The sequence below is a fragment of the Neolamprologus brichardi genome, chromosome 6 (genome assembly GCF_056152115.1).
Source record: "Neolamprologus brichardi isolate AB-2024 chromosome 6, ASM5615211v1, whole genome shotgun sequence".
NCBI classification, from domain to species: Eukaryota; Metazoa; Chordata; class Actinopteri; order Cichliformes; family Cichlidae; genus Neolamprologus; species Neolamprologus brichardi.
Window position 1 is genome coordinate 29,643,026 of NC_142109.1, and position 141,322 is coordinate 29,784,347.

Consider the following 141,322-nt stretch of genomic DNA (forward strand, 5'->3'; position numbering starts at 1 on the left):
TGGAGTTGCCTACCCCTGTCCTATACTGTTTTACTGAAATAATAATACTACTACTACAATTTACTCTGGGGATTTTACTTGTTTGTTCATGAATATATCTGTGTGTACATGTAGATTTGTGTTTATGTCTGGCCAAAACCTCACACTCTATTTAATTGGGGACCTTTTAGATTTCAGTGTTTTGAAAAGCATTACAAAATGCCACAACATTTATTATTTTCTAGACGTGCATTAAGTGTTTTGCCAAGATCTTGTACTGATGATGCAGGAGTCAGACCACTGTCTAAAGTCTTCTCCAGCATGTCCCAAAGACACTATATTCAGGCAGGGTTGATTTAATATTAAAGACCTGACTAACCGAAGCAAACACATCATAATACTGCCCCCACAGGCTTGTACAGCAGATGCTATTCATAAGGGGGAAAACCTCATTCAGCTCAGTTCTTATCCTAATGGGCCAGTCACACTGGAACAGGATAAATGTGGAGTCATCTGACCGTTTGACCTTTCTGTTGCTCCAGAGTCCAGTCCCTGGCAAAGTGAAAGTCTTTCCTTGCCAAACAGCCTCACTGGTAAGTGGTTTTCTTAAAGCTAAACAGCTGTTTACCCCCAATTTCAATCCATTTAGTTTGCTATGAGCTCTACAGTTTATTTTATGGTCTGATTGGTTTTCTGATTGATGCAGGCTTAAAATCGGACACTTCTGAAACAGACGATCATCTCTTCCACGACAACAGGAGGCAGCTTCTGAAATTGTGGTTTAAAAATACTTTTAAAAAATGTTTAAAAAGTTAGTCACTGCATCAGTCAGGGTTAACTAACCAGTTCCCACTTGAAGAATGTTAATCACTGCAGTAATTATTTAATGGAAGCCTCCCACCAATTTAAAAACAAATGATGACGTCTTGTTGGCCACCTACGTATATGTAGGTGTGTATGCATATGTATTCATATATAAGAATGTGTATATATTTTTATTTTCCTTTTCTTATTCTAACTTATTTTTATTTTTTGTTTTCTTGACAATAAAGGCATCCAATTCGAGATAAACAGGGATTGTTTTGAACTGTGAATCATATAGACTCCAGTAGATACAGAGCTGTAAATAGACATAAACGCTCATTTTAAACAGGCCCAAGTGCTTTCCACTTGCTTCATCTTCTTTGAGGAAATATTATTTTTTTGTTTTTGGAAAATGTTAAGGGAAGATTGATCCTGCAAATGCAAAGCTAATTCTAGGTCAGTGTGAAAAAACTAGAAACAATGCAGTCACACCATAAAAGAATCCAGTCAGGACAGTTTATCCCCAAGAGCTTAATGTCGTGTTAAAGGCGCGGTGACATACCACAAAGACAGGTCGTAGTTCTAAAAATATGTGTGCGATTTTTAAAAAAAGGTACAAAACAGCGATAGGCATTTACGTATTAAAACCAAAGAAATTCTTTCATATACATTTGGAGACAAACTGACAAATAAGCAAAACACAAGCTGAGCGGATGGAGCATCTTCAGTCAGGCTTCTGTCATTGATCATTAAGCCCAAAAGGAAGAATGAGCTTTTTGTTTGCCTAATGAGTTTCACTCTCATTCACTCTCACAAAGCCACCCTCTATTTCGAAAGAGGCTAAACAAAAATGTGGAGAAACAGAGGAAGGGGAGACCTCAATTACTTCTAATTAGACACAATAAATGGTGATGTGATGGCAGGCAAGTAAAACCCAGCCTACAAACAGTTAACGATGACTGCTTTGAAAAACACGCATGATCAAAAGGCTTTTTCTTTGGTCTGAAATGTGATATATTTTCTGGAGAGTCTATTTCACTGTAGTTCTTCCTTAGTTTTAGTAAAAGGCTATTGTTAGTGATGACGTCATGACTGTAAAAACAACGGGACAATAGCTGAACTCACCCCACCCACGAACACACACACACGAACACGCACACATACAGGACACAGGATTTTTAAGTAATCAGTTTAAAACTATTATATTTGACTTCTTTCTTAGATATCAGTAAGTTCTTGTTTTCCAGTTTTTCCCAGTCATCCATGATAGTTAGAAAGAATATTAGGTTTGGTTGTTGGCAACATTAACCTGAGATATAGGAACCTGTAATAGGCACCTTCTATTAATGTTTCACAATGATTCAAAGAAAAATGAACCTTTAATGAAAAATAATTCATTCCAGTTTTAAACTGATGGATCAGTCTTTGCATAAATAACTTCCTTTCTTCTCTAGAAATTGAATATATTTTGCTGGTTACACAAACCAAAGAATATGAAGAAACCTAAGTCTCCTGAGAGTGAACGGTGCTTTTCTAAAACATATTTTGCTAAATGGTGTGAACTATCTCAACAGTTAATCATTAATGAAAAGTCTTGCAGATCATTGTTCTTATCAGCTGTGGGTTATTACATAAACTGGCAGGGCTGGCAGGGCTTTGCCACTACACAGGACTCTTTAGCAATAATGGACTGTAAGTGCTTTTACAGCTCAGTGCAACTTTGTGATTGCAGAATCTAACAAATGTTATAGGTAATTAATTTATTTATGTTGTGTACTGGTTTCATTTACTATTGCTTACAATCCAAATCTCAGTGAAATAAAAGTTGAATAAAGGCTTATAAATCTCAAAATGTAATAATATTATAGATTATATTTCATGTAATATTCTAGTGAGTCATATTATATAGAAATCACACCTTGTGTTTGCATTTTTGAACTGGGGTTACTGATGTTTTGGGTTAGCTTCACTATTGACTTTCAGGAGGTTCACCTGAACTATTTAGATGAAAATGTAAAACACAGTTGTTGCACCAAGAATAGCACCCCACTATTGCATAAAGCTGAGCGTGACACACCAGCCTTTTCTCAACATTGCTACAAAACTCCAAACTCACTTCACACTGTCCATCGGTGTCCAAAAACTGGAAACTCCTTAGCCACACTCCAGGCTCCGTGTTCATGTGAACGCCCATGCACTGACTCTGCCTCAGCCAAAGCAGCCTCTTCATCCTGCCAACCCTGCTGCGGAGGCTGCGGGGTTCCCCGGCATCACTGCCTCCACACACAGGCAGGATGGTCCTCATCTTTTCGCTCTGTGCCGGTCACGCTACAGGCCCACGCACACCTCGTCAGACCTCTCCCACACCTGATGCCTCATCTGTGTCGGGGAGGAGAGCGTGAAAACAACCACCACACATTTACAGTCATTTAAAGTTTATTCCAGAGCGGCTAACACTGTAATACTGCTTAATACCTCTGATATTTTTAAAATCTATTAAACAGACCAGTGCTAAAAAACTGGAATAACGGTAGCTGAATAAAATCATATTCAACAGAAAACAGCACTGCACTATGACATAAAACATTTTAATTTGATTAATTCATTAAATCAGTCTGATTTAATATCAGACTGATGAAGAAATTTCTTGGAGATGCTGTGGCCGACGCATTTTCTGCATCTTGCAGGTGTTTCAATATGTTAATTTTGTACCTTGTTAGAGAAATATTGAATGGTCAAAATGAAAGTAATATGTCACTCAGTGTTCATGTTTTTGTTTATTGTCTTATGTGCCCATTAAAAGCCTTTTTAATAGAAGATAGGCAGCTTTTAAAAAATCAGCATGACTCCAAAAATGTAAGCAGTGTCATTTTAACAAAGCAAACACTGGTGCATTTCATGTATACACTCAGTATTGGGTCAGTTTTATTTTATTAAACTTAAATTAATTCAAGATAAATGCAGAAAGGGCCAATATTTTTTAAATCTATTAAACAGACCAGTGCTAAAAACTGGAATAACGGTAGCTGAATAAAATCATATTCAACAGAAAACAGCACTGCACTATGACATAAAACATTTTAATTTGATCAATTCACTTCTTAATGAAATACATCTATCTGTTCTTCTATAGCATAAAAAAACAGAAAGAACTATAAGAAAGCATTAAGATATGGGGCATTTATCTTGAATTAATTTAAGTTTAATAAAATAAAACTGACCCAATACTGAGTGTATACATGAAATGCGCCAGTGTTTGCTTTGTTAAAATGACACTGCTTACATTTTTGGAGTCATACTGATTTTTTAAAAGCCTATCTTCTATTAAAAAGGCTTTTAATGGGCACATAAGACAATAAACAAAAACATGAACACTGAGTGACATATTATTTTCATTTTGACCATTCAATATTTCTCTTACAAGGTACAAAATTAACATATTGAAACACCTGCAAGATGCAGAAAATGCGTCGGCCACAGCATCTCCAAGAAAACTCTTCATCAGTCTGATATTAAATACGATCACATCTACACAAAGCAAAGAAAACGACAGTCACTTACTGCTTCTCAGTAATCCTTGTTCAGAGCTGCACTTGTCCAACCAGAATACTCATTTAGAGCAGTGTGAAACTTGGAAGGAAGAGACTCTGGTATTTATCACCGAGGGCTGATTGTTCTTTGTGTTTGTGGGTGGATGATGCCCTGCGCATGTACGTACATGTGTGTATGTGTGAGTATGTGTGTGTGTGTGTTGGAATGGCCTCCTCCTTGTTTGGCTGTACTCTCTGTGATATGTAATTATGTCCCATTTTATTCGTTTCTCACAAGTCACAAATTCACTGCCTTCTTTTTTCCCCCTCAGCCATGGATAGAAATAAGCACCTCTGCTGCAGAAATTTAAAAATACAACAAAAAAAACGTGTCCTTTTTTTGTTAAACAGTGCAAATTGCCATGAATTCATTTTGACTGATGAGAGTTTGGTGGTAAAATGCCAAGCCCTTAAATACTTCTTCTTACCTAGGAACGTACTATTTTGCATTTGAAAGGCAAGGCAAGCATGCAGTCACACCTAAAGCCTCCACTAACAGCTGAGGCATGTTCAACAGAAAGCATTTTTGGCAGAAGATGCTGAAGAATCGAGCCTACACTTGTGGCAGTGATTCAAATTCTGCAGCAGAAGGAGCATGCCTGCCTCCTCTCACGAACTGGTTGGTAAAGGCAAAAAGGCAGCGATAAAGCAGACATACATGTGTAGATTTCAGGAAGCTGAGGAGACAAGCCCCCGTCAGAAATTTAGAGACAAACACATGCATTTGTCCATTCTTAATACAATGAAGGAAGCAGAGGAATTATTGAGAAGAAATGGGCAGTGCAGGAATGGGCATCTCTTTTACTAGAAAATATGAATTCTGTGTTTATAATACAGCGCTTTTTGGTAATAAACATCCTTAAACATACACAATGTTGTAATGTCAGTCAGCAGCTGTATAGCCTTTCTGCTGCAACCATGCACAGATGACCAGAAGACCTGATAGCTATGAAAGAGCCAGAAAGAAAAACAAGGAAGTCTAATATTAGGACATCTTTTCTCTAGAAAGTCTAAAAAACAAGTGAGCCACTTTGTCAAAGTACTGCTGCTACTTCCCTGGCTAAACCTTAAAAACAACAAAGCAGAGATATGCAAGATTCCTAATAAATAAATACATAAAGTGCAATTAACATTGACATGTTAATTGCACTTTATGTATTTATTTATTACATAAAGTGCAATGGCAGGATTATTATCCCTGCCATTCTAGGGACATGTCCCTAGAACAACACTCTCGCCAGTTAATTAGGAACTGCCTTTTTCAGCTAAGAAACATCTCCAAACTGCGAACTTTGCTGTCTAAGTCTGAGTTAGAAATGGTTATTCATGCTTTTATTTCTTCTCGCTTAGATTATTGTAACAGCCTTTTTCTTTGTTTGAGCAAAAGGAATCTTGACCGTCTCCAGTTAGTCCAGAATGCTGCTGCAAGGCTTTTAACTAAGACACGGAAAAGAGAGCACATTACACCAGTGTTACGTTCATTACACTGGCTTCCAGTACATTTTAGAATTAATTTTAAAATCTTGGTACTGACTTTTAAAGCTTTGAATTGTGATGCCCCTGCTTACATTTCTGATCTTTTAGAACCCCACGCTCCCTCTCGCAGCCTGAGATCTTCTAATCAAAGGCTGTTGGTAGTCCCACGAACTCGTTTTAAGACCAGAGGAGATAGATCTTTTAGAGCGGTGGCCCCCAGGTTGTGGAATGCTCTCCCTACATCATTACGTTGCCTTGATTGTATTTATTCTTTTAAAAAGCAGCTTAAGACTCATTTATTTAGATTGGCTTTTAATTAGATTTGTGCTGTGTTTTATTATTAATATATTTTATGTATTTCTGTTTTATATTACTGTGAAGCACTTTGTGGTTTTTATCCTGTGAAAAGTGCTATATAAATAAATTGATTTGATTTGATTTGATGAATAGATGCCATCTTTAAGAGGTTACCTTCTCAAATTTTCTAAAAGTAGCCTGGTGCAGTATTGTCTCCTTATGCTCTGACTCCCTCAAATGGAAGCAAGCAAACATAAATGAGGACTGGAGAGCAAATTGTGCATCTGCCTTGATGTATCAAAGTCAATATACAGAAAGAAACCTGGAGCATAATTAAGCAAAATCAACTGCAGTCTATGTTGAACTGTTACCTGGTGCCTGATTATATGGGTTTTCATTGGCATTAATAAGAAAATTCCTACCACATATTGATGCATAAAATAGATACATTTGTGCAGATTCACTTGAATGTGGCAAAGGAAGTGTCTGATGCTTAAAATATCACTACAGTAGAATTATTTTGTGTAATATTTTTTGACAGTGGAAGAAAGCACAGTTCCTAAAGAAACATGTGTCTGACTAAACAAATAGAAACAGACTTAATCAGGGTGGCATGAGTGTCCAGCATTCTCTAGTGGGCCCTGTGATCACTGTGGCCAACAGAATAGCAGAATTGACGGGTTCAGACCTGAGTTCCTGTGCTTTTCACAGAGACCAGGGTTACCACACCAAGAGCACGTGTAGTAGATGTGAAAGGGTCTGGAGAAGCTGTGGAGAATGTTATGCTGCCTGAACCATCGTTCAGCGTGACCACTTTGGTGGTGCGTCAATGATGGTTTGGGGAGGCATAACCATAGATGGACACACAGACCTCGACAGGCAACAGGTTGAACTTCAGACTATCCAGAAACTCAGTGATGCCCTAGAGGAGAGGTCCAAAAAACCATCCATCATCTCATTAGGAGCATGCCCTGACATTGTCACAAAGGCTTACAGGCACATAAGAGCCTGAGTTGTTGCAATGAAATTTCGGGAAAAAGGGACTAGCCTACTGCAAATGACGTGGCATCATTTCGTTTGAACATTACCCAGTCCTTATCAGTACAGATATCCATTGTGATTTTTTCCCCCCACTGAGATCTGGTGTATTTCTCTGTGTTACTGCTTATCCTGGTGAACTAAACCAACGCCCTTCTCCGTGTTCCTTTAATGTTTTTGAGCAGTGAATGTAGAATAAAGCACTGTGGGAATGTATGGTTAAAATGTGATTTTTGTGGTCGGTAAGACCAGAGAAGTGCTATAGAAATTCCAGTACATAACAATAACTTTAGGTATAGGCTAATGTAATGTTTCAGATGAACTCAAAGTGCATAAGTCTGTGAAAAAACTCTCTAAATAAATGTTCTCAGGAGCTTTTATTAGTCCATAACAACAAACAGAGGCTTAGTACTAATTGCATAATTGTGCTGGGATTCAGATAGTTAAGCTACGCTCTAAGTCAGATTTATTTTGTTTCCAGTATCACAAAATCCCCTTTATATTATCTTCCAAACATCATATAAGCTCTAACAGCTTCTATTCCCGCATAAAATATACTGAAATGTAGATAAACTTAGTTTTAGAGAGCAATGGATAAAAAAGACATGAACAAGCAGTCAAAAAACTTCAGCGAAACTTAGAAAATGAACACAACCTGAGCCATGCTCGACACAATGTTTTATCGCTGTTGTCCTTATTCTAACCTTTTTTGGAGCACACACACACATACACACAAAAACCTAATAACTGTGCAGCAGGGATTTGCTCAGAGAGCTTTTGTTCACAGCACAGAGTTGTCTTTCTGGTTGCTTTTGGTACGTCATTCAATCACTGCTGCTGTCCTGTGCGAGACACTGAGACATTCACTGTGGTTATTATCTGACATGTTGGTATGGAGATGTATTATTCAGTCTACTCAACCATATGCTCCCACAAACATAAAGTGGTTAAGAAGAGAAGCAGCAAACACTGTCTGAGATGCCAGTCATTGCAGAAATAGTTCAGCTGTGCGCACTTTAGGGAGGGTTCCTATTCACATCTGTAACTTATAGCAGGACAAAGCAAGTTTGATGTAATTCAAGCATGAATAAAGGCTGGATTCGTCACAAGTATTGGCTTTCAGTAGGCTACTATACGCTGGGTTTGTTAGATAAAACCGACAACATTCATTGTTTCTAACAACAGGAAAATAACAACATTAACAACTAAGGAGTTGCTAGTTACTGGGTTCTATTCCACACACTATACAGGGAGTTATGGTAAAAAGAATAAAAACTAAAAACAGTATTTTTTCATTGGCTTCCAGGAAGGCTCAGGGTGAAATGTGAGCTCAAAAAACAGAGGTGGGGTAGAGTGTGTTGGTGCAACAGTAACACCTGACTATTGCCAAAACAAACCCAGTTACACAATAAGTATAGACACGAAGCATCAATTTATGAAAATCATTTAATACTGTTATAATGTTAAAATACATGTTTTCATTTACAGTATACTAAATATCTTTATAGCACCGGCTATGACACAAAATAACAATTACAGAGGTGAAACAATTGTCGCGGAAAGTCTTGGACACAATCATCCCATTTTATATTTCATGTTTTTGGGAGACATTGAGGATTGTGTTGTCGCTTTACAACTTGCCCTTCTTCTTCAACATCTTCATCTTGGTCTTTTTCTTGGAGTGGGAGTCAATGATTAGCTGAGACTGAAGCTTCAGCGCTTCACGCGTGATGACCTTAGCTTTGCCCTCGTCAGTCTCATTCTCTGCAACAGAAACGGTGAAGTAAGTAGGGATGTAGACAGTGTGCAGTCATTACTGTTGGTGTGTAAAAGGATACCAACTTACTGTCATGGAGGGGGTCATGTGCTTGATCCACAGGTTGTTTGGCTCTGGTGATGTATGCTGACAGTTCTTCTTCACTTCTTATGTACAACTAATAAAGAAACATCAAGTCAGAAATTAAGATCTCAAATCTCAAATTCCATTAAAAATCTGTGAGTCATAAGCCCTGCCCACATTTAAAGCAATTCACTTACTGGCTTGTGCCTTCTTCAGGGTGTAGAGATACAAAGATAGCAACATGACGATTATAGTTTCATTCTCTACAGGTGTGCAACACTAAACACATGCATCCTTTTCTGTTTTTTATGTCACCAGGGGGAACAATGAGTACAACATTTCTGTAACCTTGCAAGTCACCTCCCAAAATTATTCAATTGATAAATAAAGGGACACTGCTCTGTAAGATCGCAGCTATCATAGTTCTCAGTCATCCAGGTCATTGTAGTCAAAGGAGCTTGCAAAAAAAAGCGTCTGGACTTCTTTAAGTTGCTTGAAGACGTTTCACCTCTCATCCTGAAGAAGCTTCTCGGATGAGACGTGAAACGTCTTCAAGCAACTTAAAGAAGTCCAGACGCTTTTCTTTGCAAGCTCCTTTGAAGACTGCTAAGGTTGTACCCTGATAAATAAAACATCCACATTCCTAACAGGTGGTCATGTAAAAAAAACTCTTTGAAAAAAAGTACATGTTTATAAAAACAAAGTTCAAAAATCTTTTTTTTATGCCTAAAGATGATCAAAAATACTTAAGAAAAAAATCCTGATTGAGGTTGTCATAATTCATACATGAAAGGGTTAAGTGTAGTGAGCATATCAGCATTCTCAGGTTTGGCCTGTGCTTTGATGCAGTGTTTCCTGCTGCAGAAAACAGATGTTATGTTGATGAAGATGATCTTAATTAATGTTAATAATAATTCAGCTCAGCCTAACAGCACCAGATCTTACATCCTGCAGAAAAAACAAAACAAAAATAGCCTTTTTTATATTTAAAAATATTAATACAATTTAACTAATATAATTTGATATTTCATACTTGTTTAAATCTGCAAAATAATATGGAAATAGTAATAACCTTGAAATAAGGTGTCGTAAACCGCCTCTTTTATCACTGTGACAGAAAATGGGATGGCTATCATTAGCTTTTAGCAAGATGCCTAATCTAGACAGATCATCTGCTTACATACATTTGTACTGTAGTCTGCTTGCATTAATGATGATTGCAGTAACAAGTGTTGCTGTTTCAATTTTTCAAAAGTTTTTTGTAATGAAATGATTTGATTTACTCAATGAATCATTGCAGCCCTCTTAAATACAGTGAATAACTTAGTTAAAAGCTTATTGAAATTTAACCACCTTATCACATAATACCAGCTACTTGTTTTATATTATCCAATATGATTCTTAACATAGCCCATGTGTTGGCAGTCTACAACATTGACTCTCTCAGGACCAAATTAAGTTTTTTGTTGTTAATGCACAACCAAGTCCTGCAGTGGTACTTCTGAGTAAAAAAACTCATAAAATATGTATGTGGGGTAATCAGGTTGTTAGGTCTTAACTGTTGTAAATCTGCAACGTCTGCCTGGAGAGGGTTAACTTGCAAAAGCTAAGATGAACAGACTGATCTTTGCCACACTTCAAATTCTCCTTTAGTAGAGGTACAAAGGAAAGCCAAGTAAAGTTCAACTGCACCAGCCAGGCAAATAAGGCTGGACTGATTTCCAAATTATCAGCTCAGAGTTGCGTCAGTTACAAAGATCGTACCATTTAAAAATGGACCTGTGACCCATATTATCAATGTCATGGTTGAATGTCAGGCAGACTGTTGCATGTTTCCTGTCATATGCTCTGTATCTCATATTCTCAAAGTGAGAAGGTGCTGTTGAGTGTTCAGAGCAAACACTTCAGGTGCCTCTAATGGTTACCTTTCCATACTGATAAGTAAAGCAAAGAAAGCACAGCAGCTTTTACACAGCAGCTTTTACACAGCTTTATATAAGCTGTGTAAAAGCTCAAGCTCAGACAGTGTTTAAATTTCAAACTGTGACAGTCTAATTATAGCGTACAAGTTGTCTGACAATGTTCCCAAACGTTTTCCTGTTAATAGCTCTGATCGGGTGACTCTCAACTCCTCAAAGGCACCTGTTCATAAGTGTTATACTATATACGTATACTGTTCTAACATTCTCTGTTAATAGAGACACCACGTGCAATGCAATCAATGTTGTGCCCATGCCTTTCCCACTCTGACTACTACATCTTTGCTAGAACTACCTCTGCAAATGTCAACCATGTTTTCTATATCACATCCAGACTCAGGAGGACCTGTCTTTAAAATAGCCGTGTTGCTACAGAGGGCCTTTGTCTCACCTTGTTTTTTTCCAGCTCCTTCATTATACCAGCCACATCCTTCCCCTGAAGTTCTTTGTACAGTGACAATAATTTCTTCTCACACTGGGCCATCAGCTCCAGAACAAAGTGATCAGAATCTGGATCCACTTCAGGAACTGTGTCCTCACTCTTGAAGAAGATGAGTGAACAAACATAAAAAGGAATTACACTTAAAAAGCTTTGTGTTCGAGGGCAGGAAAAATATTTTAATATTAGGAATAAGTGATAAACTGGCTATTTCAATATTATGACTGGTTGAAATCGTTAGTACCAGTGAGATGTGTTGAAGTTTGTTGGCCAGGTGCTCAACTCCAGCTTGGGCAGTGTGAAGAGTCTTCAAGAGCCAATCCAGTCGCTCTTTGGCTGCATCACACTTCTGCTGCTGAGTCTGCAGGTGCTGCTCAGACTCCTGCAGGGCCTGCTGGTCACTAATGACAGAGAAAGAGCAGAGGCTTTAGAACAATTTTTATACATATACATATAATTTTAAATACATTGCTTACCAAGTGTATTTTTATTTGCCTCAGTTGCCCTAAATTAACAGCATTTGTAATAATCAAAGTCATATTTATGCTTGAGTTTTTGTAGTTATCCATGAATATTCAATTTCATGGACAACAATTCGAAAAATTAGTAAAGCACATTATTATTTGTGATTAAGATGTCAAATTACTGTTATTTACTTGCATTTCTGGACATAAAAATTATTTTTATGTCCAGTGTGCCGGCTCAAACCTTTGTATAAGTTACACAGAATGAGTTATAAATTATATTTATCTTACTAAATATAATTTTTAGTTCTTGTAGTTCTGTAGTTCTTGACAGATTTCTAAAATATTTGTGTTTTCTTGTTTTTATCACAAGAGTAATAATAGATTTCAACCATTGTCAAGCAGATGTCTATACTTCACCTGGGGTGTTTAGCCTGTCTAAAATATTTCATCTCCTCAAACTGTTGGCTCAGAAGCTCCTTCTCTTCCTTCAGCTGCAGCAGGACTTTCTCATTCTCTTCCTTCCTTTTCAGCAGATGCTGGTGTGTCTCCTCCTGAGAGTTAAAGCACTCCAGTATCTCCTACACAAACACAGAATGGATGAAAAAAAGAATAACAGCAACTACACTGTGTGTACTAGAATCAGTGGGAACATTTATACCTGTATGTCTGTGACACCTGTGGTCTCGCTGATGTGCCTGAAGGCCTCCTCAAAAGTAGAAATTTTTTTCAAATCTTCTTCTTCCATCCCGGTGATGATGTGCTGGGCCTCACCGCTTAGTTTTCCTGGCAGAGTTATCTGATCATGCAGGTATTAATCATTCCAAATGTAAATGACTCTTCTTCCCTTATTATTATTTTACCAAAGAATAGGGAGGCCTTCACTGTGGATTAGGTTTAGGCTGCTCTGCTTTAGCTTTCTTTCCTTGTGAAAATCTCAAGTTATTCGCATCCATACATTTAATACCCCACTGATATAATTACGGCTATACATTTCTCGATAAGTAAAATTTAATACATTTTTATCATTCTCTGTATTCATTTTGTCTAAAGTCTGAGCCAGTTAACGACACATTCTCAAGCTGTAATTACAATATGTGTCACCTTATGTCTCTCACCCTTATATCGACTTTTTCAGGCTGGGCCTTGCATTCCTTAACCTTTTTCCTGTAACTTGCTATTATACGCGCCCTCTCCTTACTGTCCTTGTAAAGCAGCTCTTCCCGCTTCTGCAACTCATCCTGCAAAGAACAAGAAGAATGGCTGAAAAACTTGTTTCAGTTCACTGTGAAACAAACAGATTGTTAGTATGACAGAATCGTATTATTACCTATAATATAGACCAGAAGGAAGTGTCTGAGATACGTGTGGACAGACATGTTATCCTCAATCATTTCATTTTATCTTTACAAGATAAGATAAGGTAAGGCAAGGCTAGTGTATTAGTGTTTCCAAGTTATACCTCCTAATTTATAATTCCAGCAAATCGTCTGACTTATGAGAGCAATAGGGAGCGGATTCTAATTCTTACACTGTATCTTGAAACATTTATGCTTTTAACTCATCACACAGGATATATCTTATAGGCCACCTTAGTAGCTTCTTTGGAGAGCTGTTGGTCATTATTCATGATCTGCAGCTTATTCATCTCCTCTCTTTGCTTCAGGATTTCTGCTTCCAGACAGTCCAACTGGCCCTTGTAAGTGAGACTCTCCTCCTGAGGTGGTGAAGGTGGAAAAGTGAGTGAACATGAAATAAACAGAATCAGAAATAAGGTTGTCCATGTGAGAGAAATAAAGTATTTGGATTACCTGACTGTGATCAAGAAATTAAAACCAAATCAAGACAAAATGTGCACTAACACAAAATTTAATTTAAATAATATTTTAATCATATAATCCTTACGATTTTCAACAGTCAGGTCCCATTGATGCTGTTATTTATTGCTAACATTGTATTTAAATTAAGAACTTATCGATTGACATCCTGTAATTACCTTTCTATTTTGTAGTTTTTGATGGGGTTTTTTCAGCAGGTTTAAAAATTCCTGAACTGGATTTAAAATCTCCACCTGTGTATGTAACAGTGTGTTTGTTTGCACTATAAACAGACAGATCACTTGCTCTATTTCTGTCAAAGGGGCTTTTGATGGTGTGGCAGCAGTTATATATACCGTACTTGCTCTTACAGTAGCAATTAAACCACATATAAAAAAATGGAAAAAAAACTTTAAATGTAAATACATTTGACTGGTTTCCTTGGAAAACAGGAATCGAGAACTAGTATGTCAATTGAAGAATAAACAGGGACAAAAAGTACAGTATCAAACAGAGTCCCATATAACAGTCAACCAACTGCAGAGTACAGCAAAGATGTACTATTTACTGCAAAACTGCCAAACAGCAATGAATAATAGACTCTGTACAAAACACTGCTCATGTTCGAGTGCTTCCACTTGCATGCAGGCATCTGCTAATGCATAATGGAGAGTTAACAGCTAGCGTGAATAGCAAAATAATCACTACAAATTTACTGATATTTCAAAAAATATCTGAGACAAACCATTATAGGACAATTAACAAATTCTCTAACAAAAATCACATCAAATGAAGATATGTTTAAGCGTAACAAAACATTTTCTCGCATGCTGGACTTACATGTAAGTGATTTTTGAATTTCAGATAGTTAACTATGATGTTCTGAGCTTCCATGCATTTAAACTGGGTTTTCTCCAGATCATTCTCCAGAGCCCGCAGTTTCTAAACATAAACACAAATCATTGGTCATCGTTATCTATGATCTGTCATTTTGCACAAGTCTGCAAAAGAGCACAACAAACAACAAAAAGTAATCCCAAGAAAATTTGATTTTTTTGGGGGGGGGGTCAGAGAGGTAATTACCATGGCATCGTCCTTTTTTTTCCGAGTGCGAGCATCAGAGGATACTTTACTGCTGCTGCTCTCTGATTTCAGCTTCTGGTACTCCATCTTCAATTGATTGAGGCGACGCTGGTAGACCTCATTTGTGTGTTTTACAGCATTGATACACTTCCTCTTGAACAGCACTCCTTCATTTAGCATTTTATTTACTTCCTGAAAAACATGCAGGCGTTTGTGAGGAATGCAGTACAGTCAATAAAACATACAATAAAACTATATTTACTGACACTGTATACAGTAATGAAAAAGAAAGTTTTCACGGCGTTGTGAAAAACTATGTACACCGCTTTCTAGTGGAATTAAGTGGATGAGTAATTACACACTTGATTAATTGATCATCAACAAGTGTGATCACCTGTATATAAACAGGTTTTGCCAGTTTGCTGGTCCAGCAATCATCCTAGGAGTAGATGCAAATTAATTCTGAGGTCAGAAAATAGCAAAAAGACATTAACCTAATTCTGCTAAAGGATTCAAGGATTCTTTATTGTCATTCGCATCACATGTTTACATAAGGTGGAACGAAATTACGTGCACACGGTCCCGGAGCGAAAGAAACAGAATAAGAAGAAACAATAAGAAGTAATAGGTAGTACAAATAAATGGAGTGCAACAACCTGAGTAATATAAATGCAAGTATTAAAGTAATACACATAAAATAAATAGAGTGCAACAACCGGAGTACCAGTATGGAGTATAGATATAGCAGCAAATGGGCATTATGTAAAGGTGTACTTAGTTTATAGAAATGTGAAAACTTTCTTCTATTTAATATAAAATAGGAATTCCCATCTTATTACACTTTATTTTTTCATGATGTGTACACTGACTTCCTCTCACCTTCACTGTGCTGTTGCAGAAGGCCTTCCCCTCCATATCTCTGTTTTTAAAGGCCACTTTGATTATATGTTCATCAGGCTAAGAGGAAAGACAAGACAATGACTGAGACATATTTGATCTGGATGACTCCATGTGGGGAGTGCAAAGCATTTTTTTTAATCTCTTGTCTCTGTGTCTTTTATTTTGATGAGTTTTAGTTTATTAAAACACTGCACTTTAGGACACTTTTTTCTAATGTTTGACTTTTACCCAGTAGAAATGATTTTTTAAAAGTGCAGATTAACCTGTATTTTGCTGCCAAAGCCGTGCCCAGGTGCAAGTCACTACTAGCTATACAGACTGACATAAGTTACCTGAAAGAAAAGCAAATGAAGCAAAAATAAACACTTATAATTAGTTGTGGTATGTGTGAGATTCCTAATTTTCCTAATGTCAGGTGTTGCTCAAAAGAGATGTACCAATCTATGGATCTAGGGTTAAAACTTTCCTTCTTGATAAAGTTTATAGTTAAGACCCTGAACCCTTCCTCAGTTACCCTGCAATAGGCTTAGAGTGTTTCTTCTTCACTTACCTCCCCTCACAATCAAGTGGCAGTGGCAGAACCACAATCCCTCCTTTAGCCTGGCTCTGCTGGAGGTTTCTTCCTGTTAAAAGGAGGTTTTTTCTTGCTATTGTCACCAAGCACTTGCTCGTAGGGAGTCGTTTGCTTGTTAGAGTTTTGTCTGTATTATTTTAGGGTCGTTAGTTTGCAAAATAAAGTGCCTTGAGGCAACTGTTTTCGTGATGTGGTGCAATATAAATAAAACTAAATTGAAATAAAATGTGCCCAACCTTGATCTGTAACCTTTATTATTTCAGTAAGTTGGATTTATCCAAATTTGAGACCACTTCCCCACAATTAAAAACATGTTCCATGTTTAGTTTGTTGTGATCTGATCGCCTTACTTACAGCCTTAGTTTCTGCCAGCTGTTTACGCAGGTTCTCGTTCTCCTGCCTCAGCTGACGGATGAACTCTTTTTGCTTCCTGGTGGTGGCCTCAGTCCTCTCATAACGTGCTGTTTTTTCGCACTCTAGTGGACAAATATAATAATGCATGCAAATAGGCGATCCATTTTATTCGACTTAATTATATGAATTATAAGGCATTAAGAATTCATGTATATTCATTCAAGCTAAATATGGCAGTTAGCTGGCTGATTCCAGCTAACCCATGCCTACTAGCATGAAATTAAATCAAGGCACCCACTGCATTTCAAACAAACATACCAAGAAATTTGATTTTACGCTGAAGCTCCACTTTCTGATAGGATATGCTGCCACTGACCGCCATTTTTGTGAGTTAGCACAGAGTGCGCAAAGGAGAAATTATCCCGTATTTCGTTTTAGCTTGAGCTAACCGCAAAATTCCGGTATGTTTTACGTGCACATGTTGCCTAGCAACATGTACATTTATAACAGGACTGAAAGTTAAGGATCTTTCGACCATTCCTTTTTGTTAAAGCTGTATTTTCTGTCTCGAAAGCCCACAAGTTTAGTAGAATTATTACACTTTCACAATTATTCTAATTATAATATTGTACGTTGTATGGGGCTGCTGTACCTCAGAATGAATGCTGAGATTTAACGGCTTGACGGCCGTCGTAGAGACGGTTCTCAACTTGTTCTCTGTAGAACCCTGTTATAGTGTAGTAGTTTTTACCAAGATAAAGATATTTACAAAAATAAAATTATTTTGTATATGCTATTTCATTTTATGTAAATATTACTGTTATTTGCCAACACTATCAAGCAGCACCACACAGTAATGGACAGCTGGACTGAGTAAATCAGTCATAATGATAATCCAATGATAAAGAAAAGCTTAAAGAAACCAACAAAACACTAAAAACAAAAAAGGAGGATGTCAAAACCAACATTTATTAGTTGAATACAAAAGAAAAGACAATGTAAACATTTTACAAAGTCAAAATTCACACAGTATGAACATTCATTTCATTTTCAGTGGCATGTATGACACAAAAAAGAATAAAGACAAAGCTATTAAAATATTGAGTCTATATCCAGGTTAAACCACTTGGGTCATTTGTAATCTCTTAAGGCTTTGGTTATCATACTAAGACTTTAATCACTTGCAGTTAAGCAATTTTGCTTTGGTGAGTTAATTTTTTAAACAGTGCAATATGCTTAGTTAAACTAATAAAGCACAGCTTTACTCAATCTGCCTTAATCTGGACCCACTGAAACTTCCATATAGACATAAAATCCAAATATACAATGAAACAGAAAGCAATAGCTCTTAAGGCAACAGGGCTTATCATCTGTAACTCCAGCTCACATATTCCTTCTGTAATAAATCTCAACCTGTGCATGCAGGTAAAGAGAGATAATTAAGAGTTTGTGACAAAATACAAAACAAAGAGTAATATCATAAAAACAATAGAAATGAATCCGATTTGACAGTTCGATACAAATACACTGTTTATGTACAAATGAAATGGCACTGTAATTCCTCCTTTTGTTCTTTTAACTTGAGACACACACACACACACACACACAGAGAGAATAATACACCCATGAATACAAACTGAGGCTTAGTCCATTGATTTGTAACCTTCATTAGACTTCTTGAGGAGTGTGAGCAGGTCCTGTGACATGAAATACGGCCTCTCCTGTGATCCATCATTGCGCTCCAGGTCCTCCACTGCAACATGGACAAGAGAGAGTTGAAGAACAATTTTCTCACACACACCAACACAGATCTGTAATCTATCTTTCTTTTATTTATGCATCGTCTATCTGCTGCCAGTTCTATCTTACAGCCCCCTAAGGTGTACTTAAGTAAATTGCTTTGAGTATTATCTAATTAGGTGGGGTGGGGTGGGGGGGATCCTTTAAATACTCCTAAAAAACCCTGAATGACATGACTAAAAGGAAAAAAAGGGGAAAAGGCACATTTAGGTTACAATGTATCGTTTATTTTAATGACTTTTCTCATTCCTTACTTCATGTACCTCATCATGTATCTCTTAGTTCAAACTGTTCACAAGTAACTTCCACACAAAATTCAATAGCATGTGATTATGGGTCACAATGTATACACGATGCCACTTCTTTTAAGGACTCACAAGCTATAAATGGGAAACAATTGTGAAGAAAATGCTCTTAATAACAAAGAGAGATATTCTGATTTAAGTATCTAAAGCCCAACTGTAGATTTATTCAAGTGATAATTACTTTAAGAAGGAAGAAGAAGAGAAATTTATACAAACTGATTTGTAAAATTTGTTGTAAAATTTGTTGTTGTGTGTTTATAGGTGCTTTAAATCATTGCCAGGGATTTATTTCATATGAAAACTCACCTGCTTCAAAACACCAACCAAACTTGAAATTCTGAACTACTACGATTAAAATACAATCACCTTTAATGAAGATTGACACACAGTGATGACGGAATGTCATCAGAAAATTTAGTGGAAAAACGACTTAGATCTTTCACAAAGTGACAAGAAAAAGGTACAAAAGCATCCAGAGACTTAAGATGTTAGTTAGCATTCAGAAGGTCATGTCAGTACCATGCAGTGCTTAAAGAGAGAGAGAGAGAGATTTAAGAGGAGGGACAGAGCAAGGCAGGAGGCATCAGTAAACAAACTGGGGGGTTCGTAGAGTCCGAGAGGTCATGATGGCTTCATCATGGCGACACAATCACAGCACTTACGTCAGTCCAAAATACCAAGGCAAGTAGGTGGAAAGACAATATATGGAACCCCTCTCTGCAAGGATCTCCACTTGACTGAAGCCAAAAAATACATAACAGATGTACACTACTGTATATGTACAAGTTCCATAGGGGAAAAAATCCAATATTCATACAGTATATCAAATATGTCTGTTAACATTTTGGCGTCAGCTGGTATTATTGTAAACAGTGAAAGAGATTTGATTGAGATGTGTTTGTTCTGACTGTAAACACGGTACTTAAGTGTATCTGTAGTGCATTTGTTAACAGCATTAAGACAACAAATATTAGTGACAGTAATCAGGCACAGGTTCAGCACTCACGATGTTCAACAGATCTTCACAATATAAAAACCAACACTGTTCTAAAACCAACACAAGAGAGCGTTTTGTTTTTTTTCAAGCTACAGAGATGCACTGGGCTTTTGACCTGCTTCAAACCTTCAACCCTCTCCAGGTGGGCATCCCTCCTATACTCACATAGCAAAGCAATCTGAAACTTTAGCTTGTTGTATGGCGTACATTTAACAGGTCCATATCACAAAGGTATAGTTGCACATCTTTCATTCTTTATGCTCTATGAGATTTTTTGAGCCTCAGGTGCTTTGCAACATCTACTCCTGTGGTCCAGATGAAGGTTTTTCTTCCTTAGTCTCCTCTTTTTTCTCATTCTTTTCACCAGTCTCCTCTTTCTCTGCCTCCACAGGTGCAGCGGACACCTCCTCCACCTTTTCCTCCGTTTTCAACTCCTGCTTTTCTGACATCTCTTTCACTTCTGGTTCTTCTTTCCCTTCAGTCTCATCTTCCAGACTGATCTTTTGTTCCTCCGTCTTCTCCTCTTTTGACTCGTCAGCATCTATCTTTGACTGCAAAGCCTGCTCCTCCTCATTTTCCCCCTTCAGCTTTGTCTGTTCTTTCAGCTGTATTTCTCCATCCTGCTGCTGAAGAGGTGTTTCCTCCTCCACTTTAACTTCGTCCACTTGTTTCGCAGCATCCGCCTGCTCAACACCATTGCGATCTTCCTCCACCGGCTTTGATTTGGAGAGGATATCATGCAGCTCAGGGGACATGAAGTAAGGCCTTTCAGAAGAGCCGTCATTTCTTTCCAAGTCCTCACCTTATAAGTGCATGGGTATGTTGTGTTTTTGAATGGGTTAATGGAAAATTAAGGGAAAATGAAAAGGTGAAAGAAAGGAATGTGTAGGGTTTAAGGTAAAGTGAAATTAATAGGAAAAATGAGACAAAGAGAAGAAAGGTCAGAAGACGAAACCAGCAGCTCACATTTAGACAGCTGTTTGTAAAAAAGGAAGAGAGAAAATGTGTATATTTGGCAAAAATTACTCACAGAAGCAGAGGAAAAGTGTGTCCACACACATAGCATACACACTGAAGAAGCCATGGGCGATGAGGTAGGATCCCACTACCACTGTCTAACAGGAGAAAGTCACACATGTCATTAAATGGCCACAGACAAACTGAAGACTAACACCAAACCTTAAAGACCTACCATAGAACCAAGTCCGCTAGAGCTTATATTATATTTTTACATGCTGTAGTGCCATTTTTGGGAGCATTTCAAGTTGCTATACATCAATACAACCATTATAGCCCAGATTTTAAAAATATGTATGCATTAAGTGCATAGTACTTACATAAATTGCAAAAAAGTGCAATAAACTACAAAAAAATTGAAAATCGTTTTTGTTTTTTTAACATATATTTCTAGTTAGTGAAATTTAAGAGGCTTATCCCTCAAAACTGTAAATACAAAAAAGTTGCACAAAATAGTTTCCCACCACAGGAAATTTATTTTGAGTGTCTTCATAGTTTTATTTTTGAAATACACCAATTTTTATAAACTGCAGGAAAAACGAAAATAAATATTATAGTGCAAATTTGCAAAAAAGCAGCATATGCATCAAAATAAACTATTTCCAGCAGTGCAATATGAGTCCTAAGCATCCCAGAAACGACACAGAAAGTCATAAAGTCAAACATAACCTTTACAAACACCAGTATAGGCTCATGAGGCTATATGGTAAAAAAAACTACAGTTCCGTGAAAATGACGTCACTTCCGGTTTCTGGCAGGTCATGGCGGACATGCAAAAGTTCGCTCTGACGTCTATTCCAACGTAGGAAGTGTTATGAACAGCTGATTGGATCGGCAAAGCGTGTTTCTGGAATATTATGTTTTTGTTGCTGCAAGCGCTTTTTATGCAGTTTTTGCAAAGCTATATGTGGAAGGAAACTGTGACCTAGGACAAGCTGATGGCATAAGATGTACAGCAGTACAACTCCTCCGGTTTCATATGCAAAAAAAATTATTGCGCTAGCTTACGTGGTTGCAGAGCTACCGGGATTTAAAAATAGTTACGCAAAACAGAGCGTGCCTGCTCCCACCGGTTTTAAAGGGTTAATATAATTGTGCCTACCAGTATTGGGACCCAATAGTAGTTGAGAGATGGAGCAGCCTGCTCTACACCTTTGATTCTTCCGGAGAAGAAGAAGAAAGAGAAAATCCCTATGCAGAAAAAAGATGAATTAGTAGATCTACACTAGAAAGGCAGACTTTTCTCTCTGCAGGTGGATCTAAAAATAAAATAAAAAAACCCTCTCTTACCAACAATGCCAACAATAAGGAGCTTCCCAAGGAACAGCAGGAAGTCGGTCACTTTATCTAAAACAGCCACCCTGTGCAGAATATGAGAGAGTGTTGAATTAAAACACGCTAAGAATAGCAAATAGTGAATAAAATATGAATATGAATGAAATCTCACCGAATAATGTTTCTCATGAGAAGGAAAAAGGCATCTCGAGCTGCGGTGCAGAAGTTTTTTCCGTAGATTGCAATCTAGAGGAAAAAAATGTAAAAAGACGATTGTGAAGCGCTTTAACGGTTGAGACGGTCTGTCAGGCCGCTGTGTCCAGTTACAGGAACTCACCATGATGTACGCATTTCTGTTCAGGAACTTGATACATTTCTCCAGACACCAGAAGCAGCACTTCATGCAGCTTAGCAGAAACTTAGCAAATTTGTTTTGAGCACCTTAGAAGCAGGAACAGTTTATGATAACATAAGAATCAAGTACTTTACATGCAAAACTTGCAGTTTGCATGTATATTTAACAGTCTGTATCAACAATGTAAATGCATATAAACACAGACTTTAATTATAAGACAATAAACAGAGACCAAAAGGCAAATGCAACATGTTATAGCTTACCTTTTAACTTGTGATCCAGATACTCCAGAAGGACCCTGATAACTTGGACTAAAGACAGGATGAGAGAGCCAAAAGCCAGAGAGCCTGTGTGGTACCTAATCAGCACAAGGAAACAGAGGCTAGTTGTGAGCATCAGTCATTCTATCTTAAGGTAACAAAAGTTTAAACATTTTGGAGAAAACTTCCTGTCAGCGTTGTAGATATCTTACCATGTAAGCCTTTCAAGCTGCGCTAAAACAATTCTACAAATAAAAAAACTGTTATTATTAAAAATGTATTTTCTAACCTTAGGGCCCTTCCAAGAGAGGAGAAGATGGGGTAGGCAGGGATATCCTCAGGCTTCTTGAAGGCCCAGTAATATGATGCAAATGCACCCGACAGAGTGACTTGGCCCAAGGCCGTCACAAAGTTTGCACACCAAAAGAAAAGGAAGACGTTGTAGAACTGAAAGAGGATGAGGTATTTGTGGTAGAGAGTCTCACCACCATAAAAAGCAAACAGGCACTCTGCATCTGGACACACAAGTGATGCATTGGAGGAGTTGAATGTCTTTGAACAAGAGAAAGAGAGAGAAGGGGCATATTGTAAGACATCTTTCATTCTGTGATCTAAGCTGCTGTGCAGGTAAACAGGTGCTTCTTTACAACCAAAAACTTTGCCACCTTGCCACCTACAATATCTTTAGCAGGCTAATTTAACAGAACAGTGACATTTAGAAGCATACCTTGGGGTCACAGGTCTCTCGTGAGAATGGGCAGTCAGAGGTGTTGAAAACTTTGTACACCTGCTCATTCGAGGTGGATAAGAAGCTGTTCACACATGTCAAGGAGAAGAATGCAAAGTACATCCTTGCTTAAAAGTCATGCTATACCTGCTACCGTGATGAAAGGAGACAATTAGGTTTGGATTATCTTTGATTATCATAGACAACTGAAAGGATACACTGCAGTAATGGCCCAGTAAGCGATCACCACAGCCAGAAGGGCAAACGTCAGCAGTGGGTAGAACAGCGATGACATAACGTGGCCAACAGCTCTACAAAGAAAATGGTATGCATTTTTTTTAAACAAACATCATGTCAAAATTCACACAAAATTTGTTAAATGTGTCCAACACATTTTTTAATACATTTGTTCTAAGAGTGTAATACTGTATAGCAGGAAGGGTAAAGCTGATTTACAATGATGTTTTATTGCTAAGGAAACAAATGCAATGAATCTTTTAGCACCAGCAATGATTACAGCATTAACATATTATTGCCTAAGACTTGCTGGGACATAAATAGTTCATGCACATCTTATGAATGCATGTGCAATAGTCCACTGAGCTACATTTGGTCTTCGGGTGTGTCATACAGGAAATATCTGATTCTTAAGAAGTGATGTACTCTGCTACTTTAACCCACTGGTGGTTAATTTTGTCTCTGTTTTATCTCAGCTGTTTAACACTAGACAGGCGTACTCTAACATAACAACTGGCAATTAAATTCATAAAACTCCATCTGATTTCTAGTCATGCCAGGCTAGAGATGAGATGTGCAACATTAAAGCTGCATACCGTAAGATCAAAACAGCGAGGGATAATTCTCATCTGATCTACTGCTAACTTTTTAAATATGTGAGCACATCTGGTTACTTTTCAATTTTAACCAGGAGAACAGACCAGGGAGATCCTGGTGTAAATCACATTTCACACTGACCTGCTGGCCTCTTTGATGAGGGCAATGGCAATCATTATTCTCTTCCTGAGGAAGATGAGTAGCAGGATGATAATGAACTCCACAATAGCCAGGATAATCACTGCGAACAGAACACAGCAGATTAATGGGTTTTGTCAACTCTTCATCCACAGACATGCTAAAGAATGAAAGTGGGTCTGTGCTTACTAAAAGCCAGCCAGGTCTGTCTGATCTGCAGGTAGACAGAGAAGTCCGTCTGCAGGCCCAGGTCACGGATGGTGACATCAGCACCAGGCTCACCCTTCAAGCTGGCAAACTCCATGTAACAGTGGAAAATGCCTAAAAATGGACAAGTTAATTGGCTGACCTTTTTTTCAGTCAGAACAATCTTTAACTTTGTCAGAAGCTAAGGACTTACCATAACCAATGACTAGGATAACCAAAATAATCATGATCCAGACCATGATGCCAGCCAAGAATCGCAGCAGGACGATGAAAATCAAGCTGACGGCCATGGCTATCACCAGACCGCTGGAGGGGTTGGACACATATTATGGTTAATGACTTGGTGATGAAGGTGTTCTGTCTATATATTCTGGTTTTATATCCTAATTTATAAGTTATGTAGTTCTGTGATTAAACATTTAGTCTATTACTGTGATAGCAGAGAGTAGGGAGCCTTACAGTAATATCCAATGCCAAGAATGAGTGTAGTCCTCAAAGATTCTCATGGCGACCTGACGAGCTTCCACAGCTATATTTGACTTCCTGTAACAAAATGAAATGAGTCTAAAAACATGACCATATATATCCTTAAACATTTAACTGTCATATTAGAAATATTATGTTTATTAGAGAACGGATGCTTAAAAAGAACCCCATGTTGTATAGAGCCCTAAAAGTCACACTTTACTTAAAAAGTCAGAAATGGTCATGTAAACAAACTGATCTTCTTCTTCTTCTGCTTTTTCTTTCAGCTGCTCCCTTTACAGGCCACTACAGTGGATCTGCCCCCCTATCTCTTCTGTCACACTAACCCTCTTCATATCATCCATTACCTCCATTAACCTTGTCTGAGGCCTCTTTCTCTTTTCCTTCAGCCTAGCAGCTCTATATTTGATATCCTTTGCCCAATGAACCCACTTTGTCTCCTCTGCACATGTCCACATGAACCGATCAATTACTGAAATATATCTCCTCATAAGCTCTCTGCTATTTGAACACATTTTCAGAAACATTTTGTCTTTTCAGTTTACCACCATTCTGCAGCTGTCTGTAAAAACAATGAAGAGGACTGCTTTGCCAGCTACACACAGCTAAACACTAACTTCATTTAGTAGTGTTACCCTGACATGACTTCAGAGTGACTAACCATAGGTTAAAAAGGTTTAAGAGACACAAGGCTTCCTCCAAAGGTTGACTGACCTTCATCACAGGCTACAGGGATGTTTTGGGGTTTTGTTCAGTTATTTCTTGTTATATTTCACAGGACTTTGCTTAATTTTGTTAAAGGGAATTCCTTGTGTTGCTTTTGTGCACGGACTCAGTAGTTTTGGACCTTTCTCCTAACTACTGTCTGTACTGTTTGCTATGCTGATGAATCACTACCCTATGATCTCATGCTAGGTCATTTATGATCTGGATTTTGGATTTTATACCACTTCCAGTTTTCCAGTGATGTTAGTGCTACAGTTTTAACCTTTGAATATTTAACATTTAACATTAGCTGTCCAATTTTGTTAGCTTTGGACATCTATACTGAGGAACTAATAGACTAAGATTAAGAAAACAAGCATAGCTGTCACCAGACAAAATGATTAAGTTATAAATTTATATGAAATTTATATGAAAACATATCTGACATAAACAAATTACATTAAGTTGCTCTACACGTCTCACAATAGACTATGCCACATACAATTTAGTATTGGAGCATGAAGCTATCCAGCTCTAGGAAGCTGTCTGCTGCAAGAAAACAACAGGAAGTATTACTCATCATCTTCATGAATAACATACAGGGAGCAACGAAAACCTCTCTGCAGTGAGAGCAGGAAGGAAAACAGTAACACAAGGACCTTCTGAGGTAAACGCAAATAGAGCAGAACTGAAGCACACAGAGGCTTCAGCCAGAGTCACTGCAGTGAGATGTAAAGGGGGACTGATAAGCTGATATGCCTCATGTCCAGCATGATAAGTGCCAAGGTCATTGAAAACAAGCAATCATTCACTAAATAGCAGTTGGACAGGGCTGAAAGAGTCTTACGCTTACAGCTTAAGGCCAACGGATATTGAATTAATAAATTAATCATCAAACTAGCTACCAAGTATTTTCTGATAGCTAATCAAACATTAAATTTAATGAACAAAGAAGAACAAATATGAGGAAAAAGTTTCATTTGGTCAAACTCATTTCACACACTTTGTTGTTTATGTTTTATGGGTTTAGGACAACATAAAATAGCAACATGCTGCACATACATGTTGCTGTACAATGAAAAACACTCACTTCGATGCCTCCAGCACATCACTGGCATTGACAGTGCCACTATTTCCGTCATCGAAAGTCGTCTCGTTGCCCACCACCACAACACCACCTTTTAATGTTGCCAAAGCAGGAAGGCACCGGCGCGTGACTGTGGAGGGAGGGGTTTTATTAGTTTCACTTTCCTGCAGAAACAAAAGTCCTTTAAAACAGTTTAACACAGAGAATCTCACTTACAGGCTTTACTGGGCATCAGCATAGCTGGGCACAAGCCATCTTTAAGGATCTCTGGCGGACTCTAAATAATAGAAAACATTTAGCAGAACCCCTTGAAACGTGTACAATATGAATAATCAAATTTTTCAATGCTTACCAGTCCAGTGAAGTCCACGCCTTCCTTGCAGTATTTTCTGTAGTATTCCTGGTCATCTTTATTTCCTACCTTGGCTTTTATCAATGTAAGATGCCTATTAGGACAGCTTTCCACGCATAACTGGACACATGTAACAACAAAGACATTAACATTTAACCGTGTAACTTCAACACTTTAGAGTAGACTGAGAACAACTTGAAATAAAGCGAGTAATGCTTCTGACCTGTGTGGTGGGACACTGAAACTCCAGCAGCACAAGAGGGCTGGCACATTTCAGGATGTTGAAGTAGAACAGAAGTGGTTTCTTCCTGTTGTGTCACAGTGAAATGACAATGTTATTAGGTCTTCATAGACGATAAGGATGCATTCATTGTAATCTAACTCTATGGTTTCTCAAGTCTTGATTTGAAGTCCTATTTTATCCAATGTCTTTTAGGGAACTTTATTTCTTCTGCAACTGTGATCACCATCTTTTGTGGTTTGGTTTTGTTTCCTGGTCACCTGTTCGATTTCGCTATCGATTAGTGTATCTACAAAAGAATGCCTAATTTTTTCCTCTGTACCAGAGGAAAAACCTCATCACAATCTTGCTAAAAATAATGGGTTTTTTTCTGGCCTTTTTCAACTTTTATTTGATAGACACAGTGAAAAGAGGACAGGAAAGCAGGGGCAGATAGAGAGGGGAAAACATGCGGGTTGGACTCGAACCCGGGCTGCCCGCCCGCTCAACACTTGTCAGAAGATTCAATAAACTCTCCAGTTAGAATTAGAATAGAAAATTTGAAATTTCTTGCAATTATTTCATGATTCAGGCTGAGTAACATGCAATTAAAGTACCAGTATTTCCTCCAAACAAATCCTTGGTTGTGCTGTTAGTAAAACAGGCCATTTTACTTGTAAAATAACTGCATTTGCTGCCTGCTACAGTGGCCTGTGTTGATCAAAGTGGCCACACAAGTAACTCTGAACATTTCTTAAACTGTTGTGACCACCTGCATTCATCATAAATAAATGTAAGCACTAAATAAAGAGTATGAGATTAAAGCAATTATTTTTATTGTTGTTATTATAGTATTATCTTACTTAAGCTCATCCAATTATAGAAGGTTTCCAAGAACACAAATGCTCTTTTACACTGTAACTTACTCCAGAGGTGTCCCAGCTTGTCCGCAGAACTGACCTCTGCTGTCTGTGGGATAAATCACTTTCCTGGGGTCTCCCTGAGACCAGGCTGCAAAGAGAACATCAGGAAGTAAAGAAATAAAATACCATCTTAAATTCCTCATGAGCATGCTCCTTTTATTTAATGCTTAAATAAAATAAACATCTTCTAATACATTTAGAAATTCAGATATATGAAAATTTCTGAATTAAAGTCTGAGTCTGAGTCTTAAAAAGCTCCTGGTCTTAAATTAGACAACGGCCTCATGAAGGAGTTAAAAAGAAAGACTGAGAAAGTAGACCCACACAGTATTGTGACTTTAATGTGTAAACACCTTCCAGCCTTGACAGCATACACAGAGTGTGGGACAGCCTGGAGTGATCCTCAGTGTAAGTCATAACATAAAAATAAAACATGTTGCGTAACGCTTATCTATTTCATCTAACTTTGGCTTCAGCTATCTTTCCTTCCACTGGGTGGTGTCTGAGGCATTTCCTGGTTTACCTAAGCTGCAGTCTATTTATAAAGTCACTAATAAATTGCTAGATAAGTCCTGTGAGGTTGGGAATATGTGTTATGAAACATAATTTAACAGTAAATGTACATTGTATGTTTTGCTTGAAAACTGATGGCCACTTATGTTGCTTTTCAAAGGTATTGGTTGTAGTGGGGGCTTGTGGTTGGGTGGAGGGAATGTAGCCGATGTGCAAGACTTCAAGTCGCAGATAATGCAAATAATTACTTTGTAAACAGATGTTGTAGTAGGTGCAGTAATCAGTGTGCATGATGCACGATAAACGGGCAGGTGTTTTGACCTAAATAACTTTGCCAATAGTTGAATTTTCACAAGTGTTTCCAAAATGCAAGTAGCTGAGAGCTGTTATTGGCAGTGCTACCTCTGTGGTGCCTAATGATGAGAAAACCTTTGGAAAAATCACTCTCACTTGTTTATTCTGGCTTCGAGCTCATACGTAACTTTCTGTCCCATCAAACCTCACAATGGAGGAGAGCTGCACAGAGATGTTGAACAGGATGTTTTACTTCCTTCTTTGAGGCAGTAGAATTACAACCAGTCAGAAACTATTTTATTTATAGCTTGGCTTATGTAGACTGGCTACTGTAAAAACAGGCATTTTCACACGACTTGGACTACATGTTAATAAAGTTTGTCTCATTCCACCCAAGGTAGTGCCTCACTTCCCACTTCTGACAAATAATATTAGACACCACCCATGCACAAATTTTGTATGGTAAAAAAACACAACAACCTAAATATAAATAATGCTCAGAACACACTATAGTGATGAGAGATCAGTCTTACCAATGATACCCACAGCAAAGTACCCAAGCAAGGCTAAGATGAAGAGTATACAGCAGAGGATATCTGTGCAGCCCCTGAGGAAAGAAAAGAGGAAGGGAAAGCAGGTGCAACATGTTGCCATTAAAGTCTGCTATATACAGCTGACAGCAAAAGATCATCAGTAATCAAAGCAGACGTCTCACCTGTTGTGGATCGGCCCTTTGAAGTTTGGATCAAACTTTCTGGACTCCCCTGTGGACGAAAACAGAACAACAGGTTTAGTAATGCCTGTTATTAGAAATTAGACTTTAAACAATGGCTTTCAGTCTCTTGATACTTGACAAAGGCTGCGGTGAATTGATCCCGAAATTAAACCTGGGGAAATGAAACCCGAGGTTTCCTTAATTTGTTCTCATTTCAGAGATATTCTTCGATTAATGGTCGTCTTTCAAAATGTAAACCACATCCGCTGAAAGAAGTGGAGCACAGTGGGGCAGTGGTTAACTCTGTTCCCTCACAGCAAAAAAAAAAAAAAAAGATTCTGCTTTCAAAACTGGCCGCCTGGGGCTTTTCTGTGTGGAGTTCATGTTCTCCCTGTGTTTGAACTGATTTTCTCGGGGTACCTTGGCTTTCTCCCACAGTCCAAATCACATGTTTGTGGTTCGGTTAACTGGTGATTCTAAAGTTGGTGTAGGTGTAAATGTGAGTGTGAATGGCTGTTTGTCTTTCTGCGTTATCCCTGCACTGGACTGGTGACCCGATGGATGAATGGACAACAGTCAGGTCAGCTCTGACGCTGAACGGTCATCTATCTCAGCGGGCCCCAACCCCCAGGCCTCGGACCGGTCCGTGAGTCGTTTGGTACCGGGCTGCGAGAGTTGAGGCTCAGGTGTGAAATTCAGGTTTTCAGGGTTTTTATCGGTTTTCAGTGTTATTTTGTTATCGTTTGGATCGTTAACTCGGTTTTCCTGGGTCTTTTCACGTGTGTTATAAATAAATCTTCTTTTTTTCGGTACCGGTACTAGTTTTATTTTGTTGTATTTATCCACGACACATTAAAGGCCGGTCCGTGAAAATATTGTCGGGCATAAACCGGTCCGTGGCGCAAAAAAGGTTGGGGACCGCTGATCTATCTGAGACAGACACATGTCGAAAGATCTGGGAGATACAGCTGAATATAAATTCACAGTATAAGAGTGTACTTGTACAACAGTACATTTATGGGATACACTGTCTATATTAATCATACAATTAACAACTTTTAGGGGCATGGTTATTTTTTTAATTTAAATTTTCTTGGAATGTTTTTTTAGAAATCATTTTGATAAGGGGCAGAACAACTACACCAAACGTGTATTAAAAGTTAACAACACAGGTATACAATTACATTGTTGGGCTTTGCTTTTGGATTGTGAATAAAGTATATAAGATACATTTTTGTATTACAGAAAAATAATATATAATTTACAGCTATTTTGAGAGTCCATAATGATTTTTCATAAATATTTTATGGTCTTCACCAAGACTCCCGTCTTTCCATTTGCCTCCCATTCCCTGTGTTTCTTGTCCCCTGTGTACGTCTCTGTGTTTGTGAGTTTGCCTCGCCCATGTGGGTGAGGCACCTCAACAACTTGCACATCTGCATCCCATCCTTCATCGGCCTCTTCAGCTACCCAGGAGTTTCACTCAGATTTCTATGTCATAATGTTTGGCTGCAGAAAATCTTTGGCCCTCTTAGATGTGTTTAGTTCTGTCAATGTGATTTTTAAAGGGGACCTAATATAATTTCCCCTTTTTTTCTGTAAAATAGTACATACTGCATTACTACTACTTTATTAATAGGTAAGGGAGCTTGTTTCTTCAAAAGGAAAAACAAAGGGTATGCCTCAAGTATAAGATAAAAAATTATAAATAAACGTTATTTGAAGCAATGAATCATGCAAAGCTACTCTAATAAAGTGCATAACATATACAGCTGGGAACAAGCATAATATGTCAAGATTTATCCTCCTTTCTTGGCTTATTAGTTTAACAGCTCACATGCCTCCTTCTTCTGCAAAACACCATCCTAACCTTCAACAGCCAGCCTGAGTCACAAGTCATTATTTTTCACATTTAACAATTGACCCCTTTTAACCTTCATTGTTGTGTCTTGTCTTCATATTTCATTTTTGCTGAAAGCATAGAATTAAAAACTCCTGGTGAAGCAAAAATGTTGCACAGTGTTGTTTCTCAGTAATTTGTATCTGCTGCATTTAATGTTTAAAATAATACCAGATTGATTATATGGGTCTTGGACTGCTGACTGGAAAATAAGCAACCTGATTGCTGTGACAGCTTTGGCATCAAATATGCAAAAAAATCAGGAAAGGGCCTTTTTTAAAACAAAATATAGCACTATCTATGACTGACATAGCATATGTCATAAAAAAGTTTCCTCTTTTATGTAAGACGTCTGTCTAAGCTGCTCAACACTTTTTTGGGCTTATGGTAAAAACACTTTATGACAGGCCCGCCCTTTTAACGGAGTCATGTTGCACATCCTCCCTCTTTGTCTCTCACCACATTTCCTGTCTGTATCTGTGGCGTCTACTGTGGAAATGCAAAAGAAGAAGAAAAAAAAGAACCAAGAACAAAAACAAAAGAGAGAAAAAGAGAAAGACGTAAGCTGCTTTACATACGCAGCTTTTGGTACATTTTTACACAAAAATAAATAAGTGAAATAAATAAATGACATTTGGATAATAAGAAAAAATTTGACATTCAAAATATAGCTGTCACTGCCTCTGGTGTTTAAACCAAAGTGAAACTAGCTATGAAATAATAATCACTACATTTACTACACATTTACAGGTAGGCTGCAGGCCAAAGTGTTGCAGCAAATGCTTTTATCTGGAATGTATATGTGTGTACAAGGGAGTATTTCATTAGAGTGACTTCATGTAGTGACTTCTACAGAACAAAAGGATTCTTCTGCCTGACCGTCATGCCTAGCAACCCACAAAATGGCTCCCCGGTGACAGTGGGAGCTCCCTTTGGACATCGCCAGCCGCCATGGAAACACCTCACACTCAACAGGGGAGAGAAGCATAAACCAAACCCACGTTGGTTACAGTGAAACGAAGCCAAAAGCGCAAGCCAACGTTTTTGAGAAACAGAGTGAGAAAAGACTTCTCACTAATAAACACAAGCTACATCCTGTTAAAATATGAACTGATGTCAGACTCTGTTATGTGTCACACATACTGATCTATTACTGTCAGCGTCAACCAGGCCTACTACTTTCTCCTAAAATCTATAGTTGAGCAGTTTTTAACACTTTTTTAAAAACAGATACTTTTATTAAAGGATCTATAGCACAAACAATGGGCCAAGCACTAGAGCCAACCCCAGCTGTTTCTTCTAACTGCATTACACTTACCGAGGAAACAATACACTCTCCCTTGCACACACGCACACATATAGAACTTAAACACACGTGCTCTCCTCACACAATGGAGGAACGACCAAAGAGCGTCACGTTGTCTGAGACAAACTATGCTCATTAGCAGTGAAGCAGCACATTAGCCATCACAATTAGAGGACTGTGAGCCATTACTCAACTATCTCACAAGTTTATCAAAAAGACGTTCAGTCACAGTTATGTAAGAAATGCAGGCTGGCGAATTACCTTTTCCATCATATTTTGTCATTCCGGTGCTGTTTTGCTCTCAGTTTGTGTCACGGATGGTTTTACAGATACGTCTCAGTGTTCTGTGTTCTGTTGTTGTTTCTTTAAAGGTCCTTCCTGTATAACAGTGCTTGCGTGTCCTCTAGCTTCTTACTCTTCACTTCCTTATTTTAGATTTCAAAGCTCTGCCTTCACCTCCAATTCCCTCTTTTACTCTGTGGGTTTCCTCCTTGCAAAAGCAGCAAAGAAGTATCGATGGAAAAATTGAGACAGGATATCGAAATAAACAGAGACTTGAGGCACCTGATAACAGAGATGGGCAGTAACGCGTTACTTGTAATTACTGATTACTTTTTTAAAGTAACGAGTTAAGTAAGGGATTACTATCGCAAAAACGGTAATTAGATTACCGTTACTTTCCTGTAGGAACGCTGCGTTACTGCGTTACTAAAACCATGATTTTTTGAGAGAATGTCTCATGACAATGACATAAGCCAGTGCGACGTTTGCGACAACAGCTGTGTGCAGATCAACAATGGATAATATATCGAGTACGGAGAGAGTATGAGTGTGCAGCGTTTAAAGCGTGGAAGTACTGACCTTACTTTGAGTTTGATTCCATAAAAAGTGACAAAAACATTAGTGTCCGTTGTGCGTGGGAAGAAAACTTCTTTTTACAGCGGAAAAAAAACCCCTAAACAAGCACCGAGTGCGCAACGACATAATGGGAAATTCACAGAGAAATTCTTCCACTGACCGCTGCTGCACACCTGCACCAGGGTAAACCTCCGCCTACCCCACTCCTGCTTTACAGGTGAAAATAGAGCAACAGGACCGCTAGTCTTTGACTTTATTTATTTTCTGCTGTGTTTTACTTGCATCTATTTGAAAGACTGAGTGTAAACACAAAAATATTTTATTTTATGTGCTGGAATGTGCAGAAAATAGGTTTAAATGTTAAACTAATTTCTTTAAGTCAGAGAATGACAGAGAATGAAAAAGTTAAAAAAAGAGACTTTTCCATTTGATTACATTTTGTATGATGGATTATGCAGAAAAGTAGAATTGGGCTGAAAGATCTATCGCTTTATCACCTATTCAGGTTGTAAATCGTGTTTTTAAAAAGTAACTAACTAAGTAATTAATTACTTTTGAAAATAAGTAATCAGTAAAGTAATGGGATTACTTTTTTGGGGAAGTAATTAGTTACTGATTACTTTTTTCAAGTAACTTGACCAACACTGCCTGATAACTGCCAAAGCTGCCAAAAACATGACTAAAAACTAAAATGTGCCAGTTTTATACATCTTGCTGCAGAGAGTGTTTGCTTCAGTTGCGGGTGCTTGTTCTCACATCAAAACAGTCTTTAACCCCAACACATAATAGTTATTTCAGACTTCAGCTCAGTTCACTGAATCAACAAGATAAGCTGTGTTTTACAGAGTGTGCCTGCATGTGCTGCAGCTGCACCGCCACCTATAAAAAAAAAAAATTCTCACCCCTGAGCTACTGTGTCGTTTGTTCCTAAAATTTTAGCCGACTTGCCCTCTTTCTGTTTCCTCGGCGTCCTGTTTTGATTTATCAGCTTGCTACCTCATTCTGAGTGCACCCACCTCTCAGTGGTTTCAAACAGAACAATGAACAAAGCCATCATAACCACAGTCATCCAATGGCAAATGTTGATGCATTGCGCATGTCTGACATATACACAGCAATGAGCTGATAAGCACATCAGAGATAACGCCATCCCACTCTGGTGGCACATGACCACCTCTGCTGGCATGTGACAGATTACAGTGGAAAAACATTCTCAGTGCAACATTATAAAAACAGTTTCAGAACCACGTAATGAAACAATGTTTCATCTCAGACCTCAAATACACACTCAGTGTTAGATTGTAACAGTGTGGGAATGTTTTATGAACTGAAACGTGACAACATTCTTTAAACACTCTCAGAATGGTGCAGTCAGAACATAAAGTCTTAAACTATTAATTTCACAGGAGGTTTATCTGAAATTTAAAAAAAACCCTAAAACATTCTCAGTACATTTGATTACATTTTTTTTCTTCATAAATAGCTATATAATGGTAAAATACACTAATAAAATAAAATAATGGTAAAACTTACACCACTAGTTGAGTTCCTGGGGTTACAGGTTAATGAATCAACCTTTGTGAAATTCTCAAAGCTAACCAGTGCACTTTGCTAACCACCGGTGGTGCAACGTATGAACACTTGTGGTTGTTCCAAAGCAAAGAGGTTCTCAGTTCAAAGCTGATGGCCGGATGGAGTTTTAATGCATTGAATTTACACATTCTGAGACTCTGGCACAGCTTCCCATGTGATCATGTATTGGGTCATTTTAAACATATTTGCTGTTTTGTTTTGTGTTTAACTTACTTTTAGTCTAGTCTTAACTTGAGACTTGAAATATCTCAGTCTTTTAAAAATGAGAGGAAACTTGACAAAAACAGGATGAAAAGAAACAGACATCTACAACAGATGCACACTATCTGAAGGTTATGTCTTTAAGAATTAGCCAAAAAATCCAGCTAAGACCTGACACAAGACCTGAGAGATGTATCTGACCCTGAGCTACAGTATTTTAAGTAATTACAAAAATGCAGGTATAAGAGAGTTCAGAGTGCGCTGAAGAATAAAGGCCATCATGTCAAATATTAACTTTCAAACCCATGAGAATAGTGCAAGTTCTGTTTTTGCCTCACATACTGTATCCCTATGAATGTTTGCAGATGTTTTGATAATTTGCTACATCCATTTCTCATTTTTCAAGCAAAATATAAACCAATGAAGGGTGACTTTAGCCTTGGGCACAATATTGTATCTTGGCCTCTTCTGCAAATAGACATGACCACAAAAATCAGCCTTGTTCTTATGAATCAAGCATTTTAACCTGTATTAGCAGTGACGTACATCGATTTTTTTTAAGAACAGTAGTAGTAAATTCGCTTTTTCTCTTCAAACGAAATGAGTAGGGGCCACTGGAGACATAATTTTGAATGATCTACACATACATAGCACCTTTTGAACCTTTATTAGGATCTACAACACACTTTACAGTGTGTTTCTCATTCATAAATCTACCAATGATAGCAGAGCCGCTAAGCCATAGCACCTGAATGGACCGGAGCTCAAACTACCAAACTGTTATAAAGCTATTGGTGTAAGAATATTCATTCTGGGCAAGAATACTGTAAAAGAAGAGTTGCAATAAATAAATCAATAACAGAGTGTTAAGATATTTCTTCTCCAGCATTTATTATTGTTGCTTTTTAGTTTTACCCCACACAGTCTGCCATCACTACTAAGTTTCCTCTGTCTCTCTTCTGAAGATAAACATTAAGAGATTCTCCGTTCAGCCTTTCATTTGTAGGGCCATCTGTGAATGTGAGACACAGCTCCATTAGAGCTGGAGGAACATGCGGCTCTTTGCCTGTTTTGTCTATAAAACAATCTCTGATTGTGCTGAAAAGCATGCGAGCAGATTTGTTCTTCTTGTTGTTGTGTTCAGGCTGCCAAATATCGTGTAAGTCGTCTTGTTCGTTTATGTAATTGGCATAATTAATACCATATACGTTCACTGACTCAGTCTGCCACCTTAAACACATTTTTTAAAAGGTTAAAAATACATACATATATTTTTTTCACTTTGGTAACCGGATGTCCTCAGTTACTTCATTACACAGAACCTAGGCTGTGAATATGTATAAGGCCCTTCAGATCTCAGGTTCAGGTCAGTAACGGGTTAAAAGCATCTGCCAATGATCCAGCCTTTAGTTGTATAGTACTGTGTGTGACTCTGAGTGTATTTGTTTGTGTGCGTGTATGTGTGTGTGTTTAAGGGAGAGATGATGTCATGACTGATGATGCGCTAATGGGCCCAAAGGGGTTATCAGATGAACCTTTCCCTGCCTACCTTAATGGGATAGCGGCTACTTTGGTTGTGCATGATTGTATGTATGCTCACACACAAGGAGACATTCTGAATATATCTCGTCACAAGAGCGCTTATCCCTGAATTTTTTATCTTTATATTCCAGGCACGCAGATTCATTGAACATCATTACAATACAGGACAGAAGCCACTCTGTGTAAAACTGTTCCTGTACTGTGCCAAGCAGCTGTAACTGCTTCAAATGCTCCTCCTGAAGCCACTAATGAGGTCAGTGGAACAAGGAAACAAAATAAAGTCTTTTTAAAGGAGCTACGTAAATCTGTCATCCACTGGCTTTGATCACTGTCTCTTGTTACTCCTCAGAGTCGCTACTTTTCACATCAAGAAAAAGCAGATTTTCCAAAACCAACTAAATCAACGATCATCAAAAATAACGAATATCGTCAGCGGCATCTCTGTCTGTGTACAGAGCTGTATGCGTGTGTGTGTGTTTGTGTTTATTTCCCAGCTTGATATTGACTGAAAATCTCTTTCCTAAATCTGTTGAGTGGGTAGTACAGACAAGGCTGAACACAGGCGAGGCAGAGCGGGTTGTGGCCTGCCTGCGAGCACGCACACCTTCGTAGACATGGAGGAAATGTGGCAATAGTAAGAAGCCAGTGACTGCTTACAGTTTAAACTGAAACTGCAAATAAAAACTCATGTTTAAGGAGCTGAAATGTGTATTGTACATTGGTGTCGTATAAACCTTTATCTTGAGTTTAAAGGGCTTATGGTCTTTGACCTTTGAGTCATGGGAGAGGGCAGTTGAGGAAAACAGATCACTGTATAGCAACAGGAAAACCACAAGGAAATGGCCCACTGTGGGAGTTGACTGGAGAAGATGTGGATTTAACATTTCAATTTGCATTGTGAAATAAGGATTAGCTCAATAGTAAGGCAGTATTAGGGCTGTTTTCCCAATGCATGAGGATTGTGGTTTGGTTTTTAGCCTTCTAAGAACAACCTTTCATGTAATAATGTAGACATGGAGTATTAAAGAAAGAATAACAGTGGTTACGAAAACTTCATGACTCAACAGTCCATATGAATAACAACCCTGCCCAGACCACGCCAGGCTGCTGTGGGCTGCTAACTTGGTGGTGGTGGAAAAAATGCATGTGTGGCACATAATAATCTGCAATGAGTCATACATTTGACTGACATAGAAGATGATTTTTCCACACTAAGTGTACGAAAATGTAATAAATAGGCAAAAGCTGTGAACATCTGTGAAATGTATGTGTTTGCAAAAGGCTGTGTGCATCTGTGGATGAAGCAGCCATATGTCAATCTACAAAATACCAAATGGTTATGGAGCCCAGGAGACAGCATATGTGCTCTCCTTCTCCACTCTGCTCTGTTTCTGTGTGTTCCTGCAGTACAGAATCGCCTCCATATAAACCCTAATAGGGAAAACCCGGCAACCTAGTTCTGTTTATTACCCCTAATTAACCGAAAGAGCAATAATTAACTACGTTGAGTTTTTGTTCGATTTTTTTTTTTTTTTTTTAGCTATATTTAGTTTGTTATACAGGCTGTAATTTAATGACAAATAAACGACTCGTTTATATATTTTTCACCCGCTGTGTAATGCAAACTGAATAATTAAATGCAACTTAAAGGGCGTTTTCTCAGAGTTTAAAGATAAATCGGGGAAAAAAATAGTCCGGTTGCTGAATATGTGGATAGCTCCAGATCTGCATGACACTCATGAGGTCCACACCCATCCATCCATTGCAGTCATTGTTTCCATTTCTTCCCCCGTTTAAAAAAAATTAAGAAAGATCGAAGAGAAAGCCGTAAAACAAACTGTTCTTACCGTATTTGGGGTCCGGGTTTTTCTCCTCCATCTCCATTCTCACGCACTGCTGCTTGCTGCTGATCAGACCTAACCCAGGACAGTTTCCATGGAAATGTCGAGGCAAAAAAACATCAATAACAGTGACCGACTGCAACAGCCACACAGCAGACTGAAGACGGAGACCACCCCAAGCCAAATTGGAGCAAAGCGCATTCCAGTCTAACGGAAAGGAGAGCCAGCCAATGAGAGACACCGGGACCTGCTGACCGACAGCTGCTGCAGCCACTCAGGATTACCCTGACGAGGACAAAGGCTGTGCAATGGAATGTGTAAAATTTAAAGACCACTGTGCTTTCAAAGAACATAACGCATTTAGAAAGATTCTTGTTTCGCAATTATAGCTTAATACGGTAATTATTTTAAGTTATTTATTTTGTCTAAACATCATTACGTGGTTTGCTGAGAATCGAAGAAAACTACTTCACAAAGGAGACGCATACAAAGAGCACGGTGATGAAAAATACATTTTTGTCAAATTTACCTCAAATTAATGTAACTTTCTGCCCCATAAAAAATGAAATTTTATTGGCAATCTTCTCTTCAAAAGAAAAAGTATCAACTGGGAGGCTGCCACCAACAGAAAATCCCAATTTGTCAATAGTCTCCTCAGTCTCTGTGTTTACAAGTAAACGTGGCTTAAATGTGCGAATCTGTGAGGCTCTATGAAGAGAAAATTCTCTTTAACCTATATATTTTATATCATTGCTGATTCTTCTTCCACCAGCACAGTCGTGTAGTCTGAGAAATGATGTTTTACTAAGAAATAAGTAAGATAATTATTACCATTTACTGACTCATAACATGGGAGACTCAAACTCATAGAAAAGTGGAGTAGGAAACCCATGCATACCTGGAGACACATTTTCATCAGAAGGGTAAAGGGAGAAGGGCATCACTGGAAAAACTGCTGGCCTGCTGTTTCTTTGCTCCACGCGGGAGGTATTGACATTACAGATATGCTGTGTTACACAAAACCAATTTTCACATTCTTGGAAAGATTAATTAATGATTGAAAGACGAACAGTTTGGACAGACTGTAATGCATCTTCACATTGCATAATAGGCTCCAGCCTTTGGTTACAAAAGTGTCATGTAAAGGTTTGCCAGGCAAACAATAAATAATTAAAGCGTTTGACACGTTATCAGGTTACTCAAGAAAAGCGTGAGGATGTTTTTTTTTTATTGCTTTTTAGTACAATATGCCAAACAAATAAACTGTAACATGCAACATTTTACAAAGCTCACTGGTATTTCTTTCTTTTTAAAATTTGTAAATATATAGGTTGAGATTTCATTTAATTTTTTTCTGTGAGCAGGAAAAACATCAAAAACATTTACATATGCACATTTACATTTTACAGATTCATTTCTTTGCCTTCCTTCTTTATATTACCCAAACTTAAAAGTTGCAATGTAAACTACATATGTGCTTCTTGTCACTTGTAAAGCTTCAGTGCAGGGTCAACATTCTGCACATGGCTCATTTTACCGGCCAATGAGCTCGAAGGCTGGGCCAACACCTTCCACACCCCTAACTCATCCATCCATCCACACACGCCATTTTGAGTGCGTAAATATGTGCCAAATTCAGTCCGCAGACCTGCTGAAACTTCGCACACTTGTGTAAAAAATAGCGTAGGAGCAGCCTCGAACACCTCCAATATTCAAACTTCCCGCACTTATCTTATAAAAATCTGTTACAAGCGCAAAAGGCTCTTCAAAGTCCGTTGCGTGACGTTCACGAGTTGCACTACTTTTACTGTCATGCGCTGGCTCAATGTTTTGCCTCATCTATCATGGCGGAAAAGTCTTCCCGTCTTACACTTTACGTAAACCTGTGACGTTTCTATTACTTAAGCAACTTTTCACAGCTCATATCGCCATCGAAAAGTCATCTTATAATCTGATCACCCACCTGAGAGGGGAAAAAAGGTAGGCTACTGTAAAGTATTTTGTTTGGATAAGTTGATCTTGATGTATGTGGCATGCTTTAAGGAGAAATGTGTGTAGCATTTTACACAGATTATAAGGAAATGTCTGATTAAACATTTTTTAACATATTTGTTTAACCCAAATAAAAACTACACACCGAAGTTTGCCCCTTATATAATAAGATGATATAACAATACCCAAACACAAAAGTAACTTTGCTACAACTTGCACTCAGGTATTATTGCGTAATAACGTCTCAAACACTGTGAGGTGTACACTCTAATATGCATTTATTTTTATTTTGTGCCCTTTAGTAAAATGGCTCTCAGAAGTGCCTTCACACATCTGCTCTCCAACAGCCGTATGTCCGTGGCTGTTGCTGCATCCAGAGCTCAGGGCACAGCGGTTGCAGCACAAAAAGGTACGACTGATATTTTAGATACACAGGAAGGTAGTGTAAAGTTTGGAATCACAGTCTATAGGGTGTCTTGAGGTAGGAAATGCAATTTTTAGTTGTGATAAAAAAAAGAAAGCACACATAAGAGCTGGAAAAACATGACTATGTTTTCTATATTTGTCTCAGATGATCAACAACACTTTAAATTTACATCCTTTAGGTGCTGAAGAAGCCAAAAAGCCGGCAAAGCCAGGTAAAGGTTTGAAGTGAATCTTAATGAGCTGAATCCAATCTGCTCAGAGTTCTTCATATGTTCTATTATAGTGATGTGATCATAGTGAATGTGTGTGTGTTAATGTTCTGGCGCTCAGCCAAGGTGGCATTCAACTGGCGGGATGCTCTGAACCTAGAGGGTCAGCTGACGGAGGAAGAGATCATGATCCGGGACTCGTTTCGGGACTACTGCCAGGAAAAACTCATGCCGCGCGTCCTTATGGCCAACAGACATGAACGTGAGTTAAGCAGGATTAATATGTGTGGTTCAGACTGTGCACACTGTGAGTGATTCAGAAAAAATCTGTTTCTGTCTTTAATCCGCCTTTACATTAAGGTGTGTAAAATTAATCTCATCTAAATATTTGTCATTTTCTGATATTCTAACATGCGCCATGCTACAGATTTTCACCGTGAGATTGTCTCAGAGATGGGAGATTTGGGAGTCCTAGGCCCGACTATTAAAGGTAAAACAAACAAAAAAACTAATGCTCCCCCCTCCCTCCTTTTTTCCTTCTTTTTGTTATATTTCACTGATTACACTTAGTAGGTTTTTTAAGTTGTTTTTTCCCTTTACACTGCAGGGTACGGTTGTGCAGGTACGAGTTATGTGGCATATGGTTTGATTGCCAGAGAGGTTGAGAGGGTGGACAGTGGATATCGGTCTGTAATGAGCGTTCAGTCTTCACTGGTCATGCACCCGATTAATGCGTACGGCACAGCAGCCCAGAAGGAGAAGTACCTGCCCCGGCTTGGTAAGTGCGACATCCTCTCCTCTTGTACTTGACATTTAAAATTTGCAAAGGGCTAAAATCCATCTTATTTCTGGTGTTTCTTATTTGTTCTGCAGCTCGGGGAGAAATCCTAGGTTGCTTTGGTTTGACAGAACCAAATCATGGCAGTGATCCCAGCAGTATGGAGACTAAGGCCAAGTACAACCCATCGAGTGGTACCTTCACCATCAGCGGAGCTAAGACCTGGTAGATAGACACATATAGAACAAGATGTATTGGTTTGAAACTTGCACGGAGTAAAAATAAGACAATGGAGCAGAGACCTGTATAAGTTTATATAACTTGGAACTGTGTGGATCCCCATACTGAGGACATAATAGGTCTGCCATTTGATGATTAATCATATATAAGTAAACATGTGTAATCATTTAGACATGCTGACAAAGCCTGCTGCTCTCTGTGAAACTAAATTACTTAAAAATCTAAATAATCAAATACACTGATTTCCCCACATCTTTTCCTAGGATCACAAACTCTCCTGTGGCAGACATCGCAGTAGTCTGGGCGAAGTGTGAGGATGGGAGAGTGCGGGGTTTCATCTTGGAGCGTGGCATGAAGGGCTTTTCTACCCCCAAGATTGAGGGCAAATTTTCTCTTAGGGCGTCTGCCACTGGCATGATCCTGATGGATGAAGTAGAAGTTCCTGAGGAGAACCTGCTGCCCAATGTCTCTGGCCTCGGTGTAAGTTAATGTTTTACCTAATGAAGTTTGGCAAACTTAATTTTTACAGCTTGTATGAATATTAGTAGCTTAAATTTTTTGTTGTTTGTCTTTGTATACAGGGTCCTTTTGGTTGTCTGAACAATGCCCGGTATGGTATTGCCTGGGGAGCTCTGGGAGCAGCTGAATTCTGCTTTCACGCTGCTCGACAGTACACTCTGGACAGGTACACGACTGTGTTTGCAGACATTGGCAAAAATATGGCAAAACATACAAATCCAGGGAAGAGATCCATTTTACCATTTTCCCCGCACATGGCTCACACCTTTGTATCCTCCAAACAGAATCCAATTTGGTGTGCCACTGGCCAGAAACCAGCTGATGCAGAAGAAAATGGCTGACATGCTAACAGAGATCACCACTGGGCTGCAGTCATGCCTGTATCTGGGAAGGCTTATTGATGAGAAGAAGTGAGGGCTGTCTTTCACGTGTCACTGCCTGCTTTATTGTTTGATGTTCTACAGCCCCTCCCCCGCAAAAAACAAACAAAAAAACAACTAAAGATTTTGAAGATGTTTTTTTCTTCCTCATCTTAATAGGGCGGCACCGGAGATGATCTCCATGCTGAAGAGAAATAGCTGTGGCAAGGCACTGGATATTGCCAGACAGGCCAGAGACATGCTGGGAGGAAACGGCATCTCGGATGAGTACCACATCATCCGTCATGTTATGAACTTGGAGGCTGTCAATACATATGAGGGTAGGGAAAATTAAAAGTAATGAAAAGGCTTTTAAACTCAGCAGCAGTTACATATGTCCACCACTAGATGTCAGCAATGTACAGATTAGTGACTGAATGTTTTTGGTTTACTTGTTAAACTGTATTTGACTGTTTTTGAGATATTTTTTGTATTTGAAAACAACTTATGACCTTTTTTCCTTTTCGCTACTTTCTTTATAGGAACCCATGATATTCATGCCTTGATCCTGGGCAAAGCGATTACTGGACTTCAGTCTTTCACTGTGGAAAACTAAATGATGTCCACTATCTTTTTCAAACTGGCTTGAAGTGATGAAATTTGCAACTAATTTACCTCATATTAAGAGCAATTCCTGGTGGGATACATCACAAACACCTCATCATATTCACAGTTATAGCATACTGGGGGAAGCAATGTATTACTGCCTTGTTTAAGCGAATATTAAAAGGTCAAACTAACATAGCTTACGGTCCAACTGAGATATGATATTTATGATGACAATGCATGTAAATAAATGGATTGAAATAAACAGGAAGATGTTTTAATTGAAGACCCTAAATAACGTGTCTTGAATTCTCAAACGTTTTCATGTCACATTGGTTGATTTCAATCTAAAGGATCCCACACTGGGATCACTGTAAAGACAACAGTTTATAACAATACATAAATGGTAAATCACAAGTAATTTAGAATATTTTGCTTGTTTGTGGTCATTTTATTTACTAAATCAACTGGTGTTAAAACAAAAGAGAGAGAAAACTTTTCAACTTTTCTATTCTTGGACTGAAGCCATCAATGTTAAGTAGAACTATTGTCCTATAAGCAACCAAAAGAAAAAGGAAGCAAAACACTGAACATTACACTGAATATATTTACTAATACTGAATAACTTAATGAGTTCACAATACGATTAACTTCAGATAGAAATTATAATCTCATGGCATGTCTCCTTCACTCCTTCACTGGCATGTCTCCTTCACGGAGACATGCCAGGGCTCTGTTGGCTTCCAGCAGCTCATGACTGAACTTTGTGCAGCTCTCCAGCACCTCCTGCAGCTCCTGCAGATTCACCTGCATCTTGTCACTGTTCTCTTCGTAGACCCTGTACATGTGCTCCTTCATCTCCATGCACAACTCTGTCACCTGATAGATGGAAAGGATCAGAACAGATCAGAGATGGTCAGAAGCTTTGTAGACATGAAAGCCGAGCATCTGCTACTAACTCCAGCTAGATGCATAGAATTAATTTTGTACCTTTTCTACCAACTTCTCCTGAAAGCTGTCTATCATTTTCTGGTTACTGATGCGGCTTTGGTTAATCTTTTCCACCGATTCCTGCGCCTTTCTGCTGATATCATCTGTCCTTGAGCTACAACAAATGTAGATTCGATTAGAATCCAATTCCTTATTGAAGTTAAGATTCCTATTTAATTAACATTTTCCCCACTTACTTTACCTAACGATCTGTCCTCTACCCCCCATCACTGATTGGTTCTTTTAGCACATAAGTGAAATCCTGTCTTCCTGATAATTTAAGGGCTGCACTCTCTTTCACTCACTCTTTTTCATCACATTGGGCAGGAATTATTTTAGTTTAATAACTTAATGTAACCAATAAATTCATAACTAGTGTAAATTGGAAACGTTGTTTATTTGCAAGACATAGCAGTCTATGGTTCTTCCACCCATTTAATTCACAATTGGATTAAATATACAGTAACTTAGACCTTTAAGTACAGAAGCACTTATTATTTGAGGAAAAATACAAGTGATCTTAAAGTAACGTTCCCAACATTACACAGCTGGGTGAGTAAAGGTGACTGATCTACCTGCTATGTTGCTCTTGAATCTCAGTCACGCTCACACTTGAAGATTCCCCCCTTGATGAATCACAGTCTGTGTCTTCTGTCTGCCTCATCAAACATAATGAAACAAAGAAATTATTCTACTTTAATCAGCTGTATAAGAAACATTAACCCTTAAGGACCCACAGTGACACTGGTGTCACTGCCTCTTTACACTTAGAGACTTGGTTATATATGATTCATTTGATATAAGACCCCCGTAATTTTCATGAAAGTAGAAATAGGTCTGGGCTCTTAAGGGTTAATCATGGAGATCTAATGCTGCAGATGCTCTGAATTTCAGGAAGAACTGAAATTATAGTTTAACCTGTATAATCATCAATCACCCAAAGTAAAATCTCAGATTAATTAAGGCACTAGTCTACAGTACCTTCCTCCTTAGAGCTCAATTTGAGGGATGGACCACTACCGTTCAAAAGATATCCCACTGTTGAAGGAAAGAGCCGCCTGTAAAGTGTTAGTCATAGGTGTTTAAGCAGTGGTGTGGTGATACTGGCCCCTCCTGGAATACACTGTATCCACAGAAACACTGGGACACCTACACATTCCACCTGCAGGAGCTGTTCATCCATGGAAACCTACACCAAGAAGCTTCCAGTGAACAGTTTTTGTGCTTATATTAAAACCAGAGGAGGTTTGAACCTCTTACTGAGTCAAAACCTTTACAAATTATGCCCTATACCCTATTCTGCAACTTTACCTTGTAAATGGCTGATCCTAGATGCATCCACTTTGCAATAATAACACTTAACAGCTGATCACTGAATGTCTAGTAGGGAGGGAATTTTACAAACTGACTTGTTGCAACAGTAGCAAAGACCCATCCTTTCACAAATGAAGAAAGATTTCACAGCTAGGTGCTTGATATGACACCTGTGGACCATTATTTATTTTCATATAGTGTTTTTAATCGTAACTGCACCTAATCTTTGTCACCTTATCTAAATCTGCCAGTATTGTTTTTATTCTTGTATTAAGAGAATACACATTACCATCCGTGAGACTTCACACCCGTCCTTGGGAGTGTACTGAAAATTTGATGGTAGGTCCTCAAAGCCAAAATCCATTTGGGTCTTTTGACTCTGCAAAGCTAAATCTGAGCTGCACGGGGGGGAAAAAATCACACCATTACAAAAAAGGTTAAAATACAGCCATTAGCTAAAGTATATAGCTAGTTAGGCTAGTCTGTAAAGCTAGCTTAGTTACAGGCATATTTGCGTACAAAAAGAACCCCACTATATTACATACATATTACATTATTCAGTTGGTCATATACAGCAATAAACAAGGGCTATAACCTAGCTATCAGAATAGGTTAACCAGCATCCCTTTGGCCGAAAACTGCTACACAAATAATGCTTTACACTAGCTAACGGCTAACTGCTACCTACTTAGGATTAAAGCTAGAGTCATAATCCGGCGGTTTTTCTACTAAAACCTATTCAGCCCTACTTACTTGAACATTATTGTGTTAAAACCACAGAATGTATATATCATGTGTGTCTGCAATTAACGGGGAGATGTTCCCAGATACCTCGAAAAGTTGGGAATAGTAAAGCAACAGTAAACCACACTCGACTCCAAACCCACCGACGTAAGATCATAATTTTGTAGATATAAAAGCAAGGTTATTATAGTTAAACTAAATGAAACTACTGGTTAAGTTTTAGTTAACTGTCATAAATTAATAAAACAACAACCACCTGAATGATCCTAAAAACAAAAAATAGTCCAAGTGGCTTAATTTATGTATATAATTTATTTTTACAATATCCTAATACGAGAAAAAGCAGCTTAGATACACATATTTATTGAAACTGAGACGTCTGGATAACTGAGAGTTAACCGACTTTAAAAATGGACGTATTTGTCATATTTCTTACATACCTTAATACCAGTAAATGTCTAAGCAGAAAACGCGATTCATCAGGTCAGGCAATATTTTTCTAGTCTTCTGTTGCCCAAATTTCAAGGTTTTATGTTTATGTGCATTCAGAGATGATGTGTTTTCACTTTTCTTCTGATATCAACAGGGTAGAGAAGAAGAGAGCCAGAGAACTGGATACTCCCTTTTTTGGACCATTATCTATAAACTCTGTAGATGGGGAAATGTGAGGAAATTCAAATAGATTTTCAAACTTCTGCCTGGTGTTAGAGCCGTTTGATGGTTTTGGTGCTATTGCAACTTGTCACCACAAGAGGGAGTAGTAACGCTACTTGCCACTGTTTCCACTCCCATTTAATCCAGGTTCAATGCTGCTCAGGTGTGATGAGTTAGGACAGAGGCAAACAGTTTTTTAACCATGTATCATGTAAATGAGCGTGTATCATCAAGTATGGTTATGTTAGATCCTTTTTGCATCATCTTAAGAAAATCAGAGCACCCAACTTCGGACGGGCAGATGACCTGCTCCACCTCCTGAGGTACAGCCATCCCACTGAACTTCAGCAGGTCACATTGATCATGTCCACATACCTAAGTGCACTGAGAATTCAATAGTCTGAACTGATATTATATATATTTCTCATATATATATTTCTCTCTTGAAAACAACAGTTCTTTGCATATTACATTAGATTTACTGGTTGATGCTCCAATAATATGGCACCAACATGACCAAGACGAGCAACGCAGCTCATGAGCTCAAAAGAAGGCAAACATTAGGTAATGTTTAAGAAGACCTAGCTTTTTAAATTTAGACCTTTCCAGGTGATGACCCCAGTAAGCTGGTTTAGATATTGCCAATAGTGTCTGAAGCTATTATTCAGACAACTTCCTGTTAAAAGGCTGTAGAAAGAAAACTATTTTTTTATGTACTTTTTCACAAGACATAGGTTCATTTTTTATATGTTGTATCTTTTTTTTGTTCAGAAGAAAGGATGCAAGCTAGCAGTAATAGTGAAACACCTTTAGGAAGCTGGTTTGTCTGAGCTTTTCACTGGGATGCTCTTCATATGTGTGGATTTGTGGGAATGGGTTTAATAGTAAGTGAGTGTTATAGCTGAGTAAGCACTTACAAGATAGTTGTGGATTAGGTGCTCTGTCATTCTGTGGGCTGGGATTGGGATGGGATGAGAAGTTGATTGATCGCTGCTGTGATTTGGAGCTTAATCCCTCCCTTCTTCTTCTCTCTCTCTCTCTCTTGCTCTGCTGCTGATCATAGTCTGGATTATTTCAGAACAGAGATTGCAGCACGCAGGAGGCAGCACAGAGGCTGATATCCTGATTTTTTGCTTTACTGGAGGATGAACTGATGATAACAACATGCATCATAATGCAAATTAAAGAATAAGCTGGGTAGAAATATGAGCTGGAGCTGGAGGGATCCACACGTGTTAAATCTGCAAGCAGCAAACACATGGTCTTGGCAGGTGGGTAAATTTACTCCTTGACTGGATTTGAAATGATAACAGATGTCGATTTTGACACTTTTCCTGTAAACTGTTGGGAGTGACGTCTCAGCAAGAAGGTAAATTATACATGCAATGGAATAACTGCTTCTCTGTGCTGGACGTGGAGGCTGCTAATCTGGGAATATGGACAGTTTTAACTACACAGAAGAAGGATTGCCATCATTTCAGTATTTGGTTTACAATGAGGAGTCTCTCTATAAGGAGTACAAGCCTCCTGCCAGAGATCTCATCCAGCTGCCCAAATCTGTCCTCTACCTTCTGATGGCCGCCCTGGTCGTGGTTGCTGTAGCTTACGCTATTGTGGGTCATCTCATCAAAGACCTCATGCTGGATATAACAGGTAATCTATTCTATCAGAGGTAGCTGCTCACTCCAATGATCTGAAATTTTTTATACACAAGACCATATTTTATTTTTTTTAAATTGGAATAAAGTGATGTGCTGTGGTGTTTGCTAATGTGATGTAGTAGTTGGAGTAGTTTGTATTAATAGTCCAAAAACAACCTTAAATCCTTTCACCTTGGAGATCCCTGTACTGGGACCAGGCTGTATCCTTTTTAAAACACACCCGCTATTTTTAAAGAACTGCTAAACACAAGTGAAGAGACTGCAAACTACTATCACTAGAACAGAAACATTATGATTATGGTCATTACCAAAGTTTCAGGTTTGGTGGAGTTGCAGCTGAGGTTTTCTGACATCATTGTCTATGTGCAATGCAACCATGAACATGCTCTTTACTAGTTCGCCGTTTTATTTATTAGTTTATTTCTTAAAGAACCCGAGGTTACTCGTTTTGCCTTTTACTGCTGTGCAGACTGAATTTTGGGTGTTTCAGAAGTAAATTATAGGACAGTAAAGGTCAATAATTTTGATCTTATCCCTGCTTTTTTATCCATCTACAGACTGTTTGCTGGGACCAATTGAAGAGGAGCTAACAAAAGATGTAGAGGTGGAGGGAGTCAGCCCTCAGCACTTGCCACCTGCCCTCACTCACTCCCACCCGAATGCCTTCCACGTGTGGGACCAAGACGACATCATCATCCCTATGATGCCCGAGCATGAGAGCCCGCTGCCCAGCCCTATGATGACTGTCTCCCACTACATACCGTCATTTTTCCCAGGCTCCATCAGTCTGGCCAGCCCTTCTCACATTCTACCAATCCCAAAGGAGAGTGATGCCTGAAGAACACAAAGGATCTGAGACAAGATCTCAACCTTCTCCTTCTGAGCTTCTTTAGCTCCTTTTTGTCATGTCTGAAACACCTTTCCAAACCTGCCCTAGAGTCACCCTATCTGTCTGGAAATACACAAGTTGTATGACTCACAAGGCCAGTTTGCATGCATGGATTTCCTTCTCTTGGAGCAGCTGAGGTGTGTTCGACCAAGACGGGAACAGACTACTGCACATTTCCTGCAGTCCTGAGCTCACGCAGAGCCTGTGATACTTTGTTTAACAGCATTCACTTGTTGTGGATTTGTGCCAAGTTAGCGTCATGATTATACCTTTTTCTCCTGCCAGTTGTCATGTCATCCTAAACTGTCACTAAAGTCTGTAACTAAGATATAAAGAACTTAATTTTGATCATTTAACCACATTTATAATTGTGAACAAAGCTTTTATTAACAACTGTTAATAATATCACAAAGTTTATTCACAAAATTTAAACACCTAAAGAGAAACAATAAAGAAAGCAGTGCACCTTGAAGGTGTTTGTGCTGAATTCATGCGATGAATATTGGTGCTTAGTCTATTTGCTAACACAGACTTATTCCTATACTAAATATATTCTGAGCCTTAGGAGGATAGGCTGAACTCGCTAATTAATAGGGTAAAGTTGATTCGATTAGTGTGACCTCTTTAAGGTGACTGTGTGATGCTTTCTAAAGATGTGAAGGTTACTTCAAAAAATGGAAAATACAAAAACAGAACAAGAATCTCCACTGAGGTTAAGAAAAGCAACATCAACAAATAAAACAAGTTTTTATTTCTAAGAATTTAGAATTGATTGTTATTTAAATTCTAAAAAAAATGTGTATATGTAATGAACATCTGTAGAAGGGATACTTTTTTTTTTTTTGCTTGTTGGCATTACAAAAACATGGTTATACAACACCAAATGACAGATTTCAGGGGCCATTTTAAGCAGCATATTAGCCGGCAAAATCCGTGGAGATTAAAAGCACATGGAGGCTGTGACAACACACACGCATATTTGCACGCTGTCAGCACTTTCACTCATCAAAACAGACCATGTTAATACGATGTTTGCCAGCAAAGGTGGAGTAATCTCCTTTTTAGGTACAGGCCTGGAGCTTAAAAGGGGAAAAATGACCAGAGTAACATATTTCAGGGGGGGAACGCTCATTGAGTTCACATTGCTCATTCCATCTGTGAAACCCGGAGGTCAGCATTCAGTGAGGGGTGGAGATTATGGAGAGAAGATTAGATGAGCGGCTTAGCCTTTAATACAGTGTCCCTTTATTACTTTTGAGCTGTGGAATTAGATAATCGGACAGCATCGGGCCATTCTCAGTGTATGAACGTCTAAATCTTGTGTGAGACGAATGACTGAAGATCTTCAATGGCTTCCGGGGAAGAGAGGGGTCAAGAGCAGAAGCAGGAAGTAAAGAGCCAGAGATTAATGGGGAGAGGAAATGATCGGATTTAAGTGACCCAGGATTGAGCTCTCTGAAAGGTTTTTGTGTGACAGAGACACAGAAGGTTAAAATCTCTATGACTGCATTTTTAAACACAACGACTGATGTTTGCTTTTGCTTGAAAGGAAAACAAATGCACAAATGTGGAGCTGACTATTGCAGATGTGCAGGTGCACAAACGCTTCTCAAGACAACTCAAACAGCTAATTGATGACACAACTTTTTTTATTTCACTAAATACATAGATTTAAAAAAACCTTTTTTTTCCTTTTGTTTTAAACCAAATCAATGCTTTTCTTTTTCTTGTTATTAATCCCACATTTTGTGCTCTCTTCTATTTCAGTGGTGTCAGTGGCAACAAACCTAACTAACTCACTAACTGAGCTAACTTTGTAGCAGCAGAGGGCGGATCAAAGGCTTCATCTGTATGTTCTTTTAACATTTTTCTTGAAATTAGATTTAAGAAGTCTAAGATGTATTTTGGTCTCCTAAAGAAAATATTTGTGACTTTATCTGCTAAATTTTTGCCTTTTTAGTGCTTTTTTCCATCCATGCCAGTTCTGAAAATATGTATGATAGCCACTTAAAACCTGAATTTTAACTGCTGCTGATGTACTGCTAGAACATACAGGCATCCACTAGATGTGAAAGATCAGTAGACTGACTCACTTACAGGAACTTTAGAAACCGTCTAATCTTTCGTGTCTGACCTGACATGTACCTCAGTCAGGTTTTCTTTTGGTCTACAGTGGATTTAAATAAGTCAGGGTAAAGTGATCCTTGGCAGTCCTCTTATCCTCAGGTGATGGCTTACCCTCAACTGACTTCTTACCAGCATTGACTCACTTGGTGATTCTTGCTCTCACTCTGACGATGCATGACACTGGTGGACTCATCCCAATTGGATCAGGATAACGCTCACGGCCCTGTAATAGCCTCGGTGTAGTTAAGGCAAGGCCAAGCTTAAGGTAAAAATGTTTGTGGCATTACATCATGTAGGAGAAATTATAGTTCTTGCCTGTTGTTGTTTCTGAAAGCGATGGGTGAACATATTTTGACAATGGAGAATAAAACTCAACGATTCTCATATTTTTTTTAATATGAAGCAGATTTTAGTTTATAAATTTTTTAAATATATATCAGCAAACGAAGGGAGAAAAAATAAAAACCAGCCAGTTGTCAGTCTCTGCGTCCTTCCCAGGTTAACTGTGATTGGCTGGCTGAATTTATCCAGATCACAGTCACTGCCAATCTGCTGTCGTTGAGCCTGATCCTCTGCTGGCAGGCCAGGTGGTTCTCTGTCACAGACAAAAGAGCTCTCCCTGTGAAAGTCTTGACCTCTCCTGTCCTTCAGCAATAGCAGCCTCATCAGTATTAAATCTCCTGATGTGATGAAGTGCTGTTTCTGGCACACATGTAACAGATGAATAAATCAACTCTAAATTCGTCACAATATGTCTTTTATTTGCAAAAAAAAGTGCCTTTCTTTTGATGCATACCTCACCAATGCATTGATATTAACAGTCAGTTATATCAGAGCTGGTAATGCTTTCTTATGAAGAATAAAACGTGCACATTTCCTAAGTCTTTGGATTGAATAACACTTGACAGGTTTCAGAAATCAGTGTAAGCCCCCAAATCATTCAATGCTTTCTCTAATTTCTCATTTGTTTTGAAAGACATTCAGATGCACTTGCAGAGTAAGAAATTCAAGCACCACAGCCACATTTCCAAAAGTTCAGGACAGATAACAAAGGCACTATTTATTTTACAGTAGCATAAAGTCACATTTAAAACCAGATGATTGTTTTAAAAATGCTTTGAAGTTAATGCCGAAGATTTTTTAAAACAAAAGAGATCAAGACTCATTATTTGATTTCACACTTACACTGCAGATTACACCGTATATAACTGTTCCTGGTCATCAGTCTATTCAAGATTTCTTTGCGAGAGAACTGTGCGATAGAGAGAAGTGCCTTTCGCCTGGTAGAAAGTCACGGTCATCTTGTTCTTTGTCACTTCTGCATGGATGAATCCTCCCAGTGTTGAAGCCTTGCCGGTGAAAAACTTAAGAGAACCTTTGGGAACATGGTTCCAGTGGCGGGTGTCAGGATCCAGGAAGTTTCCAGCACCGCTCACCACATAGCCTATGTTAGACTCTTCGAGGTACTGTGGGAGAAAGAAGAGGAAAATCCATTGTAGTTCTAAGAGAAGCTATGCAGATTTATATCAAATGTTAAACATACTCTTCCTGAACCAACCTGCAGGTTGTGGTCATGGCCGCAGAGGTAAGCAGTGGCCTTGTATTTGATGAGCAGTGGACGGAGGCTTTGCACCAGACACTTTGTGGGGCCGTGCTCGGACACAGACCAAACAGGGTAGTGGCCTGCCACCAACAGGAAGTCTGCCTTGGACAGAGCCAGTCTCTCCTGCAGCCAAGCCAGCTGGCGATTGGCATCCAATTCATTCAGGGGTCCACTTGGCTTCTTGTCCGAATTGTCGTCAGAGTTACCGCAAAGCATCACAGTGTCAAGCATGATGATGGTCAGAGTCTTCCCCGTGTTGGGAATGCGGAAGTTCAGCTCATAGTAGTACGAGGGGAATTTCCTATCAAAGGTAATGAAGAGGCATCAAAGCTTAACTGAGTAGTTCCTAAAAGCTTAAAACTTTAAGATGTCCGAACTTTATATTCTGCCCCTTACCATCTGTTAGATCTGCTGCTGTAGTCGATCTGGGCTTTGACATTCCCTGCGTGGTCGTGATTGCCAGCGATCACATACCAAGGGACTTGGAGGGACTTTGCAGTGTACACGGACTCAAACGTTTCCTGGTAAGAAGAAGGAAAACATAGTTACTGCTTTCAACACACAGTTTTAAAATACAGTGTTGTTTTTTCACGCCACATTTATTCTACTCACCTTAAACCGAGGAGAATCCACAGTGTTCACACCTTTGTAGTAGAAGTTATCGCCCAGAGCAAGAACAAAATCAGCTCCCATCTGGTCTGCTATTTTGCTCATTTCTTGAGCTGTGGCCGTCTGCACAGAGGTGATGTAGGGGGGATAAGGCACGCCACCCCAGTCGCCCACTGCCAGAAACTTAATGGAGGTTCTGTTGCCTGTAAGAGGAAAAGAATATTAGTACTTCTGATTGGAAAGTAAGCTTATGAAAGTCAGTGTGGCGTAATACTCACTGCGACTTTCCTCCACGTTTTGGAAGGCAGTTGGATAGCAGTAGGCCACGGGGATGGCAGCAATCAAGATGGATAAAATAGTAACTGCCATCTTCAAAGACAAACAAAGCATTGGAATTTAAGTTAACGGCAAATTTAAACTCGGCTCAGTCACAAGATGTGACACCACAGAAATGAAAGTCAGCACCTGCAAAAACAACAAAGCAGAAGCAAAATGAAACAACCAAAACCACAACCTACCATGTGACTCTAAGCTTCGCTCGCTCTCTCTCTCTGCCTCCCACTACGCTATACAACAAGTCCCTCAGTTATGCTTTCTTTTTACTCCTAAAGGTGACTTGTGATTGGCTGCAGCCTAAAGCTGACATACCTCAGCTGGAGTAAATAGAAACCAATCAAAGAAACCGTGTGTGTGAGGCAAAGGTCAAACGTCTACATAATTAAACAGATAAAAAGACCCTCAACAGAGACGCCACAACAACAGTGTGAAGTGCTGCCTGATTGATGAGGGGGGGAAACAGCTTTTCATGTGTAAAGAATAGGTGTCAATATGCAGAGATAATGTCGTCAAAAACAAAACACTCACGGCTGATGGGATCTGTTGGGACACTCTCCACCCTCAGAGTGATCGTCGTTCCCCCCTCGCTTTTTATCAGCAGTCCTGGAGGAGAGGATGTAGGAGGACCAACCCCGGGACACGCTGGAGAGGCATGATCATTGCTCAGACACTGACTAGAAGGTCATAAGGGCACACGTGATCTATTGTGGTTAATATAGCTGGTGTCCAGACATGTTTTCCACTTCAATATTATTCACTGATTTTCCTGTTTAGCTTGTTTTCTTTCCGTCTTTTGCTTCCTGCTTTTTGAATAACTTCAAAATAACACGTAAAACACTAAGTTCAGTAAAATAATGGGTCAAATTGGTGGTCTTGCTGAATATAGTCTTGCAGCATTAAACATGAACCAAAGAAAGTTGATTCTTTTCGTCTGGACGTTGCATTTTCACTGGTTGAAATGTTTGATCACCCATTCAAATGACTTCAGTTTCAGTTGACTGAATCTTTCCCAACCTTACAAAGACTACATTTGCATAACGACTGAAAACACTGACTCACAATGCTTTCCAAAAAATGTGGTTAATCCCAGTTAATTCATTTTGGTTTGGGCCTTCTTTCCCTTAATAAATGACGATCATCACCTGAAAACTGGGCTTATCTTCATCTCATATTAGAATTTGCTTGATCTGAAACACGTAAGTCTCACAAATATCCAACAAAAAAAAAGAGGTTGAAGACTTTTTCACAGTGCTGTAAATAACTAAGTTCTGGTAAAAGGTTGAAGTATGTGAAGCCTCTATCAAGAAAAACTGCCGTAAGACATTACTGGAATTGTCTCTCACACCTAGAGGTGTCACAGCACATTAGTATTGACACAATATACTAATGCAAAAACAAAGTATGCAGTTCTCCTTTTAGTGTGGTTACACAGCTCAATTCCCTAAAGTTGTTTTCGAGCTATATTCATTTGCTAAAACAAAAACACAAGATGAGTTTTACTGTTAATAATTTGCTGTCCTTCAGTTTTTGTTTTTTGCCGACTGTCAGCAAACCCTCATCTCTGGAGCTTCCACTTGTCCCCTCCTTTAATCTTTATCAAATTTCACTGGGAGTACTAATATTGGATCAAGCTTGCAAAAATGTGCTTTAAATTCTCAAATAACTTCAACTACACTCCTCTAATTATGGGTCAGTGAGGGTTCCTGTCAGCTTTGATAGCAGCGCAGGTAGGGAGAGCGTGGCTGCTGTATGCTTGTGCTGCATTCACAGCAGTCTGGCTGCACAAATCATTTGCAGCACCTTGCGCAACAAACTCAATAACACTGATGTGAAAAACATCGTTTCATGCGTTTCATCAAAGACGAAGGTTACGTTTCCCAACTTTGAACAGCTTCACGTTCACAATCATGTCAATGGTGACGCTTCTCTGAACACAGCTGTCACATGTCAGAGCGTGAATAAGATGAAGCTCTTAAAATGCCAACAATCATACTAACAATCATACTAACAAGATCTCTGCAATGTCTGTAATTAAGAAACTGATGGTCAGAAGCTCAGCTCCAAAATAAGTCTTTTATTTGTACAAGGATTAGAGCGTTTTTATGAGACAGAAAGGACTTCAGTTTAAAACAACAAGCAGCTTTACATAAAAAAAAATATACTGATACAGAACCAGTACACTACATTAAAAAAAAGACAAAACAACTCAACGTAACACTCATGTCAACATTGACGTGATGAAGGCTACAGATAAAAGAAACGTAACTTAAAACTGGCTTACTGGTTTGTCAAAAGAACTGACAACTGAGGTTAAGAGTATCAAACAAGATCAGCAGAATTCCAGTTTCAGAGAAAACACCAGCATTTCTTTTTTATTTCTTTTTAAGAGAGGTGCCTCAGGATGATCCCTAATCATCAAGGTGAGAAAGACTGCATATTTCATTATGCTGACATGTTTCCTTGCACTCTTTCCCCATCCCCTCTGCCATCACAGAGGAACTCTGAACTGCTTAAATCCCACCTTGAGGAAATGAGGAGGCATCTGCAGGAGCTCAGAGCTGGGAAACAGGCCTATCCTTCCTTATAGCATTGCTTGGAGCAGCCAAGACATGAGGAAAAAAGGGAGTCATGTAAGCATAATAAAAAGCACCAGTGATGTTATGATCAGTAATTCATGTCGCCGTATCCAGAGTATGAGCCCTGGGTGTGTCCTCCAAATCCCTGGTACATGCTGTACCCCTGATTCCCCCAGGACGACTGGTTTTCCCAGCCTGTGAAGAAACATTTATAAGCCCAGATCATTTATATGTATAAATCAAGATTAAATATAAAGAAATAGGAAAAGAGGGAAGTTACTGTAAGAAATACAAAAGGAACTTGCCATAATTATTATAACTCTGTCCCCCGGTGACAGAGCTGGGGTAAGCAGTGCTGTACATAGAGTAGTCTCCACCTTGGGTCAGCATCTTTCTCTTCTCATCTCCGTAGCCGTAGCTGTACGGACTCTCCTGATCAGCAGGAGGCGGCATTGACTGGTAGCTTTCTTCCTTCGTGGTGCTGGTGTTGGAGCTGGAGACGGGTGGGGACGAGTACGTGATGGTGGTGCTTTCGGGGTAAAAGGTGCCGTAGGCTGAGGTGGTGGGGGCGGTACCTTTGGCTGTGGCAGTGGCTCCATTATTGCCATATAATTTATCTTTAAGATAACAGAAACAAGAGGTAAATGAGAGGTAAGTGCCATTTTCTTAAAAGACACAATCCTAGAGCTGCAACTGACGACAACTACAAGTGACTGTTGATCTATTTGCAAATCATAGAACCGAGACAGTTCACGCTTGTTCAAGTTTAAAAAACAAAACAAACAAACAAAACCCCACCACACACATAAAGATAAAGACCTTGATGCATGCTCAATCATCCAGGTAAGGGAATCCCAAAAAGCTGATCCTGTTTATCTGGACATAGCGTAGCAGGGAAGCAGAAAAACATCATTTTTTGCCTTATAGTCTGATTTGTCATAACTTTTCCGTTTTGTGGTCACTTCTTCACGCTGACCTGTCTCATTTGGCTCAGCAGAACTAAAATATATATCCTGCTGCTTTTACACGCACACTCACATAACGCTCAGCGATCCTCTGCGCGATCAACCTCTCACATGTTTAAGCTGCGGGAGATTTCACTTGTCATGTTTGCATAGTAAGCTAACGATTGATAAGACGATGTCAGAGGAATTGGTGCGCAAATTATCGTCACTCACCAATCAGTGCTGTCGCTCTCTATACACAGTTTGCGCGATTGCAAAGTGAAAGTAAAAAACAAGCGCAAATTTCAAACGTGATTTCAATATGTCACATATTGACAGTGGCTCACCGATGCCAATGACATAATTACCCAGCTACATTTCTGAAAGAATGCAAAAGCATTGACATATATTTTTCTTTCCTATAATAGCCCGATGGGCAGGGCAGAGATAGATTTTGGTAGCCCGACTGGAAAAATCGCTAGCCCCGGGACGTCGGGCTAGCGGTTTTGCGAGCCCTGTCAAAGGTGGGAGGGCACCTAAAGAAAGCTCCAGGCAATCCAGAAGAGAAGAAGGACAATTGTTACCTAAGTGAAAACCTTTAGTGATCCCTTATGTGTCAGGAGTATCAGAACGGCTGAGACCTCATCTCTGTGGCTTTCAAATCCCAAAACGTGCTCTGGCAGAAACTGGTCCACCCTAAGTATCGGGTCCCCCGGCACAACCAGAGAAATTTAGCGTACACTGTTAAGCCACTGCCATGATTTATACACTGGGGAAACCAAACAACCCACAGGTCTATTCACACCTACAGGCCAGTGGACACTCTTTCAATGATGAGGATGTACACATCCTGGGCAGGGAGGAACACTGGTTTGAGCGGGGAGTCAAGGAGACCATTTACATGAAAAGGGAAAGACCTCTGATTCAAGCAGGGGGCCTAAGGGCACCATCTTACAACACTGTGACTGCAGCCAATCCCCAACTCTCTGTGAATGGCCATTGACCAGTTATCACTCCTCAATGTTTGTTGATCAATGGTCATGTCAATTTGCATATTAATGATCAAGAAACTGACCTCCAGGCCATTTTTCACCAGTGGTGTTAGTTTCAGTCTTTATGCAAATATATTGGGTTGGAAACCTGCAGTGAGCTGAGACTGAAGAAGTCATTTGAATGAGTGCTGAAACATTTCTCCAACTGAAAAAGCTACGCCCAGAAGAACAGAATCATCTTTTTGGGACAAAGATAAATAAATGAAACCCATCTTAGGATGTTTACCTAGAAGTTTTAAATTTTGGTAAACATAATTACAAAAAAAAAGAAGGTATTTTAGCCTTGTTATTGCATGCATCATCACATATAACCGTAATTTTTTAAAAATATAGGCATCTTATGCCTTTCAACGAATCAGCAAAGCTTCTGCATGACGTTTAAGCCTTATTTTAAAAAAAGTGTACGTCACAAAAAACATGTAAAACCAAATACACACACACACACACACACACACACACACACACACACACACACACACACACTAACATAAAACCAGAGTGCATAAAGATAACAGACATTCAGATACTTACGATAGCCTGTGCCAGTGCTGCTCTCATAACTGTAGTTGGCTTTAAAACAAGAAATCACCATTTAGTGCAAACTCCATTTACAGATTTAAAGGTTTCCAACGATGATTAAATTGACTCGTAAATAGTGTAAAGTTTCTTACTCTTGTTATAGCTGGGTCCTGCTGGAAACTGCTTGCCTCGACCCCTGCCCCGACCCCCCCTGTGGGGACCCCAGCCACGGGACCCTGAGTCTGAAGGGATGCCGCGGATGGTGCCAAATCCTGGGATGTGCTGTCAAAAAGTAAACGTGAGAAAAAAGTCATTTTGAAACAGCCTGATAGTTAAATTAGTTGAGTTGTGCATTTTAAAGCTCACCAGTTGGATACATTACCATGTCAGTGTAGGTGACTTTCTTCTTCGTGGGATTTCTGTTATTTGAAAGTCCACTGTCATCTGGGAACAGCTTCTCTAAAGCAGCGAGGGCAGCGTAGGCCTTTGCTTCCTTCTTGTTGGAGCCTCGTCCTTTGAACTTCTGCCCATCAACTTCCACCTGCGAGACAGAAATGAGGAGAAAAGATTTTAGGATTTTATGAAGCATGTCACAGCATTTATACACAGAGAGTGACTCCTGCTGGTAGAGGAGATGGAGAATGGGTGTTGAGCACGCCGTGTCTATTCTTTTGAGCAGCAGTGCAAAAACATAGCTACAGCGTTCTGCTGAACCTTCACATGTGTAGCATAGCATAACATTAGCATTTTAGTGAGTGGAGAGCCACCACCAACAAATCGCCTGTTACACCCGCACAGCCTAACAGCTCATTATAGTAACTCTAATGTATCCTCTGATCTGATCTTGAGTTTTTCCTTTCCAGTCACCTTTCTCACTCACTATGTGTTAATAGACCTCTCTGCATTGAATCATATCTGTTATTAACCTCTGTCTCTCTTCCACAGCATGTCTTTTATCCTGTCTTCCTTCTCTCACCCCAACCGGTCGCAGCAGATGGCCGCCCCTCCCTGAGCCTGGTTCTGCCGGAGGTTTCTTCCTGTTAAAAGGGAGTTTTTCCTTCCCACTGTCGCCAAAGTGCTTGCTCATAGGGGGTCATATGATTGTTGGGTTTTTCTCTGTATCTATGAAGCGCCTTGAGGCGACTTTTGTTGTGATTTGGCGCTATATAAATAAAATTGAATTGATCTATGGACGTTTATTAGTTTGGGTTTATCCTGCCGAGTTTAAACATCTATTACAGACCATATGCTGTAAATTTTGGGAAGAATCCTGTCCAGAATAATGGCTCACAGGACCAAAGGAAATCGTTTATCTTCCACCTCTGTCCTTCTTTCTGAAATAATCTCACCCACATGGAATTTAACAGATTAAACACAAATACAGAAATCTTTACTTGGCTCTACAGTTGCCTTTACAAAGCCCAAGACATCAAAGCTGCTATACAGTGCAGCACCTGATTTCTGTTTGCTGTATACAATACTGCTGACTCACCTCCATGACAAAGCACTTTTCATGGGAGCCACCCGTCTCTGCCGACAGCTCGTATTTCAGGCTGCGGCGCTTCTCGTTCAGCTCCATCACAGGGTTCTTGCCATTTTTTGTTAAGATTGGACCCTGACCAGTCTGTTCACAGCAAGCAGACATAAGAAAAAACTGTGGTGAAATGCACAAGTGTTTCTCTCTGTGGGAACTTTTAGGATGCATTTGTAAATACGGACTCCAAAGAGAGCTCAACGACATACATCTTCAGACGTAGAAGAAGTCAGTGCAACAGCTTCCTGGCTTCCTTCATTTTCACTACTGGGCTCTGATTTAGATTCAGAAGTTGTGGGAAGACCGAGATCTTGCAGTACCTGTGAAAAATCAAAGTCAAAACACTATAAGACACATAAAACAACATTGATTTCTTTGCCCAGTCTGACTTTACAAATGTTCAAACTTACAAGTTAGGCTGCACTTAAACAAACAATCAATTAGCAAAATGTATGGAACCAATCAATAAACAGTAACTAGTCCATCAGCCAAAAAGTAACCAAGAAGAACACAGTACTGAGTATTTATACTAAAAGTCAGCTTGTGTAGATAACAAACACCATTACCTTTGTGGCTACATTAAGCTTAGCGGCACGTTTGGAAGGCCCCGTTGCCTCGTACGTTTTTCCATTTAGATCGACAGCCATTGTAAAGACCGGCTCGTGAACTGGGCCAGTCTGAGATGTAAGTCTGTAATCCAGACCAGGTCTGTACTGGTTCAGACGCATCACGGCATTCATGGTAAGATCATCGGTGACTATGAGGAAACAGCAAAATGAGCAAACAGATTCATTTTGAGAAGCACACACAGAAAAATAAGGCTACAGAAGTCAGCGTAAAGAGTAAAAGACAAATGTCACATTAACATAGGGGTCACAAAGTTGTCATTTTCACAGCACTACTCAGATTATGTGACTTAAATATTCTATCCAAGGACACCAAAAGATTTAAAAAAACAACGTAAATCTAACTTTTAATAGCAGTTATAATTATTTTGATAAACAGAATGAAATATTATGGCAAAAGGAAATTATGTACACCTTGCCAGAAAAGCATGTTCATGTATGAAAACATACAGAATATTTATTCCACAATACCAAGTCTGTGTTTTGTCATACAGTTAAAGATCAAAGGGATTTTACAGCAGTATTTTTTGTGTTACAGTGAATAATTTGACATTCATTACTCACAGGATTTCTTCTGAAAGCGTTTCTGGAACTTGAGAAACTTTCTCTGTTTGCTGTTGAGGTGTGTGTCTTCATCTCCTGTGTCCACGTCTGTGAAAGGTCTCTTAGCTGGCAGGTTCAGTTGTCCAACAGGTGGTATCTGGGCTACAGTTATTTAAAAAAAAAAACAAGAAAAAAAAGGAGATTTGATGGAAGTGTTGATTTTTCAAACACAGGAAAAAAAGAAAAAAAGAATAATAGCCTACCCATGCCATCTCTGTAATTTGCTCCCAGCGATTTTCGTGACCTCAGAGGTTTAGAGTCCATCCCCAACACTTTGTGCATCTGTCCAAATGCACACAGCCTCAAGGCAAACTAAGAAAAACATCAAAGTTATGCACTAATTTGTTGATTTGATTATAAAGGTGTACATGTGTGTGGGTGCTTCTATAGGCTCACCTTACCTGAGCACTCTGTGTGATGTCTTCACACTGCTGCCTAGTCAAATAGCCAATGGCATCAACAGCTTCCTTTTCACAAGGATCTTTAATTCCAGGGCCATCTGTGCACAAATACCATTCAACTGGTGCATGAATGTCAGCTCAGTGTATAAATTTACATGCAAGTTGCACAACTCAAATAAAATCTCACCTTCCATAAGTATTCCTGAGGCTACGCACTCTAAAACCCTGCGGAGGGCCTCGCCCGCTCCCAGTGATCTCTCAGATGTACCAATAGCCTTCTCCACTAGCAGTTCAAGTGGCTACGTGGAGACAAGAAGACAAAACCGACACTTCAGGATGAAAGCAGCTGAAATGACTTAAACACAAATCTCCGCTTTGCTGCTGTCGGAATAGATGCACAAAGAGTTTCCTCACCCATCCTGAGAGCGGCGTCCAGGTAGGAACACGGTTACACAAGTCCCTCATGAGTCGGATCACAACGACGGCAGAATTCAGGGTGTTAACTTTTGCCTGGAGGCAGAAACAAAGCCCATTCAGTTAGCAGAGCTTCTGTCTGTGATGGACTCCTTTCTGAGATTTCAAACAAACAAAAACAAAACAACCCAAGCACAGAAGAGTAATAAGTACTGAGCCTTCTCCAAATCAACAGTAAATAAAACTTATTCAAGCTATGTTAGCCATTTATGACCTTTGAGGTTGAAATCGAGAGAGCTCAGTCTCTCGACATGTACTCATGTCGATACCAATGATTTCTCCACTTCTGTCATTGGTATAGATGAGCATTAATTTAGACATTTTATAAAGATCATTAACAATATGAACAAAAACTGAGAGCAAAAACTGTTACGGTCCTCTAAATGGACAGAAAATAAAAGATCACTCAAGGAAAACAGTTCAACCTGATGTACAAGTAAGGACGTGAATGCAAACCTGGAACCACTTGGCGTGGCGGAGAGACGCCAAGGCAGTTAGGCATTTCTGCCTGTCCAGAACGTCCGGCGGATCGTTGACTGTTCGCGTTTCTATTGACGAGGTGGGGTAAGAAGAAAAGGTACAGTTTGACCAAGGGGGTTGTCTCTGTCTTGCAGCTCAGGGAGTAGCAAACAAAAACCAGCAAACAACCAGCAGCAGGGAAAGGGGGTTTACATAAAGACACGTTTTGTCCCAGCAACCATAAAGGTCTGCTAAAAGAGATCCCAATTGTATTTTCCACAGTGTATGCGGAAGTAAGATGACTGTCAGAAACAGCTGTAGTATATTTATTTATAACATTGCACAGCATTAAAATATATGCACTGCACTACATCAAATACCCCCTCCCCTGAGCCACTGGGATTAGGTTTGTTGCTTCTCCCCCCTCCTGAGACAGTGTGTCCAGTTGGTCAAAGGTCCAGCGTTCCTAAAAAACTTGACAAACTAAAAGGTAATCAGTTGTAAATCACAAGCATTTAAGAAGCTTTACGTCTGCCCTACGCTGCAGCAAAACTGATGAATCCCTCAGAAAAAAAGTGGCCTAAAAAAGGCTTTATGACAGACTGGCTATATTAAAAAACAAAAACAAAAAACAACAACAAAACAAACAAAGAAAAAATACCAGCTTTGGGCAAGTTTTAGCTCATTTGTTCTACATTATACAGCTAGGGATACACCGGCTGATAATCTATGCCAATGCTGATGACAAATAATTTGTGCAGTAGCCTATGCCAGGATTTTTTGTTAGTATTTATCACCACTAGAATTGATGTGAAAGATCAACAAGATCAATCTCTGCCACTGTAAATATGCAACAGTAAATATGTTTTGGGAAAAAAAAATATCTGCTCACTTAACAAGGCTGATCCATATTTGGACAGTATACTATGTACAACTCTGCTTGGACTCTGTTGAGTTGACTGAATTTAAATTGATAATATGCATTTTCATCAGGGGTGCATGATATTAGCAAGGATTTTAATCACTGTGGCATTTAACAAACACATCTTAAAGTTTTAAAAATATCAACTTGCACATTTAACTTGTCCAAACCTTGACCTTAAATTAGACCTTTGCCTAAAATGATTGTTTTATTGAAACAGAGTAAATATGGTTTGATCCAACAATGATTAAGCATTAATAATCCTACCCCAGGACATAACAGCTCCAATAATTATCCAGTCTAATAATTTTATTAGTAATATTGCAGGATTTTTAAATGTGCAGTCCCAGTGTATAGTGTATTAAAATGGACTAAAACTGCACTGAGACTGATATGGTTCTCAGTCTGAGACTACCAGATAAATGCAGCTAACGCTAATCAACACAGGAGCTTCCAAACACTACACCAACCAAAATATTCACCTGAACAATGATTTTTTTTGCCTTATACTGTAAATCCTCCTAAGGTAGGCAACAGCTGATCAGTTTTGCTGCAGCTAGTTCCAAACACATGTTCAGCATCAAGGATCATGCATGCGCGCTTGAACTTGTTATTCTTAAAAAAAGCCTTCACTTGAAACATGAAAACAACAAGAATATACAAGTTTTTTTGTTGTTGTTTTAAATGACTGAGGCACTGTCACTAACAACATGAGCAGGATGCATCAGTGACTACAGAGGAAATGTCCTGCATACGTCAGTTTGCCACAAAAACGACGAAAGGACTCTCGTGCGAGCAAAGAGTCAATGTTCACTGGCATCAGTCTGACACGGTCACTGTACAAGCTCCACCGAGGTTTAATGAGATGGGACAACTGGTTTGATTTCAAACAGTCAGTGCAGATTAATAAATCAGTGGAGCAGTACAGCGCCTGCATACCGACAACACAGATCAGGGCTGGGCCGACATACGCACCTTCTTCTTCGTCTGCTTCTTCTTCAGCAGTTTCACCCTCTTGCACTGTCCTGACAAGAGGTGATGTCAGGTGGATAATAAGAGTCAGAACTGACTCCTTGGTGCTCGTAACAACAATGGCTGCATCTCCTGGACACTGGCTGACTGTATATGTCTCAGGTGAATTAGTCTATTAAAGAAAGAGAACAAATAATTAAGACGGTTAAACCTGGATTAAAATAATCCAAGTAAAAATATGTGACATGTGTTTTTAAAGTATGCTGCAGGCACTCATTTCTACCTCTAACTGTGAAGAGAGTTTTTCGGCCACTTGTTTCAGCAGAGTAACTGTAGGCTTGTTGGAACAAAGCAGCACCAGCTCCACGTTCTTGTCCCCCTTCAGAAGGAGTCCCTTAGCCACCAAACCAACTCGCATAACCCCACGCAGCACACGCTCTTGTGAGCCATCACTTTCAGTTGAGGGGTGCAAAAAAAGAAAAAAGAAAAAAGAAAAATTGCCAATTAAATTATTTATATTAAAAGAAAAGCAGTCTTATTTATTTATTTTAAAAGCTTGCAGATATCCTTTTAAAAGCATCGCAGGTTACTCTCTCTTACCTCTGTGCTTCTGTATTTGCTTCGTCATCTTTTGGAGCATCCATCTGGTCAGATACAGTCTTGAGAGCGCACTCCACGTGGGAGACGATTGTCTGTACTGCCTCCAACTCCTCTGTTGGGGGGTACACTTCAGAATGTTTGGCCAACACGTAGCGATCATATGGGCCCGCCTGTACGTGAGTTGTTGCAGATTCCTTAAATAGAAAATTTTTTTTAAAAATAAAATAAAGACAAAGTTCATACTGGAGGAAACTCACTGCAGATAACAGTAAATGTATAATTACTTCATATTGTAATATTATTTCATGACATTTAAGTGTTAGGATTCATTAAAGCCATTTTTTAAAATACGTTTTACTGCTGCTGATATATTCCAGTGAAGACTTATGAAGAAGTATAATAATAGAGTAATAGCGGTAATAGGAAGTCTGTGATTTAAAAAAAAAAAGGAAAAATAAACAGGCGACAGCTTTCAAGAGGAACAATGTTTTTGCAGAACAAAGGGAAACAAAATGGGGATGGAAAAATACGACATGTTCTGTGAATTCAAGGTTTCCACCAGGGAAGTTGTTGGACTTGGCGGCTACTGTGACCAAAATGGGGGTTTATTACAGTAACTTAACGTCACAAGATATTCATGAGACAATATTCTCCTGTTATATTGTCACGACTAAAAGAGACTTAAGCATTAAAAAAAGGTTGTGTGTTTATAATCATAGAAATACCAGAAGGACAACACTTAATAATATTTCATCATTAACCTCTGCTAAACTTAGACATGGAAAGCTGCAGGGTTTGTAATACAATGGAGTAGAAACCCTGTGATTATCTAGTGTATCTATTTAGCAGGCAAAACAGAACCAACCTCACGATAACGTTTATCCTCCATATGCTCGATAGCAGCAATGTAGTCATGGTACTGTCTAAGCTCCTCTTCATAGCACAGACAGTCGTACCAGTAACGCAACTCCTCATATCTGGAAGACAAAAGAATTTGAGAACATATGAAGAAAAGTTTCAGAGCTCAAGTTAGAAGAGATGTGTCAAGTGACATAATTTATGTCACTTAATTTCACAGGACAGGGAAACATACTCTTGTTAATGTGTCAGCTCTTAAATTTGCACTGATCTACTCAGTATGCTTCAATGATAATAACAACAATATACTTCAATCTGATTTCTTTCCATAGAGTAATAAAGGTTGTTTTCAGCACAACAATAACAAGCATTTAGCTTACTGGAAAACAAATCTATTCCTCATTATCTGACAGAGCTGTTCAAAGGCTGCAGACTTGTTCCAGCAGACAAGTCGAACTGTGCCGCATCATAGACACATAATGTGCCTCATTCTACTTGCGTGACATCCCAAACACTCAATCAATACCTACGTGCACGGGAGGGATGTTTACTCGCCTCTCACAATTTTATAGGAAGAATATTTGGAGGGACTGAGCCTATAATTTAAAGTCTAAAACTCTGTGTCCCAGACATAAACTAACCTTAGATTAAAAATGAATTAAAAAAAAAAATTGTATTTTTTTTTATTTTTCACACTTTAGAACTAGGTATAATGCAGATCTGTAAACTGGCTGTGCGAGTATAATCACACTAGGCACACTCCGTACAGTGCTCGAGTATGTTTGACCCCCCAAAGTCCACATTATTTGACTAGTGCCAGTATGTGATGAATGTAAACTGTGCCCAAACATGAAACTCAGATATTTCGTCAACAACAGCGGCCTCGATTGCTTTGTTATTTGACAGATCTAAAAGCCATTTAAGAGAAGACTTACCTAAAAAACAAAAAAACAACAAAATACATAAAGTCATGAAGCTCCCTATATTGTGCAAGTGTGCCTTTAAAAATTGTGTGTGTTCAAGAAAGCGAGAGAGGCAATGAGATGCACAGACAAACCTGAAGCATACTCCGGCCAGATGTTTAAGCACAGTGTGGCAACATGTGAGTGAACCTTTACTCTGTGCTTGCAATGAACCAATTCCTTGAACATGAGCTGCCTGACTGAAAGAGACTTTTCAGTCTTCAAGAGATTATTCTTCATAGTTTGTGTTTTGTTTATTTCATTTAGGGCTGTTCGATATAAAGATATATATGGGATGACGATATAAAAACGTCTATGTTTCATTTTAGCTATCGTTTGTTTCGTGGTGTCATAAAATAAACTGTTTACGGCAATATTTTTTTCATCGTCTTGATGGTCTCTGTAGTGGCTATATTAATTTCTTAAAGTTCTCTCTTTCTCTTATATTTTAGCATCGGGTGTCCGCTTGTTTATGTTCCACATAAACCTTTCACAATAAAGCTCAAGATCCTGTTGAGACCTTTCAAAATAAACTGAATCACGCGAAAGAGCAGATTATTTACGGATGAGAATTTAAAAAAAAAGAGCCGCCAGGTGCTAAAAAATAAACCTTAGACTCAGCTCACCGTGTAATAAATACTCACAAAGAAAATGGTGGCTGTTACAACTTATGTCTAAAAATGTATCGTTTCATGCATCGGTTAAAACGCTTGACTCCAGCTACATGACGCGCAGCTGGAAACAATTCCCGCAAGTCGAGCTGCCCGAGATTCACAGAATTTACAGAAAATGTTACATTTTTGTGATTTATATCGTTATCGGATGATAGAATTCTTATATCGGGATATGAGATTTTGGTCATATCGCACAGCCCTAATTTCATTAGTTGTTTTTTTTTCTTTGTACAGAACCTGTTGCTGTATTTTAATGAAAAGTACAGAGTGTACTACGCAAATGCTAGCTTTCGGGCATCTTTTATTCAGGACCATGCATCATGTGCGTGTACCTGTCGAAATCATGCGGATGGAGGCGGTGTCCCTGTTGTATCAGGCTGTCCCAGTACAGCAGCTCCTCGTATGCCTGGTGCTCGTCCCACACTGGCGCTGCAGCGGCCGCCATGCTGTCGCGATCGCAGGACCCAAGCTACCACCTGTGCGCCCCCAAGTATACGCCACTGTTACAACAGTTAGCAGGCAATTGGCTGTGTAATAACAACCACAATAAAGCAGCAGATGATTTGACATTATCCATGTATATGCTAACGTTTATTAAGCGGTACACTTGTTACGCTGCAGGCTGAGACATGTGGTTAGGATAACAAGGCTCACAGCAAACTAAATACATTTATAATAACAATAATGATAATTTAAAAAAAACTGGTCCCTTACTCCCATAATTATTCCATCCACATAAGTCAAGGCAGCCAATTAGCCTATGTTTACAGCGACTGGATGCTAGCAAGCTAGGTGAAGTTACCCAGAATGTCAGTGCTATTAACGTTGCATTACATTTCGATTATGTCTTTAGAGCTCACCTCTGTCAACGGGCCAGTAAACAGGTGTAGGTCCCTTAACGTTGTTAGCTTTAGGATGTTAGGCTAGTTTGAGACGAGCCAGGCCTGCGCAGGATCGGTCACTCCGGTGAAGTTTCGCTTCTTCTTCTCCGAGTTCAATTGCGGGTCGCACATTACCGTGTTTAGGTTTATACCGCCACCTGGTGTACCGGAGTGTGCATTATGTCATAACTAACAACAAATAAATAAACGAATAAATAAATAAATAAATGCAAAGTAAAAGCAAGAGTAAAAAGGACGACTTCCAAGAAGGTTGAGATGTTTGAACATGTTCCATGTTGGGCATTCCACAAATGCACTACAAACTAGACCTTGGAACAATATGCTTATTTGCACACCTCAGTCACATAGTTATTGAACACATCTACAATATATTTGCACATTTTGCATCTTGCACATGTCTTCGTCCGGTCTTGTCTACAATATCGTGAGCGTAACATGAACCTGGTATTCAATACCCACTGCACAATAGTCTCACTTTACTGTAATTGCACACTTTGTATTGTCTCTTATTCTGTCTTTGTTTATTGTACATATATATAGTTAGTAGTAGTGCCTTTTTATCTTTTTAATTTGACTTAAAATTAGCGAGGGGTGAAATGGCATTTTGATATGCTGTATACTGTGTATATTGTTGTACTGACGATAAAAACCTTGAATCTTTAATCTTGAATATTCAGAGGAGGGACAGAGGATAGACTGGGCAAAGGTTGTTGAAGATGGAGCTCTGAAGCAGGAGGAAAGGAGGAGAACAGACTAGTGCAACAGGAGGAGAATGCAGACGGGAAGGAGATAATCCTCAGTGGAAAAGCTGCATACCACTTCTTCTGTCACAAATCCTTCACTGTCTCCCAGTTTTCCATTATGGTATCGCTCGACTGTCATCCATTAGTTCATCAATATTTCTTCTCTTGAAGTTCATTATGCATTTCTGTTTATATTTGAAGCTTGACCCATTTGTTGAGACCTAACTATTCGAGGAAAAACATTCTAAGTGGAATACGATGATCTCAGTCTCTACTTATGGCTCTGGGATCTTAGCCTCTTGGGCCTTGCCTCTTCTATCTGTTACAAACCAAAAATTATTGGAACTAACTGCTCAATGTCAATTTTTTTTTCAATATAGCCATCAGACTCAGTTGTATCTGTTCAGATATCCACTCCCTTGATCATCCCAAGTAAATATTTGTATAGTATTAAGGAAATTCCTTTTTACATAAACTCAGACCATCTTTCTTTCTTGAATCCATTTTCTCTTCTGCTCTGTGTGAGTGTGTAAGTCCAAATCCAACACTGAAAATATCCATGGAGGAATGTTACATCACACAGTTACTACTCTAACCTTTTCACATCATATTCTTCTGCTATCGTTATTTCCCTTTTTGTAATATGTTAGCTTTCACCAGTTTGCATTATACAATCTGGTTAGACTTTGGTCCTGGCTTCATGCCAACAAAGATATAATGCAATGTTGTTAACTGCTGATATTTTGGAGAACAAATAGGAATAAATATGTTAATTTAATCTATTTTTTCTATTCATGATGCAGATTATTTTTTAGTTTTAAATTATCTGATACAACTGCGATCAGTCCAGGTTGTTCTGTGCCTCTTGCCCTCCCCGCAACCCTAAGCTTGGAAAGTGATTTAGAAAATGGATGGAAAGATGATCCAGTACACTTAAAAACAGTTATTTGGTCCAATATTTCTGTTTGAACTTAACCTAAATGGTTCTTGTAAAGGATTCTGTTGTTTGAGATCCATTTTAATGCAGGTCAGTATTTTATTTTATTTCAGACACACATAAAGTTAACTGTATTTAATTTAGAAACGCATACACAAAAACAAAAATGTAGAATTTGTATCAGTGTCCTCATACATACAATGCTTAACAAAATTATCGTGGCTCAAGAGTTGGGAGTTCGCCTTGTAATCGGAAGGTTGCTGGTTCGAGCCCCGGCTCGGACAGTCTTAGGCAAGACACAGACACAGAAGGGCCGATGGTGCGATATGCAGCCTCGCTTCTGTCAGTCTGCCCCAGGGCAGCTGTGGCTACAACTGTAGCTTGTGTGAATGTGTGTGCGGATGACTGGGTGTGTAAAGCGCTTTGGGGTCCCTAGTGGGGACTAGTAAAAAGCGCTATATAAATACAGGCCATTTACCATTTATAAGATCACCACCCAATGTAAGGTTCAACTGCCCTAAATTAATTGACAAAATCATTATTTATGTTTCTGTAATGTTAATCCATCTTCACAAGCTATTTTATCAAAATGATATTTTTTTATGCAAAAATAGAAATATTTTTGTTATCCACAAATTGTAAAACTTACTGTCCCATAAAAAAGAAAAAAAATAATAATTAAAAAAAATTTTTGAAATTGAAATTACAGTTATTTATTTGGAGTCCTGAACAAAAACATATATATATTATTTTGTTGTTGTTGAATGTTATGCTGGATTGGTTTCGGACTTCTCAGAGTCCAGTTTGCCAATTCAAATGTAGGTATTACAACATGAATTCAGTTTATTTTTTCTCCTAATAAACATCAACATGACTTTTAGTTATTGACAGATTTCTAGAATATTTGTGTTTTCTTGTTTTTACGAGGTCTAATAATTTTTGTTAATCACTGTATGGGTAAATGAAAAAACAAACTTGCAAGAAACATGATCATGATTGCATTATTTTACCTGCTCTGTACACCACAATATAACCAGTCCAGATCCTGTGATCAGCTGAAATAAGAAAGGGTCAATAGGGCATATGTCCACTCACCAAGATTGGATGGCAAAACCTATTATGATTGGACTGAAAGCTTTATGGGAGGTTAAATAAATATCAGATTTCATTTATTTAACATTTTGCAGTAATATTTGACATTATCCCTAATAATGAAGGAGCAATTGGAAATAGCAAGTAGTCTAGATCTAGGAAATTAGAGACATTTCTAGGATAAAATAAAAAGGCATCAATAAAGACTTTTTGTGGTTGTAGGTGAACTAATAATAATAATAATAATAATAATAATAATAATAATAATAATAATAATAATAATAATAATAATACTGATAAACACTGATGTAACAGACATCTGTATGATAGTAGAGTACAACATTTTTTAAAAGCTAAAAGATTCTGTTTCTGGCTTAGGGAAAAAATAAATACAAAGTTCTGGAATAAAATCACATTGAATTGTTTTTTATTTACATTCAGTCTTTACACACACTCAGAAAACTGAGTGTATAATTCAAGTATTACGTTATAACCTCTTACTTTATTTCACAAAAAGAAATATATAAGCACACATAGAGCATATAAACAAACATAAACTCCACAGTATTTGAATATTAACATCCCTTAATGAAATACATTCAGCAGAATACTCTCTAAATACTTCTGGGTTTAGTACAGTGCTCCCTCTAAATGTTAAAACCAGTACAACTGATTTCTTTTGCAACCATACAATGAAGGCATGCCAACTGTGCAATTCATGTCTTTAAAAGCAGATAGAACTGAGTACAAATAAATCATTGCAATACTGTATGTAGTCCCTGTATTAGTGGCACTTCTGCAAAACTTTGAGCTTCTCCAGACAAAGCGTGGTTAGTACTGCAGCCGTATGCGGGCTAAATCGTTCCCTTTTCCTCTTAAGAGTTTCCTTATGAGGGTATAATAACAAGGAATGTTCACTCAATGCAGGTAAACAGTAGAAAAGAGTATATTTTGTGCAAAATCATAGCATTAGCTAGCGTTCATTTATAAGGTCCAGACCATGAACTCAGGGTAAACTTTGATGATGTGAGAAAGAGAAATGATGATTAAATCCAAGAAGCACTTTTTTAGAGAAGGTTTAAAAGCCCCAGAGCTTTTTTCAAACATCCTGCTCTTCTGATGGCCTTTCTTTATAAAGATCTTTGCTGAGTTCTTCATATGCTCACTGACCTGGTAACAAAATATATCCGCAAATTACTATGTCAGCCTTTCTCTCAGATCAGACTTGATCTACATCATTCTTCTCTGAGCTAGGAAAAGAGGACGGCTCCCAACGGCCCAAAATAGTACCCCTCAGGCCTGCTTGGCACTTAGCGATGAGGTAGATTTTGCGGAGCACGGTGCGGCGCAACAGGATGTAAACCCAGGGGTCGAGGATCTGGTTCCACGTGGCCAGCCTCACTCCCATCACCATCAGGGTTTCATAGTATGACAAGCTGTGTCCAATGGTTCGCGTGTAGGAGTGAATCACGGACATCAGGCCAAAGATCTGCAGACATAAAACTGCAGTTAACAAAATGAAAAGGTAAAAACAATATATTAAAAGAATAGCAAAATCAATGTTTATAAAAATAGAATGCCACTCTGCCCTCCTTAGTGTCATAGATACAGTGAAATTGCTTTATAAGGTCTGGCTATAGTTGTACTAACCTCTTATTGATATTTTAAAGTAGAGACTGCAGGAGTAAAAGTTTTATTTCTGAGTAGCTGGACTGCATTGTGCCTAATACCTGGTATTAAAATCTTCAGCTTTGAAACCAATACTTTTAATTAGTGAAATCTATAATATGCAATCATCTTAGGGAGAGCAATGTCATGAGATCACTTGTATTTACCATTTATTTAATAATGATAGTGCAAATTCTCTGATCACATGCAGGTATCATAAGACAAAAAAACCTTCTGCTTCATATACAGTGGGGCAAAAAAGTATTTAGTCAGCCACCGATTGTGCAAGTTCCCCCACTTAAAATGATGACAGAGGTCAGTAATTTGCACCAGAGGTACACTTCAACTGTGAGAGACAGAATGTGAAAAAAAAATCCATGAATTCACATGGTAGGATTTGTAAAGAATTTATTCGTAAATCAGGGTGGAAAATAAGTATTTGGTCACCTCAAACAAGGAAAATCCCTGGCTCTCACAGACCTGTAACGTCTTCTGTAAGAAGCTTTTCTGTCCCCCACTCGTTACCTGTATGAATGGCACCTGTTTGACCTCATCATCTGTATAAAAGACACCTGTCCACAGCCTCAACCAGTCAGACTCCAAACTCCGCCATGGCCAAGACCAAAGAGCTTTCGAAGGACACCAGGAAAAGAATTGTAGACCTGCACCAGACTGGGAAGAGTGAATCTACAATAGGCAAGCAGCTTGGTGTGAAAAAATCAACTGTGGGAGCAATCATCAGAAAATGGAAGACATACAAGACCACTGATAATCTCCCTCGATCTGGGGCTCCACGCAAGATCTCATCCCGTGGGGTCAAAATGATCATGAGAACGGTGAGCAAAGATCCCAGAACCACACGGGGGGACCTGGTGAATGACCTGCAGAGAGCTGGGACCAAAGTAACAAAGGTCACCATCAGTAACACACTACAACGGCAGGGAATCAAATCCCGCAGTGCCAGACGTGTTCCGCTGCTGAAGCCAGTGCATGTCCAGGCCCGTCTGAAGTTTGCCAGAGAGCACATGGATGATACAGCAGAGGATTGGGAGGATGTCATGTGGTCAGATGAAACCAAAGTAGAACTTTTTGGTATAAACTCAACTCGTCGTGTTTGGAGGAAGAAGAATACTGAGTTGCATCCCAAGAACACCATACCTACTGTGAAGCATGGGGGTGGAAACATCATGCTATGGGGCTGTTTTTCTGCCAAGGGGACAGGACGACTGATCCGTGTTAAGGACAGAATGAATGGGGCCAAGTATCGTGAGATTTTGAGCCAAAACCTCCTTCCATCAGTGAGAACTTTGAAGATGAAACGAGGCTGGGTCTTCCAACATGACAATGATCCAAAACACACCGCCCGGGCAACAAAGGAGTGGCTCCGTAAGAAGCATTTGAAAGTCCTGGAGTGGCCTAGCCAGTCTCCAGACCTCAACCCCATAGAAAATCTGTGGCGGGAGTTGAAAGTCCGTGTTGCTCGGCGACAGCCCCAAAACATCACTGCTCTTGAGAAGATCTGCATGGAGGAATGGGCCAAAATACCAGCTACTGTGTGTGCAAACCTGGTAAAGACCTATAGTAAACGTTTGACCTCTGTTATTGCCAACAAAGGTTATGTTATAAAGTATTGAGTTGTATTTTTGTTATTGACCAAATACTTATTTTCCACCCTGATTTACAAATAAATTCTTTACAAATCCTACCATGTGAATTCATGGATTTTTTTTTCACATTCTGTCTCTCACAGTTGAAGTGTACCTCTGGTGCAAATTACTGACCTCTGTCATCATTTTAAGTGGGAGAACTTGCACAATTGGTGGCTGACTAAATACTTTTTTGCCCCACTGTATGTTTGTGCACAAAAGTAACACCTGAGCCTTCTTACATTACATTACATTAAATTTGCATGCTACTGATATGTAACTATCAGCAATGTGCTGATTTTTGACCAAGAAATAACAAAGTCACCGTGCCTGTCATGCCCAGTTTGAAACTGTAATGGACTGGTCACTTGTCCGAGGTGCACCCTGACTTTTGCCCGGTGTCAGGTGGCATTGGCTCGAGCCCCACACAAGCCCCCAATTTGGATAAACAGTTAAGAAAATGGAAGGATGGAAGCAACCGATGGAAATAATTTCACTTTAGTAAAACAGAATTTGGCTGAATCTTTATGTGAGTCAGTCAAGCAAATGACAATCTGAGTAAACTGAAATCACCAAATTAAAAAACACATTGTAAGCTTCTTAATATGATACAAACCACATACCAGCTGTGTATGTTGTTTTGTCCTTGAGGACTGCTGCACAGTTCACTTGAGATGTAAACTAGAGTTTGTTGGCAGGTCTAACTTGAGAGATACTTTCCCATTCTCATTTTCTGCCAATCCTATATAAACCCTTGATAGCGTGCAAAAACCCCTCTGTTATTATGCGTGTGACGCACTTTTTAAATATGCGGTCTTTCTTTCTGACCACATTTCTGCTTCAGTCTCTGTTTGCACGTTGTTTTTTGTTTTGTTTTCTTAACTGAGCTTGATATTTAAACAAAGTGATTGACTTACACAAAGTAAGAGCACTTACTCTTTAATTTAGCAGTTGTTGTTCCCTGTCTGACATTTGATCCCATAATGATCCAGCTGTGTAATGTGATCCAGTTCTCTTCAGAAATGTGTTAAATAAGAATTTCATGTTTTGTTTTGTTTTTACAGAAACAAAGGCCATTTGGACAGAAGATTCTTTCAACTTTCTCTTTATGCACGCAGGACTCAGAAGTGATTATAAAATCAAAGAGGTCACAGTCACCTGCAACTGGACTATCCTGCGCTGATTTATTTTGAATAAATTTGTTTTCACTGCACATTGTATTACGCTCATCTCACCTTTCTGTAATTTCTTTGTTTTATACTTAAATAAATGGGAGTTAAAGTGATGAATTATAATTTCTACTTTTTGCAATCAATTTGCTAAATTTTGTCAAATTTAAAAAATATTTTTCTTTGTCTTGATCCATAATCAATCTAAGATAAGATAAGATAAGATAAGATAAGATAAGATAAGACTTTATTGATCCCACAACGGGGAAATTTTTGCGTCACCTCAGCTCAGGTACAGATATTAGAAGGAAATATAAAAATACAAATAAGTACAATCAATGAAAAAAAGGTAAGTAAGGAAATCCCAAAAAGTTTGTTTTTTGTTTTTTTTGTCTTTGTCAGCACTGATCCTGTTGCTAATGCATTGTGACTTTAAATATTACTTCTAACTTCCCAGTTTTTAACCAAAATTCAAAGTTTGCCCCTAATCTCACAGTTGCACTATGTGACATAACTTGAAAACCTCCACAAATTTGAGGAGTACAAATACTGCTTAACCACCACATAGGTGCTTTCAAGCATACTGGCTAAAAATCCACTTGTAGTGAGCTGCCAGAATGAGTAAGAGAGCTGTAAAGCTGCTGTGATCTAACCGCTGCAACAAAACTGAGAGTTAATAAAGCACAGTATGGGCATGAAGGCAAGCATGCTCAGAGTGTCGCTAATCAGCCAACCTAAGTAGAAACATCTGTGAGAGCTCTTTCTTTTTTTATTTTTAGACAACAGGTGAAGTCTACCATCTTACTGACTTTTCTTTCTTAACCTTGTACTTCCTGACACTCACCAGCAGAGGGCTCCAACAGATACACGAGGTGACCATTATTCCAACGAGCTGCACCACCATCTCTATGTCGTGGGACTTGGCTGAGTGATGGGAGCCGGGCTGCCTCCTGAGCCGGGCGAAGACCAGTGTCAGTCCACTGATAGTGTTACAAACCAGTGCCACAGCTAGCGAGGTCAGCCCCAGTCCAGAGAACAATACTACAAATGCCACATCCACCTCCTTAGTGTCACTGAGCACTTTGATGAAACACCAGGTCCCTGGCTCTTGATAGGTGTAGGAACCCAGCTGAAAGCAGGGTAGCAAGGCCACACTTAAGGCTGCCAGCCAGATGACGGAAAGACAAATTTTTGCACGTCTTTTTGTGACCAAAGATGAGTGCAGCAGTGGTTTAGTAACACCCAGGCATCGCTCGGCAGCCATGGCACAGCCCATGAAGAGAGGGCATAGTCCAAAGAACACCATGCTGCCACCGAGGAACTGGCACATCCCATCAGAGGAGTTGACATACTGAGGCCTTGCAGCTCCAGAGAGGTAGAGTCGGAGAACCAGGGCACCAGGAATCACATGGCCAATCGAGTCTGTAATCACCAGTGACGTGGCAAACAGAAGGAATGTAGCTTTGGAGCGCCGGCGCTGAAGGGAGTAAGCATTAACCAGGATGATGAGGGCCACAATGTTGGAGATGATGCCCAGTGTCATGGACAATATGACAATGAAGGCTCCACCAGCGGTAGGCTCCTCGAAGGTGAGGTTTTCATGATGTGACAGCCCTTCAACAGGAGCCCTGACCTCCACCCTCCCTCCACTGTCATTAGCCACATGAGGGAGAAGCAGGGGGGCTGAGGAGTTGTAGTGGCTCAAAGCTAACATCTCTGAACTCTGAAGGTCGTGAGGTCCATAGTTAGGTGAGGCTGCAGGAGAGAGAAAAGGCATATTTATTTATAAAGCACTCTTAAGCTGCTGTTGATCCGTGTAAAATGATATTGATGAGTTGATTTAATAAAAACTGTAATAACTATTTACACAAATACAAATAAAAGTTCAGGAAATATCCTGGAAAAAATTAATGTAGAAAATCCCAACCCAACCAAACATCTACAATAGTGTTTCCAGATTTGTTTATTTAAATGTGATGGCACAGGAGGACACAAAAAACAACCAGGTGGGGGGAACATGAGACTAACGGTTTTATTTGTGAACAGAATTCCTGCCTCGAAGCATAAACAGGGAGACGTGGCTGCCTTGCAATGAGGCATGGTGGCTGCACTGAAGCACACGATTGAACTCTGGGGCACAGAATGCAGTACGGTTACAACCGTAAATATGTTTTATCTTCCTGAGTGGGGGACAGTCGCAGGTCAGGTGGTCCTTTAGCCACAGCCCTTAGAGGGTAGGCTATTAGATATTGGCAGATTGTTAAAACACCAAAAGAGACAATAGCTTTCAGAAGAAATGTGTTCATCTCTTTCTCTGGCCAAAGAATCACTGACAAGAGGCAGTAAAGCCGCTTCTGAAACCAAAGGCACAACCTTTACTTGACATCCTTTAAGGGTCATCTTTTCAGATTTCAGGGCTGCTGACATTTAAAAGATTCAAAAACACTACAAGAAAGAAAAGAAGGAAATTATTGTTTTCACATCTATTGTTGTTCTTATAAAGCGTTCCCCACGAATATGGCTCTTGTTCTTTTATAACTGAGTATGATTCAGGTGGAAGTATGTGAAAGAAGTGCAAAGGAGAGAACTTTAATAGTCGTATGATACACAAATGTCTTATAAATGTACTTATAATTATTCATCATAGGCAGGAACATTTTTTCAATCTTTTATACATATATTTAATAGATGACAAATGTTTAAGTTCTTCTTCTTCTTTTTGATTTGTAAATATTCCTTTTGGACCCAACCTGACAGCTGGTAACCTTGTGGGTGTCAAAACACACTTGAGCGATGAAAGGACGCAGGATGACAGACAGCAAGTAGAGGCTACTGAGGCAGCTGTCAGGACTGCAGTGCTTTGTTAATCAAAGTGGAGCGTCACTGTTAGGTTTAGTTTGGAGGTCAAACATAGAAAAACAGAACAGAACTCAAAGCAACACAAACAAAAGACTAAATATTGGGGGAAATCAGAGCTGAGCATTATTCAGCTCACTGTTCACGATGCTTCATTCCATAATCACATACATTTTTAACACAGAGAATCCTTATACCTCGTTTGTGGTGTCTAAACAGTAACAGCAATTGCCTTAATTTAAACTAATTAAAACAATTACTGGATCCAGTTTCTACCAGAAAGAAATATTAATTTTCAGGGCGGTCTCCTGCCTACTGTTTCAGACTTCCACAGAGCCCAGAGACAGCCAAGTAAGCTGCTTTTCTGCACCACAACACCCCCATCACAATTTCTTCTCACCACTTTGTTAAATTGATGAGAACTCCCACACTGATCTGTATATTTTCAGAAAAGTTCACATTTCCACTAAATAAGAAACTATTAACAAAAAATAATACCTATAAAATGAACAAAGACATTCTTTTTTATTACTCCTCTTCATCATTATTATTATTATTTAAATGGAAGAAATTACTTACCACTCGACAGTTGATTAGTTATCATATAAGTCCAGCTGGTTTATCTTTGTGATTCATAAGGATAATCCAAAGAAATCCAGAAGAAAAAATCTGTTTTCATTAGAAGTCATGTTTCCTTTCGACAAGCTCCACTGCAGCGATGTCCGTCGCGGAGATTTTTCCATTGCTTAAGACTCCTGTCTATTTCACTGTAGCTTTTAAAGGATCCCCACTGACGCTGAAATACAGACTCGCATTTTTATAGCGCGGTGTCCTCCAGTCTGTGTGGGCGTCTCTGCTGCTGTTCGCCCCCTGAGTCAAGTCTGTCTCACCCCTGCGTTGCACTTTCCCTGCAGCCTGTTTACATTACCTGCACGACCAGTAAGCGCAACCTAGCGTCACTTAACGTGTCATTTCTCAAAAAAAGAGAGAAGGGAAAAATAATTTAAAAAGAAAAAGTCATTCTTTTTTACCTAAGCAGCACGCCGTTATAGTTTTAATTTCCCTGTAAACTTCAAAATGTTGGTCTCGAAATAGTTAATAAAGCTTTATTTGCTGTAGTCAGCTTGAAGCGAAGACACTTTTCAGCTCCTCGCTCTTCGGTAAATAAATCGATCTGAACAGATTCGGTTCCATAGGCTGCGCAATTAATCTATTTATTTTTGCAGTTGAATGCGTAACTCTGAGCTTAAAATAACCCCTGCTGAGGTATCAGTTGTCCAGTACGTGGTGGATATTAGTCCTTCCTATGAAGGGTCTTCTATTTCAGTAATTCCAATAAAAGACCTCAGTGTTCAGGAGCAAAGGGCTGACGTTTATCTAGATAGAATTTAAAAAACAATTAAATAAAAAAAAAAAAATGTTTAAAAAAGATGAGGATACATGTGAAGGTGTTTGTTTCGCAGTTGTAGTTTAGATAATTTGGTATGGAAAAGCCATATTCACGCTCTAGAAAAAAAACCCAGATGTTTCTCAAGGACCCTGGTGTTAGTCTTGAGGGTTTCTGCAGCTGTGTAAAGGAAAAATGTATTCTGCTTGATTGACACTTTTCCTGTAGTACATACTGAAGCCAGGTGGCTTTGTTTGTTTGAATTTTACAAGGTCCTGGAATGCAAGCTGGAGCACACTAGCACACATTTTGGTTTGGAAACTGAGCAAAAGCAACATTAGAGATTGGCTGCTGGTTCACAGGAAAGAGCAGAGATGGGCACTGACATGTAAATTGTTTTCATTTTGTTTTTTTTCCTTTAAAAAAAAATTAAATCAAGACACCTGGAGGAAGAATTTAGGCCCTGCAAGAGTCTTAAAGGGCTAAGTGCGCAGAAAATATCAAAACATCTATTAGATGGGATTACATCTTGAAAAAGAAGCCCAGTCTCAAAGAGTTTTGTAAAACAGGCGAAAAATTGAGTTGATTTATGATCCAAGACACAAATGTCATACTTTTTTTTTCTTGTTTATGCAGATGAAAAACATTTTCCTCTACGAAAGACTGGTGCAAGTGGATTCTTGGCGTAAGGTGGACCAGGCTGCTTGCTGCCTCATTCCAACAGAAAGATGGTCACTGGTGGCACCTATAGTTTACCCTTGACTTGGTTTATTTCACACTGACACACATTGATGCAAACTGCAGAAGTCCAAAAATCATCCTCCTGGAGTTAATTTCACCTGAGCAGGTGAAATTACTCCATTCATAATACATCCTGATTGAACAGGTTTAATCAAGCGTAGACAGTTAGCAAACAATACACACAGACCATTTAACGCAATAGATCATTGCTCCACAATCAATAAACTAGAAACCACAGTTGTCTCGTTAGACATAGACCAGGTAAAGTGGAAATTTTTATTTGCAGTTTTACACAAATTTGGATTTGGTACATTCTTCAAAAATTGAGAGAGCTCTCAATTTACCGGTCGATCTACGTCCCTACCCTCACCTATGGCCACGAGCTGTGGGTAGTGACCGAAAGAACGAGATCGCGGATACAAGTGGCGGAAATGAGCTTCCTCCGAAGGGTGGCTGACTTCTCCCTTATAGATAGGGTGAGAAGTTCGGCCATCCGGGAGGGGCTCAGAGTAGAGCCGCTGCTCCTCCACATCGAAAGGAGCCAGCTGAGGTGGTTCGGGCATCTGACAAGGATGCCTCCTGGGCGCCTCCTGGGGTTGGTGTTCTGGGCATGTCCCACCGGGAGGAGGCCCCGGGGCAGACCTAGGACACGCTGGAGAGATTATATCTCTCAGCTGGAGGAGGTGGCTGGGGAGAGGAAGGTCTGGGCTTCTCTGCTTAGGCTGCTGCCCCCGCCACCCGGCCCCAGATAAAGCGGATGAAGATGGATGGATGGACATTCTTCAAAAAATGGATCAAAACACAGCTATCCAAATGCATGTGTTAGGACAAATAAACTTAATTTGCAAGGCTTTAATCTAATGAGGGGCACCAGACAGGCCTAGCATTTTGTCCTTTTCATTGAACCACTAGTAGCAGCAATCCAACATGCCTATATGCTGATGATGCTATTACTTTTCTTTGGGAACTCACAAAACTCTCTTCTGGAGCGAATCACGCTCATATATTTAACTGGGGTAAATCAAGACCTCTACCCGTGAACTGTAAATATCAGAACACCTCCACCACTCCATTACAGTCAGGTAACATTATTTACATCAGTAAAGATCTCTACTCTGCCTTTCAGAGGTTTCACTATTAAGCATCATTACTTCTTAATACTGAAGCATGCGGGGCCCCGTCCTCGGCTTGTACTGGGGTCAGCTACTTGCTGCCTGCAGTCCCTTGGTATTCTTGCCCTCGGCTCTGTCCGGGACCTTTCTCTTCCCCTGTCTGATTTGAGCGCTCAATCGTCATCGGCATGTGTGGCCTTGGGTTTTGGGTTTTCTTAGATGGGACACTATGTATTCACTGTTAACCTCTGGCTTTTGAGGGGGCATAGTTGTTGTTGTTGCAGTCTCTCACCCTCATTCTTAAGTATGTTTCATGACAAACGCTTATACAAAGACACTCACATTCTCTCTCTTGCTTTCTCTCTCTCTCTCTCAATGACAAACACACATACAAAGAGCAAAATTGTATGTTTGTGTACTCCATTTGTTTGGTCTTACAATATAAAGTGTGTTGAAACAATTGTTGTTGTAAGTTGGTGCTATGTAAATAAAAGTAAATTGAATTAAACTGAACTAACGTCATTTGGGTTCTTCCTTGTGTACAAAATATGAAGGCCATCCAGCAATTATTATTAATGTTTAAACGAAACTGTAAGCGCTCTTTTGGATCCCTGTGGTTTGAAGTTTCGTATTCAGAATCACATGTACCCAGACAGATGTTTCAGGGTCCAAAAGTGCCCACCAAAATAAACACATAAAAATTAAGGCATTGTTGCATCTTTGGTTGCATCTTACCCCTGTCTTCTGTTATAATTTTTTGTCTGCAATAAAAAAAAAAGTTTTTTAAAGCTTGAGGAGAAGTAATGTGTTAAAGGTCAGCAGGAAATATTTTCTCAGGATAATGAACGCCTCCCCACAGGTCCTTAGGGATTTGCCAAAAACAGGGCTGCCAAAACAGAAGTGACTGGTATGATTTGAGAAATGGAGAAAGTGGGACAAATTCTCATAGAAGCAGGCAAATTGAGACGAACGGGAGATGGTTTGATTAAGGACTTTGGAGGAGAGCCTAACATTCTGACCTGGAATGCACTGCGGCTCCGGGGTCCTCCATGTGTCCGCCAAATGGCGGTTCTGGTCAGCTGTTCTGAGGAGTGTGGCTTTATTTTGTTTCCATACATGGTGGCGGCAGCGTAGGTGGTGCTGGATGGAGGAAACAGCCAAGTCTCCTCCTGAAGCCAGGAACAGTGGTGGCTGGTAACATAAAGATACCTCAAAAGGAGATAATCCATTAGCTGTTGAGATCAGTAGATTATGGGCATACTCAGTCCGGTGCAGTTGTGAGCTTCATGTAGGTGGGTTGGAAGAAACAACACAATGCAAGGCAGCTCCAAGCCAATCAGCAAATCCTCCTGATTTGCTGCCTGGATGTTTTGATCTGTGTCTTGCCACTGGATTGTAGATGAAAACCAGAAACTAAACTAACTTTGAATCATAGTGCATCACAGAAAGCGCTCCAAACCTGAGAGATGAATCTTTGTCATTTGACAGAAATAATGTCTGAGTGAATTCCATCCAACCTGAAAACATGTTAAAGTAATTGTTGGTTTGTTATGGTAACTGTGGGAAGTTTAGGCAAGGCTAAGAAATGCATTACTTTTAAGAACCTGTCAATGACAACTGAGCCTGGCCATGAAATAGGAGAAACCGGTCAGCGCATTCAGCTTCTGGAAATGAAGCAAAGGCTCTGGAGGTAGAAGAGAGCTGAGTTAGAGGTGCTGCTACCTGGTTATAGTTTTTGATGAATTGCCAATAGAAGCTGGCAAAGCCCATAAAGTGATGTAATTGTTTCCAAGTGGTTGGAGTGGGCCCTTTGGTCATGGCTTTGACTTCCTCCGGGTCCATTTTCACTGGCCCACTCTTAAGAATATAACTCAAAAATGATACTAAAGAAGTGTGAAATTCACATCTCTTTGCCTTCACATACAGTCTCTTTTCCAGTAACTTTTGCAAAGCCTTAATGACATGGCATTTTATTTTTTTCTAGAGTGTCATCAAGAAACACAAAGTTGTTCAGAAAATCCTTAAGAAAGTAATTTACCAAAGCTTGGAGGGCTGAAGCTGAGTTAGTTAATCTAAAAAGACACCACACGATACTATAAAGGTGTATTAAATGTGGTCTTCCAAAAACCCAGCACCCACCGGAGAAGATGGATGGAGCCACAATTGGTCATCAAGCAGGATTTGTTCTCCAGTGGAATCAACAAGGGCTTGGAAAGTCAAATTGTCTTGACTGAAATATATGGTGGTAGGTAGCAACACTGGGGGAGGTGAGTTTAACTCTGACCTGCCCACCAGTACCCCTACTTTTACTGGTGGGCATAAGTTTTGTGACCACTGACACTGGCTGACTGCACTAAATACAAACTTTAGCCTTGATCTTTCGCCGCCATTCCTCTGGTGTGAGTTTAGGCCGACCAAGCTGCATCAATTCCTCCAGATGTTCAGATGAGGAGCTTGAAGTGCTGAACTCTAAACTTCACCTGGAAGCCTGGATTTGAAGTTCTTTTCTCAGGTTGCGTCACAGAGCTGACTATCGTTTCTTATGGTTAGAGATCTTAAGTCTTTCAGAGATGCTGGCTCATCCTATAAAGCTAGTTCATCTTTAAGCTGATTATTTAAGGAATGATGGTAACCGATTTTTAGTGCCTTTGTCCCTGACACAATTCAACTGAGAACTCAGTGACAGTATTTGTCTGATATAAATTAAAGAACCATCTAGCTGATCAAACACTTGCTTAAACTCTTTACAAACTTATGTGGATGACTCATTTGACCTGCTAATTAAATAAGACTCAGCTCTCCGAAGAGCTCGATCATTAAGCAAACCCACAACATGAGAAATCTTTGCGTAGTCGTTAGAGAAGCCACAGGGTGTATGATTGAGCAATAAGGGCCACTTCAACAGAAAACCCCTGCAGTAACCCAGCACACGTGTATACACAGGGGTTGCACACACAGGGAGGCAGCTAGGGAACAAAATCAGATTCCATTACATTGGGCTGAACTGGTGTTTCAGAGACAGAAGGTTGTGGCAATTTCAAATTCATTGATTGAATAGTGCGATTCAGTGGATCTAGCCTCTGATGAGTTCCCTGTTGTTGTAGTATTGCAGTGTTTTTCTTTGCAGGAGCAGTGACTGGCTGGATGGCCCAGGCAAGTGTAACTGGAAGTGTCTGTGACACTCCTTGAAGCAACAGGAGTCCCAGAAAACAGTGCGATCACTCTGATTTTGGCTGGGCAACTGAAGAACAGTCAAGAAAGCAGGTATACAGACTGACAAAACACAAAACCTTTTACAGGCATTAGAGGCCTAACACCCACTACAATAGGAACAATAACATGGCAAAGAGTAGCTTCTCTTACTGCCTCCTAAAGGTTTCTCCTCTTCTCCACTTGTCTTCTTTTTAACCAGTTACTTTGCCTCTTCATCCTTTTACCTAAGTGGGATTTACAGTCGAACACAGAGAGCATGTTCGCCGTCCGTTCCACTCCAGGGACTGCCCGTCTGCCTGCATTGAGCTCTGTTGTCAGATGACGGTTGAAGGTACAAAGCATGTGCTCCAACCATCCATGGTCCACTCTTGGTTGTGTTGCTGTTGCTCTGCAAACCAGACGGAAAGGAGAGTGAAGTTACAGGACACAATGAAATAATGAAAAGTGTCAACTGCAGCCTCTGTCTGTGCTTTTAATCCTTTTTCTTTTGCATAGACGCACATTTTTCCCACAAAAGTGTAAGTGAACGGATACAATTGGAGGACTATAAAACCCACTTTAGCCAGTCAGAGGGATAGCTCAATATTACTCTTCATGAACCACTGTCAGTATACTTTATGTTATCATGTACTTGACCTAATTGCCACAATTTCCTGAACATTTGATTTCTTTATTTGGTGAATTGTCTACATGAAAATAATTTTTGCCTCATGACATTGTTCACAGAGTCCAGATGGAAGGCAGAGAATAGCAGTACCAGCGAGTGCTTAAATGCCACGGGTCAATGAGCTAAAACACAGCAGGTGTGAAAGAGAAACTCCACCCAGATAGATCACTTCAGCTAGTTTTAGTTGTTTTTTTTTAAATCATAGACATAACGATGGCACATAAAGATGTTAATTCTAAACTAGATAGTTTTATATTTTATTGGCTTCATTTATCTTGTTAGAACATACAATTATTTATGTTAGTCTCGGACTAAATCATTTAGGTCTGATCCTTCTCCTTTATCAGTGTCCACTTAGAGAGCTCAACAACCGAGTGTTTGGCTGTCATACATGTTTTTTATCCTACCTCTTAAAGGAGACCCCATTTTCTTCGCGAATTTTTTACAAAATATGCCATTTGGCATCTGCAGTCCACTGGCTTGTCCAATACTAAGTCTGAGGTTTATGGGTTTGAGGCTCCTTCTACACCCTTACAGTCACCGCAAAGAGAAAAAACTCACTCACTGCATACCTGATCTTTTTTCTGAAGCACTGAGAGATAGAAATGCTCTTCAGAGGTTACAAAGGCCTTTATCCTTTAACTTGCAATATGGAAGAAAAAGAAATTCTAGACTCACAAATCGCCCACCACAACCACCATGTTGTTTAGAGAGCCTGAATATGTGAACTGACAGGAGTTTTACGGGTTTAGAAAAGTGATTTGCAGTTTTTGTTTTAACATCAAGAACATTCCCCTCTATCACACCACTTTGCACAATCATACTGTGCTAGCTTTAATCAAGCATTGTGATATCATGCAAACATATTCAGTGGGGCAAAGGTGTCCATGATGTGGGTGCATTCCTCAGTTTTATTATATTTATGGAAATTCTTTGCTATTATGAATGGAAGGCTGGCCAAAAACTGAACAGTGGAATGTTTGCATGAAAACATTCAGCTGGGAGAAGAAAAAACAAACACGCTGTCAAAGAGAGAAACAATTTCAACTACTTTTCTCTGATGTAGCACACACTCCTTGCAGTGCAAATTGTAAAACAAAAAAAACAACACACTGTCAGATTGTCAGGCTGGAATCCAGAAGCAATTTCTAATATTTGGTTACTGTTTTGCTTGCTGCATGTCTTGAACTCTGTAGAGACGGGAGACGGTGTTGATTATGCCAGGAGAAATAGAAAATCCCAGTCTTGTAGGATCCACAGATAATAACAGATGACATCTGCTCTGGGAAGTGTAATAGTATCATGATCATTATGGTTGATTTTTTTGGTTTCCAGCATGGATAAACATTAAGAAGAACTCATGGTAATCAGTGTTCTGAGACAAAATACAATCAGTCATGTGATGCAGATTTCAAGGTCAAGGTCAGAAGTTGGGGGAAAAGACACGAATCATGTGGTTTTATTGTTGAACCGCATACAGTGTAAAGGCAATAACAAGCTTTCCTAATGGATAGGTTTCCTAATACTTTATGTTTTAAGGGAAAAACTAATTTGTAGACAGATATAGTTGTTAGATCTGTACAAATGCAGTTGCAGTGATTCATTGAAAAGAGCATATGGCATAAAAACTTCCGTAGTTTGGTCAATTTGAGCCTCGATTTCCTCAGCAATACAGAATAACTCCATTGTGACACTATGTGGCATGACAGTCTCAAATGAATGCATGAAGCTCAAGAATCTGGAGTACTCTGCATTCATTATGCTAGGTGTTTTGTTTAGACACTGCAGACTGTGACTCAGACCAAATATTTGTAGATTTAAAACAGATGCCATTGTCCACGTTTGGCCTTGAACTGTTATGTTTTTTCCAAGCTGGATTGAGTAAGACATTCTTAGTGCATAAAATAAAAGAAACATTTATTTGTTTAAGGGAGAGTAAATGTTATCTAGTCAACACACTGTTTTTGTGCTGTAACCAACAACAATACATAATATTTTTGTAAAACAATCCAGGATTATTTTAATTAAAACCATAATCTGCATATTCAAAAACAGATTTTGCTGAAGTATGGGATTTTCATTTAAAAGTTTGACTTGTTTGAAGTTCTTCAACTGGAGAGTTGAAACGTCAAAAATACTTCTGCAGATTCAAACCTTTCTCTACCCAACAAGCACTGATGACTTTGTTGAACTGCTCATTAACACAAATATCTAATCAGAAAATGACATGTCAGCAGCTCAGTGCATTTAGGCACAAAAACAGCCTCCTGAACTTCAAACAGGACTGGGGAAGAAAGATGAAAAGGTAGTAGGAGATCCTCTGAAATTTTCCTGACCTACTGAGATTTTCTCACATAACCATCTCCAGGTTTTACAGAAAAAAAAGAGGTTCAAATTGATAGGGAGGCAACAGCAATTCAAATATCTATTGATCCATCTAGCCTTGTATCAAGGTAAAAACAAAAAGGGAAAGTTATATTTCTAAGCCCATTAAACTCATGTCAGTTTACATATACAGTCTGTCTGGCCAACAAGTTCGGCAAACTGGGAAATCAGATGAACTTGGTGGTTGTGAGGGCGATTTATAGGTCTTCATGCCAAGAATGGCAGGTGAGTATATATTACATTTACTGTATACTGACAAAGCCAAAATATGAGCCTATAAAAATTTGCGAAAGAAAGAAAGATATGGCACAGATTTGTATAAATTAAAAGAAAGAACAGAGTTAACAGAACCTTAGCTACTATAGGGTAAGAGGCGGGATACGTCCTGCACAGTTTGCCAACCTGACGCAGGGCTAACACAGAGAAACAAGAGTGCTAACCACTGTTCCAGCATGCTACCCAATACTGGAACATTATAACTTCAAAGCTATCCAACCACACACACATGCTGTTTTAGCAATACAGCTTTTTACTTTTACTTTTGCCAAGTACAAGCACAGTCTTTACTGGTTGGCTTGCTTGAGACACCTGTTCTTTAAATATCTGATTTTTCCCTTATTCACTTTGTCATTGCTAAGTTTTCTGAACAGAGCTCATTCCCATTTTGTCAAAAAAAAGTGTTTTAGTTATAAATGTGATCATCTGCTGTTTTCAGAGCTTTTGTGATAAAAAATAAATAAATAAATCATATTTGGTGATGTATAGAGCACTCTGAGCTCCCTAAATTGTTCTGTGAATGTTCATGCAATAAATTCTCAGTGAACACAAGAAGAACACAGTGACCTTTTTATAAAGAAAAAAGACTGAATCTTAATCCAAGAAGAGAAATTCTAATAGCTTCCTTCCTGTTATCCTTGCAAAGACCGTAACATTTTTGTGGGCTTTTCTCTCTTAAATCTTTTTCATAAAGGAAAAAAAAAGACAGTTTTCCCAGTCAACATCTAATGGCCTACATCAGATCTCTGTCCCTGCCAAATAAACCCATACTCTGAATGAATCTTAAAGAGGACTCTGTCTACCTCCAGCTGTGTCGACATGGTTGGTTGGATGGTTATGTTCCTAGACAGAAATTTTAAATGCACGACTGACATTGAAAAACATAAATTCTAACGTGAAGGGCAATACGTTCCAAGTTTCTATTTCAGGACCACTTCAATTACTGAATTTAAAAAACAATGTAGCACCAAGCTGGGTGAAGATGTAGAAACTTTGCAAGGAGACTCGACATATCTGAATGATCTAATCCCAGACAGCAGCACCCACCATCGCACTATGTGGGCTGAGAGCTAAGCGGTCTTGCTGATGTCTGGGGTAATAAAAATGAAGCACTTGCTTTTGTGTAATGATTAATGAGAGCTCTTGTCAGTGTGAAGAAAAGCGAGGATGAAGTAATTAAAGTGCATCTGCATTGGTGCAAGATGTAAGAGCTGCAGCCTGCTAATTAGCAGAGATGCTATTAAAAGGAAACTGATGCAAGTGCTCATCACCTAACGTCCCACACACAAAAACAGACATTAACTTTTTACTTGGAAAGCCGGCTAGTCTTTAAATCATCTTTATTCAGGAACAACGTCACTGTTATTTCTTAACAGATGATGGCATTATTCACCATAGTTTTGAAATACTGGTGAAATTTCTTTAATTTTATTTCGATTAAATCAAGATATTTGCTTATAGAATACTTTTTTTTTTTTTAACTTATTCACTGCCGTGCAATAGTACATGTTGAGGTCATGATAAAACTTTCTAAATAACCCTGAACTGATTAAAATCTTGTTGGCTCAATCTATTATTTCCAATGAAGAAGACAAGTATTATTATTAATATGAGTGGTTGGGAATTCATACTGGTCTTTGTTGGACAGAGAAGTGATTCTTTTGAAAAGATCTAATGGTAGCAGCTGGGTGTAAATTCAATTTTATGAGTGTATGCGTAATCTCCTGCTTAGTCACTGCTGATTAGGTAGGTAGCAGGATTCCTGATGCAGTAATGGCCAACATCTGTGTAATTTGAAGGTAGAGTCCAGAGATCGTTAGCCAACCCTAGCATAAGAAGTTAAAGCAGGGCAGAAACAACTTTTGTTGTTCACAGTACTGACAAAATCCACCTAATAGCTTCCTATTTAAAGTGTTATATCTTGTTAAATCTATACATATCCTCTTGATTCCAATTATTTTCTGGATGTAGCTCTGTATTTTAAATTAAAAAGAGGCCCTGCTTGATACCAGGTAAGCCAGGCAACTGTTTAGGGTTACAGGCCAGTGGGGGAGGGGGGCTCTGAGGTTGGACAAACTTTCAACTACAGCAGTGGCAATGTAGAAAGTTTGCAATGACAGTAGCTGACTCTCTTCCATTGCAAGGTTCATATATGATCAGGGATGGGCACTGTGATTACCTTTTTCAAGTAACGAGGAACGTAAGGGATTACTATTGCAAAAAAAGTAATGTTGTTTGTGAGAGTGTCTCCTGACAATGACGTACAAGCATTTGGCATCCGTGGTAGCATCAGACATGTGTAGATCAACAAAGCATAATATGGAGTGTGGGAGAGAGTACGACCATGCAGCATTTAAAACTTGTAAGTAACACCATTACTTTAATTTTGGTTCCATTAAAAAGTGACACAAACATTAGCGTCCACTGAAGATCCTGCTGCTGAATCTTTACTTTTATTTATTTTTTGCTGTTTTTTTACTTGCATCTATTTGAAAAAGTGAGTGTATATTTTATATGCTGGAATATGCAGAAAAAAATAGAATTGGGCTGAAAGGGCTATTGCTTTATAAAGTAATCAGGTTGTGTATCATGTTTTTTTTTTTAAAGTAACAAAGTAATAAAGTAACTAATTACTTTTTTAAAGTAACTTGACCAACACTGCATATGATTCTGCATAACAAAGGTAATGCCAGCTTGGAAAACATCACAATGAAAACAAAGAGACAAAAAAAAAAGGGAGACAGAGGTGAGTGTATCAGATAATAAATATAATGCTAATCAATCAACTGCTGCTAGTCTAGCCCTAAATATGAGGAAGATTTGAATAACGTCCACTAGCATTACATACTTCTTTTGCTTATTTTGATGTTGCAGACTTGTGTGGTAATGTAACAGAGTGGAGTTTATCAGGACACAGACAGTCATATTTTTAGCATAGCTAGCATAGACCAAAAAAACATAGGAGCTAGCTGGAGTATTAATGCCTAATAACCAGTCAGTGTGCTCTTTGGCTGCTGTTTCCTTGTTATTTTATAGCACTGTTGTTGGTGGCGTCAGATTATTTGTAACATAAGTGATAAATACTGATTAGAGCCCCCCTGCCCCCGTGAATTTTTGCTAAGAACCCCAACAGTCTCCGCTAAAGATGTCTTAATTTGAAAAATACCAGGCTATCACTCTTGTGATAGCTTGTTCAGTAATGTTTGTCACTATTTACTGTTTGCTCGGTTCTCAGAAGCATTTTATCAGCACAAAATATTCAACAATTGAAGCTGAGAGGACAGAAACGCCATTTAACGCAGACAAATGGAGTTGGCCCCAAGGCTTTAACATTTACAAAGAAACAAAACGAGCATAAGTAGTCTCTGTTTTGTCATTTTTTAAATATTCTGACTTCTAAAACAGACTCACAAAGACACATTAAGCTCCTATTTACCTTATAGTAAATGCTGGATGGGCTCCATTTTTGGACTCTGCACTGTCTTGCCAATTGGCAGTTCATGTTCTCGTGCATTCTTTCATCTTTCTTTCAACTTTCATCTGCCACAAATGAACTGTGTAAGATATGTGACTAGACTGATGAAGAAAATTTTTGACCACCCGGATTTAATGTGGAAAAAAACGTGATCATTTACATAAACTAATTTATTATTTTTTCATCCATCAATTTATTGTCTTAACAATTTATCCAATTCAGAGTCACAGGATTGCTCTTGTTTGCAGATATCAACAAAGTCGCGTCATTGCTTTGAACTTTGTTGGCTACTGTGATGGACATCAGATATCTCTCTATGCATATACACAGAGACCTTAATTATACATTATTACTTTTTTAAATGTTCTTCATGCTGAAGATTTACATTGCTAGCACTAATATGAAATCTTACCACTGTGGGTGGGTTGAAATGTTAAAGCCATCCATCTTTCTTCGCTCCAGTCTCCTCTACCTATTTAATTTCCGTTTTGCCATCAGTGTCACAGCCGTGACGAAATGTCTGTGGGTGGCAGTGCTCTGAAGATTAAAGCTTTACATCAATAGAATACATATTAACTCAAGTGTTATTGCAGAGCTGTTGATAAAAACATGCTTTCTCAGATCAAAGTATTAAACTCACGGACCAGCAGTAATACCTTTAAATGGGCCAATATTGTTCCACACTGTTGTGGTGGATTGGGAAGCTGTTTGTGTAAGAAGCTCCTCCTTCACTTTTCCTTCATTTGTCTTCAGCTTGAGTGGTTACGCAGGGATGAGAGTACTGAAGTGTGCGGCAGATTTAGTGCAGGCCGCCCACAGCTGTGTGACGCTGCAGGACACCGTGTTGGCTGAAGGACAGATAACTGCTTTCACGACACTGATCTTGCTCAGCATAGTTTGGTACAGGCTGTACCTGGTGACACAGCAAAAGTAACCTGCCAGCTCACACATAATCGTAACACTGCTGACAGTTATTGTGCTGTCTGACCTTTTTCTACTGTCAGGTAATTTGTCTTGTGACTCTAATAAAGGTCAAAACTCATCTCTAGGATTAAAGGACATTTATCCTTAATAGCAGGAATAAATTCTTTAACACCCCATATAACATTTACAGAAAACCAAGAGATGATTAGTACGACATAGCATAATACAATTTTAAGCACTTGTTTTTTTAAGCTTTTAAAGCATCTGTAACTCATCTAAAAGCAAGTTGATGTGGGGATTTATATAAAAAACAAAACAGTATTTGTTTGAGAGACTGGTGATCTGCTCATGATGTATCCTACCTGATAGATAGATGTATGCATATATGTAGGTAAGTGTGGCAGCCCCTGACATCAGGAATGACAGAAGAGTCTCATTCTCTGGGCATCGTTGAGCACCGTGAAAACTACAAAAATAAGAAAAAATTGCTACTCACACAGTCCCTTTGAATTATGCTTTACCGATAACAATAACAAAAAATTAGTTTAAATTAAGTCAGGTAAATTCAAAAATAAGTACTTCTGAGATTTACATTCAGTCACTGATTAAATAAAACAAAAAAGGGTGCATCAAACTGCATCAAGGTACACAGGTTAATCAAATAAAATATAACATTACATCTAGGGATGCAACGATACCAATTTTTTCAAACCGATACGATACCGATACTTGGATCTGAGTACTTACAGAGTACAAAAAGCGATACTTCTACCACACACACAAATACAATTAATTGGAAGACAGGTTTTATTATATTCTCTGCCGATAAAAAATAAAATCTTAATAAAAATGACCACAAAAAAAATTCAAGTGAAAAATAAGCACTTCTGTTAAATTATTGCAGAGTCTCCACATTGTAATTTTACAAACTATCACTGAACTATTGGCACTGTCTGGGCGGTTGGGAATTTCATATCGCAGCTCGAGTATGCTGAGAAGACGGTGCAATCCTATGTTTTCCACGGCCGGCATTGGCTGGTCATCCAGAGCGATAAAATGAGTCAGAGCCTCTGTTATTTTAACTGCCTGTGGATTTTCTCTTGACATTTTTCATCGCTTTTCCAAAACCTGAGTTAAAGTTGGCTGTTCCGGTCCACACTGCTGACATTTTGTTTAGCCTAGCTACAGCAGCCTCCAGTTTCTCTTTTTTATCTGGAGTCGCCAGTCTCACTCGCCTAACCCTGTGCCCGTTTAGCGCGGGATGTCCCCCTAGTGGCCAATCTAAAAAACTACAACAGAAATGACAAGCCACCCTCTGATTAATGAAATAAGTTGGTATCGGTTAATGGTATCGATTAACTTTTACGAGTATGAGTACACACACATTTTACAGTATCGGCCCCGATACCCGATACCAGTATTGGTATCGGTGCATCCCTAATTACATCACATACCTTGTTCCGCTTGCCAAGGGGGCAAACTCCCGTGAACATTTAAACATTTGATCCCTTCCTCGTGGAGCGCTGCTAGCTTAAGTGACACACATGCATCCATTTGCTAAAAATAGCAAATGGATGAATTCAACGTAAGTATAGAACGAGAGAGTTTACAGATATATCAGGATGCAAACACAGTAGCAAACCTTATGTCAGAAACAGACTTAACAGTTTATTTTATTAAGGCATTATTTTAACTAACAAAGACTGTTGGGTGGGACATAGATCCCATCCTATGATGCTCCATCCAAGCACATTTCTTTGAGTGAAAGGCTGATTTTCTCAGCCTGCAATTATTTCTAGATGAAGCAGTGCTGATGGGCAATTGTAGCCAATCAAAAATCCCACTTAACAGTCTTAAAGTGGTTGTAGCTTTTTTGCCAGTTGCCCTAGGTGTGGCCACTAAAGTGCAGTATCCTTTGCAGGAATGTGAGACTTATCAGCTGGGATGAAATCCCTTGTGTACACCTGGCGTAGTTGAACATGCAACTCACTGTTGAACCCATGAAATTGCAATCCACAAGCAACTTCACTATGACTGTCTATGTCAGTGTACTGAACTTTAACTGCACTGGCTGAGTCTTCACATTTAGTCCAGAGACCAGATCTCACAACATGAAAGTTGAGTCACTCTGTGTGTCAAAAAGAGCATATGCGAAAATCTCTATGTGGGGGTCTGATGCCAATGACACAAAAACTGGAACAATACTAGATGTAGCAGAGGAGTTGTGAACTTCCTTTGTCTCATTTCCTTCAGATGGTGAATCACTTTGACATTTCACTGGCACCCTCATTTCTCTCTGTGTGCAATCAGGTTGGATGGCTTTGACTACATATAGTGCATGTGTGCCTTCTCTTGCATTCTTTACTAGTGTGACCCGTCACCTGGAAGATAACTTTTCAAGTACAACATTTTTCTCCTGCAGGGAAGGATTTTGTGGCCAATCAATGCCATAAAATATATCTTCCAGTCTTTAAACTTTAAAGGGTTACCAGTAAACACTGTGGGTTCAGGTGCAGGCAGACGGTTGGAGACAAGCTTGCAAGCTCCTGTGTTAGGCTGACCTCCTCCTGCTTTTGCAAAATCTCAGGTGGTGCACATTGTGGTTGAAATGGTTTTTGGCCTGTGGGATCAATGGATTTAGAGATTCAATAATTTGGCTGTAAAGCTGTGATTTGTCATCTGCCTCATCCTTAAAGCTTTCCAATCTATTGCAATTGTTGTAAGCTCTCCCTCTTACTGCTGCTACTTTTACCTTATTTTCTGCTTGTAGCTGTTGCAGTTTATTTCTCTCTTCCTCTAGTTTTACTGTCATTTATGCAATCGTTTGTGCTTCTTTGATTTTCCATTCATGCTAAGCTACTCAACTTTGCTTGCTGTTCATGTATTTGTTGTATTGCTTTCGCCTGTTCTAGTTTAGCTGCAAGGTCAGCTTCTGCGTCCACACGTTTGCAAGAAGACATAGAGGTGGCTCTGGAGTATGAATCTGAGCCTGAGATTCTGAATGCTCTGAAATAACTGTTTCTGTTTCAGTTTTCCCCAAAAACAGATCCATACTCCTCTTTACTTATTATCATCCTTACAAGCTCCTTCTTGAGCCTGTCATTAAAGGTCTTATCTATATCTTCAAGTTGTTTACCAATAAGATCACAAATTTCTGTTGTTAGGGCAACACACTCATCCATTCTCACGACAACATCTGGAGTAGATGTATGATTACGGCAGAAAGGCTCATACAGTTGATGCACTAATGCTTCTTTAGCCTTAATGTCAATTTGTGTTCTAATAAGGTCTTCTGTTGAACAAAAACCTTTTAGTTTCGGTCAAATCCCTCTTGCTAACTCCTTCCAGGACTCATAAGCCTTGCTAAATGACCCTTTGTTTTTCTTGGCTTCCCGTTAATGCATCTCCTGCCCATTTTTTGTTAGTCTTCACTCTCTGGAGCAGGACCTGGCCTGTTGTGTCTCTGTAGATTTGTCTGTTTTTTCAATGGAGGAAAAAGGTTTTTTTTGTTTGTTTTTTTGTTTGGCTTGGTGCACCTGCCCTTTATGTGTATATATCTGAACTCAAATGGGTTGAGTGGTGGCTTCAACTTATTAACACTGAACTTAGATATTTGATAACACTGGATTTTATGAAAGTATTGTTGTAACTTACAAAGGCGTCATGCAGCTTATTCCTGTGCACCACAGACTGTTCTATACAGGACACGCCTCTGAGCGTGTCCGTCATTAACGCTACTGCGCGCACAGTTAACAACTTCAGTAATGACAAGCAAGGTTCATTACACTCCCACCAATCGTGCTATGATTACCAAACTAAGTGAATCATACATGATTCTTGACAACAAAAAATGAATCAATTTAACCAAGGTTTACAGACCATCATCGAGCAGTTGTCACTTGGAATGTTACATCATTTATGTCAGTTCATCTCAGAAATGAACATGTTCATTATTATTCCCTTTCAACAAGAATCACCAATTTTTGGATAGGTCGATCGATAACGAGGGGCGTGAAAGCACGATCCTGTTTCTTGGTCTGACTAAGTATGTATGTACGGATGTATAGGTAGTCTTTCAACACGTGCGCCTTTCTTTCTAGAAAAAGGTTCAACATTAGGTTATTGCCCTTTTAATAGAGGTTCCTTAATGTTTGTTTGTTTTTATTATAGCAAAGCATGTCATATGAAATTTGCAAATTTAGGAAAATCCAGCACTAAACTGAAATACTGATCATTTTAAAATAACTATTTAAAGCAGTGTAAGTCATTTACTTTAAAATCAATTTTAGCTTTTCCAGGCCATCTGTTGCTCCATGACTCCATCTGACTATTTATTAATCCTGTGAGGGTAGAATCCCGAAAACAAACACTTTTCCTCTTTATAAACACGAGATCTCAGCAATAAAAGACTCATAAAGAGGTTAAAACAAAAGATAGTTCTTTTAAAAAGATAAATAAATCAGGAATTAAAGTCAATACCATTAGCAGTTATCTCGGCTCTAAAAAGCAGCTTGCCACATTAACCTTTAAACCCTTTTATTTTAGCTACTTAAGATGCATGGCAGCAGTCACACTCTGCCTTGGTCCTAGATGTACAGCTGTTTGTCAACACACCACTTAAAGACAACCCCAATATCCTTGCAGCTTTAGCAGATGCTATATTACAAACCTGGGTTTGACATTAGTTCAGTTGGAGACCTATATACTAATAATATGTTTACTAGCTTCAGACAGCTATCCGAATTCTATGGTCTACACAGACATACTCTTTTTAAATGCCTACAGATTAAACATTGGGTCAGGAGTCAAACATTAGCATACCATACCAAACGCAACTCCACAAAAGGCCTTATTTCTTGTGTTTATGAAATTGTCACTGACAATTTACCAGCCTGTGATAATTGTTAAAAAAAAATCAAATAGGGAATTAGACTTAAATTGAACATATGAAGACAGTAATTTGTCAGGTTGCTAAATTAATGATTGTTATCTACTATCCACTGAATATTACACTTCATATAGACTGAGTAAACTGAGAGATTGTATCTCTGACCAGTTCAAAAGGTGTAAAATCTCTGTTGGGGATCTTGTTCATATGCTTTGGAGTTGTGTGCAGTTACAGTCCTACTGGAACGCTGTGATTACAATAACTAAGATGTGTGTGAATTTCATTTGGACTCTGCTCCTAAGATCTGGATACTTGGAGATACTTTGTGTTGCTTCCAACTACTGTAGCTACACTTCTGAGCCAGAAACACTGGATTAACGAGCTGTCATCAAACTACACTCCAGAAAAAAAATCCTCCATTCAGTATAGAGTTTGGGCAGACATGGATTCGCTTTTTGAATTTTCTAACACAATTAGATTTGATGGACTGATCAGTACTATTTTTATTTCTGGTTTGTCTACAGCTTTTACTTGTTTATCTTTATTCTATTTTACTTGATTTTGCCTCCTAAATGTTTGCATTAAATGGAAAGTAAATTTTAATGTATACATTATGATTTCGAGATGGAGGGGGCTATGGTAGTTTTGTTTGTCCCTTATTTATTTACTTTTTCTTAAATAGAATGTACTGCTGTGAAGCACACTAGATGTCAACCTTTGTTAATGATCGTATGTTCTTAATAAAAAAAATAAAGATAAATAAATCTCTTATAGATTTACAGGTTCATACAAACTTGCCCAGTCCTGATATTTATAAAGTAATTTAAAAGATGTGGATATGAAGTCACTTTAATAGAAAAAAATACATTTAGATTTGCAAGGCTTAACAGTCATGCTGCTGGGCGGTGCAGTTTGTCTTCTGTACCAACTTGCTTGTATGTAGATAATTCAATTTGCACCATAATAAAACAATTAAAATAAAATAAAAATCACAAAAGTAAAAAAGATGTATTTTGGAAATTCAGCAATAACACGATAAAATTAAAATTTCCGAGCTTTTCACTGTGTCCAACAAACGGATTGCAAATGCAGGCAACTAAATCAAAACTTTACGGTTTGCACAGAAAGACAAACAGCGTTTCTGATTACAGAGGCTGTCCTGAGGAGGCTGTTTATTTTCTCTTCTCTAACAGCTGGGGTGAGAGCCTGGGGAGGTCAGTCATTGTTCCACCCTTTCATGAGGCTTTATGTTGGATCAAAGGCTCATCACAGAGCCTCGTTTCCACAGCATCTTTACAGCATGGGCTCAAACTGATATGATGGTATCACACATTTTCTTCCAGTTGGTTCCTCTTAGACAAAAATAAAACTGTGGAGTGGCATTTGAGAAACACAGCACCGGGACACATCTTTCAGAAGCTCCTGCATTTCTAAAGAATAAGTATTAGAAAAATAACTGGACCAAAAAGGGTTTTAAAAGCTCGTGTAAGATACTGTAGCTGATTATGGTATGCGAATCATTAGGAGAAATGACAGGGATCACTAATACTTTCATTGCCAGCTTAAAAATGGAAGTTCACAGCTATTAATAGTTTTCATGTTTTGGTGTGATTGGTGCATGGCTCACTGTTTGTATATATTCACGGTTCATAGCCCCGTGTTGTTAATGAAACACTGAGAGACCAAATATCACACAAGGCTTTTAGTCATAAGCAACTAAACATGATTATAAATATGATTTGGGTGAGCTGGCTTTATAGATACACGTGCACACTGCACAAATAAATACACAAACATATTCATTGACATATGCAGCCAAAAATGCACATAAATCCCAGCACTCTGATTTTTGGCTGTGCTTGACCAACATTTTTCTGATGGATGTGTTGATGTGCAATTTTCCACTTAGTAACATGGAGCTTGTTCTGTGTAGGTGGACGTCTGCTACAATCTCTGCAGTAAATATCTGAGGATGAAACTTGATGGAAAAATATGGATGTAATGACAGCACTACTTTTAGATACACGGGCATTAAAGGAAGCACATTACATCACTCCTTACAGTGCAATTTCACAAACATGGGAGAGTTGGGTAGAGACAGAGCTGCTGGCCAAGAAATGTAGTTGGCATAAAAGAGCGACTTGACTTTGTGACCTATACTGTAATTTCCTCTTATTGCATTGGAAACACTCCAGCTTGAATTCTGTAAGTGTTTCCTATTTACACAATAAACTCAGTGAAAGGCAGTTAAACAGCAAGGTCTCCACAACTCCTGCTTGTATGTATGGTGTGTTAACAACACGAGTGCATGTTTGAATAGCCCCGTGTCCTCATACACTGAACCAAAACCACATGTTTGGCACAAACAGCCGCTTTTCATAACCACGCGCTGTCACAGCGTTATCCACGTTAGGGCACTACAGCCCACATTTTACGGGATTAAAAAGTAGTTTGAGCTTAATTTGCATCTGTTAGACATCAGAAGGAATTACTGTAAAAGCAATAAATGAAAAAAGTTAACTAAAATTCATTAAAGAATGAATGAGAATCCAGACTTTGAATCATCTGGAATCAATAACATGTAAGCTAAGTATTTTTTACAAGATCTGGACAAGAGAGTGGATTTTTCACATTTTGCACATACTGAGAGCAGATGTCAGTCATAAATATTATAATGGATAATAGTTTAGACACTGTTAAATATGAAATTTGCCATTTCTTGATCATCCTGATTCACTAATGAGAATATATAACGCATTTGAAGTATTTGAGAGTCAACAGCACCTGAGGCTGGCCTCTGTTTGACCTTTCACCCTGTATGTGATCAAGTCAAGTCAAAGTGTATTTCAAGACTTTATTTCAAAACTACAGCAGTGCTGCATAACTCTCAGGGAAAAAAGGCTATCTAAAACACAACACACACATAGAAAAACACACTGACTATCTCAAACGATGGGCACAAATAATAGATAATTAGTAAGTTATTGCTTACTCATAGCAGGATAAAAAAATAATAATAAGTCTTAACTCAATGTGGACTAAACGTCTGCTGGAAACAGCAAGTGTAAAGGATTGATTTAAAAGTAGATAATATTTTGGCTTATCTGATAAAAAGCAGTAAATTGCTTCATGCTTCAAGCTTTATGGCGGCAACCTGAAAAGCATGATCCTCCTGTTAGGTAACCACAAGAACCATCTGGTTGATCCTCCTGTTAGGTAACCACAAGAACCATCTGGTTGGAGGCTAAAATTATTAAAAGACAGGCTGCTGCATTTTGTACCATCTGCAGATGTGCAAGACGTGAAATATTAAAAATAACCTACCAAACTTTCACAACTCAAGTCTACATGAAGTGAAAAGCGTGCATGACTACCTGCAGGTCTATAAAAGATTCCACCTTAAAAAACAACAGAGCTTTTAAAGTTGTCTAAAATCACAGCCATTTTTTTCTTCACCGTAAATGTTGGGTCTACAGGGGTACAAATCAGGAGTACTAGCAGTGCCTGATTTAACCTCATTTTAGCTACTTTGACATTAAGGAAGTTAATGGATTTAATGAGTACTTTGTATCATTTGGGAGCATTTCAAACGACGCTTTAGTTGCACATTTTTAACCCAGCATGAGATGACCTTCCCTTTTTCTGGCTGTTTTGACAGGTAAGCGTATTTGTTTAGCTAAAGTACAACCACACAAGTCCCTCAGCCCATAATGTACTTTTTTGTTAAAAAAAATATATATCTAACCTTTGATAATTCCTAATAGTGTCACTTATAATCTAATTTAAATGTATTTATAAAATAAAAAATACATTCTAGTATTCTCAGCTTACAGTAGTCTGCAATGCTTTGCTGAAGTATATAGTTAATGTGTAAAAGTGTGGCTATTGCTTCCTAATATTAAAGATTAAACTATTGGATATGTAATGCCTGTTTTTTCCTCCCAACATATTAACATATTGCGGATCAAATTTAGTGATGAAATAAATTGAATCTTGGATTTTTGGTCTCTAAAAACAGAAGCAAACTGAAAAAAGTGTGTAAATAAAATTGTCATTTGGTAATAAATGGAAGAAGAAAAAAGGAAAATTTAAAAGAAAAGTGCAAAAAGAAAAGAACTAAGCCTTAATACTGAGAACAAAGGAAAGCCAAAGTTTTATGAAGAGTGTCTTGACTGGTGCCAACTTTCCATCATTTAACGATTTCTCTGTTAGAATTTCTCATACTGAATTCTCATGCAGTCAATGTTACCATGTTAAATGCGTCCATGTTGTAAGAAAGGAAATAATTTCAAACACCACAAATACCACGAAGAAGCAGCCTCAATCATTAATTTTTAAATGCAGAGCTCTGGTTTAGATTTCATAGTTATGAAAGAAAGAAAGTTTATTTTATTCAGTCTACGGCTGTGATGGACTTGACAGACTAATGGTCTGTCCATGGTGTACACTAACCTACCCCGGATAAGTGATTAAACAGACGGATGGATGGTGAACATAAGATTGGTATGACGGTGACAGTTCTATTTCAAGCTTAATTTAAAACTCTAGTTTGTCCAACAGTGTTATTACATGTAATAACAAATATTTAGCAATAAGATATTTATGTATGCGTGACAACAGTAATAGTTCCTGTCAGACATCTGTTGGCAATTTTCAGATATGTTCATGTCAGTTCAAAGTAGGTCAAGTGCTGATTTATATTGCTTTTGAAACAAAAATGAACTAAACCAGGCGAATTCATGTTAAGTGAACACGTTGCTGGCACTGGCAATTATAAACTCCTCGTGACCGGAGGCTCGTGCTGCAGAGACGGTCAGCATACAGCGGTGACTTATTTCTTTCAACTCTGTCTGTTAAGTTTAAAATAAAATGTGTCTTAATGTTTTCTCTGTTATCAGGGGGTAACTCCTGACCTCTAGGTGACTAAGTGTGCACACTAGAATGGCAGTTTCTATTGCTCTATTACATCTAGCAGGCAAAACAAAGTTGTTTTACAGTGGGGCAAAAAAGTATTTAGTCAGCCACCGATTGTGCAAGTTCCCCCACTTAAAATGATGACAGAGGTCAGTAATTTGCACCAGAGGTACACTTCAACTGTGAGAGACAGAATGTGAAAAAAAAATCCATGAATTCACATGGTAGGATTTGTAAAGAATTTATTCGTAAATCAGGGTGGAAAATAAGTATTTGGTCAATAACAAAAATACAACTCAATACTTTGTAACATAACCTTTGTTGGCAATAACAGAGGTCAAACGTTTACTATAGGTCTTTACCAGGTTTGCACACACAGTAGCTGGTATTTTGGCCCATTCCTCCATGCAGATCTTCTCAAGAGCAGTGATGTTTTGGGGCTGTCGCCGAGCAACACGGACTTTCAACTCCCGCCACAGATTTTCTATGGGGTTGAGGTCTGGAGACTGGTTAGGCCACTCCAGGACTTTCAAATGCTTCTTACGGAGCCACTCCTTTGTTGCCCGGGCGGTGTGTTTTGGATCATTGTCATGTTGGAAGACCCAGCCTCGTTTCATCTTCAAAGTTCTCACTGATGGAAGGAGGTTTTGGCTCAAAATCTCACGATACTTGGCCCCATTCATTCTGTCCTTAACACGGATCAGTCGTCCTGTCCCCTTGGCAGAAAAACAGCCCCATAGCATGATGTTTCCACCCCCATGCTTCACAGTAGGTATGGTGTTCTTGGGATGCAACTCAGTATTCTTCTTCCTCCAAACACGACGAGTTGAGTTTATACCAAAAAGTTCTACTTTGGTTTCATCTGACCACATGACATTTTCCCAATCCTCTGCTGTATCATCCATGTGCTCTCTGGCAAACTTCAGACGGGCCTGGACATGCACTGGCTTCAGCAGCGGAACACGTCTGGCACTGCGGGATTTGATTCCCTGCCGTTGTAGTGTGTTACTGATGGTGACCTTTGTTACTTTGGTCCCAGCTCTCTGCAGGTCATTCACCAGGTCCCCCCGTGTGGTTCTGGGATCTTTGCTCACCGTTCTCATGATCATTTTGACCCCACGGGATGAGATCTTGCGTGGAGCCCCAGATCGAGGGAGATTATCAGTGGTCTTGTATGTCTTCCATTTTCTGATGATTGCTCCCACAGTTGATTTTTTCACACCATGCTGCTTGCCTATTGTAGATTCACTCTTCCCAGTCTGGTGCAGGTCTACAATTCTTTTCCTGGTGTCCTTCGAAAGCTCTTTGGTCTTGGCCATGGCGGAGTTTGGAGTCTGACTGGTTGAGGCTGTGGACAGGTGTCTTTTATACAGATGATGAGGTCAAACAGGTGCCATTCATACAGGTAACGAGTGGGGGACAGAAAAGCTTCTTACAGAAGACGTTACAGGTCTGTGAGAGCCAGGGATTTTCCTTGTTTGAGGTGACCAAATACTTATTTTCCACCCTGATTTACGAATAAATTCTTTACAAATCCTACCATGTGAATTCATGGATTTTTTTTTCACATTCTGTCTCTCACAGTTGAAGTGTACCTCTGGTGCAAATTACTGACCTCTGTCATCATTTTAAGTGGGGGAACTTGCACAATCGGTGGCTGACTAAATACTTTTTTGCCCCACTGTAGTTGTGAATGTGAGGCTAATGCTGTGGGCCGTCCTTCATTGGTTTTCTTGAGACTTAGCTAGAATAAATGTGATATATACTTGCTGTAATTTTCATAAGCATTAAAATAATTCATGTCATACTAATCATACTATAAATATAACTAAACAGTGGGCTCACGCATCCAATCTAATTTATTATTGCAAAGTTATTTAAGTTTTTAGTATCACCAAAATACTTTTGTTGCTGTCCTCAAGGTCCAGAGTATCAATCAAGAAGTGGCGTGGTCCAAACATTTTTAAAATAAAGGGGATTTGGAGCTTACTAACTGGCTAACACAGAGCGATGTTTATAATTTTATTGTTAATTTTTTCAAATAGTATTTTAAACATCACAAACAAACTTGTGTATTTGTAAGAAGAGACTTGTGGTAAGTAGAATTTCTTTGTTATGCTTTTGTGTTTTTGTATACCTGAGCTGCCTTGTTATCAGCATTTTTAACTAAAGAGAATTCCTGTCTCCAAGTGCGTTTCCTCCACCACATCTGCAGCCCTCTTACAGTTGTCATCAGGGAAAGGTTGAAATAAATGCCAAATAGTTCCAAAGTATAGTTCCAAAGAACTAGTGCTGGAAAACCTTGGCTATGACATTCAGCAGACTGTTGAACAATTGACTAATCTGCATCTGCGTATTATTAGCAAGTCTGGCTGGGGTAAATCTCTTTTCCTTTGAACTTAGGCCCATCTCAGAACACTGGTTTTCAGTGTTTGAGTCTTCATGTTGTACATATCCATTAACTTGAAATACAGACTATGCCTCACCCTTAAAATGATCAGCTAGAAGAGGAAATGAGCTGTGCAGCCAATTGTGAGCTACCTCTGTTTTTACTTGCCTTGGTTGATTTTATTAAAACATCTGCAATCTAAATGAGTTTTTTTTTTTTATTGAAACAGTTGAATAAACGTTTAGACTTTGCCGGTAAAACCAGTAAGGAAATATAGTTTGTTTCCTGGCCTACACTTGCTGGATATCCAAGTTATTACTTGGAAACCCATTAGATGTCCCACAGATCCCTTTTGAGAAACAGTATTGCCACTTGCTTTAAAACTTAAATGGAAGTGCTGACAACCTAAAAGGCTGCGCTAGCAATTCACAACAGATGTATCAATCCATATCTGTTGCACTAAGTGGTCCAATCCTGTCTTAGACACTTTAGCCTAAAAGTGCAGATGCTTTCAGTTCCTCCTTGTTTTGACACTGTATGGCTGAGGTTGTCAAGGCAGCAAACTCTACATGCAAATAGTTTTGCTTTTGCAAGGAAAAGTGCATATTTTTATATGATACGTGTTCATCTTCTCTCATGTAAGCAACCATTAACTTCAGTAGTATATCCATAGTTAATATCATTAACTAGTTTCAACCTATCATAAGTAGTTTCACAGGAGCCAGTTATGAACTAACTGAACAGTTATGTGAGGCAGCATCATGATGTGATGATATGAGATTGCTACATATATATTACTTACAAGAACAATGCTGTTTTTAAGATCTTCAGCTGGCAAGGCTACCAAATTATCATTGTGGGATATTTTGTTTTAGTCACAGACTTTTAGCACAATGCTGTATTTAAATCTTTTTTAAAAAGTCTACTTGACACATGTCAGCTGCACCTGTGAAGTTAAACTAATCAGCTATATCTGTTTCTGTCTGTCTGTCTTTGAGTCAGACACTCCATTGTAAATTACAGTTCTTTTCTTTTATTTCTATTATTACCCAACACCGCCCCACTCCTCTGGTTTCAGTTTTTGTCCTCTTGTGTTTACCAACAGGAAGATTGCTTTCTCCTTTTCTAATGTGTTGCACACGTGCCTAATTTTCATCCCTCTGTGTGTTTATAGTCTGCGGCCCAATTCCAGTCCATACCATACACCCTCCCACTCTGTGACAAGTGTAACTCAGTGCAGAGTCAACACTGCAGCTGATGCGGTGTTGGATTATTTTACTACTTAATTAACATGTAGGGGAGGAAAAAAGAACAGCAAGCTTTAGGATACCTTTGTCTTTCTCAAACAGACGAAGGATTCTGAAAGAAACACATGGGACTTGTATCTTTTACTGTTGGACTTTCCTTTATATTGGACACAGAACAGGTACTGCACCAACACATCAGAGGACTTAACACATCCACTTAACACTTTCTAATATAGAACAGCATTCAGTGTAGGGGACTGTTTAACACAAATACACTAATGAAGCAAACATGGTTACAGGCTGCATTGTGATTAGACCTTTTTCATTCCTTCTTAGAGCGTCTTTATGCCAGATGTTAAGCAACTGAACTGAACTGGAACTGAATGTTCCAGCTTGCTGCTCGACTCTGGATTTTGAACCTGCCTGTTTCCTTTGGTGATGAGCTCTTCCTGAGCTCTTTTGTCACCTTCTTGAACTTTTACCTTTTTGTTTTTGGTATCCTCCACTTGACTCATCCGATTTTTAAACATCTGTCCTTTGTAGTTTTGAGTTCTTTTTGAATTTTGTGTTATTATTATGTTACAGATTGTCTGGTTGGTTACTTTCTCAGTTTAGATTTTCTTATTTTCATTTTTGTTGCGTTTTACAGTGACGTTTCTATTTTATTGTTAGAGTTTATATTTAAAGGCTTGAGTTTCATGATGCATGCTCAATCATCATGGTAAGGAAATCTTAAAAAGTTGTTTCTGTGCATCTGGACAGAATCAACTGTCCAGATGAGTCAAGCAGCCCATTTACGTGAAATGGGAAAGACCATCTCTGAATCAAGGACGGGGCCTAAGGGTACATCGCCATCTTGCTGTGATTGCAGCCATTCCCTAACTCTCTGTAAATGGTACTCATAGCCATGGCTCAATGGTCATTGATCATGGATTAATGGGCTTTGATCAGTGGTTGTTGATCAATGGTCATGACAATTTGCACATTAATAATCAAGAAACTGACATCACAGCCCATTGTTCCTCAGTAATGTAAATGTAAATGCAATGTTTATGTTTAAGGTTGGGGAAACCTGCAGTCACCTGAGACTGAAGAAGTCACTTGGATGAGTGACGAAATGTTTCTCCCACTGAAAACCTCCAGATGAACAGAATTAACCTTTTGGCGGGGAGGGGGGGGGGGGGGGGGGGGTCTTTGAGCTTAAGTTTAACCTGTGTCCCATTGCATCCTGTTAAGTCTGTGTCACTTCTTGTTCTGTTCTGGAAGCTATTATCTTCCACGTCTCGTTCCTAGTTTTACCTTCCTTGTCTTGTCATCCTTGGTTAGTTTCAGCTGTGTTTAGTTCTCCACTTGTTTCTGCTTCTTTCATTACCTCTCGTGTCTTTAAGCCCTCAGTTTATTTCTGTTTTTTGTTGTATTGCCGTCTGTTTGTTTCCTGCTTTATCCTGTGTCCTGTAACCAGCTTTAATAAATGGCTCTGTTTGGATTCTGAACACTGACTCCCTGCGTCTCTGCATTTTCGTGTGTTTTCAAATAGCCTTATTAAACTGTGAAATAAATTTTTGAATCCACTTTGGCAACTTGGCACCACCGGGTAAACAGTTATGAAATATGGAACAGGTGCAGCAAGAGTGGAATGTACAATTTTTCCTCTTTGCTCCTTCTTACTGTGAGCAGTCCCTAATTTTCACCAAAGGTAGCAGCACTGCTATCCATGTATGACCTCAGATCTCCACGGCATTCTGGAATGTTTCAACTCATGAAACACTAATCCCAACAGAAAAGAGGAGAATGGGAAAAGAAGCACAATTATAAGAAGCGATGAAAAATGAAACTACATAGAGGCTTAATCCAATGGGTGTGAAGCTGGAAATCCTGTAATTTCACAGATTTTAGTAAAGTACATTCTTTTTGGCAGTTTGTGCAGCCGGCTGGCTGAACTTTTTATTCCGTTTTTGTTCGCATGAGATTTGTACTATGCAGATCTCATGTTTGCCTATTTCTCTGTGGAGTCTGGGTGGATTGCGTTTTGTAAGTCATTGCACAATAATATTTTAAAACTTTGCAGTTTAACTTTCATCATGACCTGAAGTGGTCTTTGTGTGAATTTATGGGAAATTTAAAATTTATTGCTCCAGAGTATATGATGTAAAAATCCCTTGGTGAAAAACTGTTGACTGGCTTCTGTACTGTGGGTGGAGAGGACACTGGGTTACTGGACTGCTATCCTCTATCCACAAAGGGACCAGGTGGAGCCTTCTGGCCAACTTCCACAAACATCTAAAGCCAGCTCTCGAGAGAATAAAAAGGGTAACAGATGATATGCAGAGAGACAGAGGTGTTTGCATGGAAGCAGAAACACTAAGAGGCAGAGACTGATAAACCTATGATTAGTCACCTTGTTTGGTTTGACTATAGTCACCATTTCATTTGCACACTTAGTACAAAGTCCTGCTTTGAATCCAACCAGGCAGATGTATGTCTTACTTATTGCCACAGAAACACACCATTAAACTCCATCAACAGGTCTGCCAATATTATATCAGCAAGATTCATCATGAAAAGGTCATTAGTGTTTGTTTGCAACCCCAGTGGGACTAAAAATAATTTATCTTGCAGTTGCTTGTAGACTGTGCCTTATCACCTTAATGAATTATTGTGCCTCTGTATGTTGGTCCCTAGCAAGCAGGAACCACCAAGGCCTCCGGGTGCCAAAAGAAAATGCAGTTCCTTTACTAGAGGTTGATAGCAATTTTTTCCCATGTTAAAATGCACAACTGAATAAATATGTTTACAGCAATGTACAAAAAATACATGAATAAATAATAGATTCATGAATGGCCTCTATACCCAGGCTTTAAAGTGGGTAAGAACTGTCCTTTCACATTATGCAAAGTGTTAAAAAAAACTACACAGTCTTTTGAAACTGTGGGTGACATCACAGCAACTTTTTCCATTTTTATATATACAATTATATACAACATGTACATTTTTATATACAATCTTTGTACTCTGTCTCTCTAAGTGTGGATTTAACAATGGTACACAATGAATTTGTTTGCCTCTTATAAGAAAGTGAGCTTTGAAATTGGAAAGAATTAACATACGTTTTGTTTTATTTAGTTCATATTTTTTACTCACTAAAATGTGTGTTTCGAAGGTTAGTTTAGATGGTGTTTTCATGTTTGAAAAGAACTGCTGCTGACTTGAACCTCCACAGAGAGTGAAAGAGGAACATGATGAGTCCAAGGGGAGAGAGTGAACAATCGGTTATGAAACTACATGAGTCAACGTTTGTTCATCAGCCAAACTCTGCACTTTCCCCCCTCAGCGGGATTAAGATGGGGCGGGCGGCTATATTAGCCTGTACTTGCTGCTGAATGAGGCATCATTATAAACAGCCCCCTGTAATAAAATAAAACAGTGAACTTTGAAAGAATTTGGTCACTTCCCAATAATTTTGGTTCCATATTTGGAGTTTGTGCAGCCCTGCAGAGCATCACTGCACTATGTAGGAGGCTTCTGTTTATGTGACACAATGAAGAGTCACTTGGAGCTTGTATATAACATCCAATCAAAGGAGCTTGCAAAGAATAGTGTCTGGACTTATTTAGGTTGCTTGAAGACGTTTCACCTCTCAGCTTCAGCTTCTTCAGTTCTAAGGTCAAATGGTGGAGAGTCCCAGATTTAAACCTAGTGGGAGTATCCCCCCACAGAGGGACAAAAGGATCCCCTGATGATCCTCTAATCGCCTGAACCAAGGTGTGAAAATGGGTGTGGGTCCCAATCAGCCAGGGTTTCAGGTGAGCTCATTGTGAAACCTGGCCCCACCTTATCATGCGAATTCCTGAGGTCAGATGGCCCAGGATGTGAGTGGGCGTTAAGGAGTCTGGGGAGGGAACTCAAAACTGGATTATAGATGGCAGACAGTTGGTGTCGTAAACCACCGCCTCTGTTCAAAGATGGTCGCTCACAGTGGACATAGATTCTTCGTTCACTCCTCTTTCAAACCATAACTTAAACAGTCAGACACCTGTTACGTGTGGGCAGGGACCTTACCTCAGGTTACCCTCTAATGAGTATGCTCCATGTTTAGTGCCTGGATCGGCTGAGTCTGGACCTTGTTGATTGTCTGAATGTGTCTGTCATCTGCAGACTTTCAAATGAACCATAGTAACCAATAACGAGTATAAAAAGAAGACAAACTCTCACTGTATTCATTTCCTGGAATATATTTACTTGACTTTGATGAGTCAGTCTGTAGAGTCCGCAGCAAAAGAAGAAAAATTTTAAAAAAAACCCATCACAACCTGGATATAAACCAGTGAGATAAAGCCGCTTGATGACATTATGTGTTTCACTGTGTGACAACGCTGCATGTCAACGTCTGGAATACATTTGAGGGTAAGAGAACATCCAGTTTCTGTTGGATGCAGGGAAAATGACTAAATGTTATAATGTCCAAACAATTTAGTTCATCTTCAAAATGTGTGGTTTATAGAGTGAGTAACAAGGAAGGACAAATCTTGACCCAAGTTGCTGGAACATGTTTGAACCTCTTTGTGTCATGGTCCCTGTGCCTCCCCTGCCAGCCCAGTGTGGCCACAAGTGTTTGTTGTTTTTCTCTCTCTCTCTCCCTCTCTCTCCTACCTGTCTGCCTGGGCGGAGCTCTGATTGGGCTCCCGCCCTTGGCCCACGCACCTGCAGCTGATCTCGAGTGAATTGCAGTTGATCTCTGGCTCTTCTTAAGGCTGGGGCTCTGAGCAATTCGTCGCTTGAATATTGAGTAACCCTCGTCAGTATTGCCTGGCTTCATTGTGAATCAGTTGTTCCCGTGCTTGCCGCCGACTTACCCTCGTCTATGTTTATAGGTTTATCTGGACCCGCCCGTTTTGACTCCTGGACCCCGTGAGTGTGAGTGGGTTGCTCGTGTGAGGAGTGTTTGGACAAGGAGCGGAGCAAGTGTGAAGAAGTGTGTTTCCCCGGCCTATTGATCCCCGGGACCCTGGTGTCACCACCACCCCCCCCCCCCCCCCCCCTCATGTGTACATAGCGCACCGGAGTGATTAATAAAGTGTCGTCGAACCGTGCTACCTCAGTCTGTGCCTGAGTCCATCCACCACCGTGACACTTTGACCTTGCTGGACTTACAAGGATCTGCCACTCATGTCTTTGCATTTGATATCGCAGGGCACATTTAGGAGTCGGGTTTTTTGGGGGTTAAAATTAACATATGGAGATATGTTTTGGCTCCATCATTGCATAGCAAAATGTAATCTATGAAATAATTGAATATTGAGCTATTTGATGTGTTAATGTGTGGTCATTTCAGCATTTTATCATGGTTGTGAGGTGAAGAGGAGAAGGAGAAACAAGATAATAGCAGCATTATCCTTCCTACCACTCATACAGGGCAAGAGGTCCTGGCTTTTGAGATTGGTTTTGTCCTTAGGTACCAACATCAACAGTGAGGTCGCATTAAGAAGCCTCGAGTTGAGTGTTTTTAAGAGTATGGGGTTGATCTGAATGACAACTTGATTGTGGACTGCACTCTTATTAGGTTGTGACTTGCAAATTACAATGTAGGCCTGTTGTAAAGCATACTCAGCTTTGTTATTTCTGAATCTAATGGAAACAATAATTTACTAAATGAAGTCTTTATTGAGGTCATAAATTAAAAAGTTGGTCTCCATTTTCCCAATGACTTTTATACAATCAGACTACTTTTTTGCAAGCACAGGATTTCCCCCGATGCTGGTTTTGAGAAATAAATGCAGGTTTAAGGAACCGGCTTATCCTGGTTCACTCTGCATTCACTTCACTGTTCAGAATCGGAAATTGCATTGATTTTTTTAAATACTCTGTGGCGTTAATACATTTTTATTAAACAAATTGATATAACAGTCTGATGAAATATATCTGCATTTAGCAGTTAACACTGGGATTACAATACAGGAAGCGAAAAAACTCCAAAAAAGCTGTACCTTTATCCAACATGCAAACCAACTTTGTAACAAAAGGGAAGAAGATCACTTCAATAGTTTCAAACGTTTTGAGGGTTAAAAAAAAATGTATATTTAAAAAATAATAGCGACTGATTTATCGCTTTCCCTTGTTTTTGCACATGCAAGTATGGCGTCTGTCTGTCGGGTACCAAAGTATAGGAAGAAAACCCAAGATCAACAAAACACAAATGTTAATACTTAGGACGATAATACAAATTCTCTTCTTCAACAGACACGGTAAGTTCGCAGCTCTTGTGACTGGAGGTCTAATATCCATTTTCCACGGTTTACACCTGATAATTCATTGCCTCCTACATTACAGGAACCACAGTGGTTTGGAACACAGTGCGTTTGGCTAGAAGCTCCTCTGTAATGAGCACAGCTAGAGTGTCTGCCTGTGTCCTGTCACACTATCCTAGCAAGTTAAAAATGGTTCATGTAAGGTTATACAGTGTTCACAGGGGAGACATGGATTTTCAGTGAACTATTGCTGGTGGTTTTAAATTCAGCCACTTTGATGATTTGCTTTCGCTCAAAGATTTTTCAGCTCATTCATCTGAAATGAGATTTATGAAGGGCGACTGTTAGGGAGGAAAACGATGATTAAATCAGGAGTTCATTAGTTAAAGCTGCAGGGGGAACATATTTATATTTATACATAAACATATTTATGTATGTGCATTTTTGCAGTAGGCTGCATTTCATATTTCTTTGAAGTGTTACAAATAGAGTTTGAAACAGTTAAAGTGGCATACTGGTAGAATCCAGAAACTCTACAGCATAATGTGCCACAGGATTGCCTGTCTCAAATTCCTGAAATAAGGCATTTTACGCTCCACCACATAAGACCCCTTTAATGCTTTGGATCCCCTGTGTGTATGAATATAATTCTGAGTCATATTCTATGTTTCAGTTAGCCACACTGCCTTGGCACTGTCCCATTAGTAGACATAAATGTCAGTCTCAACTTAGGCCAGACCTGACTTAGAAGAAATATTCTGCAGGCCAGATAATTTTAAAAGCGACATGTTGGTACAAAGTTTATTTAAAAAATATTATTTTGTTAACTCCTCTAGTAATTCAGTATTATCTTATGTGGGGTAAATAACGCAACCAGTGCTTTAACTGTGTAAACCTGTCCCTGATAAATAAAACAACTGCGACTGCTTGCCCGGTTGATCGTCTGTGGAATTGGCACTATGAGTGATATTGCTCATTTAATTCTTGACCGCAGGTAACACTTATTGGACTACAGTCAATACAAATTAATGCATCCATGGAGGAAAAATAATAAGGCTGACCAATAATGAGTGTGCAACCATAATAACTCTCTGGAGGAAATATGAACCAATTCAAAGGATCCAGTGTTGAAAATAGCTGCACTGTCACATAGCTTTATAAAAATACAGTGTTGTAAACAACAATATTGTGTGATAAAAAAAAATAATGACAACACCTGGGCCCAGTGTGCCAGCACTCTACAAAAGCTTTCAGATCTCAGTTGCTTGCTGGTGCTTTCCCCTGAGACATCTCTTTGGATTTTGGTTGCCGCACCTCGCGTTCTTCCACCCGTGCACTCATCTGCACCACTGATTATACTGACTACACACGCCATGGGTTGTGTAAGGCTTCTTTTTTGTTTTCTTTATTTAAACAAGGTTTTTGGACAACACTGGCTGAACGCAGGGTTAAAACTGCTTCAGGAGCTCCATGTTTGGCTGATGAATATTTTCTTATTCACAAGACCCAGTGTGAGTATTTCGGGAAGCCTGAGGGATGTAGAGGTGATGGTAAGTTACGTGACTATTGTGAGGTGTTACGCCCCAGTCTAGGGGTACAGGAACGCAACATAAGTTTCAAAAGATTGCCCCGCCCTGGTCCCCAAAACCATATACAGAGGGAAAACCAATTTCTTAGTGAACGGTGGTTTATTTTTCTACACTGCAAAGTGAAGCTCCGGGGCGAACAAAGGCCAAAATAACAAACAAAACAAGCTAAGTCAGGAGGAGGTGCTATCTAAAACCCTATGTGAAATCAAAAATCAAACAAAAGACAAGCGCTACACCTAACTCCCTAACTGAGATAAACAGGAGAAAACAGTGCAAAGGAAAACAATATGGCAGCTCACCCCTTCTGTTCCAGTGCTATTTACAATGAAAACTAATGTACACGCTATATACAGAACTCAGAAAGTCACAAATGTCACAGGTTTTGGAGGCCAGGGTCAGGTCTGCTGCTGCTGTCAGTGGCTGCCCCGGGACAACTGCTGGTGAGAGATTTTGAATGAGACCACATGACCAGGGGACCAATCAGCAGCCGTCAGCTCATCCACTCAGGGACCTGCAAAGACTTAAAGACACAGACAAAGAAACAGCCAGCAAAACAGATTATGTCCAGGGCCATAACACCCCCCTTCCCAAGACCAAACATCTCCCCTATAGATGTTTGGCACTTAGGAGTTCAGAAAACCACGCAACAGCGCATCTGCCATTACATTCTCTGTCCCTTTTTTGTGATGGATCTCCAGATTGAAATCCTGCACTAAGAGGGACCATGTCATGAGCCTTTGGTTAGAATTTTGCATCCTAGTCAAACACACGAGGGGGTTGTGATCGGTGTAATTTCCAGGTAAGGGGTCCAGGGCAGTTCCAAGCAAGAGCAGAGAGTGTGTGTAAATGTCAGGTGTCAGTTCAATGGAAGATGAATTGCCCAGTACTCTGGGCTAAAGGGCGCTTTACTGGGGCTAAAAAGGTGAATACTACTGCTTTAGATTTGGACATGGAGTGTGGTGAGCACGTTGAATGTGACACGGTTGACAAGCCTGGTAAGTTGTTGCTGCTTTTTGTCAGGGATGGGTGTTGTTACTCTACTCGGGAAGGACACAAAACACGTCAGTGCATTATGGGTATCCCTCCAGCAGCCTACACCTACTGCAGCAGGCAGCATAGCCAAAAAAACTTATGGCACAACCACTGCACATGGCTACACATAGTAGCTACACAGCAATCACTAACTTCCTTAACAGCATGAAGGTCCTGCTGGAGTCTTTCGTTCTCCCTGTGCCTGTGTGGGCTCTCTGCAGATATTCCAATCTCCTCCCACAACCTAAAGACGTGCTTATTTGGTTAATTAGTGATTCTTAATTTTGGTGTGCAAGTCAGTGTGAATGAATTGTGTTGTGTGACCGACTGACTCTTACCAAATGACAACTGAAATAGGCTTCAACCATAAATGCCATCAGTGCACATATTAGCCAATCAGTCATGCTTTTGCCAGATTGTCCTTTAATGCTTCATAGAGCTTTCCAGTCTTTGTATAGCCTGATCTAGCCGTGCCTCGGCTAAACCTGGAACCTGAGTAAGAATCACTAATCTGCCTGTTTTATAAGCAGACTTATCTTGAATAAACTTGACTTTTGCCTTCCTCTTTCTTCACTCTGCATTTGAGTCCTTTTTTCTGACACTGATAGAAACCTAGAGCGTAACCAGAGACATTATGTATGTGCTTTACTCAGGGGTCGTATACAACATGCATGGGTCTCAAGAGAGTAAAAACCAGACAAAACACCTGTTAATCTGTAGCTACTTGTGGAAACTTTTTTTGTTGAGTTACCAAAATATGAGAAAAAGCTCCAAATGAGCTTCAAACACAGTCACTTCTTTGTATGTACGGTATTCCATACCAGAGGCGATTTTGGTGTTAAGAGTTACACAATCATCCTTCCAAGTTTTCCAAGGTGCTTGGAACAACCTAGCTCCCAATTAGCTTGAAAAAAGTGCACATTTGTACTGATTTAACGACAAGTAGTAGTTACATGACACATTACTTGTGTTTATTTTTATCCTATTAACGCTACTTTGGATGATTGCAACTGATAAATAGGACTTCTTACCTACTTACCTCACTTGTGTGCAATGTGTGCACACCACTCTACAGCCAAAGGCTACTACTGCACACAGGAGACAGACACATCTGTGCATACACAAACCAGATGTGTGTTTGACTGTGTATGCACCCAGGCTAAGATGGGGCTCAAATCTTTGGTTGTAGAAACAATGCAGTGTGACCGTTGTCTGTTCTGAATATTTACAGTGGTTAGAGATTTATGGTCAGGTTTGTCTTGGGGGGGGATAATAAATCTAAAACATTCAAGTAATCATTATCACACATCACTCTTCCGAAAATAAATAACAGGGATGAAAATAAAGAAGCTCTGTGCTCAATTTGTAACTTGGGGATACAAATTCTTTGACATTTTGGCAAAAACAAAATGTTTCTATAATGAACATAATAATGATGAAAAACTTTCACAGAGGGTGAAAATATACAAAAGTTTGTTTTGTCCCTTTACAAAGGGAGGATTGGGGTAAAGTTGCATTAGGCCTGCCCTGCATCTGTTGCATCTGTTCACTTGATGACCTGGTACTTTGTTTTTGCTCTCTGGTGCTGCACAGCTTTCGCTTGTTAATTTCTTGTGTAGCCAAGTTGTGTTACACAAATATGAATCTGGGCTGCATTTCCAGAAAGTGTTTTGGCAGAAAGCCATCCAGTTGTCCCACTGAAAATCACTGTAGTAATTAGTTGTTGGTGGCAAATAGGTTTCAGATTCTCGTTGCCAATTCGTGATCTGAAGTGACCTTAATGCAGGAGTCATCCAAGATCACCTGACAAGCTAGAGGAGCACTGTTATGACACCAGCAGCAACACAGCCCACCAAAAAAAGCTGTGCGCTCATCTCTGGTTTCTAGTGTCACTACAGCCAAGTACACTCACGACCATCTTAAAATCTTCCTGCACAAAAATGACCTTGCAGTAAACTGACAAATGAGGTCATGTGATTTCCTTTGGAGGGAAAAAAATCATTTACCTTTTTTTTTCCATCACAAATCATTAATTCTAATCAGACACGTTTATATACAAATATGTATACGTGCTGAAAACCGTCCATCTGTGTGTGTGTATGCATGTGTGAGTTGTCCTTGAACACAGACCAGTGTTGCAATGTATGTGCTACAAAAACTGGAAACAACTAAATGGAAAAGTACAGATACGGTGCCAGAATCTGTCCCCTTGGAAAGATGACTGCAAAGCCACAAGTTGTGTGATAAAACTCCATCTTCTGCCAAGCCCCCAAAGCAAACTGTAAATCATACTAGAGATGCTGAAATAATTTACTTCCAGAAACATGACTCACAGACAGACTCGAGAAAGGAACGAAAGCCTTATTCCCTCCCGATCCACTCCCTTTCTTCCTAGTTTTAGAACAAAAACATAAAATGATTTACCGTGTAGCTGCTATTACGCTTTATCTCTGGATATTTGTAAAGTGTGCAAAATACCTTTTACACAGCAAGTGATAAAACCATTAAAAAAATTTTGCAAAGGATGGTTAAATTACGAAAATAGAAACTTAAGAACCACTTAAATTTTTTTTCTTTCTTACCACTGTGTTTCACCAGACTTACTGCTGGTGTGAGGAACACAAGCTATCTGGTGAATGTACAGACACTCTGCAGCTATCTCAAATTTAAGTAGGCAAATTCTGGTCAAAGAAGATGCCAAGCTGTGGTCAAAGTGCAGGACTGCATGTTGTCAGTGGTGGTTACGGTGGTGGTGAAGTTTATGACTCTAGTTTCTGTGTATAGCATGCACTCCCTAATGGAATGAAGTCTTCTTCATTAGTATTCAGAAGTGACAGTACAACCATACAGAAATAATGTTGCAGTTATAGTGCTTTGACTGACTCTGAAACCCTCACATCTTTACATAACCTTAAAATGCTAAAGTTGAACAAAAACTTGGAATTCTGTACAAGAAGTTGGGGAGAGTGAGCAGGTGAGGCAAATTTTGAGAAATGGGTAAACATGACATTCTTTAACACTGACTGCATTCAAAATAAAGATGTAGCCATGGAAAAGGGTTTTTTGTTGTTGTTTTGGAGCTACAAATCAACACAACTAGAGAACTTGAAATGCTAACTTATTAGCAAAAGCAAGCTAGTTTGGTTAGCAGGCTTTCTCTTGAAACTTCCAGTGAAGCTTTCCAACCACTCCCCCTTCACATTTGTTCTCTTTTTAAGTTACTTTTGTTCTTATGTTTTTCTGGTTCTGGTTAGATTTTCTGGTGTATGGTTTCAGGCATTTTTCTTTTTTATTCCTGTCTTTTACATTGTTTGCTATATTGATTAGTTCCCTTTCTATTTGTGGATTTTATTTCATTTTTATCTTTTGGGTCCTCAAGTGGCCATTGGAATAAAAGAAGTATTTGGCACTTCAGTGTTAGCTTCATTTTTCAGCCCAGAATATTTTCAGTTGGTCTTTACATAAGCAGGTGGGTGGTTAATTGATTCTACAGACAGCTGTCCCGGCCAGTATTTAACAGGAAATGATGAGTAACCAAACCTATTGTACAAGGATGCAGACCAACTGACAGAGAACGAGGGAGGGGAGAGAAGAAACAGAGAGGAACGAGCATGTCTGCACTGAATGCAAAGAGGGGACATAGATGCTCTGGCTATTGTCATATTGAAGAACCAACATTTTTAGCATTAATATGGAGCCATGTTTTGGCACCCATTTAGTCTCACAGCAGGTTTACTTCAATAAATCACTGCGAAAAATATTGTATCTTTAGGTTGACAAATGCCATAATGCACAGTGAGGTTAAAATATATATAATTTAAGTTTTCAAAATGCATGTCATGTTAAAGTTAGCCCAGATGATGCTAGAGGCTTCATGACTTGTATTGCCTGCAGCTGATCATATGTAGCTGATAATCTAATTTAAACTCACTGCTAAATTTAAGATGACAGAATACTGCTGAATTTAAGCTCCAAAGACCGCAACAGCTGCCCTGAATGCAACGTTAATTTAAAAGTCCACTGAAAGCCTGTTATCTTTAACTTAATAAAATTATTATTAATTAATTATTGCTCTTATAGGGATATAAAAAAAACAAGGATTTTGTTTTGATGATTACTCCTGTATTACTAGTCCATATTCGGGTGTACATTTGTTAGGAAAGCCTCATAAGGATTATGCCTGACAAAAAGAAGTAATTGATCGAACTGTACTGACCAGCTCCATTGTGAAAAGCAGCCATACTGAAGCCATGTTGGTTTTAAAACCCTTGAACCACAGTCAGGAAACCTAAAATTGTTGCCCACGTCTTCCAAATCCCACAGCCCATGGAAGACAGATGTGCTCCTAATTTAGGCTCCCAATTCAGTAAGCACTTTGAAACTTCTGTCCCTTGAAAGTGAGATGCTTATGCCTGCCTTTGAACCGTCAGGTGTTGACAGCTGTGAGCAACAGCCTGGTTAGTTCCTGTCAGGTAGGGTAACTTGCTCGCTTTGTAAACGCCTTAAAGGTTGGCACAGCAGCAGAGGAGTGCAGATCAGATTAATCCATCTGTGGTTGGAGGCAGATTTTTGGTTGTAGTAAATCACAGAAAATGACACTCCAGGGACCATTGCTGTAAAGCAAAAAATATAACAGAGACAGAAACAGAGAGACAGCAGAGAGTGATGATCATATCCCGTCTATTGCACCGGCAGAAAACAGGAGTAATATTATGCTGCCTGGAAACTTCTAATGGATCTTCCTCTCAGTTCAATCACTGCACAGGAGAGGGTCCCATCATCAACTATTCAATACTTTTTTTCAATTAAAAAACAAATTTTCCTCTCTGAACACAAGCACAATTAAATAATTATATTTATTTAAAATTCATTCTCAGCTTATGTTGATGGAAAAAAATATCTGCCACAGTTTAGGTGAATTTGAGCAGATAAAGAGGGCGGACGATTACTGTTATTACTTTGGGACAGTGTAGAGTTTCATCCACAGTTCATCACTAAAGGATGAATTACTGCTGCAGAGGTTGTAAAGGTAGTAAGATTAATAAACCCCATCATCAAGACAGTGGTGGCTACAAGCCTGGAAAGTGGAGGAAATTAAATATAAAGCCATGTTTGGAACAGTTTGGTCACAGGGAATAGGAGTTTAGAGGAGCTTGGATGAAGATGCACCTTTTTCATGTCCTCAGAAGTTAAATTAACATCTTCTTATAAATTATTTGATTATGCTGGGGTGATGATTAATGCTGAAACACATGCAACTGCAAGGGCAACAAGACCTAAAAACCACAGTATGACAGGAAACCCTTGTTAGGTGTTCATTACCTGTGGTGTCCCAGGTTTATATCCAGCAGGAGACTCACGTCATTCCCATAGTCTGTAATAAGCACTAAAAATGCCTTGAAAATGATCATTAAACAAAGATGTGATTAATTAGTAGACAAAGCAAAATCAGCTGAAGTGAGTTCCCAAACAGCTCTTTTAAATAACTATCAATACCGGCAAGCTAACACAACAAAAGGAGGAGAAGCAGTGATATATCACCACATCACAAGTGATCTCAAGGCACTTTATATTATAATGTAAAGAAACCACAAAGTCATAGATAGAAATCCAGTGAGTCAACCATCCTCTATGAGCAATCACATGGCTCTAAAAAAAACTGTCAGTTTTGCACATGGCAGTAATTTCTAAGTCAATCAATTCTGGATTTTAAAGGCCACTGTATAAAATCTGCTTCATTTTGGATCTACAGAAGACTTTTCAAAGAGTTTTTGGGACAACATGATAGAAAGGGATTAAATTATTCCAGTCCAAAAGTTTAAAAAAATGATATTGCAACATTCTCCAGCTGTTAACAGTTTTAGCTTACACAACCAACTAAAACAAAATAATATTTTATCAAATATAGTTTCTTATGGTCTTAATTTTGATAAGCCTCAGTACTGGGCTTTTGGATTTCTCTCCAAATCAAAAATTGAAATAAATAAAAGTTGCAGTAGGAAATAGAAAATTAAATTGTGTGGGGATATATTTGTGTGGTCCTTTACAGCAAAACCTGCTGAACTTTTAGAGTTAAACTGAAACTTGTTTTTAAAACTCGGTTTATGTTTTATATCATACAAAAAAAAGTATGAAAAAGTAACCTCTACAGCTTTACAGTTTTTTGTGTTGGTAATAAAAATGAGTAAGCCATTTATGTTACTTTTAAAAGTTCATAAATACAACAACAACAAAAAAAAAAAAACAACCCAGAAAATATTATTATAATGAAAAGTGCAAAGTTAAAGTAGAAAATAATGACTATGTGCCGTGTGACACTCATACGGTTCAAATGTTTTTGGTTTGCGCACAAATGGCTGTTTCAATTGAAAGGGTGGTGATCCCTGGTTCAGAGTATGGATTAAATGCTAAATCCTAATTTTAAAATATATTCACTTTTCTTGCTGTAGTATTGGAAACGGAGGAATAGAATATCTGGTTAAGACGATGTTCCTGAAGTTCATTCCAATAGAGATTAGAAAAAGCATATCACACACGATATTAATTATATACAAGATATAATTTATTTTATACAAGTGTTAAAAAAAATGTAAAATCTCCATCCACTGTCAGCTTGTTTTGCATTTTGTAAAGAAAAAGAATGGAAACACTTAACTACCTTCTACAACAATGGCATTACGCTTTGTGGTAACAGTGTTGTTGTGTACAGAACACACAATGAAAAACATTGGCCCTACATATTTAAGGTAAAATGCTGTAAACGTTTATGTATAAAACAAAGTTCAAAGGTATTTAAAAGAAATAACCTATTTTGAAATGAAATGACCACCACAGCAGTTTACATACACTGTAAAAAAAAAAAAGAAGAAAAAAAAAAGTGAAATTCATGTCAGTCTCTCTAGTTTCTTAACATCAAAGGCTGAATACCACTAAAATACATTTAACATCTGTTCAAATGGAAGGAATTTTAGAGCCTGAGCAGAAAAGCTCTGTCTGTCAAAAAAAAAAAACACATCCACAGATCATTACTTTGATCTACGATATCTAATGGATTTAACCTGAGTGTATTAGGTTGTGCTGCGTTTCTCATATGGCTCATGGTTGCCCTCTTTAGGACAAGAAAGGAACTAATTTTTCCTAACTTCTTGGACTTTGACATTTAAAAGACTGAGAAGAAAAACTGAATAAATACACGTCTAGACAGCTACTGGATGGACCAGCGCTGGAGTTGTCACAGGTGTAGCGGGAGGAGACGCTTTGTCTTTATAGCCCAGCGACAGAATGTGTTTCTGCAGGTGTGTGATCCACTGCTCCTGAACAGACAGAGGTCCATGAAATACTTCCTCACAGAACCTGAACAGCAGGATAGAGAAGTTTTATTAACCGCATCATATGAAGCTGAAAAAGAAAACTCCCCACAAAAACAAACATTGACATGAACTCAGTCTACACTCACTGGCCACTTCATTAGAGACACTTGTACAGCTCCTCATTAGGCCAATGCATTTAACCATGTCGACATGGTCAACACAACCTGCTGAAGTTGAAGTGTGGCATGTGTGCTGGTCTACCAGCACAACCAGCATTTATGCAGAAAATATCCAATGGGCTGCCAAAGATCAGAGAAAAATGGCCAGACTGCTTCGAGCTGACGAGAAGGCAACAGTAACTCACTGCATTTAAACCTCTCCAAATGCACAACATGTTTAACCTTGAAGCAGATGAGTTGCAGCAGAAGACCACAGCGGGTGCAACGCTTTTCCAGCAACGAACAGGAAACTGAAGCTACAGTTCACACAGGCTCGCCAAAATTGGATAACTAATTATTAGAAAAATGATCCATTCAGTATCGATGGCTCGAGGTGATGGTGGTGTAATGGCGTGAGACACACTACAGTGCTTAAAGAATTTGCTTGTCTGCCTTCACATGCATATGAGTCCAAGTGACATCCCATTCTTAATCCAGAGGCTTTAACGTGATTTTTTTTTTTGAAAATTTTTTTGCTTCAACTCTTCTAGGAAGGCTTTCCACAAAGTTTGAATGTTTATGGGAATTTCTGAACAATATTCCAGAAGCACAATTATAAGATTAGACACTGAAGTTGGACGAGAAGACCTGGCTCACAGTCTCCTATTCAATTCACCCCAAAGGTGTTCTGTCAGGCTGAGTTCAGGACTCTGTGCAGGCCAGTCAAGTTCATCCAGACCAAAATTGCTCGTCCACGTCTTTATGCACTTTGCTTCATGCACTGGTGTGCAGTTATGTTGGAACAGGAAGGGGCTATCCCCAAACTGTTGCCACAAAGTTGGGAGCATGAAATTGTCCAAAATGTCTTGGTATGCTGAAGCATTATGAGTTCCTTTCACTGGAACGCTTAATGCGTTGTTATAACACCACTAACAGTTGACTGTAGACTGTGGAAATATTTAGAAGGGAGGAAGTTTTACAACTGGACTTGGTGGTATCCTATTACGATACCATGCTGGAATTCACTGGGCTCTTGTGAGCGACCAATTCTTTGCCAAATGTTTGTAGAAGCAGTCTGCATGCCCAAATGCTTGATTTTATACATGTGTCCGTGGAACTGACTGAGCACTTAAATTCAGTTATTTGGATGGGTAAGTGATTACAGCGTAGTGTATTTTCTTGGTTCCAAATTAGCATAATTTAAATGCCACAGCCTATTTGGGTATTGCTGCTCCCTATCCTTGTTGTGATGCCTGCTTCCAGCTGGATAATACTCCATGTTTTAAAGCTAAAGTCCTCTCAAACTGAATTCTTGAGCACGACAATGATTTCACTGTAATCAAATGGCCTCCACAGTCACCAGATCTCAATCCAACAGGGATGTGTTGACACAGGAGATTGACATCATGTCACATTGGACAAAAATGTCTAAAGAATGATTCCATCGGAGATGAATGTGTGCCACTGGAAAGGCAAAAGGAATCCAATCCAGTAGAACAAAGGTGTATCTTATTAAGGGGCTAGTAAATGTATAATAATGCATCCGACATTCAGACATTTTGACAATATGTTTAAATATTGTTCAAATGTAGCTTACCTCTCCATCAAATTTAAGATTTAGACAACCTAAAATTTTATAAAGCATTTCTACAGCTGTCAAATAGAGACTCACCTGCACTTGAGGGAATACATTTTACCCACCAGTTTGACCAGTGGAGTTAGTGGGGGCTTTGGCACCAGAGCAGGGATATTGCCAGACCGCGGTGGTTGCTGGGAGTTGCCGTTCTGATTTTCTCTACCTGCAGAGGCCCCGTGCTTTTGTGAATGTACCCCTGAAATCCCACAGAGAGGTTTTAGTATTGCTTTTTAATCTATTACACTGCATCTGTATCCAGCTATCTTCCACAGCCCTTTAGTCCCGTTACTTCACCTCTTGAGGAGCGCACGCTGTGGTTGCTGTAGTCCTTCCTGTTTACTTTGTATTCATAGCGCTGCATGGAAGACTTCAGACTACCGCCAGCCACACACTCAGATTCTGTGGATGGCGATGGGGATGTAGGAGTTTTGTGGGACTGAAAAAGAAAATTACAGTAAATTAGAATGAATGTAATACACTGATGTTTATCTGAATATCTCAGAGCACAGCCAACCTTCTTGATGTAAAGGTCTCCCATGCGATAACGCTTGGTAATTTCCGACACCTTGGCCGGATCTCTCCTGATCAGCTCACTAAGGAGTTCAATTGGTGAAGTCGCTCCATCTGCCTTCCATTCGATGATGCCCAGCTGTCGGAGGTGGGCCCTCGCGTGACTGGCCAAGGCCTTACGGTTCTCAAAGTCGAACCCACAAAGCTCACAGGATGTGTCTGACACAAATGAGATGGCATACATGTAAACTTCTGCTGCCACACTCTTTCAATCAAGTTGAGGTGTGAAATATATCTGAGCCACTGCGATACCCTACTTATTTTATCTTTCAGGCACTCTCTTGGAGACTAACTGTTGTGCTTGGGATCATTGTCCTGTTGCATGAGCCAATTTTGGTCGAGCTTTAGCTCACGGGGAGGCTTCACATTTGACTCTAGAATACTCTGGTATATACTCTGAGTTCACATTTCAAAGGAAAGAGGAGGGCATTGTTCCAGAAGTCTTGTGATTTGTTCAGATGCAACGATGCAAAGCTAAGTTTCCAACTGACAATCGTCAGTCCAATAATTGATGATGGGCGATATATTCACGCATGCACAGACTTTTTGATGGGCGGAGCAATGTAATCACACATGGACTGATTTGCGTGTTTACAACACAGAAGAAGTCCAAACATGGACGAACTAACTTACAAATAAAATTAGGGCTGTCAGCGTTAATGCAGCGCTAACGCAGTCATTACGATTAATGCGGTTACAATTTTTAATGCGCTCAACCCATCTGAAGCGCAGAATGAACAAACTTTTGACAAACTGCCCGATATGCGTTGACAGAGACATTTCAGGGATTTTGACTCAGTCTGCGCTCCAGATGGGTTAATTTGTAATCGCGTTAGTCGTGATGACGGCGCAAAATTTGGGATTTCTTTGGCTTTAAACCAGACGAAAGAGGTAAACCTATGGATGTATATATATAATGCGAGCAAAGTACTCAAACACTACTATCTTGCAAGAGCATGTACGTGTCTACCATCCGACTGAGTATGCTGGGCTATCACCAGCTTCTGCAGCTCCATCAACAAGCATTTGGGCGCACTCTGAGAAGGGTGCATTTGTTCGCAGATGAAAGAGGGTGCTGTTAAAACAGCGCTATTATTTATTTATTTATTTTCTGTTGACTGCTTCAATTAGCTCCATCATTATTAACAAACTTACTCATGGGGAAATAAAGAAATAAATCGTCCTTGTAAAAACTATCAATAGTCGATATATTTGTCCAATCGCCCAACCCCATTATGTTCTTTTAAGAAAGAAGAGCCTTTCTCCTGATGAACCTTCCAAACAAGCCATACTTGTTTTTACTTTCTAACTTTACTGTTATCAACTTTATCTTTTATCGTTAACTGAGGTCTGTACAGTCTGATCTCAATGCTCCAGATCAGTAAACACCCAAAATGTTTCCTTTTATGTAGGTGGTTAAGTTCTGTACTTAGTTAAAACACGCTTTTCTACTTTTTTCTGGAAGTTAAGACCCAAGTAAGGGTCCAGTCAGGACATTATTCTAACCACACTTCATATTTGAAAGCAGTAATAGGTCAACACTATACAGTATTCAAATGTTGAGTACATAAAAGTGACACAAGGAAATAGTTTCACCAAAAAGTTTCAATAATTAGATAATTTCAATAATTCACTAAAGCTTCTGGGAAGAATGCTATGATAACAAATGACAAAATATTGGTAAGTAAAGTAACAAACTTTACTTACCAAGGTGTATGACTCCACCCTTGCTAGATGGAGATTTCTCTTTCATGGAATAATCGAGAGGCGAGTTCGAAGCTGTCTCCCCAGATGTGAGGCTGTCTAGGGACCTTCTGGAGCTTTGAGAACCCCATGAGACTTTGCCCAATGCTGCAGACCCACTGGGCCCCAACTCTTTCCTGCCTTCTTCACCATGCATCATGACTTGATTTAGAAGATCAATTGGTGATGTTTTAATAGACCAAGAGAGGCCGAGCTGCCGTAGATGGGCACGGGCGTGGCAAGACAGGGCTTTGCGGGTGTCAAATAGCTGGCCACAGAAATCACAAAGGACTGTTGGTGGGGACTGCACATCTGTACAAACTGGGGAAAATTATATATTACATTATACATCTGATCTCACTGTACACACACAAACAGATGGAAAAATGCTAAAGCAAAGAGTGTGATTAAGAAAATAACAAATTAAGCCTGTTATAGTATAACATGGTACCAAACATAAAGCATTTGATTAAACGTTTTTTGCTTTACCTGACTCAGAAGGTTTTGCAGAAATAGCACCAGCAGACAAATTCTGCACAGGGGAACTGCTCTCATTGGTGGATGTCTTCAGCTGAACAGAGACCTCCGTCTCTATAGGTTCAGGCTTGGGTTTTCTATGAAGGGGGTCCACTGCTAGCCGAAAACCTTTCTTAGCTTTTGGTGCCCTGTTAACGGGAGGGTGAGAAGCCTGAGAGATCTTTTCAGGGGTTGTAGACAGGGGTGTAGAGGAAAGAGAGGTCCAAGACTGGCTTGGACCTGAAGACTGAGCTGCAGGAGAGGGTGGAGCTGGAGATGGTGCTGCAGATGAGCTGGCTGTATTGTTTGTTTTGGGGGGGTGTACAGCTTCTAGCATGCCACTGGATACCAGATCCTCAACGGCATTGATTGCAGAGTTTTTCCCCACTAATTCACTCATCCCTATGTGACGCAGGTGAGAGCGTGCATGGCTTGCCAGGCCTTTTCTATTCTCAAATTCCTCCCCGCAGAGAATGCAGATGCACTCCTCAGATACTTTAGGCCGTTTGCTCGAGGATGACTCGGGTGGAGTAGAAAGGCGTTTGGATGAAGTTCTAGATGGACTATTTGAAGTAAACTCTTCATTTTTCTCTAAATCAATAGGCTTGAGGTCCTCCTCTTCCATGACCTGATAAAGAAGATCAATAGGACTACCCTTGATGTCACTGTCAGAGATTCCAATCTGCCGCAAATGTGCCCGAGCGTGACTAGCCAAGCCCTTGCGTGTCTCATACCAGCAGCCACAAAGTTCACAAACGTAGACCTCATCGTGGGGGGCTGAAGCTAAAAGGAGGAGGAAATTGGTGAGAGAAATACACAAAGTTAGCAGGAGACTAATGTGAGATCAACATTACAAATTTAAATACCCTTTATTAAGTTGTGCCGTGCACCTGCAGCTACTCTCCTTCAAAATTTTATGTTTCTTATAAATTGTTGAATGGCTTCCCTTACAACCGTCTTGAGGGTCAACCAAGTCAATCATATTTAATTTTTGTTTACCCAGTTTGTGTGTCCTGGTTTCATTTCAGTACAGTATGAGAATCATTTTCAGTTTGTCATTTTTGAGAAGTGAGTTGGTGATAACCTGGAAGCCTGCTATCACGACTATTAATTTGAACAGTCTCACATGGGCAGAAGGACTGGGAGATAGATTACAGGAAACACAGGTTTGTAAGCGTAAAGTTCCTGTCTTATGTTTGCATATCTGCTGATTCTCCAAAACACATTGAAATAAGAAGAAAGAAAGAGATTCAAAGTACAGGGCACGGTTTTGCAGTTAAATACACTGACACACACATCTTGTATGTATGAGTTTAGATATTTTGTAAAAAAAAAAAAAATCTCTATATTATGTTAAAGAAAACATAACTGTTCAGCCATACCTAACGTGATAGGAGCGTCAGTTTCCCGTGGTGCCCACAGTGGCTTTGCTGGGGTGTGCTCTGAGGAAGATGAGCTGCCACCTTCAGCTGGCTTAACAGGAGAAGGAGGTGATGGGGGGACAGTTGTTGAAGATTCATTCAGTTTTGCTGGAGATCCCTGATGATCTACCTTTTGTGGGGTTGTCGTGAGTCTAACCCCGGCCTTGTGAGAGGTATTAGCGTCTTCTTCTTCTGAAGGGGTCTTTGATTCCTGCTGCATTGTATTTTTTTGAGGCACTGGCACAGGTGCAGATGAGTTTGATTTGAAATCTGGAAGGCAGCCATCTCTCTCCTGGATGATCTGGTAGAGGAGCTCTATGGGAGCCCCGCTGCTTTCTGACAACGTCACACCAAGCTGGCGCAGATGGAGTCGGGCATGGCTGGAAAGTCCTCGCCGTGTCTCAAAGTACGTTCCGCAGACTTCACACATTACTGGCTGTGGGGTTGCTGTGGGGGGAGTTAGAAGTTAATGATGACCAGTGAAATGAGATTAACAAGAATGGGCAGAAACCGCACAAGCAGACTCTAAATGACAATCGAAACACAATTACCTGGAATAATGCAATTTTTGGTAATTCACCTAAAAGCATCCTTTGTCTTTTTACCTTGTGAATCCATTGATGCTGAAAAATGCTGCTGGTTTATTCTGAGAGATGAAAGTGTCGTCTTCCTCTGGATCCTGTTAATACTGAATGAAAGCTGAAATATTTAAAGGCAGAGGAGCTGTATTAGTGTTGACAACAATTTGCAGGTCATTTTTATAGCTCATTAAATAAACGCGCAATGCAATTTCCCTGAAATCCTAAAGTTTATAACAAAAACATCCAAACTAGCTGCTTAAACAACACGATTCGACTGACACCTAGCATGAAGAAAGCCCTGTTCACAAACGTCTTCACAGCCGTGGATGAAAACCGGACTGCATCTCTTAACACAGCTTACAGTTAAATAAAATCGTCTACTATAAATGTTCCTGTACACACTTTAACAAAACCATCTGTAAGCAGTTGAAAGACATTGTAACTTTAAGCTAACTCGGGCTAACCCTGTTACAGCCTTTGTTTTGCTCTATAATGCTAACTTTAGCTGTTGTGCTAGCCTTAAAATAATCTTATTCAAGCTTAGAGAAGACAAGCTACAAATGCCAAGGCCTTAAATGGAAACAAATCATAAATCCTCTCTTTAAAATATAGCAAATGTTGCCAAAAACCCCAATATACTACCTGTGTGCATCTGTTTTCCTTATAGTAACAAGCTCAGCGGAAGTAGTGTTCCACACATTCCTGGCTGTATATTTTTTCAAAATAAAAGTGGTGGACTAATGTATTTTGAATTATATGGGTGGTATTTGTCATGTCAAACAAATACAATACAAACTGACAGACATATGAACATATTTGAATACAATTGTGATTTTAATCCTCCCCTTATGATTTGATTGAACATTTTTAAGCTGAATATGTCACATGCATAGTGTACTTGGAAAAAATTTTGAGCTATCCTTTATTTCTTTACATTTTGTTTATAAGCAGCTAAACTTTTAGGTAAAGTGGTCTTAAGAAATAGTTCCCCAGCCTTTCTGGAAGTCTTTCAAAATTTCATTTACTTTGTTCATTGGCTGCTTTTTCATTCATTGTCATTGTCATTGAGGGGAGAGGGAGGAGAAACAGGGGGACAAGGGAGGGCGGGAACAGCTGAGCTGTAGGTGCTTTTCTACACTGTGCAATATTTGCAATATTTGTTTTTGTTTTGTCTTTTATCTTATATTCGACTGTGCAATAATCACTGTGCAATATACTCACTCAAATGAGCAATCCTATTTATCCATATTGTATATTCTGTATCTATATATGCAGTGTTGGGGAGTAACGGAATACATGTACCGCCGTTACGTATTTAAAATACAAAATATGAGTAACTGTATTCCGTTACAGTTACCGTTTAAAAAGGTGGTATTTAGAATACAGTTACTTTGTTGAAATAAATGGATTACACGGCGGTACTTCCCTGTTTCATATTTTGGCGGGTCAGGACTGTTTGGGTTTTGTTTGACAGCTACGTTCTGTTGTTCCAGGCGGCAGCGTTACGGTTGCCATGGTTACAGGGTGCCGCTCTCTCTCTGCGTGTTTCCTGGGTGAGAGAGCGCCCTTTGGTGTTGTTGTGCTAAGCTAATAGGAAGAATGCTACCGGTATAGCTCTAAAGAATGTAGCATCATAGGCAGTGTAGTCCGTGCTGCAGGGAGAATGGACTGCCATACCCGTTATGTGTCTGTGAGCGAGGAGGGAGAAAAAGGAAAAGTACGAGCTGTCATCGAGCAAAAACGGGAGCTGGAAGCATGTAAATATAATAATAACCACTGCAGCCAAGAAGAGTGCCTGACTAGCCCAGTTGTAAGTAAGCTATTAAGACTCGACTGTACACTGTGTTCGTGTTTTCCTCCAAAAACAATAAGTTCCGTTGGAGCAGCCTTTCAACGCCTCTCTCTGTCTGTCGCAAGCAAAGTTGACCCAGACAACAAAGTAAAGCTAGTTTTCGGCTACGAGCCCGACACTAACCGACGTATTAGCCAGAGGTCCCTTTACTACGGTTCGGAGCCGCGGACCTTCAGTAACAGTAATAAATCCCAGCAATAGTACATTCACGTAGTTGTAAACAGCATGATAATATATTAAGTAATCCAAAGTATTCAGAATACGTTACTCTCATTGAGTAACGTAACGGAATACGTTACAGAATACATTTTGGGGCATGTATTCTGTATTCTGTAATGAAATACATTTTAAAAGTAACCTTCCCAACACTGTATATATGTGTATATGTGTATATATGGTGTATTTATGTTTATACTTACTCTCATTCCCCTTAATGTATCTGTAACATGCAACTTCTTTCGGTGCTATGCTACTGAAAACTGAATTTCCCGGAGGAACCCACCCGAGGGATTAATAAAGTTTCATCTAATCTAATCTCTAATCTAGTTTTTGTACCTGACCATTTTCAGATATTGACCTATAAATTATCAAAGCACAAAAAGAGACCTAAATCAACCAATGAACCAGTGTTGTGTCTACACACGGCAGCTTACCAAAGAACCAACTTTAAGTAGTGTCTTCAGACACTTTGTTGCTAGCAGGGTGTTGCCTGTACCTTTAAGTTCAGTTAGAATGTCACAATGTTTGTCACCATCTAGTGGTGAATCCGATTTACTGCAAAGTGTTCAACCCTTTAACTTTCACCTGCAAGTTAAAGGGTTAACTTTAATATCACGACTTTTTTATAGTTGGATTGAATGTATTTATGTATTTATTTAAACGCCCCAGTAAAGTAAATTTAAATAAATAAATCAAACTAATTTTGGCCCAAATATATCACAAGAAGAGAAGAAACTTGTGTGTCTGTGACGGTAAATTGCAGACTGTTAAGTTGCTAGCATCACATTTAAGATCTATTTTTCAAATTTGAATTTCTCATCAACATCAGCACACATCAGACATTTTTTGGTAGGCTAGGTTTTTTTTAACATGGCTGTTCAGAATACAGTCTAGACAACCAAAAGATTTCTAACTGCACAACCACAACTCCATTGTGGTATATAGATATAGTCAAGATGACCTGTGTTCAAACTGAGCTTTAAGATGGGAAGTACGGTGTAATACTCTTGACATCTATAAAGAATATATGTTTTTTGTGTTCACATAATTAAATGATGATAATTTTAGGTTGATAATATGAATGAAGTCAATCATTCAGGTAAATTAAAATGAACATGCCAAGAGTTAATGGCTTTTGTACTTATGTTTCGTGTCATTTTTGCCTAAATGTTACAAGGTTACTAATTGTTATGTAAAATATATATTTCTTCTTTTTTTAAAAAAATAAAATGCTAAATCTGAGGCATATGTCTCACAATTGAATAAACATTCAGTATTTGTACTTTTTTTAAATTGGTGTAAAAGGTGGAGAACTCCATTCTGATGGGGACATTATGTGACCTGAAAGATGTAGAACAGGGTGACGTGATGGAATCACAGACAGTACTGAGAAAAGCCATCAGTCCTCACAGCAACTGAAAGACCACGCAGACACTTTGCTGTCATCTTTTTCATCCATGTTTCAACATTTGTCTTCAAACATGGCATCAACTAGCCTATCAGCTAAGCCAAAAAAATAACATTTTTGAACAGTAAACTTGGAAAACTAAAATATAGTACTGAACAAAGCTCAAGTCTAGATGGTTATGAAATCAGGATTAGGTTCTGTGGCAGATAATCATCTCAACAAACACAGAATTTTGTGATTTCCGGGCTATTCTATCAGAAATGGAAACATGATTTAGCATCTTGTAATGTTTCTGTTGAAAACTGAGAATGCCAAAGTGTGATCAGTTTGCTGCAAGCAATTAACATAATTTTGACATATGAAATTGAAATCATATATATGTATCAGAATGTATGTTTCTATCAATCTATGTATCAGAATCTGAAAACTTTATTATTCCCTGGGGAATTTGTGTATGTGGATTTATGTGTTGACAATATAATTATATGTTGGCTTTGACATGCTCTTTGTAACAGTTTGTTTCTCAGACTCTCAGTTAAACCTACTGAGTTGCAGCGATGACGTGCAAAACTTTCTCGGGGAAGGAAGCTTTGGAAAAGTCATCAAGTGTGTCCACACTGTATCCAACACAGAGGTTCCTATCAAAAAAATTGAAGACAAGCCCGTGATCTCAAGCCCCGTGATTTTGTAAGGTGGAATAGATCATTCTTCCATGAAGGATTCATTTGTCTTGAATTTGAGCTCCTTGATCTTAGTCTGAAGGAGTAAGATCAAGGAGAGAGAGACTCTCACCCAGTTTCGAATCAGGTTTGCCATCTTTACCTATTTCACTGTGTAAATACAAACTTTAAAGAAAAAAATACTAATTTGCACAGATGTGTTTAGTTAGAACACATTTGTGTGATTCCAGCTGACCACAGCGCTGTTCCTGCTCGAGACCCTGAAAATCATCCATGCTCATATAAAGCCTCAAAATATTATGGTTTTGGATCGCAGACAACAGCCACTGCAAGTCATGCTCATTGATTTTGGCCTGGCTCGCCATGTCTCCGATGTTGTGCAAAGATCATGTGTGCAGTCCATGTGGTACATGCAACCTCGTTAACCTAACAAATAATGTTAAAAATATGCACTGAAAGCTGAAAACTGCATTTTTAAGTTTTGAAAAATGAACTGCCCTCATATGCAACTGCTTCACTTTGCAAAGTGAATTTAAAACAGTGGATTTGAGATATTGTTCTTCACTTCTAGCTCTTCGATACATTAAAACCTATTTACAGTTCTAGATATGTGTAAGAGAACTCAGTAGTTTCCCGCTTTTTCCTGGGAACAACGAATATGCTGTAGTAGATATCTTCTGCACAGAAGGGAATTAAGCGCTACTAAATCAAATCTTTATGCTTTTTCCAAATGAGGTTCATTGTGGACAGTCTGAGTCAGCCACCAGATTATCAGTTAAGATAAGATAAGATAACCTTTATTAGTCCCTCATGTGGGAAATCTGTTGAACAGTGGACAAAAAAGCCCAAGGTTCATTCACCTTGAAAACAAATGTAACCAGGAGACCTGGAGATTAAAGGTCCCTACCTTCTTTCCTGCCTGCCTACCTACCTACAACTAACTTGTCTAACTTAACCACTACTTATATATAGACTTTTCCACAGAAACTGGGCAGCACCATAGCGACACCAGATTTATTTGTCTCACTTCTTTAGAGGCCTTGAAGAAGGTAGGAGTTCTTTTTGGATCAGGCAGCCATTAATACAATATAGAATAGTTGCTACACGGACATCTTCCACTGACTTTCATATTAAATCAAATGAACAAGTTTTATTAGAAAAAGGGAAACAAAAATCTAATTCAATTAAAAAAACGTGACTACACAGAAAGTATTTTGGTAGCCAAGGAGCTAAAAATTATTTTAAATATTTAACATTTTCTTAATTCCTAAATTACATGTACTTACATGCGCATATACATGCACATCAATCTAATGTAGAGGTGCCAGAACTAGCTTGCTAAAGGGTACTGGATTACTTTGCAAACAAGGATTGTTTTGGACTTTTGGTTTTGGTTTTACGAATGGATTATTTTCATCCAAGCCAGAAGTCTGAATTATTGTTAGTTTCTCTGACTTTTTAATCAAAACAGTATTGCAGGTCGGTAGTTAGGCTAAAAAACCATTGTGATCTTTGTTATTTATATTGAATATTTTTAAAAAGTTTATAATTCACAAGTCTATATTTAATGTCTCAAGTAAAAATGACCATGAAATAGAAAAAGCTGTAAAACTTGTGAAAATACGTTTAAAAAACCAAAATGTTTTTCAATCTTCACATTTTCCAAAGCCTTGACACTCCGGCCCTAAGGTGTCATAGACATATATCGTTTTTGTTTGTTTTTTTATCTTTATTTTATGAACATTGAATTTACAAGTAATAATTGAGCTCTATATATAAAACTGACATTGCCATTGACCCAGACATTGACACTGGAGCCCCAAGAAGCCAGTCCCACTTTTCCCCCACTACGAAATCCCTGCATTTTTGTTCATGTGACAGTGTTTACACGGTGTACTTAGAAAATATCATCTTATATCAGAGATATACATATTTAGAAATAGCTATATCTAATATCTTATCTTTTAATCGTTTTTAATCTTAACTTTTACTCTGAAGGGAGTGATTTTTACTTCCGGGTGGCCTCAGCCTCTCTGCGTACTTATTGCACGCTCGCTTTTCCACTTTAACTCCTCTATTCTCTTGCACCCTGCAGACTTCTGCTTCCAACTTCTTTCGTGCTTTACGTCAAGACAGGTGAGTAGGATGTTTATGGGATTCGTCAGAAGTTTACAGCGTGTCTGTAAACTCGACTTTGTATTTCCTCTGAAACAAACCGAAACTAAAGAAAGCAGTTTCGTACGTAAAGCTAACATTAAGCTAGCCTGGGTGAGCGGCTGGCTCCTTCATGAAGTGTTTGGCCATGTTTTCTTTCTTTGTCCCTGTGCTGCAGCTTGCAGGATGCACTACTCACTTCCTCTCCGCTCTGTTCGACTACAGCTTTTTCTGTTTCATTTCGAAAACGAAATTTAAATATTAAAAGCTTAACTTTTATGGCTGAACTTTGACCCATTACGTGCATTTATCTCTTTAAAACCAAGCACAGTTCCTTGACGATTGTTAGCGGTTCTTCGTATAAATTGTGACGAGGGAGAAATAATCCAGATTTATTCATAGATCACTGAAAAGCATAGGCCTTTGGATTAATACCGACTGCTATTTGTTGCAGTACAGCGTATCTTATTTGCAAGTTTATCGTTTATTTGCACATTAATTTTGCATACAGGCAATAACTATCCAAAGTAGCTGACCGCGCAATAATCCTCGGAAATCGTCTGTATAGGCACAGCGAGAACCCTGCCATTGGTTTGTGCGTATCATGGTTATGTAACCTTGCTAATAGGCCATTGTTCCCTGCAGGCTGAACATGACTTGCATGTGACACTATCTGGGTCTGCTTAAGTAAGTCTTTGAACCTCTGGGCCTCCTAAGAGCTGTAAAACCTAGCTCTTGGATTGAACCTCACCGCATTTATTTTTCTTTTTCCAGTCTAAATCTCATATTTTTTGTTTATCAGAGCTTTATCTCAGGCACCACCCAGCTGAATTTATCTGTGGTGGTCTGCAAGCATTAGGAGTTTTCTGGTAACTGTTTGTGCTGTTTCTCTTTCAGTCATTTGTCTCAAACACCATGTCTGCTGGAAACGCTAAGATTGGCTTCCCTGCCCCAAATTTCAAAGCCACAGCTGTAGTTGATGGACAGTTCAAGGACATCCAGCTGTCAGACTACAAAGGTTTGTAGCTACATCTGTTCTAATTGGCTCATTCTGGCTTTTATAAGCCTATATTCCTACACTAACAGCTTATTCGGCTAGAATTAATACTTTGTTTTTATTTCCTCCTGTTGTGCTGCAGGGAAATATGTAGTTTTCTTTTTCTACCCACTGGATTTTACATTTGTGTGCCCCACTGAAATTGTGGCCTTCAGCGACAGGGTAGAGGAGTTCCGCAACATCGGCTGTGAGGTTATTGGCTGCTCCGTGGACTCTCACTTCTCTCACTTGGCATGGTAAGAACTCACGGATGATGAAACATAATGAGCATTTGTGGGAATTTCCTGAACTCTTTACCAGTAATAACATCCACACTGCTCACATGTTAGCAGGTGGATTAAGCAGAACTTCAACAAAAGGCTTTTTACCTGTATTACAGTGATTATCTTCGCAGGTGAACTGTATTGCTGACTCTTGTAATTTTATACTAACTGGAAAGAGGTGACTTTAGTGAATCTTCACGTGCATTTGAAAAAACAACAACAAAAACTTTGGAAAATCTACTTAACAAAACAGTTAAGTGAAAGCTGTTCTGTGCACTTGACTGTCTTGCTGTCTTTATAGCGAGGCCGTCTTAGGCTGAACTTATCAGATGTTTATACAAGGTCCATCAAACTGTCCTCGGTTGGCTGTTTCTGTTTAGACAGTTAAGGGTGAAAGATTTTGGCTGCTGTGAAGGAGTGCCCAGCCCAGTTTATCTGCAACGTGTTGATAAGGGCAGCATACAGCAGCTTCTAGAAGGCATAAGAAGACATGCGGCATTACACAACCTGCACAAGTCTTCATTTGGAATGTTGTGTTAAAGTTTAAATGCATTATATTTGATTAGGAAGATCAGTCAGTATGTTTCCTCACTCACCTGATCAGATTCATTACTTTAAATATATTATATACACTTATTTTAGTGTTTTTTTTTTTTCTTCAATGAGAAGAGATTGAATAAGCTGTAAAACCTCCATTCATCAATCTGAAGCAAAATGAGTTGATATTATAACCAACAGTTAACTGCTAAGCTCATAGTTAAAATTCTACACAACATATTTGCTATTAAATATACTGAACAATTAGTTTTGTCAGTCTGTCAGACACTTTATCATTTTATTGAATTTAATACCGTAGATGCCTTTCAAGACTTTAAAATCAATGTGTCATAGATTTTTAAAAAGTCAACAATGGGCAGGCTTTAATAAAAACATATTTTAAAGATGGAGAATCGATATTGTGACTGTGGTGCAGGCAAGTTCTAAAAATGAGAAGCAATTTGGGTGAAAGTTCTGAAGCACGTGGCGAGAGCAATGAAGGAGGAAGAACTGAGTATGGGAACATATGTAGATCAGAGACAAATGGATGTATAAGGTTATGGAGAGAAGCAGAATCTTGAAATAATGTGGCATTGTACAGAAAGCCAATGAAGTTGTTATAGGATGGGAGTAATGTGTTGGAGCATGTTCTGGTAATGACAGCAGCTGCATGAACAAGATGAAGTCTGGAGAAGTTTGTGCCGTATACCAGAGAGGATAAAATTACAATAGGTAATCTGGGACGTAACCAGAGCACGTGCGAGAAAAGCTGTATTACTACCTGTAAGGAATGGGTGTAGCCAACTAATATTACATAGTGGATATATACAGACTGACAAATATTGATTTGCATTTCAAAACTTTAGGTGATATTGCATTTAAACCCAACCTGACTCCTCACCGTCATCTTTGCGTGCTCTATTAGGCCCTGTGCTACTCTGTTTGATTGGCTAGTTTAGGTTAGAAAGATATTTCAGGGTCAAAGCTAACCGGTAGCAGAGGAAAGTGGTATCTTCGCTGAAGATGGTTTAGTTAACCTCAGAGTCTTGAATCTCACAACGGGCAGCAGAGACCAGAAGTGAGACACCTGTAAACTACATGAAACTGCAGTATCAGTACACATTATTATTTTGCTACTTGGTGTTTGTCAGACTGTCTTTTGAAGCATTGTGGAGAATCTCTGAATGCAGTGTGTCCTCATAAAGTTGAACAACTGATATGTTATCTTCTCAGACACCACCTGTATCTTATCTCATCTCTAACGGCGTGTTAAATGACTCTCCCATTTCAGAGAACTACAAGGTCGAAGGGGTGGCGGGGCAAACGCAAGGTTTATCAACCAGGAGACCTTCCCTGTGGACATGAAGTGTTTTGCACTTGTTTATAATTAAAAAAAAAAAAAAAAAGTTTGTTTGTTTTTCCCCTCTCTCTTCAGGGTCAACACACCAAGAAAACAGGGAGGTCTGGGTAACATGAAAATCCCCCTGGTATCGGACCTCAGCAAGTCCATCTCCAAAGAGTATGGTGTGCTGAAGGAAGAGGAGGGCATCTCATTCAGGTCAGTTAAATGCCCTTTTAATATAAAATTATTTTAATAAAAACCCACTGGTTATTGTTAAAAAGCAGCTTGGTCTATTGATAGTTTAAAGTATTTGTAAAAACTGCAACATCATCTTGTGAATTTCAGGGGTCTCTTTGTGATTGACGACAAGGGCGTCTTGAGGCAGATCACCATTAACGACTTGCCTGTGGGTCGTTCTGTGGACGAGACTCTGCGCCTGGTTCAAGCCTTCAAGCACACAGACAAATATGGAGAGGGTGAGTAAACTGCTGTACCTTCCCTCAGTTCATCCGTGTTTACTCAGCATACACTGGTGCTCAGGTTTAGTGGTATAACTTATTAATCATGCATTTGTCATAAAAATAACCCAAATACATGTCATTGATTTTCTATAACTTCAGATGCTCTAAACTGCACGTCACACACTTAAAATGGAAATGGTTGATTGGTAAAATTGACTGTGTAGCTGTGGCTAGATTTGGCGGTTTAGTCCTTCCTGTGTTTCCCAACCAGTCACATATGTACTTTGTCCTTTAGATTATACCAAGTTCGGTGTGTATAAATGTCAGCTTAAAGTAAACTTTGTCCCTCCTGCCACTTCACGCAGTGTGTCCTGCTGGCTGGAAACCCGGGAGCGACACGATCGTCCCCGACGTCGAGAAGAGCAAAGCATTCTTCTCCAAGCAGTAAATGTGAACGTCTCCTACCCAGCTGTTTTCCTCAACATAGCACTTGACCTCAGATGAGAGGGATGCCTATAAAGCAGTATCATCACGTCCAGACTAACCTGTTAAAACACACCTCAGCTTCTTGTAGGAGGGAGGAAATGTTTGTTTTTTTTT

The 141,322-nt window shown here is 39.1% G+C and overlaps 11 protein-coding genes across 18 annotated transcripts in view; 3 read left to right on the plus strand and 8 right to left on the minus strand.

The window, feature by feature from the left end:
- Positions 1–4,435, minus strand: part of rgl3a (ral guanine nucleotide dissociation stimulator-like 3a) — a 17,022-nt gene extending 12,587 nt beyond the window's left edge. Inside the window, exons 1-2 of the mRNA XM_006790613.3 lie at positions 4,345–4,435; positions 2,900–3,162 (exon numbers count right to left, since the gene is read on the minus strand). Coding sequence (XP_006790676.2) covers positions 2,900–3,088 — 189 coding nt within the window. The 5' untranslated portion in view covers positions 3,089–3,162; positions 4,345–4,435. The remainder of the gene's footprint in view (positions 1–2,899; positions 3,163–4,344) is intronic.
- Positions 4,436–8,612: 4,177 nt separating this feature from the next.
- On the minus strand, positions 8,613–17,298 carry odad3 (outer dynein arm docking complex subunit 3). Its single transcript, XM_087842062.1, has 13 exons — positions 16,953–17,298; positions 16,635–16,756; positions 15,686–15,763; positions 14,807–14,998; positions 14,564–14,665; positions 13,498–13,623; positions 13,031–13,147; positions 12,568–12,717; positions 12,327–12,487; positions 11,687–11,843; positions 11,395–11,544; positions 9,031–9,118; positions 8,613–8,948 (listed from the first exon to the last, which is right to left on the minus strand). The coding sequence occupies exons 1-13, from the start codon at positions 17,014–17,016 to the stop codon at positions 8,815–8,817; spliced, it is 1,641 nt and encodes a 546-aa protein (XP_087698188.1). The 5' UTR covers positions 17,017–17,298; the 3' UTR covers positions 8,613–8,814.
- Positions 17,299–17,582: 284 nt separating this feature from the next.
- LOC102796161 (choline transporter-like protein 2) lies at positions 17,583–39,284 on the minus strand. Of its 3 annotated transcripts, none has more exons than XM_087842066.1 (22): positions 39,092–39,282; positions 29,845–29,893; positions 29,663–29,736; positions 28,326–28,410; positions 27,403–27,487; positions 27,180–27,299; positions 27,044–27,104; positions 26,831–26,957; positions 25,009–25,092; positions 24,743–24,855; positions 24,532–24,663; positions 24,346–24,445; positions 23,589–23,681; positions 23,371–23,455; positions 22,933–23,195; positions 22,647–22,741; positions 22,366–22,469; positions 22,201–22,274; positions 22,044–22,114; positions 21,856–21,944; positions 20,767–20,851; positions 17,583–18,387 (listed from the first exon to the last, which is right to left on the minus strand). In XM_087842066.1, exons 1-22 carry the CDS (start codon positions 39,126–39,128, stop codon positions 18,278–18,280), a joined length of 2,136 nt encoding a protein of 711 aa, XP_087698192.1. In that variant the 5' UTR covers positions 39,129–39,282; the 3' UTR covers positions 17,583–18,277. The 3 variants fall into 3 exon arrangements, with proteins under 3 accessions (XP_087698192.1, XP_087698190.1, XP_087698191.1); XM_087842064.1 differs by lacking the exon at positions 17,583–18,387 and adding an exon at positions 18,640–20,538 and having other exon boundaries at positions 39,092–39,284; XM_087842065.1 differs by lacking the exons at positions 17,583–18,387; positions 39,092–39,282 and adding exons at positions 18,640–20,538; positions 33,312–33,478.
- Positions 39,285–40,725: 1,441 nt separating this feature from the next.
- On the plus strand, positions 40,726–44,512 carry gcdha (glutaryl-CoA dehydrogenase a). The gene is made up of 12 exons (XM_006790611.3): positions 40,726–41,065; positions 41,380–41,486; positions 41,683–41,715; positions 41,834–41,974; positions 42,140–42,202; positions 42,320–42,490; positions 42,586–42,715; positions 42,994–43,210; positions 43,312–43,415; positions 43,534–43,659; positions 43,789–43,949; positions 44,151–44,512. The coding sequence occupies exons 1-12, from the start codon at positions 40,911–40,913 to the stop codon at positions 44,222–44,224; spliced, it is 1,482 nt and encodes a 493-aa protein (XP_006790674.3). The 5' UTR covers positions 40,726–40,910; the 3' UTR covers positions 44,225–44,512.
- On the minus strand, positions 44,478–47,985 carry syce2 (synaptonemal complex central element protein 2). 4 transcript variants are annotated; one of them, XM_035907720.2, is made up of 5 exons: positions 47,703–47,985; positions 46,808–46,916; positions 45,780–45,859; positions 45,205–45,319; positions 44,478–45,093 (listed from the first exon to the last, which is right to left on the minus strand). In XM_035907720.2, exons 2-5 carry the CDS (start codon positions 46,880–46,882, stop codon positions 44,902–44,904), a joined length of 462 nt encoding a protein of 153 aa, XP_035763613.2. In that variant the 5' UTR covers positions 46,883–46,916; positions 47,703–47,985; the 3' UTR covers positions 44,478–44,901. The 4 variants fall into 4 exon arrangements, with proteins under 4 accessions (XP_035763613.2, XP_035763614.2, XP_035763612.2 ...); XM_035907721.2 differs by lacking the exon at positions 47,703–47,985 and adding an exon at positions 47,350–47,593; XM_035907719.2 differs by lacking the exon at positions 47,703–47,985 and adding an exon at positions 47,272–47,331.
- Positions 47,333–50,840, plus strand: LOC148102600 (uncharacterized). Of its 2 annotated transcripts, none has more exons than XM_087842069.1 (5): positions 47,333–47,409; positions 47,849–48,239; positions 48,980–49,187; positions 49,279–49,569; positions 50,135–50,840. In XM_087842069.1, the coding sequence occupies exons 4-5, from the start codon at positions 49,353–49,355 to the stop codon at positions 50,413–50,415; spliced, it is 498 nt and encodes a 165-aa protein (XP_087698195.1). In that variant the 5' UTR covers positions 47,333–47,409; positions 47,849–48,239; positions 48,980–49,187; positions 49,279–49,352; the 3' UTR covers positions 50,416–50,840. The 2 variants fall into 2 exon arrangements, with proteins under 2 accessions (XP_087698195.1, XP_087698194.1); XM_087842068.1 differs by having other exon boundaries at positions 49,336–49,569.
- Positions 50,841–53,333: 2,493 nt separating this feature from the next.
- On the minus strand, positions 53,334–55,195 carry acp5a (acid phosphatase 5, tartrate resistant a). The gene is made up of 5 exons (XM_087842609.1): positions 55,084–55,195; positions 54,809–55,008; positions 54,593–54,717; positions 54,152–54,497; positions 53,334–54,059 (listed from the first exon to the last, which is right to left on the minus strand). Exons 1-5 carry the CDS (start codon positions 55,193–55,195, stop codon positions 53,820–53,822), a joined length of 1,023 nt encoding a protein of 340 aa, XP_087698735.1. The 3' UTR covers positions 53,334–53,819.
- A 2,000-nt stretch (positions 55,196–57,195) lies between these two features.
- LOC102793942 (interleukin enhancer-binding factor 3-like) lies at positions 57,196–70,308 on the minus strand. 2 transcript variants are annotated; one of them, XM_006790609.3, is made up of 20 exons: positions 70,178–70,308; positions 69,650–69,793; positions 67,689–67,800; positions 66,824–67,017; positions 66,507–66,675; positions 66,227–66,395; positions 64,327–64,418; positions 63,811–63,906; positions 63,584–63,695; positions 63,397–63,494; positions 63,199–63,307; positions 62,957–63,097; positions 62,333–62,523; positions 61,976–62,086; positions 61,725–61,856; positions 60,615–60,773; positions 60,385–60,514; positions 60,245–60,283; positions 58,023–58,334; positions 57,196–57,912 (listed from the first exon to the last, which is right to left on the minus strand). In XM_006790609.3, the coding sequence occupies exons 2-20, from the start codon at positions 69,760–69,762 to the stop codon at positions 57,806–57,808; spliced, it is 2,586 nt and encodes an 861-aa protein (XP_006790672.2). In that variant the 5' UTR covers positions 69,763–69,793; positions 70,178–70,308; the 3' UTR covers positions 57,196–57,805. The 2 variants fall into 2 exon arrangements, with proteins under 2 accessions (XP_006790672.2, XP_035763573.2); XM_035907680.2 differs by having other exon boundaries at positions 69,650–69,817; positions 70,178–70,294.
- A 3,173-nt stretch (positions 70,309–73,481) lies between these two features.
- On the minus strand, positions 73,482–81,540 carry LOC102793656 (prostaglandin E2 receptor EP1 subtype-like). The gene is made up of 3 exons (XM_006790608.3): positions 80,910–81,540; positions 78,319–79,229; positions 73,482–74,480 (listed from the first exon to the last, which is right to left on the minus strand). Exons 1-3 carry the CDS (start codon positions 80,932–80,934, stop codon positions 74,211–74,213), a joined length of 1,206 nt encoding a protein of 401 aa, XP_006790671.2. The 5' UTR covers positions 80,935–81,540; the 3' UTR covers positions 73,482–74,210.
- A 41,875-nt stretch (positions 81,541–123,415) lies between these two features.
- On the minus strand, positions 123,416–131,441 carry wiza (WIZ zinc finger a). The gene is made up of 9 exons (XM_087842070.1): positions 131,392–131,441; positions 130,774–130,867; positions 130,130–130,615; positions 128,721–129,530; positions 128,196–128,552; positions 126,433–126,647; positions 126,213–126,354; positions 125,955–126,114; positions 123,416–124,167 (listed from the first exon to the last, which is right to left on the minus strand). Exons 2-9 carry the CDS (start codon positions 130,784–130,786, stop codon positions 124,011–124,013), a joined length of 2,340 nt encoding a protein of 779 aa, XP_087698196.1. The 5' UTR covers positions 130,787–130,867; positions 131,392–131,441; the 3' UTR covers positions 123,416–124,010.
- Positions 131,442–136,908: 5,467 nt separating this feature from the next.
- The window catches only part of prdx2 (peroxiredoxin 2), a 4,567-nt gene continuing 153 nt past the window's right edge, over positions 136,909–141,322 (plus strand). Inside the window, exons 1-6 of the mRNA XM_006790606.3 lie at positions 136,909–137,044; positions 137,960–138,080; positions 138,202–138,355; positions 140,355–140,477; positions 140,607–140,737; positions 141,088–141,322. The exon at positions 141,088–141,322 is cut by the window's right edge and continues 153 nt beyond it. Coding sequence (XP_006790669.1) covers positions 137,978–138,080; positions 138,202–138,355; positions 140,355–140,477; positions 140,607–140,737; positions 141,088–141,170 — 594 coding nt within the window. The 5' untranslated portion in view covers positions 136,909–137,044; positions 137,960–137,977 and the 3' untranslated portion in view covers positions 141,171–141,322. The remainder of the gene's footprint in view (positions 137,045–137,959; positions 138,081–138,201; positions 138,356–140,354; positions 140,478–140,606; positions 140,738–141,087) is intronic.

Excerpts from the sequence above, each read along its gene's own strand:
- odad3 (XM_087842062.1), bottom strand. The coding sequence starts at position 17,016 with ATGGCGGTCAGTGGCAGCATATCCTATCAGAAAGTGGAGCTTCAGCGT. Across the intron at positions 12,488-12,567 it reads CAGGTGTCACAGACATACAG|GAGATACTGGAGTGCTTTAA; the intron begins GTATAAATGTTC and ends GTGTTTGTGTAG. Across the intron at positions 9,119-11,394 it reads AGGAGCTGGAAAAAAACAAG|TTGTACATAAGAAGTGAAGA; the intron begins GTGAGACAAAGG and ends TTTCTTTATTAG.
- LOC102796161 (XM_087842064.1), bottom strand. The coding sequence starts at position 39,128 with ATGGAGATGGAGGAGAAAAACCCGGACCCCAAATACG. Across the intron at positions 24,856-25,008 it reads TCTTGGCATTGGATATTACT|CGGTCTGGTGATAGCCATGG; the intron begins GTAAGGCTCCCT and ends CAACCCCTCCAG. Across the intron at positions 21,945-22,043 it reads CCTTATTGTTGGCATTGTTG|GGATTTTCTCTTTCTTCTTC; the intron begins GTAAGAGAGGGT and ends TTTTCTGCATAG.
- gcdha (XM_006790611.3), top strand. The coding sequence starts at position 40,911 with ATGTTTTGCCTCATCTATCATGGCGGAAAAGTCTTCCCGTCTTACACT. Across the intron at positions 41,716-41,833 it reads CAAAAAGCCGGCAAAGCCAG|CCAAGGTGGCATTCAACTGG; the intron begins GTAAAGGTTTGA and ends TCTGGCGCTCAG. Across the intron at positions 43,416-43,533 it reads CGACAGTACACTCTGGACAG|AATCCAATTTGGTGTGCCAC; the intron begins GTACACGACTGT and ends TCCTCCAAACAG.
- syce2 (XM_035907719.2), bottom strand. The coding sequence starts at position 47,312 with ATGATATATACATTCTGTGGTTTTAACACAATAATGTTCAA. Across the intron at positions 46,917-47,271 it reads TTTAACACAATAATGTTCAA|CTCAGATTTAGCTTTGCAGA; the intron begins GTAAGTAGGGCT and ends CCCCCCGTGCAG. Across the intron at positions 45,320-45,779 it reads ATTCAAGAGCAACATAGCAG|CTCAAGGACAGATGATATCA; the intron begins GTAGATCAGTCA and ends CATTTGTTGTAG.
- LOC148102600 (XM_087842069.1), top strand. The coding sequence starts at position 49,353 with ATGGACAGTTTTAACTACACAGAAGAAGGATTGCCATCATTTCAGTAT. Across the intron at positions 49,570-50,134 it reads CCTCATGCTGGATATAACAG|ACTGTTTGCTGGGACCAATT; the intron begins GTAATCTATTCT and ends ATCCATCTACAG.
- acp5a (XM_087842609.1), bottom strand. The coding sequence starts at position 55,195 with ATGCTTTGTTTGTCTTTGAAGATGGCAGTTACTATTTTATCCATCTTG. Across the intron at positions 55,009-55,083 it reads AAACGTGGAGGAAAGTCGCA|GCAACAGAACCTCCATTAAG; the intron begins GTGAGTATTACG and ends TTCCTCTTACAG. Across the intron at positions 54,060-54,151 it reads GCCATGACCACAACCTGCAG|TACCTCGAAGAGTCTAACAT; the intron begins GTTGGTTCAGGA and ends TTTCTCCCACAG.
- LOC102793942 (XM_006790609.3), bottom strand. The coding sequence starts at position 69,762 with ATGGCGGCCGCTGCAGCGCCAGTGTGGGACGAGCACCAGGCATACGAG. Across the intron at positions 64,419-66,226 it reads AGAAGCAGACGAAGAAGAAG|AAACGCGAACAGTCAACGAT; the intron begins GTGCGTATGTCG and ends CCTCGTCAATAG. Across the intron at positions 62,087-62,332 it reads AGCTTAATGTAGCCACAAAG|GTACTGCAAGATCTCGGTCT; the intron begins GTAATGGTGTTT and ends GATTTTTCACAG.
- LOC102793656 (XM_006790608.3), bottom strand. The coding sequence starts at position 80,934 with ATGATAACTAATCAACTGTCGAGTG. Across the intron at positions 79,230-80,909 it reads AACTAATCAACTGTCGAGTG|CCTCACCTAACTATGGACCT; the intron begins GTAAGTAATTTC and ends TCTCTCCTGCAG. Across the intron at positions 74,481-78,318 it reads TCTGTTGGAGCCCTCTGCTG|ATCTTTGGCCTGATGTCCGT; the intron begins GTGAGTGTCAGG and ends TTATGTCTGCAG.
- wiza (XM_087842070.1), bottom strand. Across the intron at positions 126,355-126,432 it reads GAGACCTTTACATCAAGAAG|TCCCACAAAACTCCTACATC; the intron begins GTTGGCTGTGCT and ends TTTCTTTTTCAG. Across the intron at positions 126,115-126,212 it reads CAGCGTGCGCTCCTCAAGAG|GGGTACATTCACAAAAGCAC; the intron begins GTGAAGTAACGG and ends GTGGGATTTCAG.